The 119696-nt window shown below is 45.1% G+C and overlaps 2 protein-coding genes across 5 annotated transcripts; both read left to right on the top strand.

The window, feature by feature from the left end:
- The first annotated feature begins 9784 nt into the window (after positions 1–9784).
- On the top strand, positions 9785–72884 carry ITCH (itchy E3 ubiquitin protein ligase). 4 transcript variants are annotated; one of them, XM_086760328.1, is made up of 24 exons: positions 9785–9855; positions 36903–36993; positions 39411–39549; positions 42516–42640; positions 43819–43956; positions 46160–46202; positions 48249–48418; positions 49580–49817; positions 50971–51066; positions 52376–52550; positions 53527–53593; positions 55469–55553; positions 56929–57057; positions 57710–57782; positions 58725–58796; positions 60821–60909; positions 61506–61665; positions 61950–62083; positions 65142–65282; positions 67081–67201; positions 67937–68041; positions 68275–68371; positions 68743–68815; positions 69499–72884. In XM_086760328.1, the coding sequence occupies exons 2-24, from the start codon at positions 36924–36926 to the stop codon at positions 69596–69598; spliced, it is 2640 nt and encodes an 879-aa protein (XP_086616454.1). In that variant the 5' UTR covers positions 9785–9855; positions 36903–36923; the 3' UTR covers positions 69599–72884. The 4 variants fall into 4 exon arrangements, 3 of the variants coding, with proteins under 3 accessions (XP_086616454.1, XP_086616455.1, XP_086616456.1); XM_086760329.1 differs by lacking the exon at positions 9785–9855 and adding an exon at positions 22175–22192; XM_086760330.1 differs by lacking the exon at positions 9785–9855 and adding an exon at positions 36590–36608.
- Positions 72885–86821: 13937 nt separating this feature from the next.
- On the top strand, positions 86822–103720 carry MAP1LC3A (microtubule associated protein 1 light chain 3 alpha). The gene is made up of 4 exons (XM_086760725.1): positions 86822–86955; positions 96079–96134; positions 101844–101950; positions 102486–103720. Exons 1-4 carry the CDS (start codon positions 86916–86918, stop codon positions 102646–102648), a joined length of 366 nt encoding a protein of 121 aa, XP_086616851.1. The 5' UTR covers positions 86822–86915; the 3' UTR covers positions 102649–103720.
- The last annotated feature ends 15976 nt before the right edge of the window (positions 103721–119696 follow it).

Below are 119696 nucleotides of genomic sequence, written 5' to 3'. Positions count from 1 at the left end.
CGGCCCAGCCCGGACAGGCCGCGGAGCCACAGGGGACAGAGCGGGCCTCAGGGCAGTGCCAAGACAGGCCCTGGTCCCCATCTGGACACGGAGCCACTGCGGGCACCGATCGGGCAGCGCAGCCCATCTTGCTCTCCTGGGAGGTCCCTGAAGGATCCCGTGAGTTCGTTAGTGCAAGCAGTTACTCTGCGGCATGGGGACCCTTTGCAGTGTACAGCTCGGCAGGGTCAGGCCTGCAAGGCAGGGCAGCGCGCTGGGGAGATGCCAGTCAGACAGAGCTGAGGCGTGGCACTGAGCCGCTCTGTCAGCCTGGACCTTGGACCTGGCTGCGGCCGGTTCCTCTCCCCAGCCTACAGCCAGTTTGCTGGCCCCTGCCCCCGGCCGCAGCCAATGCCCGCCGCACACGCAGGAGGCAGAGCCCTGCTTCAGCCTTGTCTGGGGGTCATGTGCACATTCGCTCCTGTTCTGACATCTGAAGTACGTTTTTCATAAGCCTCCGTCATAAACTGGGGCGAACTTTGCAACCAGGGTGTTCTCACCTCTTCTTTTATCTGTGAAATATTTAAAAATTACAATTTCCTCATACATACCCAGAAATTCTCACTGAATTATTTTGCAAAGTTTGAAATCTCTGTGCAGAGTTCACCCCGAGACCCCAGCTCACAGTGCTCCCTGTAAAGGAGGCTCAGTATTTGTTACCTGGGCAGCAGCTGATCTTCAGTGACCGGTCCTACAGTGAACAGTCCACATAGGAAGACAGAACTCCCAGGAGGAAACCTGTAGCCCTACAGCCAGTTCACGTGCAAGTGGTAACGTTTGTGTTTGATATTCGGAGTGCTGCAGCCACACTGGCCCACCTGATACCATACCAAGCAGTTCTGTAAATCAAAAGATGCCCAAAGGAGTAGCACGTCCATTCCCCTGGGACAGGTTCATCTAACTCAGTCATGCTTTCGTTGGTTTACATCACCAACAACCTTTTTCTCACAGCTCAAACGCCCTGACTCACAGCAGCAGGACAGGAGTTCAGGCTCTGGCGGTTCCTCACTCCCTCGTTGGAGCCACCAAGGTTGTATCGCTGGCAGGCTGCAGTTTCTGCGGGCTCCTGCATACCTGCTTACACCAAAAGGCGAACGGGGGACTTCCCGGACAGCTCTGTATTATACAGTGTGACCTAAGGGCAGCAAAATGCCTCCAATGTGCCTTGCGTTAGGTGTCAGCCCACAGCCTCCCCAGCAAACCTCATCATCAGTTTGTCAATAGCAGTCAATGACTTTATGCACTAACCCACAGCGACCCCTACACATACAGTGTCCTCCCTAAATTAATGAGCAAGGCCAGAACAAAGACATAATTTAATAGAATTCCCACTGATTTCAGCTCAGGGCGCACTTCCCTGTGAAGGCCGAGAGGGACCAGCACCTGCCTGCAGCCAGGCCAAGGAGTGGGTGGCCGGAGCTGACAGTATTTATTAAATGAGGACGGATCAGCTCCACCTACCGCGAAGGTGCTCCAACGCTTGTCAAAATATTCTCAGTTGTTTATAACCACATAAGGAGCGCGCCATGCTAGTGGCATGGTTTGCCTTGACCCTCTGATTTAGGAGATTAATACCTCATAGCTCTCTATTATACATAGTAATGTATACGCCGTCAGTGCCTCGATGGCTTGCATACACCCCGGTCCTTTCATTGTAGCTCTCACTGGTGGATTCGGGACACCAGATGGCACAAGATAGGCACAAAATGGAGGGAGTAGGATGCAGTGACTGAGGAATAGGAAAAAGAAGAGTACAAAAACCCACAACCTAACAGAGTACATAAAACAATAACAGGATGTTATTCATGTTATACATCCTGTGACTCTTTCATTTACTGTAGTAGTTCAAGTAGGCAAGTTCCGGGCTGTAAATGTAAATATCTCACAGCCACTGAAATGCTGTGAAACTCGGGGGGAAAAAAAACACTTTTTAAAAAAAATGATTTGACATTTCTTCAGAACTATATTTTTAAAAAGATTGGGCTTACCGGCATGGCTAGGAAATACTGTAGATTTCAAAACTAGGAGAAAACATCAGCCTGTGTAATACAGGTGATTCTTCACACAGGTACTCCATATAAAGCCAACTAATTGCTTGACTGGGGCAATTTACATATTATACACACTATAAGAAGGATTTTCTGCAATCTGATAGGTTTTTTATAAAAAGAATCCTGTGATTTGTTCCACAGGATTCTCACTTGACAGTGCACTGGGAGGATCTGTGCTGAGTGGGAATTAGAAATGTGCAGAAAATGAGGCGGCTGTTCACAGGACTTGGTTTGTCACAGCAAGAAGAACATGGGTATCAAAGAGTGGCAAGGATGGTCTGACAATTATTGCAGCACTGTGGAAGCATGGAGAAGTTGCTTCTATCCCGAACGTAGCACATCATCCCCTTGTGCTGCTGGCTCAGTCCCTCAGGACACGCTTGGCATCAGTGATCATTAATTGCATACTCATTTTCTCAGTGCCCGTGAGTGACAAGCATTCTCTGCTCTTTCCTGTTCTTTGACCAATGTTCTGCCAGGCTGCATGGACTGAAGTCCAGAGTGTGTCACTGGCCTTAGAAAATGCAGCACAATGCCAAATATTCTGACAAAACAAACCCTGCATGTCTCAAAGTGGTACCCACAAACAAGGAGGACATTTGATGTTCAGTACCTCAGTTCACCCTTACCCATGAACTGCAGACCATGATTTCACTTTCCCACAAACTTACAAACACACTGCAAAAATGAATTCATTTCTGCCTGTGAAGAACTACGGTACTGTGGTAGCAGCATTCAGGAGCACCCTGAATGAGGAAACTGATGCTTTATGCTGCACAGAGTGAGGAAGAATCCCCACAGTCAGTGATGCAGATCAAAGAGGTGTTTTATAACTCCTGTTCTAGCTAGCACAAGCCATTCTGAGCAGCGTGGCAGGTACAGTGTTTGATGATCCAGTTAGATGATATCATGGCAAATGTCACAAGGTGCCTAATGAAGGTTGTAACAGCGATGCCATCACTGGCGTCTTCTAAGCGAAGTGCTTTGCTCTGTAGCCTTTCTGCTTGTGAGGGCCCCAGCCAGCAGGTTGCAGCAGCCTTCTTACGTGCGCACTGGATGACTCAGACTGCTAATTTAGCTTAGCAGGGGTCCCCTGTGGCCTAGAGCCCTTGTTGTTCATGCCTAAAATTGGCTTTTAATGTAGTGCTGCTTTGGGTAGCAGAGATACACACTTCTAGTGCTCACAGGTGTGTTACAGCTCCTGCCGCAAGCCGACTCTCCCTAGCTGCCTCAGGCGTAAACCCTGAGACACGCATTGCCTCGCGTGTTTGCAGAAAGTCCTTCACAACGTGGTTTCCCTCTGTCATCTTGTGCAGCAGTACAGAACAACACCGCTGGGGATCTACTTCCGTTAATATCCCAATCCACAGCAACGTTTACGTTACTGTAGCAAGCATTAGCATTATGATGATAACACCATTTGCCCCAGTGATATTAAATCCAAGACATTCCAGATTCACCACAGCTAACTTTCTCCTCCCCCTTCCTCAGCAGAATTCTGCACCAGGTCCTGATTTGGTGTTTATGGTGCCATCTGCTTTCCATCATTAACTGCCCAACGGAGGGCACAGAGAGCCTTCCCTTTGACCTCCCTGTGCATGAGGGCTGCCAACATTTAAATGAGGGTGGGGTATGATCAAGCTGGTGCCTTTTGGGAGGAGTGTGGTTAGTCAAAGGGTTAAAAGGAGGCTGCTTTTGCTGCAAGAACACTAGAAATTATTTACTTGTGAACATGCTGTCTGTACGCTCAACATAAGCATGAACTGAAGCAAGAGCTAGAAGATAATAAACTAACTGGTGTGAAGGGAAGTTTGGACTGGTTGTACTTCTTGCCTCTTATTCTCCTTATACCCCCAACAAGAGAAAAAGCACCAGGTTTTGTTTCTTAGAGGAACCCTGGGGCCAGCCTGTTACCCAAGAGGCTGATTCAGTCCCCGAGGCTCCGGGTTGGTGGTAACTCAGTCCAGCACCGTCTTCTCCTCCCTCTCGCAGTTGCAGCGAGCATGAGCATAACATGAACTGAGGACCAAGCCCTGAGCCTTGTAGAGCAAGTTTAACCAAGTAAATGCTGCCTTAAGTCTTGGAAATTATGAGCACTGCACCTGGTATGTTAATGGCATGCCATGGGACTGGTACGACAACCTTCCTGCCCCTTGCTGTTACTCACCGTAAGTTTGCAATTCAGCTGCCCAGTTATTTAGCGCACACCGAGCATGAGAAAGGCTGGATGAAGCAAATAGAGTGAATGAGCAAGATTGTTACTCAGCAAGGGATATTCAGAGCCTGGGCCTGGTAGCTTGCTTGCAGTCCAAGACTGGAGGTTGGGTTCAGAGTTCTTGTTCGGAAGCGTAGTGCCGCAGCTCCAAGGAACAGACGGACTTAGTGAAACCACAGCTTCACCTCTTACTCAACAGGATTGATAGCCTGGGTGGTTTTGTTCTTTTTAGAGGAGGGCATTGGGGTATCCTGGTACCAGGGACTACGTAAGGCAAAGAGGGTACAGACCCCTGAAGCTTGTAAAAACTTGTAAAGAACTCCCAACGGAAAGCAGTTCATTAGCTTTATTTGGCTTTGGATCAAGCCCCAGGTATTGAAATGGTACTTTCTCCCTTTGTATTATTTTTGACATTACATAGCTTTTTATCAGCATTTGTTCTGCTCTAAAATGCAAGCTGATTTATACCAGAGCAATTTGCAAGGAGGTAAACAGCTCAGGGGATGAGTCAGCCTTTCTGATGCAGATAATTTCCAGCTGTATAAATGAGGGAGGTTATCAGGGTGGGACAGGAATAAACCCAGGCCTAAACAAGATAAAGGCTCCCTCTCTACTAGCATCTCTGTTTCAAAAACTCTTCTCGAAGAGCCTGGCAGAAGCAGGCATCCACCTCACACTGTTGCTGAGCAGATGTGTGTGTTCCCGTCCTTTAAGAGTGCTAGATGCAGCTCCCAGAGAGCAAAGCCGTAACTGGGACCCAAGGGGTGCCTGTGGGTACCCTGCGGATCTGCCATGCTGCCTCACCGCCGGCCCAGCTGGCCTGAGGGCTGCTTGACGTCTCTGTGTAGAGAGGAGCTGGACAGAGCCATCAGTTAAAAAATGCTTGGTGCGTTTCACGTATCCCAGCACCAGCATGTTGTGGCTTTTCCTGAAACTCCCCAGCAGATTTATGGTGTCGTGCTCTTCAGTCCCAGGGGAAAATAACGTTCACCCTTTTGTGTGGGGAACAGAGGAACCATTTTCCCAGTATCTTGTCCTTACTTTAAAACATCTACATATCTTGTTTGTGTCATTTCCGTTCTCAAGACACCTAATCACTCCTTCCCAATTCTCTGATTATGCACTGTAGAGCAATTGAGTAATAAAATACTTAATTAAATAGCCACATGTCTTTGTTTACCCTTTAATTAGATTAGTCGGAAATAATAATAGTTTCTTACCAACCTGAGGGTTTCGTTCATTCCTTCTCCAGATAACAGGAAGTAATTTATCTTTTCCTTCTGATATTTTTCTAAATCCCAAGTCAAATTAATCCATTCTGATTTTAAAATCAATTAGAAATTGGTACACTGACACTGCACTGTTACCTTCATGAGCGAAACTGTGAATTCAGACTCTGATAAGAAGGCAGCACAACAAAAATTCTCTTTTTAGGGATGACAATTTCAAGATAATAAGTCTGATTTTAAAATATAGAGCACTTGCTGCAATAATTACCTAGTTAACAAAAAGCTCCAGAAGTCTTATTTATAAGAAGACTTACTTTATAGTTTTTTATAAAGTGCTTTGAAATCCTGTAATGAAAAATGATGTGAAAACAAAATATTCCTGCTTTTAAAAATCGCCAACTTTACAGAGCCTTAAGTCAGACAGAAGTGTAAAGCCACGGCTAAAGGTTTAAAATAGCTTAGCAGCTAATGGCTGCTGATGACATCTGATGACTATTCAACAGTCATTGTGTGATATTTGCTTGGGGCTGCATCTAGCCCAAAGTGGATAAGCATTCACATTGCCAGAATTGCTTCCATCCAGAGATGGTCACTGTGGTCTCTTCAGTACCAGCACCAGCTTTATGTTGTCAACTTATATAGCGTTAGTGGACTGAGGTCCTAAATCAAGGCGGACAAAAAGCTCAGGAACTCAAGAAAGAGAGATGTGGATGGCCAAAGACAGTTCTGTGTCTGGGAGCAAATAACCCCAGTTCAGCAGGACATGGGGTCGACTGCCTAGAAAGCAATTTGGTGGAAGAGGTGCCAGGGTCCCGGTAAACCAGCTGAATAGGAGTCCGCTGTGCCCCTGGGACAAAGAAGGGCAACTGCATCTGGGGCTGTGCCATCAAGAGTGCAGCCAGCAGGGTGAGAAGTCCTTTATTCTGCAGTGGTAAGAACCCATCTGCTAGTGCTGGGTCCAGTTTGAGTTCTCTGGTATAAGACAGGCACTGGTGTACCAGAGTCCAGGGAAGGCCATCAAGACAATCAAGGACAGGACATATGAGGAGATGCTGAGAGAGCTCATTCTGTTCAGCATGGAGAAGGCAAAGGGGGATCCTACTCCTGTCTACACCTGCCTGATGGGAGGGCGTAAAGAAAATGGAGCCATTACTCTTTGCAGAGGTGCACACGGACAGGATGAGGGACAAGAAGCAAAAAGTTCCTGCAAGTCAAATAAAGAAAAAAAATCACTATGTGGGTCATCAAACACTCAACCAGGGCATGAAGAGGCTGTAGGATCTCCATCCTTGAAGATATTTATCTCTTGACTGGCCCTGTGCAACCTCATCTAAGTTGGTCCTGGTTCAAGCAGGGAGTGGACCTAGAAGCCTCCAGAGGTTCCTTCCTACCTAATTATTTTGTGTTTATGTGATTCTGTCTGGATTTTTGTATGCTTCACTAAAATAATAATAATAAAAAAAACATTAAACACTTGTCAAGGAGCTAAGAAACCCAGGTCTGTTTCCAACTCTGACAGTGACTTGCTGGGCAACCTTTAGTAAATTACGTAATCTTGGAAATAATAGGTTTGTCATATGAGGTCAATGGAGATCTCTTGGTCGAGAGTGGAAAAAGAGAGTGAATGAAGGCAGGGTCTATTTCAGGAGAGGGGATCCTGTACTCTAGGGACAGAGTAAGGCTGTCCAGTGCTTCTGCCATGCAGTCTAATCCCAGTTCTCTAGTCGAGGGCTCAGAGGTATCTAAGCAACCTCCGTTTACAGACTCCTGCTCAAAAATCTACTAGAATCCCAATATTTTAATGATCCTGCAGGATTTTTTTTATTACTACACAAAAGATCCAAACATGGAAGACACAGTAAAATCTTGGATACATAGCTCTTGTGCCACTCAATTATATTCATCTGTGCTTGCCACTTTGTTCTGGCGTTCATTCATTATTTGTTGTTCCAGTTCACTGACAGGCCATGATTTTCAATAGGGAAAATGAGCTCTGAAAGAGCGTGCATGTGAAGATTGCTCTGCGTTCATCTTGTCCTGGCAAGCATAAACTAATCAGTAGTCTGTGCACTTTTTCTCATGAATTTTACAGAGCAGATAGCGCCAGTGGAACTTGACTTGAGGCATCAGAAGCTGAAAAATAAAGAGATTAGAGTTGCTGGGGTTGAACAACAATCACTTTTCCAGAATGCCAGTTACAAAAGGAGGGAAAAGATTATTAACACAGAGAACAACTTATGTGCTGTCCTTGAAAAGAGACACTGAATGTTATTAATCGATGCCTGCCTTAGCAACCTTTACCTTGGAAACCTAAAAACCAGTAAGGCAAAACCAGAGACTGGAAATGGCCACAGTCCCCTCAGGATATATGCATGTCTGTTGAATTTAGTAGGAGTCACACATACGAGTACTTGGGGTAGCATTCAGCTTATTCCTGCAAACACTAAACTTCTACTAAAGTTAAAATTAATTCAGGCAGCTGGGTAAAAGGCCATAGTACACCTAGCTGCAATCTTCCTGCAGTTTTGGGAACCAAACCACAGGCAATCTGCAAAAACAAGCCCAGTGTTACGTACCAGCTGGGAAACAGAACGGCCACAAAGGAAACCCAGCTATGCAGATGTGGAACTCCAGCTGAAGTCATCCCGAGCTTTACTGTCTTGCCAGGACAGGAATCTGTCCCGCAGCAGTGGATGAGAGATGACTGTTTATGAGGTGATGCATGAGAGAGAAATTTCTGTTAAGTAAGGTTTGCAGAACTAATTTTTATTGTTGTTAATTTGAATGGACCATTTAAATATGGAACTGTAAATGTATGGATATGTGGCCGAATATCTGTAAAGGAACATAAAGACTTAAAGGTGCATAGAAATGCTTTGGAGAAAAAAAAAAAAACAAAGAAAAAAAAAACCTCCTGAACTTATTTCAGCCATTCAGTTTGTTTGGTTCTTACATTGAGCTGTAAGCTGGGCTTCAAACTGGCTTCCCAGGGACGTGCACCTTTCTGACAAAGCCACACGCTTCTGACTTTTCAGCACTCACCGGCTCTGACCGAGCAGCATATTGTTCTGAGCTGGAATTAAAGTGATTCCTCTCCTTGAAGTTATGTGCATGTATACTTTGGTCAATCAGAACTGCAGGTGGCTAGCTGGCATTGAAACACGCGTGTTATTCTATTAGGGGAAAACAATCTGAGTTGTTTTCTTGCTTAGGGCTCACTTCACTGTAGCTGTGGGACTTCTTATAGGAGTTTATGTGTGAAGTAGGGAAAACAAGATGCATTTTCAGATCCCTACCAGTTGTAAGAAAATGCTAAACTTCGCAATGTATGTAATTTTTCTGAAAAAGTAGTGAGGATATTCTCCTACTCTTTGAAAATTAAAGTCTTTGAACTCATTCCTCACTGTCAAAAGAGGCAGTGCATTGTAATTTCTGTGTATTCACTTATGCAATAGTGCATTCTGATTAAGAAAAGATACACTTGACACGAGAAAGGTTTTATGTAAATGTTAAGTACTATCAATATCTTAAGTATCTGCAGTGGATACATTAAAACCACAAAACCTTAATTGTGTGCACAAAGCCCCCACTGCTACCAGTGATGTCCTAGTTGCCTGGCTGGTAGAAACTCAGATTACTGGCACGTCCCTCTGTGCGATGAGAAATTCCCCGTTGCTGGTGTCCCTGTGATAACCCAGCGCTCTGGATGGCCATAGGTTTGTTGAGGTATTCTTGCAAGGTCAGAGGAGCATTAGCCTAACCTGCAGGGTTGTTTGATGATAAATTATTTTTCCTGGAGGGTGTGTATACATAGATACACGCATACATATACGTACTCTGTGTGTGTATACGTACACATAACTCTTTTCAGGGATCTGGCCTGGAAGGTTGTGGGAGGAGAGGGCAAGACCGGGCCCAAACGGCTCGCTGCTGCTCCAGGCAGCCTCGCCAGCGCACGGGCAGGCCCCAGCGGCGGCCCGGGAACCGAGTGCTACTGCGGAGCGTTAACGGGAGCTCAGCACCAAAGCCCGGGCACACAGACCACCGCCACGGGCGAACCTGAGAGCCGCCGCCACCCGCCAGGCCGCCGCGCCCCGCCCCGTCCCTCACTGCCAGGCGGCCCCCTCAGGCCGCCGTGAGCATGCGCAGCGCCTGGCGCGCAGCACGCCGGGACTTGTAGTCACTTTGCTCCAGGGGCCGCGGAGGGACTCGGCGCGTGCGCAGATCCCGCCCGACTTTGTAAAGTCGCTGCCTCAGGTTGGGCTCGCACCGGCTGCCATCTTGGCTGCGGGACAGAGGAGCTGCTACGCCGCCGAGCCCGGTGAGGGGAGCGGGGGTCCGCGCAGCGGGCAGGGCGGGGAGGAGGAGGCGGAGGGAGCGGTAGCGGTGGGGACGGGACTGGACTTGACCCTGCGGGGCGGCGGGGCGCGGCACGGTGGCCCTGCCGCTCTCCTCGGCTCCGGGCGGCCGCGGCGCGGCGGCGGAGGAGGCAGGGGGGCACGGGGGACCCCGGCGGGCGTAGGCCCGGCTGCGTGAGGGGCTTCTCGCCCCCGGGAGGGCCTCGCTGAGGGGGGCCCTCGCCGCCGCGCTGCCTCCCCGGCCCCCGGCGGGGACAGCTCTTGGGCCGGGCGGGGACGGCAGCATCGTTCCTTCCCCGGGGCGCGGGGTTGGCGGTCCCGGGACCCCGGCGTTCCCCTGCGAGGGCTGCCTGGCCTCACCGCCCCTTTTCCGGTGCTGCCGGCCTGCACGGCGGAGTGTCTTCTCCGCCCGGAGGGGTGGGGGCACTTTCCCGGATCCCGGGCTGGGCTGCCGTTTCCCCCAGCCCAGCATCGTTTGCTCCAGTTGTCCTCAGCACTGTTTGTTTGCTTCGCCGCCCCGGCCGGACCCTGCCATATTTTCCAGGTTCCTTGTCTCCGAGATCAGCCTCTAAACCTTCGCCCTCTTAGCGCCTTGGGGCTTTGCTCCCATCAGAGGCTTTCCTTCCCGGCAGTGGTTCCGTAGCACAGCTCTCCGTCCAGCCTTTGCGTTTACCCCCCTCTGTCCTGGGGTCTTCTTCCCGGTCAGGCTGCTGCTGCAGCCACTTTACCGGAGTTCACTGCCTTTGTCTTGTCAGGGTACAGCCATGCCTCGAAGTAACGTTTCCCAGCGATAAAGCCTGACTATAGCTGGAGGTTTATACTCAGCTGTGTTCCTTCTTGTAAACACAGCAGAATGGCAACGCTGGTGCCACCGCTTTATTTTGGAAACACAGACGAGTTCTAGCTGTTAACCCTCCCGCTTCCAAACAGGGTGTCTTTGACCTTGTGTGGCAATAGTGTCCAGATAAGAGCAGAAGAGGGTGTTTGGGGATGCCTTTATCTAACTGACTCTAATATCCAAGAATTCGGCCTGTTTTAATAGCTGTCATTTGTGTTGGGACAAGATGTGACAAGAGAACTTCAGATCTGTGTGATGCAGAGAAAGGCAGGTGTAGGACTTGGGATATCTGTTGTAATTTGTGTGGCATCCTTTACCCTTGAAGCTTTGGAAAATATCTCCAGCAAAGCTTATCTTTATAGCTTAGTTAGAATTGAAGAAATCGAAAACCAGGGTATTTTAGACCATCTTTCTTCAATATATTATTGCTTACTTTAGTTAGTTTCTCATTGTTTTGTTTGGTCTCTGTTACCCTGCCACTCATCCTTTTCAAAGAGAAAAGGAGAGAAATCCGGACTGATATGTGTAAGAAAGCAGTCTTTGCTGAGAATGACTGTAGATGCAGCTATTGCTTGCTTGCAGTTACCTGAAAAAAGGCGTAGGTGTTTAAGAACGAAACATGAACTGCAAGCTGTCTTCAGTTCTGAGGATTTTAATTCTTAAAAAAAAAAAATCTTGTTTGAAAAAAACAAATTTAAATTGTTTTCTCTCTTCTTACAGTGAAAGTCCAGAGCAGCTCTAATTTAATTACGGTTACATTGCTCTTTGCTACAGCCATTTAAATCAGAACCTGGTCTAGGGTGGATTCTTAGTTGTGGTTTGGCTGACCGTTTAATCACTGCATTGAATGCATTCACCTCCAAATGATCATTGGAATAATGTTTAGCATTCTGATCGAAGGTGAATTTTATTGCCTTTAAAACAAAACTGATACAGTACATGTGAAAGGTGATGTTGCAGTGGAAAATAACTGAGACTTGTGAGTGGGAACTTTGAAAGCTTCTTACAGATTAAACAGTTATTTTGGGCCTTAAGAGAGATTGAGAGAAGGTTATTTATATGAATTTATTAGTTAAGCAGCATCACCTCGTTTTCTTTCCTCAGTTTTCTCTCCATTCTTAAAGTTCGGTTCGTTCTGTGGTGAAACAGCTCTGAAATATGAAGTTGTCTTGGTTCTTTGTTTCTAAGTTTCAAAATGGTTTGGGGAAGTTAACTACAGAATAAATAAGACAACAGGAAGACAGTAAAGTAGCATGATATTTCTGTTGTAGAGTTTAAATTAACCATTGTTTCTAAGAAAACTTGCCCTAGGACTGCTTGAAAAATGTCTCATGAGAGATTTGCAAAATGAAAGAATTTTCTTCTATTTTCCAGGATATGCAATAGATAAGTCACTTCTCAACATCATTGTCCATTAGTATCAGGTGATGATAGCATCTAAACAAGCATCTTTTGTAAATTTAAGCTATTTAAACAAAGTGGTAAATGTATTCAGCTGTAGTGAAGTGCTTTTTATGTTGCAGCATAACTAATTTAATTTCTGCTTAAAAGCAAGGAAAACAGACTGTAGGGTTAGGGCAGAAGAAAAACCCCGTGCAGATGGTAGTGGTGAAGCTTCTGGGAGTGCTGTCACGGATGCTGTTTACTTTTAAGCCTTTCTGTTTGGCTATCCAGTTACGTCCATGTAATGCTCTAATTTTTGTCAGTCTGCTGTACTTATATGTAATTGAAGGAGCTACTTTGTGCCCTTACACCTAAGGAAAGCGAGTAGGTGTGCATTACCTACAGGAGAGTACTTGCCTCAGTTGCTGGCTGTAACCGTACTTTGCCCAACTACAGAAGCACTTTGAAGTGTATGCTCACCTCAGAAGAGGAAGTAGACGAGCCATGATTATAGTCTAGTTTGGGAGTGTTCTGTTTTTCTAGATATTTAGTTTTTACTATCTCATAAATTGAGTGTTTTTAAAGGTTTTGGGCAGTCCTTCTTGGGCTTGGTTTGGCTGTTATATGAGCTAATTGTGTGTCCACATTTTGGAGAGGGAAAGGTAGTTTTTCTTTTTCATCCCTCTCATCTGAAGAATAAAGCAATAAGGACTTGAGCATTTTCTGTCAGTGACTGGCATTCAGGTTTTACTTATTGTAGTGCAGAGTTGCTGCAGTTGAAGGGTTGATCTTTTTCTATGTAAAATTACACTTAATAGAAATGAAAGTATTGTAACAAACTGGGAAAGAGCTTTTTAAAGAAACCGAGGCTCTATTTCGTATGACCAGCTCTTAAGCTATGCCAGGAATTTCTACTTTTACTATACTGGGGCATAGAACAAACTTTGTGGTAAAGCATCAAGGGCAGATTTTTTTTTTTTTCCCCTGTGAGGAAACATGATACTAGATCTTGTTACACTGGTTGTTCAAATATTTTTTTAAAACTTGGCAGTATGTTAATATGCTATTCTTCTTTTAAAAAAAGTTTTATTACAGTCCTCCCGTTTAGGAACTGATAATGCCTGCCTTCCACCCACCTGCTCGAGCTATTCTAAACTGTGCTGGTAGGAGAGGCCTATTGTTTCAGTCATGAGCAGAACTACTTACATATTTGCAGTTAGATCGTTGATCCCTAATCAAGAAGTGGAAGTTAAGTATCTTACTTTTTACCTGAAATGTGCAAATACTGAGTTTTGGAATGCATAGGTCATGATATATAAGCTGGAGCTTTCAAGAAGAGGGTGTTAATATAAGCCTCTATGAAACGTTTATACTCTTTTCTGTTATTTGTAAGTCTGGCTTTTTGTCAAGGGTAGCCTTTAGACGTACTTTTTCTCTCTTTGTATTAGCTAGATACCCAGTAATCTTTTTAAAGTTTAATACTGAGGAGAAGAAAGATCAGTTAGGTTAAAAGCTATCTTGAACAGAAGGAGATGTAGGAAAGACAGATCTATAATCTGGTTCTGATTTCTTCATTAATTCGTCAAGTGTATAGCAATTTGCAGTGAAATACGCATCAAGAATATAAAATTTGTGACTGGGAGCATGTTCATTTACTTTAAAACGAAACGGACTTTCTAATTCCTTCAATTTCACATGCTTGTGATGGAACTTCTGCCTGTGCAAGTCATTTGTAAGTGGTTACTGTCCTTTTTGGCTTTACCTTGCCCAATGTTAGTGGAAAAAGCTAAGGAAGACTAGGTGCTGGTGAGTTGAAGAGTATGTACTGAGACACAGAAGAGTGGATTGTTAATTTTTCACATACTTTTGGTCAGTATCCATCCCTGGTGCCTGCTCCTGTCCCCAGTGCTAGCTGTCCTTTAATTATATATTAATAATCATGACTCTTGCTTGACAGAGTGGTCAGATATCCTGATCTTTATTTCTTCACTGGTGGTTTCATAAACATCTGCATGGATTAAGCCCTGTTGCTCCAAATACTATATTTGTACTTTTCTGGCACCTTAATTTTTGTGCTGCCAGTGCCGTAAGCTGTTGTACTTTGATTTATTTGCAAAGCAACGAGATGCAGTGAGTTTGTTCTTTGTAAGGATTCATCAACTTTAAAGTTTTTGTTTTTTTTTTTTTTTTTACCTTCCTTGTTAGAGCCTGAATTAATTAAGCTTTGGATTACTCTGATTAATTTCTCTTCATAGGGCTTGCGCCTATGTGTGCGTGTGTGCCTTGCATGTATATGTATGTGTGCATTTCCTACTGCTGTAAATATATCAGGGACTAGTTAAAAATGTGGCCCAGTGTGTTTGGCCTAGTCTTTAACCAGGCTTGCTAATGTCTGTGAAAGTGATGAGCTGCGTGTTTTCCCTGGATTTTACCTGAGGTTGAACACCCTTTCCTATCTATCCAAGTTCAGACCTCCTGGGGCAATCCTGCATGTGAAAGGCACTTCACTCTATGAAGGAAGTGAGAAAAAAGGAAATACTGGAGCTTAGAAGATAAAACCTAACAGTGTGACTCTCGCTTTTTTTTAACATAAGGCTAGCAAGGCTACTTCTGTTCTTCAGCGTACGCGATTCATCCAGTGCCTGTGTTGTCGTCCTGATACTGCCTTCTGAGCAGCTTCTTATTCCAGCTGTTTGAAGGGGAATAATGTGTGTGTAAGAGGAGGGAAGTGCTGAAGATTTAGGGAAACACTGACCACCTTACTCTACATTTTAGAAGTTTCTGTAGCTGTCCAAACTAAATAGCTGTTGCCTGTGTTTTCAGGTTTTTTATTTTGTATTATTTAGTAAATACTGGCCATGTGTAACGTTTCTAATTACATTGAGAAGTGTTCATCACCTGAAGACAGAGGAAAACGTAGGATCAATGGGCAGTACTTCTGCAGATAATTGGCATGCTCCCTTCTGTGCTTGTTGAGTTTACCAGTAAGGCGCTAGAATATCTTTTTTTTTATCTTTTGCAATTGCAGCTGTGCTGTGTGTTAGAATGACAAATTTCCAGAGTGTCGTAGTTCAGCCCCGATCGGACCAGACTACGCAGTCTCTCTCTCACTCCCCCCACCCTCCGAGAGAACAGGGAGAGAAAATATAAGGAAAAACGGCTCGAGGTTTGAGATAAGGACAGGGAGAAATCCTTAAAGTTACCGTCACGGGCAAAACAGACTTGACTTGGGGAAAACTATTCATTTATTACTACAAACAGCAGGATAATGAGACAGAGAACAAGATAACCTCCCCCCACCCGCCCTCTTCCCAAGCTTAACATTATCTCTACTACCTTCCCCCCCCGAGTGGCACAGGGGGAAAGAGGGAATGGGGGTTGCAGTCAGTTCATCATACGTTGTTTTACGCCGCTGCTTCATGGTTGGGGGAAGAACTCCTCACATTCCTCCCCTGCTCCAGCGTGGGGTCCCTCCCACGGGCCACAGTCCTTCGTGGAACTGCTCCGGCGTGGGTCATCTCTTCCACGGGTGCAGTCCCTTCAGAACAGCTGTCCCAGCTGGCCCTCCATGGGCCACAGCTGCCTTCAGGCATCCACCTCCCCCAGTACGGGATCCTTCACAGGCTCCAAGTGAATCTCTGCTCCTCCGTGGGCCTCCATGGGCTGCAGGGGGGCAACCTGCTCCACCATGGTCGTCACCACAGGCTGCAGGGGAATCTTGGCCAGGAGCCACATTACTCCTCCCCCTCCTTCTGAACTGACCTTGGCGTCTGCAGCCGTTCCTCACAACAGGCTGGTAGATGTCTCTGAGGATCTTTTTTACATCTTATTCACTTCTCATCTCCTCTCCACTTCTTGCAGCCGGGCCGGGCTGAGTTGGGCCCAGTCGGCTGCCTGGTGAGAGGCCAGAGGGTGAGGCCTGCAAGGCCCATGAGGCCTGCGCCTCCCCCTCTGCGCCTCTGCCCCTGCTCAGCTTCTTCACATCTTCTCTTCTCTCTCTTTTTTTTCTGTTTTCCCCTATTTAAATACGTTATCGCAGAGTCGTTATCACGGAACATTCTGCTACCAATTGGCTCGGCCTTGGCCAGCAGTGGGTCCGCCCTAGGCCCGGCTGAGTCCACTGAACAAAGGGGAGCGACTTCTAGCAGTTTCCTACAGAAGCTGCCACCTTAGGCCCCCCCTCACTAACAAAACCACGACACAGAGCAATGTTACATTTGCTAAACATTTGCCTGAACCAAATGCAGTTCAGGTCAATGAATAAGCTATCACAAGGCAACGGTGTTCTCATTGTTCTTCTCTTTGTGCACCCATTGAATCAGTGTACTTACTGAAATCTGATTTGGGCAAGTGGATTTGCTCTGTGCATCATTGCTGATGATTTGTTTTGGTATTCTCAATGGTTTAAAGGTTTCTAACATTGTCCTGTGAGGTGTGACATGTAATTACTTTTGTCCTTTCCCTTTCTTTCCACCCCTCATCGGGCCCTCAGAACTACAAGACTTTCATGGCATTACTGACAATTTGAGTTGTTAAAGGAAAAGATAACATGTAAGAGAAGTCTTGCTTTCATCTGAGATGTGAATGTCTAAACAAAACAATACTGTCCTGATGGTGATATTAGAGGTGAAAATGCTTTCAGACTAATGTGTGCTCACTTCGAAGCTGTGACCTTCCCAATGAACTGTACATTTGAGTGTAGAAGATACCAACAAAATGAAATTCACAGTTAAGGGTGGATGATGTGGGAGTTGAGAAGGGAGGGACTCTCTGGACAGTAATGATAGGGATAGGATCTATTATGAGAGAAAGCCTGTGCCACAGCTGGGATTTCTTTGCTTTTGGAATTTCACTTCCTATTTTTAAAATAGTAAACTCTGTACTTTGTATTTTATGTTTCTGACTTCATGACTTACAGTCAAAGGCAGTAAGGTTCTTACGCATTACAAACTAGATTTAAAAAGACCAATTGTCAGAACTCCTCACGTGACTTAGATTCGGGGTTTGTATTTTGAAGAATGCTTGCTGAATCAGAAGGTCATTACATAGCATTATAACCCTACGGGCCCACTCTTCTGCTCCAGTGTGTGAGTACCTTTGTGGTTTGTCATGTAATGCATGGACAGGTAAGCTGTGAAGGGGTGTTTCTGTGATGCAGTAAGTGTGTTCACACTGAATTACACTCTTTGTGTAGAACACTTTGCCAGGGCATGCCAAGTATGCCTATTTTATTAAAAAAAAAAAAAGATTTTGCGGTTATCAAGGGCCTTAGGCTTTTTTTTTTTTTTTGGGTGAAGATTTAATGAATTTAAACAGGTCAGTGAGTGTCAATTTAGCACTAGAATTGGCACAAAGGCAGGGAAGGACTGTGACTGGGAGGAGCGTAAAGGGGAAGGTGGGACCAGTCCTCCAGCAATGTCAGATTGCCAGAGCAGAGCTCCCCATCTGCACGCCCCTGATAGTTGCAGCAGCTCATTGCCCTCACTCTTACTGTACGGTTACCTCTGGCTCACTGTCAAGTTTTAGTTTGCACATTTCTAAGCTTCTTCACAGACCTGTGGGCTTTAAGCTGTATCCTTGCAGTACCGCAATTCCCTTGAAATTGGAGGATGCAATTAATTTTTGTTGTTAGCAGATAATCTTGTTCTTTTTTTACATGTGCAGTTGTCAGTTCTTCAGACAGAAAATCTAGAACATAAAGACAGAAACTTTCATTCAAGGACTTTATTTATTACTACAGTCAGATGCCTTGCGTAACCCAAGATTTCAGAAGAGAAGTCTACCTTATCTTCTGATAAAGGGGAAAAAAGGTTTTAGAGCAGCCCCCCAAAACCAAGTTAAATGGAAGTACTGAGAATATTGAAGTGGTGGAGTTCTAAGCCATCTTTTTCCTATGGTTTCTGTTTTGTTTTTCAGAGAGGTATGCGCTGGAACGTACCAAGCGGGTTTTTTGCAGGGTTGGGATGGTTGTGTTGTCCCCTCCTGGCTATGCTTTCTTGTTGCCATCTGGTCACTTGCAAAAGATTCCCGGGAAGCAGGTGATGGACTTGTGTTGCAATTAGAAAACATCAAGGTTATTCCTCTGGAGCTCAAGATTTTTCTTGCAGCAGTTTGCAGTTTTAAAAAAGATAGTGACCCATAGTAGGCTTTCAGATACCTCAGTGTTTACTTAAATAAATTCTAATTTCCATTACGACTTCTGGATTTGTTGGGTTGGAAAGATACAACCTGTACTTCGACTGGCATTGAATTTAGCATGCAGCAATGTTACTTCATTTTGTTGCAAATGTTAGATTTCTGGTTCTAGTTTCTTTGATTGTTTGTAATGGTTAAGAGTATTCAGAGAAGCAGCTTATTTTTCTTACAGGGCAATGGATGTGTATTCATACCTTGGTAAGTAGTTAACTCTAAGAATTCCAGCGCATTGGCTACAGTAGTTCTTGGTCTTACAGCTAAATCAAAGTTAATCAAGAGGAACTGTCTTGGATCATCTAATTTGCTAAAGCAAGAACAAGCAGCAAGTGACAAAGAACTTCCTTTCTCAAGGGATTTCAAATAATCAGCAAATTTCAGATTTGTGGTTGTCACTGGTAGTAAGGAGCGATCCATCATTTCTCTAATGAGCCTTGCCAGGTTGAATTGCAATTGTTTTGATTTGGTTTATTGCTCAGGTACCTACAGTGACAATCTATTTAGGAAGATAGTTTTAGTCAGGTGATATAATTTGCCATTATCTTTCTAGCGATGCCTCTGTGTTCTTGGGAGCAAGGAAAGAGAGGTGTATCTAGGGCTTTCTTTGTTGTTAAACCCCCAGAGGGAGGTGTCTTTGTACACGTGTGAACCTTCATCAGTGCTGTTGAACACTCCTGCAACAAGGCACGTTGTGTGCTGTACAGAACATGCTAAAGAATTGTGTTTAGGTTAATGTAGATACATTTTTCAAAAGCATAATAAAGCTGGTATCTGCTAGATTTGAGTCTTCCAGGTGACAGGATCTGGTTTTGGTTCTGGGTTTATGGACTGCTAGTAAACAGCCTTTAAAAAGGCTTCTTTAAAAAACATTTTTTAAAACAACTGTAGTAGTGGGTGAAGTTGTCATTCTTAGTGATGAATACAGGTAATGGTGTAATTGAATGGTCAAGCTTTTTGTTTCAGAGTTAAAAACCTTGTCTAAACTGGTTTGAATAAAGGTGTGTATGAACCATTGATAATGAAATGTAGCACTGCGAATGGAATGGGGAAATACGTTGAAGCAAGCATTGAGCTTTAAACATGAAGAAAAACTAATGGCTGGAGATTATGAAATCCTCTGTAGATGCTATCCTCCAAATATATAACTGCTTCTGAAGTGATTTGTTTAAAAGCTGCAAGGTGGATGGTGAAACAGAAGGTGGTGGCCTTGTATTTTGTTTTACTATGAGAATTTATAATATGGAGATTGTTTCTTGTTGACCCTCGGAAGTAATGCCTTTGAAATACATTTAAAAATAGCTGTAATACAAAAACATTAGTTTTCTTCTGATGCCCAATCACAAAATAACCAGTCAAATTAGTTAAAGCTCAAGTGGTTCTCCAACGTATCTACTAATATGTCTTTTATCTTTCTTCCCGTAAGCATCAAATTAAGCTCTGCAGCTTCTGAAATTTACTCATGAAGGTTAATGATTTCTGCCTTTTTAATTGGAAAATAACATAAAGCTGTAATCTGAACTGTCATGCGATGTGGGTATTTCTGTAATAATGAGATAGGGGAGCTAAATGTATGCACTGGGAACTGCGAAATGAGTTAAAGTTAGTGGATATGTTAAAACCATAAGGCTGAAGTGGTAGAACAGCACATTGATGTGAATTTATCAGCTTGGTATGTGGCTGTATTATGCCTCCACAATCAGGTTACCTGTTTATGCCACTGGGATTTTTTCAGCATCATTTTTGTTTGGTTTTAGCATCATAAGTGAAACTCCATTGCCATTCTTTCCCACTGAGGTGTGAATTAATTAGTATAGATACCTAGGAGAAACTTTTAGAAACTGTTAGAGGATCAACATCTTTAAGTGACAGTCCAGCCCAGATTTATCACACATGGTATGCTTTTAGTGTAAAATAAAGTAATTAGTTTGATTTAGAATATTGCAGAGATTGGGACACGCTTTGTAGATGCGTGGGAGAGATGGAGCAGTGTGCAGGTAACTGCCCAGATTTGCTGTGCGAACTTAGCACCATGTGAGTGAAAATGAAGGAAATTCTTAAAGGTATGAACAGCTGGATACTTGCCAGTAGCAAGTACAATGTCTTTTTGACTAAATGGTATCAGCCATTAAATTCAAGGACTTTCCCATCTGTGGTGTTATATAAATAGTCAAAGGACACCGCAGGTTCCAAGGCAATGATATGTGAATGTTTTACGAGGTTTCTTACCAGGGCAAAACAAAATTAAAATAAGCCAGGAAAGCAGTGTGATATGAAGTGTACAACAGCGTTCTTTCTGCTGGGACAGTTGAACTTGGCCTTGAGTTTTGCATGTTTTTCAACTTCACATTTCTTGATTGTCATTAATTGAAGCTAAGTAACATTTTGCAGAAGATTGACTCAAGCTGTATTGCTTTGTTCTTTGTAAAGAGAGCAGCAATAAGGTAGATGGAAGTAGTTTTTTAAAGTGAGAAAAAAATACCTAGTGTAGGCTTGTGCATTGAATTTTAATATAGGACTTGCAAAAAAGCTGTAGGAATTAAAATAGGTGACACTCCAGATGAAGATTACTGCCCCTGAAGAAGGTGCATACATGTAGTCTGTTCAAACTAGTAGTACTTGAGCTGTAATCAATAACTGCACACTGAAAGCGAACCTCAATTGGGAAAAAAAAAAAGATATCTATATAACCAACTTGATAGATGTCTCTTTAGAGGAGAAATGTGCTGCAGGACAGAGACCTAAAGAAAACAAACAGGAAGAACAGGGCAGGTACCACAGGAATTATTGAATTTCTTTTAGGGAAGTCAACGAGTCGCAGGATGGTTGAGGTTAGAAGGGACTTCTGGACATTGTCTCCTCCAAACCCATCTGCTTAAAGCAAGGCCGGTTAGAGCGATCAGTAATGTGTTCAGTCGGGTTTGGAATATCTCTGAGGATGGCAACTTAACCTCTCATGGCAAGCTTCTCCACTGTTCAACCACCTCACAGTAAAAGAAATAAATCCTCTGGTTTTAAATGGAATTTCCTGTATTTTGGTTTGTGTCAGCTGTGTGTTGTCCCATCACTGAGCACTGCTGAGGAGAGTCTGGCTTCATCTTTTTTAACGCTTTATACCCCCTTCAGGTATCCATACACACTGATAAGATCCTCCCAAGCATTCTCTTTTCTAGGCTTAACAATTCTAGTTCGCTCGGCCTCTCCCCATATGACATGCCCCAATCACTTTATCATCCCTGTGGCCCTTTGCTGGTGCCACTCCAGTACATCTGTGTCACTCCTGATTTGGGGAGCCGAGAACGAGACACACTAGCACACCAGATCTGGTCTCGGTGTTGAGTAGAGGGGAAGGACCACCTTCTGCATTCTCCTAGTTATGCTCTTTCTAATGCAGCCCAAGATGCTGGCGACCCTTTTTTTTTTTCTTCTGCAAGGAAGTGTTGCTAGTTTGTGTTCAGCAGGACCAGTGTTTTCTGCAAAGTTGCTTTCTGTCCAACTGCCCTCCAGCCTTTTCTGGTGCATGAGTTTGTTCTTCCCCAGGTGCAGAACTTTGCACCTCCCTTTGTGGAACTTTCATTTCATCAGCATATTTGCTGAGAGTGGACTTGGTCCTATTGTTGAGGTCATAAATGAAGAAGTCAAACAGTCTTGGCCAGTTATGCACCCCTGGGGTACAGCACTAATGACTGGCCTCTGACTGAACTGTGTACTGCTGATCACAGCCCTTTGAGCCTCCTCGTTCAGCCAGGTTTACAGTCCAGCCCACAGCTGTCTGGCCCACACTGCATCATCTTGGCTGTGAGGATGTCGTAGGAGACAGTGTCAAAGATAATCAGCATCCACTGCTGTCTTCTCAGCTACGAAGTCATCTCGTCATAGAAAGCTGTCAGGTTAGTCAAACATGATTTCCCTTTCATATTTATGAGTATGATTTACGAATATTATGCTGACTAATCCAAATCACCTTCTTGTCCATATGTTTGGAAATGACTCCTATGAGAATTTATTCCTGACCTTCCCTGGGACTGAGATGAGCCTGACCAGTCTGTAGTTCCCTGCATCATTCTTCTTGCTCTTTTGAAGAAAGGAGTGACATTTACTTTTTTCAGTATCCGGGAATGTGGAGAGTCACTCAATGGAGCTGAGTGACCTTTTTGCTTTTACATGGTATAGTATAGGTTTCACTGAGCTAAAAAATTGCTTCAGAGTTTTATCAGAAGCTGTAGTTTTGATTAATGATTTTCTCATAGAATGAATGGGAAAAGAAACTTCAGTCTTTCAGCATCTCTGTAGATGCTTAATACTTCTTGAAATGTATCCTCCTTGTAAAAGAAACAATTGTATTTACACAGATAGTGATATTCAGTTACTGCTCTTCCTTCCGCATGAAACTCTTAGTTCTGTGGTCCGGCTTATTACTTAGGCCTCAGAGAAACACAATCTATTACACTATTTGAAGACACGCATACTTTGTGCTTTATGACAGAGCTTTTTGTTTTTCCACCTTCAACATTAATCATTCAAGTTAAATATATGCTTTAAATGCAATCTTAATCTTTTTTACTAAAAAGATCCTTATTATTTATTTACTTTTAACTGCTGTGGTCATGTCTTTCCAGTAGTTTTGCAGAAACAATTTTCTAGCCTAGATTTTGTGCAGAAGAAGGGAAAAAGCAGACCTGTCCTGGTGATGGAGAGTGGGAAACTTTGGGGTTTCCTTTTTATATTTTTATAAAGGAAAGCATTCTGTGAAAGAATCTCCTCTGAAACTGTCAAAACAGAGTGAAAGCTAGAAGTCTGAGCATATTAATGCATGAAAATACCTGTATCCACATTCACAGAATCAGAGAACAGAAGTGATGCAAAAGAATGAGCTTGAGTCAGTGGACGTAGCTTAGACCTGTGGAAGCTTTCTGTACGGCCAGAATGCATACCAGAGAGGAGGAGGTGAAGAGGGAACAGGGAATGTATCTGCATTAGTGTTTTCATTGTTTTAATTCGGACAAGGAGTGCACTTTGGAAATGAGTCCCCTGATTGTTCTCACAGACTGCACTTTGATTTGACTTGTGAAATCAGCTTGGATCAAGGAAGCAGAATTGCTTTTGGATGAAACTGAACTGGAAGCTGCAGTCCAACTGGTGTGAGTCTATGGGATCAAAGTAGAGCTGTTCCAAACTAAGACTCCAGAAGCATGTACAATGTCTGTACTGCGTCTACGGACCTGTCTTAGTCCTAGCTCCGCTTCTACTACATTGCACTGCTCGCTGATGTGGACATAGCTGCAGCAGATCAGGTTGAGGAAGGTACAGTGAGAGTTCAAAGGCTGTCACCTGGAAAAAGGCTATTGTCATTCTAAAAGGCAGCATAACAAAGAAGAGACAAGTCGACTACAGTATTTTTGAAAGGTGTGTGCAGGGAGTTTTTAGAAAGATTAGAGTACAGGAGGTCAAAAATGGGCCTGTAACAAAATAGGAATCTGTTTCAGCAAGTGCCTCCCTCAGTGAAGCTTAGAAGCCGTAAGACAATGCAATAAGCTAATACAAGCTAAAAGGGAATACATCTACTTTTAAATACAACTTTTAGAAAGGAATTATTTTAATTTTCTTTGAATGTGTACATTATGAACAAGTGTACAAAATGAAGAAGCAGTAAAAATCTTCAAGAAGAAAAAAGAAACAAGCCAAAAAGAAAACCTAGATTGCTAGAAAGAGAAGCATTTATGTGGATTTTTATTAATAAAAGGTGCAGGAAAACACACATCCTTGGTGTTAAAGGAATAGCTATTACATTCACTAAATCCAGAATTATTTTTGGGAAACAGGGAGAAGGAGAATGCTTCAGAGCCTAGGAGCTCTTCTCAGTCTTTCAATTGAAAGCGATATGAAATGAGTGTACAAACATATGCTGGAAAAATTATTACACTTCTAAGAATTGAGTCATGTAACAAAATAAATCTTGTCATATAAAATGTTTTTTGAAGGACTGTTAGCTTTGCCCTCCAGTTTTAGTACAGCACTTTGATTTACTGTTTGCGTGAAGCCCTGAAAGAAGTGAATTGTCTTGACTGAGGAATCTCCTATGAAATGAAAGCTGGCTTGTAATTGACCTTGACTGGAAGGTGGCTGCTTGGGGTAGAGAGGCAGTTGTCTGTGGAGTTCACCTGTTTCATGTTGTTCACTATTTCTCCATGTTACTGCAAATATCAGGAGGAATAAAATTTTGAAGAAATGCATCTTGGGTAACTTCATTTTTTTTTTTACTTCTGTGTTAAATATGTTTTAGTAGCAGTATGGCAGGGATGTGGGAAAGGCATGAAATGCTAAGAACGTAAGGCTTTTGTGCACATTTATGCATTAGGAAAATAGAACATGCATTCGTGTAAAACCACAGAGCCACTCACTTTGTTGTGATTTTATCTGTACACTTTAATATCTTTTGAGATTCCTTTATTACAACTTGTATCTTGCCACTAGTTTAGTGTACTGAACATTTTTGAGACACTGAGCAGCTTGATCTAACTTTGAAGTTGGCCCTGTTTTGGGAGAGCTGAACAGCATGACCTCCAGAGGTCCTTTCCAGCCTAAATTATTGTGTGGTTCCATTAAAAAAAAAAAAAGGGGGAGGAAATTAGAAAGCAATTCATAGAAGAATGTTCTCATTTTCAGATACCCTTGTTTCCTCATATGCTCTTTCAGTAACACGATTTCATTTATCTTATTTTCAGTTCATTTTTAGGTATTTTTTTTTAAATGCACAGCATAGGGGGAAACAAAAATATGTGTAGGAAGGTTCTGAGAGATAAGATGTAAATGCTGCTTGACAGTTGTTTAGACGATGTTCAGAAATGTCTGAGAGAAAAACCAAGCAAACTTTTCTCATCCTGTGTGAAAATTTTCACAATGCTTTTTACTGTGACTTTAAAGTCAGTGACTGTTCTATGTATTTTGTCTCCCTGTCCTTAATTTTCTGGGCACTTCATAACAGGCAAAGTTTTGGTTTTTATGGTGTATTTTTTATTTTTTCAAATTTTGTTCATGTGTTTTGTGTGAAATAACTTTTGATGCTTGTTTTCAATATGGAAATGTTAATTTGTGTTTTTCCTGACTATTTCTACTAACTCCTTAGATTTCAGAAAAACTGTTAAAACTGCAAAAAGATGGGTAAAAGGGATAAGATTTGAAATACTTCTTCCAGGCAATCATCAGTTAATAGATTACAAGTAAAAAAATTGCTTAAAGGGGAAAAGATAACTTAAAATTTTGACGTAATATTTTTTGCTCTGGGTGATCACATTAAGATTATTTCATTGCCCTAATTAAAAATCAATTGAATAACATGAGTAAGTAGCTTACGGCTTGTGGATTTGTGTGACCATCTCTTCTCACTGCTGCGTCACGTTGCTAAAGCGGTGATAAGCAGAGGCCTCCAGATAAGTTCTTTCCTTCTGCTTCCCATAGCAACAGGCAGGAAGAGCGTTTGGGTAAAGTTTTTCAGAAGATTCCTTTTCATGCTTTCACAGTAAGGTCTAAAATAACCTGTTGCTGCCATCCACATTAATATTTGACTGAGATGCTCAAGATGGGGATTTTTGCTTAGTAGGAACCTCTTTACCCTCAGAGCCAGCTGAAGCGTGAACATAGCTGCAGGGCTAAATGAGATTTTGTAGGGCAGACAACAAAAAATATTGCTGCTTTTGATGACTCTGTTTTGTAACTATCTTGGACTTTTCTTCAATACTTCTTTGCGCTCAAAGTTGTTCTTTGTGATGAAATTTGAGTGGTGTTGAGAAACATAATCTCTGAATTACAAAGCAAACACATGTATTTCTGCAGTTAGGCTACAGTCTTACTTAGGCGAACTGTAAGCAAGGCTGCATGCTGTAGAACATTGTGTTTATGAAACAGCTGCAGTTCGAAGAAAGCACTAAATGCTTTTGGATACCTGGTCAGCTTACTGTCGGTGTGCAGTTTAACGGTGACCGCTGTTACTGGCCACATTATCTGCTTTTCCCTTCAGAAAATTTTCTTCCAAAGTTGCCACTGGAAAACGTTGTTTATACTTTCTAGGTAGTTTCTTTGTAGAAACCTGGAAATATAACAATATTGGATTTTAAAAGTGAACTATAAAAGGGGTTTTTGCCGGTTAGGGCTCTGTCAGTACACGCCAGTTGATGACATTGCTTCAGCCTTTGTAACGGTCTTTCCTTCCTCTCTGAGGAAGGATGTCCCTGAAGTTACAACACAGATTGTTTTTTTTTTAACCCGTATTTCTGCAAAGCTCAATATAGGACATGGTTCACAGTGCAAGGAAGTGGGAGAATTAAGAGGGAAAGCTGTAATTAATTTCTACAAGATGTGAGAGTTGTAATTGCTAGAACTTGATGCCTTTTTGTTAGAGATCTATAATAACAGTCTAACAGTGCTTGTAACAGGAATTGGGTAAGGTCAGAGGGACTTTGGTATCTGGAGGTGCTAAAAGGATATTTCCCTATGAAAGAGGAATATTGCTCATTCTGAGAGGTTGGTTCGCTATGTAGTCAATCACCCCCAGGTCTGGAACCTTCACCTCTTCAGGGCGTAAACTGTCTGATTGTAATACCATCAGCTGTAGGTTTCAGACAGTGAGTTTAATTTGTACATGGGAAGCTGAACTTTCTTTAAACAATCCTAAAAGAAATGTGGTGCGACTGAAATGTGGTGGTGACAGACCAGTGTGATGGGTTAACCGTGCCCACCAAGCCTCCTTCTCACCCTCCCTCCTCAGCAGGAGGGGGGAGAAAATAACATTGGAAAAGCTTGTTAATAAGGATAAGGATGCAGAGATCATTCACCAGTCATCATCATGTGCAAAACAGACTTGACTTGGGGAAGATTAATTTATTACCAACTAAAACCAGAGTAGGATAATAAGAAATAAAAACAAAACTAAAACCACTTCCCCCAACTCCTCCTTTTTTTTCCCAGGCTTGACTTCACTTCTTTGTTCCCAGCTCTTCTACTTCCTCCCCACCAGCAGTGCAGGGGAATAGAGAATGGAGGCTGCGGTTAGTTCATCACACTTCATCTGCCAGTCCTTCGTCCTCACGCTTTTCCTGTGCTCCAGTGTGGGGTCCCTCCCGTGGGATGCATCCCTTTGGAGCAGGCTGGAGCTGGCTCTGTCCAGCGTGGGTGCAGCCTCTTAGTCTCTTCTCACAGTGGCCACTCCTTCAGCCTCCCTGCTTCCAAGATCCAATACAGCCACCTGTAGAGAGGTTTGGGGCTACATTGGATTAGCTGTCTTTGATAAGTCAAGTAAAAATGTTCTGTACTCAGACCTTTAGGGATTTGTTACTCCATCAAGAAAAGACACCAACAGTGATTTAAAAACCTTCACCTATAGGGTAAGCTTCCAGAAGAGGGGGCCTACAAAAATAGTTTTGTCCGTCATGAGATGAGTAAAAGAGCACAAACTCTTACAAACAAACTTTTACTTTTACTTTGTCAGCCCATGATAACACCTGGGTACTTCCAACTGTGAAAATAATAGGTCTGAATATCAGGTTTCTTGAATGAAAAGCAATTTGTCTTGCTTTGAGAGTAGCAGGGTAGCTGTTTCCGCCCTGTTCAGATTCTGACATTGTTCTGGTTGTGCACTACCACGGAAACGTTGTCCTGAAACCACGTCACAGAAGTATCAAGATGAAATGTAGTTTGAGTCAGTGCAGTGTTCTGTTTAAACTATATTATTACAAAAGTTCGGGTTTTTTTGGTTTTTTTTTTTAAGTTTAAAAGACCAAAACAAATTTCTAAAAGCAGTGGTTTTAAAAAATGCAGGAGTTAATCCAGTTAATGTCTGGTTAATACCAGTAAATCCAGCAGTTTAAAAATCTGTTTATGGTAATTACAACAATGCCAGTTTCACTGTCTTGGTAATACTGGTGTAGCTCTCTCTGTGGTGGGTTAACATGCGTGCCAGGTTTAATAGATCGTGTTTTCCAGTGGTGGCATTTAAGAACCAGCCATTTTCAGTACTGTTCTATTTCTAAGCTTACAGCAGTGGACCAGTTTTAGCTTAGCGGTTTGCATATATGAATTGTTGTCCTCTTTGAAATGGATTGTACCATGAGAAGGAAATGGCTGAAATAAAAATAGCTCATCTCTTTGTTTTCTCAGACGGTTTTAATTATCTCATGCAGCTCTCTGCAGTGGCTGTTCTTGCCAGGCTTTTTGGAATCGAGCAAAAGGCATATGATGTTCATGTACACTTTTGTCTTTTTTTCCCCTCTTCGAGCATTTCTTAAAAGTTAGTAAAAGCTAACATCCTCTTAATTAGGAGGGAAATTCGTTGGCAAGTTATCTGAGTTAGTGGCAAAGCCTGTTTTGTCCCTTTTGTCCTGGCTGCCACAGTTTTAGTCTAAGAACAGCTTGTGGTTGGGAAATTACTGATGTACTACTGAAAGGCGAAAAAACTGTCCAAGTACATTATTTTTTTCCTTGAATTTTACATGTTGCAATACTGTTTCTTTACATGTGTTTTTTTTTTCCAATTCTTTTATTCAGTATCAAATAATATATGTTTGTGGGAAAACGTCATATGAAATACTTCTGCTGAGGTGCGGGTTATACAAGCAGACTTCTTGATGCATAGAAATTCTAATGAATGAAGTCTCTGTAATTTTGATGTAAGTCTTTGGGTTTGGAGGCCTGAAGACAGTTTAATTTGGATTGCAAACAGTGTCGTTGGAAGCATTTTTCTCTGCAGGTTGAAGTTGATGGTCCAGTTTTTCTAATCTGCGTAGTTTGCATAAGGAACACTGGTGATCCTCGGTATGGAGGTAGAAGCTGCAGTGTGAATATAACTGGGTGTCTGGACACAACATTTCCAGAGTTAATTGTCTTTCGTTGGGCAGTCTCTTTGTTTTGATAGTCATAGAATCCTAGAATGGTTTGGGTGGGAAGGGACCTTTCAACGCCATCCAGTCCAACCCCCCTCCAAGGAGCAGGGACATCTCCAACCAGATCAGGTTGCTCAGAGCCCTGGCCAGCCTGGCCTGGAATGTTTCCAGGGATGGGGCACCCGCCGCCTCTCTGGGCAACCTGGGCCAGTGTAGTGTAGTTGAATGTTTTTCAAATTTTCCAACTTAGAAGCTTTGGATTCAGAAGATTTCCCCATGTTCAGCTCTCTTTCAAAGTGGTAGATATTTAGGAAAAACAAGGAATCAGTGCTAAGGATTAGTGTTACATAAATAATTGTCCGAGTATTTTATGAAGAGGTGTTCAAGGCTGTAGTCTGTAGTTCCTCAGTCTTTGCTACTGTGATTTTAAATCTGTTCGTGACACAGACCAGAGCCGTCTTTTGATCCTGTTGTGGGATATAATATGATGTCAGACTGATTATCATTCATGTTGTGTACAAGGTTGCAGGAAATGAATACAACAGAACATAGTGTGAGACTTTACTTTAAAAGTCTTGAATTTATTTTACCCATTCACACTCATTCTCTCGTACCCATTTACTCTTTCTCGCACACTTGTGTACTCACAAGCACCAGGACCTCTTTGTGTGTTGAGGTGGCATAGCCAGTGTCTCTTACGCGCAGCACGGAGGACGGAAGCAATGGGATCTGTCAGCTGTCTATCATGCTTCAAGTTCCTCTTGGTGACAACAAACTATTTTATAGACAGATATTTTATATCCTTTGGGACTCAAAAGTTGTTTTATGCTAGTTCTTCGCTTTAGAATCTGCCTTACTTCAGCATCCATAGATGTTAAGTGGAGGCTAATGCTAGTTGTTTTTCCCTTATTTGGAATATCCATATCTTCATAGCTACAGTATGTTTTCCTGTTGGGCTCACAGGAAAAGGAATGGCACATGCGGTGTGTTGTTACCCTCTTTAAAGCACAGGCTCTTTCGCTGGCCGATCATCTCTGCTGTAGTCTTACCAGAGAGAGGGCATCCTGGTCCTGACACAAAAACTCCTCAGTTTTATTGCTGCGGGAAGTGTCCTTTGTTATCTATATAAGCCATTCTTTTATCCTTTGTTTTGCTGTTTTTTTTCTGATTTATACATGTACATTTCCCTTCCCTCTTTGTTCATACCAACCTTAACATCTCCATTACAATTCTTTACAAAGTATGTTTACTTGTAGCAGAAAAATATCCAATACAAAGACTCAGAATGGTAGTTTTCTGGAATAGATTCAGATAATCTCACTCATAAAATATAATTAGACCTTTTGATTTAAAGGAGATGTGACTTCTGACTCTAATATGCCACTGTAGTTTGAATGGGTGTAGAAATGATAGTCTGTACGCAGATACAGCAAGAAAGTGGTTCCTGTGTTGAGCCAAAAGTAGGATGGATCCTATATATTGCATATATGAATTAGAGAGGGAAAAATGTAAAATATACATTTTTATGACAGCATAATGGATGAAGCTTCTACTTCAATGTGAACGATTTCTCAGTAGCAAGTCTGTAGTAGGTAAAGGAGAGAAGTTGGGCAGCTCTTCTCCTGTGTTTCATGGTTTGTTTATCTTGCTTTTCCCTCATCGCAGCCTCTGAAGGTCACGTCACTTGAGTTGCTTCCTAAACTGATTATAAATTGTATTTCCCACAAATACATATTTTAGCTAGTATATTGAATTGGCTCAAGAGTTGTCTTTAAGTCTGCATCTCAGTCATTCTTGCCAGAGCAGCTGCCTGTACGTTAGCTGTGTAATAGCTGGTCCGAGTGTGCACGCCGCAGAGGGGAGGCGTGCCTTCAGCGCTCGCTGGCGTCTCAGTGCTGGCTGTGGCCTGGAGAGTACGGTTACCAGTACCAGCGGAGATGTGACAGCAGCAGCTCAGTAATTCAGCCTGGGGTCTGCTTTTGGACTCAGTATGCACTGTATTTCATGTTTGGGCATCTGGATTTTAAGTTTCAACAGATGTGTTACGGCAGACGCTACTCTGATTTTACTGCATTTCGGTAAGCAGGGGTAGTGCTGCTCACGTGCAGTAATGGCCGAGGGAGCTAAGCTGCATGCTGCTGTTAAAACCCTCTTTATTTCCTTTCCTTGTAAAAATATCCCTTGATATAAACCTCCTAATTGCTTCCCTTTCCAACCTGTACTCGGCGCTCTTACAGCCTGTGCCCGTTTTCTTCCTGGTTGATTACTCAGCAGTTTCTTTCTTTCTGTATGACTTCTTACTTGTTTGGGCAAAACGGACCATGTCCTTAAAACTTACTTCAGGGGGAAAAAACCTGATAAAAATGTAAACCAGTAAAAACAGCTTTGTCAAACCACTTTTTACTTTAAAGATGAAACTTCATAAGTTAAAGTAACTGCAGATTTGGTAAACAAGTAAGTTGCCAAACTAGCTGTCTCTGCCGAGGCTTACTAGGTAGTTATAGCTAACATTTAAGAGAAAATAACTTCTCCACAATATGTCTTCAATTACAAAAAGGCTTCGGTGTTTTGGGGGAAGGAGAAGAATCATTTGTGTTTAATTTCTTGCACACCAAAAAATGCAGTATTAACATAAACAGGTGACTTTGAACTTCTCTGAAATACCTGGTCTAATCTCTTCTTAATGGTCTGTAGCTCACATACCTGTTGATAAAAAAAAATAATTATTGTAAAGGGGATGTGTTACATCTTACATGCGGGCTTTTAAACAAAACTTTGTATATTTTACACTTTTTCCAGAAATCTGTATCCCTGTGTTACAAAGTGAGGCTCTAAAAACCATAGTTAAAATTACTAGGTATGTTAAAGAAATTTTTTTCATTATGCTATTTTTTTTAGTGAATTATTGAAACAGCAAATACACTTTGAATTGGTATACCTGTAAAGAGCAGTTTAGCCTGTTCCTAAAATTAATTACTAAACATAAGGCTGACAGCAGCCAACAATGTGCAATTATTTCAGTATTATTTAAATTACAAAGAGCATGTGCCAACATATTTTCAAAGCTATGCATGTATAATATACAGTCACAGAATTTCATTCTGACCTAGTTGTGTCTTCTGTTATTTCAAATAAATATGAAACAAAATTACCTTCTTTGATAAGTCAGTTCTTTAACAGATGAATCCCCTTGCAGAATAAAATAACTGTAAGTTAAATTGGTGTGGCACTGAAGATCTCTCAAGCCTTTGATAGCATTTTTCTTCTGTTTCTACTCCCTGATTTTGTGGGGTCAGAAGCTCCTTTGCAACTCTCCCCTTACAGTACTTTAACCAAGAAGCACTCAAAGCTGGTTCTCTCCCCACTCCTTGTCGTGATTTCTTAAAAGAAAAATAAATGAGGATCCTCCCTTTCTGCCTTCCTTGTTCTGAAAGTGTTTGTGGCATGTTTGAAGCTGTGCTCCTCTAAAATGCATTTGTTCTTCCATACCACTTGCACAAAAAAAATCTGGTGATCAAATTTGCTGTCTTGGATTAAAATGCCACTGAAGATGGTGCAGTTTGGCCCAACAGCATCAGGTCATGCCAGAGGGCAGGCTTCTGAGACAGCACTCGACTTAGAGGTGGAATTCAAAGAACTGAATCCCAAAGGATGTGTGGACCGAATTTCCTACTGTGAGGCCGATTTATTTTAGGCAATGTTTATTCAAACCCGCGTGAGTACAAACAAGGGCATATGCAGTTACGAAGCTGAGCATAATTTATCTAATAATCTGCACATTATGGTAGCACGTTATAAAACCAAACAAAGCTACCTAGGCGTGCAGCCACTGAGGACATTCAGGCAAGCATTTGAATGGTTTATTTTTAATGACAACAAGATATTAATTCTGTATTATATCTTTTTATATGCTAAATAATTTGTTTTATTCATTTCTAAGAAAATTAGACATACATGATCATGCTCTGTCTGTTACTCTGCTCCCTCTGTCACAGCTTTCAAACTTTTCAACTAATGTTCCTAAAGTTCAAATTTTGACAGATTCCTGAAGTGGGTGGAAGCATCTAAGGGGGAAAAAAGGCAACATGAGCTTACTACAGTGTAAAACAAAACAAAACCAGAACAAAACCAACAAAACCGTATTTGAGGAGGTATTTATGGAGATATGTGTAATTTTTATTAATTTATTTATGAAGATATGTAAATATTTATGAAGATTGTGTGTAATTTTCTACTGTGGGAAAAAAACTTGAGTACGCATTCTCAGTTTGGAATGACAGTTTTAGCTTGTGGAAGTACTTGTTTTGCAGTAGAGTGAATTTGTAAAGCGAGTGTCCCTAGTTTATAATGATTTATCAAATTAGATTTTTGTTTATAAAATGATTATTTATAACCTAATTTGAAAGCTATCCTCATACTCCTTTCCACTGGGAAGAGATCCAGAGGTCTCGTACAGTGAAAATGCTTGGTGATGTTCACAGGTGATGGCCTGCTTGTATCCAGTTGGTGACGGAACTGCTTGCCTTAGACTTTTGCTTATCACAGAATCCTAAATATTGTCTATTGTAATAAAAGTAAATGGAAATATTTGAATAGTGATCGAAGAGTGTATGTTGTCTTATTTTGTGATTAAGTTTATAAGTAGCCTTAGGCTGGTTTTGAGCTGAAGTCATAGGCAATGTTACCATGAAGACAGCTGTTAATACAGTAGTTTCTTACCAAACAGATTTAATTTGTGTTTGCATTTCTTACATAGAGAGGAGTTGAATACTAAAAATTAAGTTTAAATACAGAAATCAGCTGGATGCGTGTGACTTGTGGGGTTATTGTCCCTTGCAATCTCTTTGTGCTTCTTCAACGTGTAGTTCTTTAATCATCACAAATTCTTACTTGACTGATGGATTTTAGTCTTGTTTCCTAAGGAAGAGGTGTGTACAATTCCACCTGCCAGTCCTGTTCTGCTCTCTTCTTCCCCTTTTCCTGTGTGTTGCACTACAAACTTTCTTAGTTGCTGATCCATACCAGCTAAAAATTGATGGAGGTGGAGGTATCAAAGTCGATTAAATTTCCATGAGCTATGAGAAGTCTGGATAGGGTATGAACATGCGTGGTAGGGAAAAGACTTAAATTAATGCCCAGCCGAGAGAAAAGCTGCAGTGTGTGTTCAGTGATTGTTCCATGCTGGATGCCTGGCTTGGACCCAGCTCTTCTGCTTGCTGAGTTTTTTTTCAGCTGGTGGTTAAGGGGAGCAGAAGAGGTGTTGAAGTCAAGGTATTTGAGAACATGACAAGAGAAGTAGGGCCTTTGAAGTGCAGGGCACAGGTAAATTGTTGTTTGCTGCTTCTTCCTCTGCAACTCTCCTTTTTCCTGGTTGTCTCATGGAGCTTGCTTTAAGTGAAGAACCTCTGGATTTTGGCAAGCATGCAATAAAATAAGACTTTTCAGTTTTATTGTACAAAGATAATTAGAAATTTTATGGTGGCTGAGAGAATTAAACAATATGTAATTTTTGTTTTTGTAGAAGTATTGGGAGGGGACGTATTCTTGAAACTTTACTTAAGCTAGTTGTTAGTGCAAACTGTGGCTCCCTGCGTACACTTGCACATACACATGTGCTGACTTGGCAGATGTTTGCTGGACAGTCATTTCGATGTGCTTACAATTCTTTCTGCATATTCTCAATGAAAATGGTCAAATATTTATAAAACAGTTTTAATGAGCATATTTTGCAGGCTCAGAAATGAAAGTTAGCTTTACCACGTGCTTCTGAGTGAATGTATGCCATATGTGCTCACTGTATGCCTTCAGTGAAAAATTATCACCTTCAGTAATTGCATTTGTATTACGTGCAGTTTTGCTTCTCCGGGTGGAAAAGAGCAGCTCTTCTGTAAGTGCAGACTCCCTCAGGCTATCCAGTATGTCTGTATCGGTCTAGGTGCTGTTCAGCTGCTTTCTTGAAACGTAAAGGATTCCTAGTGAGTTTGGTAGGACTGATCACAGGATCAGAATTAAGAATTGTCCTCTAAATCTTTTAAATTTATACTGCTTTTTAAGGGCTTATATTTAAACCTTTTTCACTGTAGCAGGGTTTAATTTGTGTGGCTCACATCTGGAATGTAGTAATTAACAGCACTGGATTCCACTAATAACATTATATACTACTTGAGTGAGTCGTTTGTACTTCTTTGGTGTTGTCATAGTCTCCAGCAGTTAACACGAGCACCAGCAAGCTGTAGGATTCAAGAACTTCCCATTTTACCTGTGAAATTACCAATTTTGCAGTAATTGTCACAGTGTGCATACAGACTTTCGCTTCAGATTGCAGCCGTTAAAAAGAAAGTTGTGATATTCAGATCCAGTCTCCTGTCACAAGCTAAGCCACGCGCTTGCTTAGACTGCTTGTGGTGTTACTGGATGGTGAGTTTACACATACAGCCTTTTGTACTCAAGATACCAGTAGCTTAAGCTAACATGTTCCTTTCCTTGTTGGAAATAATGTTGTGTGCAGAAAATCACCTGAGATCAGGCACACGATATTTGGTCTGCTTTGGGATTCAGATTTGGTGGCAGACCAAAGATGTGCAGTAGTGGGCTGGGAGATTCGTGTGTGCTGATAGCCAACCCCTGGGCCACAGCAGCTGAGCCTCCCAACAGATGGGAGCTCAGGGAGAGACAGGGCAGACAAAGAGGTGGATGAGTGGTTTGGAGTAGGTTGTGACCACAGAAGAGAGTGAGGAAAAAGGAGGCAACATGGCATGAGAGGGATGCAGTAAGTCTGGCAGTTGTATCCAGCAGGTAATTCGGAGTCTTCAATAACTCATTCATTTTCCAGTGGGTAATCTGCTGAAGAAGAGTTACTGATAATATCTAGTTTAGTTGGTAAGGGGTGTTGAAAATGTGTTTTGAAAATGAATAGGAGACAAGGATATCTGGATATTTCCAAAGTGGTGGCTATTTTCAATATAACAGCACACCATTTCTGGCTGTTAGTACCGAAGCTGTACTATGCACGCTGTCTGCTTTGTCCCCCTTGCCCCCCAAAACCAAATACTGAATTTTTCAAGGGACGGTAAGCAGATATTCCTACATCTGCTAGCACAGATGTGAGGATTGGGCTGTGGTAAGAGGGAAGGTTGGGCTGTAAATGAAGGTTGTCTTTCAGAAGTGATGCTTTCCCCCTTTTAGTGAAGTGCTTTGTAGAAGTACAGTCCCTGTCTGTAGATTTGCTCTGACCAAATGAAGACAAAAGACGTACAGAAGCAGGTTTTTCTAAATTTCAAATTCACTTTCTAATGTAATAATTAATTTTTAGCCTTTTTGCTATGCTTGTGGATTGTGGCTTTCTTTTTTTTTTTTTACCAAGTAATGCTTGACATGGGAAGATAAACTTCTGACCCAGGACTTACGACATCAAAATAGGCATACATAAGAGGTACAGCAAACTTTGTGATTAGAATATTGTTCACTCTCAGTTAATTGGCAAATTGGAGGGACAGAATCAAAAGAGCTCTGTAGCCTAGGGCACGGATATTTACGCATCGTGTAATAGTAGAGATTAAGCCCTTTGTAAACCATTTACTGTACTTTGGGGAAATGGAAAGGAGCTAGAAAGAAAACAAGTGTGGTGGTTTTGTTTGCAGTATAATGCATCTACATGTCAAAACCCAGATTATTTGATTTTTGAGTTTCTGAGGATTCAAATGTTTACATTTATCTCTTCATCCAGGTTCAAGATCCAGCCCGTATTATGGCTGGCAGTGGGTCCAGATCAGGACCATCCAGTGGGTTGTCCATGAAATCACAGCTTCAGATCACTGGTAAGCCTTTTGAAAGGATCTGTCTTTTCTGGTTAGAAGGGTAAAAGTGTTTTTCCCACAGCTAAGTGGAAGTTACTGGTATGTTGCATTTCAAGAAGTTTTGGGTGGTACAAAACCCAAGAGAAGTTGCACAATAAAACTGATGGTGTTATACCGTCACTACTTGGCAGAAATATAGCTATTTTATTCTGGATTTTATCTAAAATGTATGTTACAATGATATTTTTTGTGTTAAAAAAAGGAAAGAATAATTCTTTTGAATGCTGTTAAATAAATTGTAGAGAACAGTCCTCTTTGAATGTAATAATGTCATATGATACAACTTGCAGTTACTAACCCTTGACATAATACCAAATCTCACCCTTTCTCCTAACAATCTTTTTACGTCTCAAGCTAAGCGAATCTGAACTGCTGTTCCTTGAATTTGACTGATTACTTCTCCTTTGTTACATGTTTTTATGGCCACCATCGTAAAGGAGCTTTAGTAAAAGCGTTGGTGAGAATATTACCGTAATTGAGCACCTGTATGTTGCATAGGACTGGATTTACGTGACATGCTTTGCTTTTTGTAGTGCCTTACCAACAGAGCAGCTGTTGAAACTTAATTGCCAAGTTTTCCTCACTTTTACTCTCCAGCAAACTTTACCAAAGCGTAAAAGCTGAAACCTGGGAATGGGAGATCTGTGGATGTGTGCAAGTCTATGTTTAGGAGCAGCAAGGGTCAATTTTGCACCCTTAGTGTGGAAGATCTGTGGGTATATGCAGAAGTTTCACAAAGTTGATACTGTGGGGATGAGAAGAATTGTCAAGAGCAGATGGGAAAGCTTTAGACTAGAAAGAAGGTGGGAACTGAATAAGTTATTGTGGCTCTAGCTGTCACACTGAGGTCACAAGCTTGTTTGTTCTCAGAAGGCCGTGAGACTTCAAGAGCAATGTTGTCCCTACAGGTTGATATCAGAGAGGAAGATGGAAGAGGTTTGGAAGGAGGTACATGCTCCACATAGCTACAGAGAGCAAAGCTAAGGGTTGAGGTGTGAGTGCTGGCTGAGGTTTGCGCTGTCAAAGGCCTGGGACTCACCTAAAGAGAAGCTGAAGAAATGTGCTTAGAATTGAGACTGTCAGGATATTTGAATTGTTCTTAATTTCCGTAGATGTTCAGTCACAATCTGCAAGCAAACTATTCCCTGAGCAAGCAGGCATTACCTTTTTGTAGTATAGAAGTACTGGAGACATGAGGGGAAGGGAAGGGGAGCTATTTGTGAAAAATTAATGTTAGCCAACCGAAGTTAATTTCTGCAAGATGTCTGTAATACAGAGAGAAAGAATTTCCCTTGGGAGCATTTCAGAGCAGTTTATACTAAGCTACTTCTCTAAATCTCTAAAGGAGCATGGACTATAAAGGGAATCTAGGTAGATTAGCCATATGGGCTTGAATTAGTCGTCTTTTTTTTCAGGATGTAGTGCAGCTGAGGTGGGTGATGAAAACACATGAGACCAAGTTGTTATTAGAACAGAGTGGAGTTCACTGGCCAATGGGAAGTTATGACATCTTTGTCTTAAGTGCTGTTTTGTGAGTTTAGTGTTGCCACGGAATCCAAGAACACTCCTAATCTAGGAGTCAGATGTCAGTGGTAGACTTGTGCACACACATGCTTCTTTGGGGTAAACAGAGACAAGGTAACCATGGTATTTGGAAAGACATGAGTGTTGCAGTCAGTGATGTTGAATGTTTAAAAAACAACAACAACAACAACAAAAACCCTAAAAAACCAAAACACCACCCCACCCCAACCAAAATCAAACAACCAAAAAGCCAAATCATACCACCTGCACCCCAAATTAAAGCTCTAGAGCTGCGAGTCTTGTCCAGTTTTGTTGTTTCTAGAACAGTAGCTAGTTATTGGAACTGAGAGTTTTGCCTTCAGCTTTTCTTTGTTTGCTTTGGTACAGAAAACGTAACACGAAGTTCTTTTTCTTAATGATGTTCTTTTCGCCAGAAGTGGTGGCAGTTTTCCATGATCCCTTAAAGAGAAACAGATAGTGTTCTGAGATTTGTAACAAGCAAGTGTAATAAACTCCAGGAATTCTCTTGGCTGACGATAGGCAGGAGGAGGTTCTAGGAGATATTTTCTACTTTCAACACCTAAGCGTTTTTGTGGGTCTTACACTGATTATTATTAATTATATCGTCTGATGTTATAGAAGTACTGTTGCATGTTTTAGGCATTTGTGTGAGCTATAGCATTGTATAAAATGATCTGGAATGCAAGAGCATTTTTGTCCATCTAATGTATTTTTTTTTCTTGGGTGTTGTCAGACATCAATGACCTGATAGTTGAATACTGAAGCACACAAGTGAAAAATATTATTTGCAATTGAAATCCTGAGTAAATTCTTATTTTTCTCTTTTTAAACAGTTATTTCAGCAAAACTAAAAGAAAAAAACAAATGGTTTGGACCTAGCCCTTACGTGGAAGTCTCAGTAGATGGACAGTCAAAGAAGACAGAAAAATGCAACAACACGAACAGTCCGAAGTGGAAACAGCATCTAACAGTGTAGGTTTGATGGTTTTGTTTTCCAATTTATTTGAGCTAAATTAATGCAATTGACAGCGGACTTAAGGGTTGTGTAGGCAAGGCATCAGTGTTACATGATATGAAGATGTTTGTGTAATTTTTGGAGCAAATATACTACAGTCTGGAATATCTATTTACAAGCTGTTGCATTATGTCCTATGGAGAGAACCCAGTGCTTGTGAAGGGATGTGTTCTGAATTAATGTGTGTGGCATATCAAAGGAGCTTTAATTCTGAAAGTAGTAAGGAAAGGAAGGTAATTTGATATTAAAACTGACAGTCCTATGCACGTTTTTGTTGTCACGTTTAAGGTTACAGTGTTTCAGAAATACTATGGCTGAGAAGTGTCTCTGATCTTTGTGTACCACCATGCTGTGTACATCCATAGCACAGGTGGCTGGCTCTGTCTTGTGCCCTTCTGAATTCAATCATAAGTACAAAATTCCTGATTAATTTCTGCCTTCGGACTGCAAAACATCAGATTTAAGATTAACACAGCTGCTGTTGTTTGCTTGGCCCAGTATTTGTGTTGTGAGATGATAGAAAGTAAAAAGCACAGAAAAAAAATGATCTGCAGTGTTTATAAAATTTAGTTTTCTCTTGATGTGTCACATGGAACAACGGGATAAAGGCCAGTCCCTGCTTGCACATTTGCTTGTGCTTAAATTTAAGATTATTATTCTTGAGGCACCTTGAACATTCCTGCCTGATGAAAACCTTTTTTGTGCCTGTTGTTTTCTTGTAGTTCAGATTATTATGAAGTTTTAGTTACTACTATTTACCTTACTTTCCACTGCAAATAAGTATTTTAAGAAAAAGAAAACCTTACACTTTACATGCATATCAGTGTACAAGAGCAGAATTTTCTTTTTAGCTTTTAAAGCTTGACTTCTTTTTTCTTTAAAAAAAAACTGAAATGTTTGTGGCTTGCGCTGTGCAAGTCCACGCCATAATATGTGGCCGATTTGTGCTCTTGTTCAGTAAGCACCGAACAGAGACACCCAATGCATGTCAGCTTCATTGAAGATTACACTAATGCTACAAGGAGTTTAGTAGAGTAAGTTAATTGTTTTTTAGGAAATGTTTTGACACAACTGCTTAAATAGTGATTCAGAATAAAAAGGAAAAGTTAACGGCTTCTGCAAATGGGTATGGACAATGGGTTCCTCTTCTAGGAGGCATATTCTGAAGTGATTGACTCTGAAAGTCTGGACATATCAATCATATGTAAGTTAAATTATTCACTGAGAAAATAAAGAGTCATTTGTAATACCTGTTTCTCACAATTAAAGTAATTAAAAATATATAAATGTTAGAATGTTCCTTATAGAAAAAGGGTATCGGTATTAAAAATGACTTCGAAGTTGCTGTTAGGGATTTTTTTTTGTTAATTAGAAATATGTTCATACAATGTCAGCAACTGATACTGACGTAAATTTGTTTCTCTGTTGTAAGGCTTCTCAACACTCAGGGGAGTGTGAGGGGAATATTCTACCTCTAAGAGCAACTTTCTAGATAAAAAAGGTTTTGTGAGTCCGTTCTTAACTGTAATATCAACTGTTTTGTCATGATCATCCTTCTGCTCTTGTCAGAATACTTTTAAGAAGGAAAAAGAGAAATCTAGGCTTTTAGGTTTTTCTTATCACTAGGAGAGTTCCTTTATTCTCCAACGTTTGCCTGATTGAATACACTGTCTCAGCTGTCATCATCTTGCTGCAGAAGGTTTGGTGAGATTTAGGAGTTTTGAAATGAGCATGGTTTGATTCAGCTTGTTTTGGAGCTAGAGGAAGGTAACTGCTGTGGCAGAAAGTATTTTTGTTTGCATGTATTTCTTCTCCAGTAAGGGGCTCTCCCAGTACGTAACTGCTGGGAGTGGTGAGTCTTACCGCGGAAGACTTGATCCTTGATCAAGGGCTTTCGGGTTTAGGGAGCAACTCTGCAGATGGCTTTTCTAGGAGCAGAGATACGCCTGCTTTGCCACAGGTTGACAAATTCAAACCGTCTGCGTGTTTGGCGGAGCCTACAGGACTGTGGTTTTGTGACCTTACCAGCCCGCAAGGTTTTTCAGCCAGAACTTTGGCTCTTGTTTGGCCTGTGCAGAGGCTCGCACTGCCGCTGTCTGTACTGTGCCTGCTCGCTGGGAGGCATCTTTCCAGGCTGTGGCACCCTGCTTTGAATGAAGTTCAGATTTTTGTGTCACTAAAACAAGTAAAAATTTAAGAAAAGCCTCAGGGAAGTGAAAGGGGAGTAGAAATAAATGGTTGAATTCTTCTTTGAATTTCTTGATTTGGAATGAAGAGAACCTGTTGTGGTAGGTCCATAAGGGACTTTTCTGGTAGTAAACCTGGAACCTGTTCTCCAAGGACATAATCAAATTAGCACGCTGCAGAGGGAATACATCCTACTGCTGGAAATGTGAGGGAAGTTTTGAGATGCCAAGCCATGGAAGATGTAGTATGTTCTTCTGTTCTCAGTAAGTGCATTGTGAAGCCAGAAGTATACTAGTAAAATGTTAAATAATTTTGTACATATCGCTGCTTCTTTGTCATAGTATAAGTATGTGCTAGCTTATTGGGGAAAAGTCATCTTCTAAAAATACTTGAAATAATTTTCAGTATTTCTGAGTACTTCCCTTTTTATGGGATGTTCTAAAATTTTCTTGTAACCTCTTCAGAAAGCAAATTTACTGTCTCTCTGCGTGAAAATTCTCACATCAAGGTGTGCAAATGCGGAACACTCATTAAATGTGCACCCGTAAGAATCAGTCTTTTTTTCTAATCCTGGTTACACTCAGGTGCTAATTTTGAGCTGATAGTTTTTCTATAGGTATTTCCCTTAAAATAGTAGTAATAAATATGTGCTCCGTCTGTGAACAGTTCATGCTTGGTTCACCCTCTTCCCCTGCCAACAAAGGCCCTTACACAGTGCTTAACTTTTTCTTTTCAGAATTGTCACTCCTGTAAGTAAATTAAACTTTCGAGTCTGGAGCCATCAAACGTTAAAATCTGATGTCCTTCTGGGGAGTGCCGCTCTGGATATTCAGGAGACTTTGAAATCAAACAGTATGAAACGTAAGTGTAAGGCCTGCAGAATGCTGCTGAATTTGTCAGGAGTTGTCTGTTAATGAGTGCTATGTGCAGCTCTATAGGTAGCCCTAAGAATTCCTTTTGTTGTTACAGATTGCATTTATGAGCTTCCTCCTACTTTTTCGGTGTAATTTTTTTTTGTTAGACAAAGTCTGCTATGGTGTAATTGAGAACAGGGTATTTTTCACTTTGCTAGTATGTGCAAGACTGAAAGCCTAATTAAAGAAAAGTGTTTCCTTTTATATAGCTTAAAAATGAAAACTCTGATGTGTTCCTGGTGCTAGACCAGGAAATGTGTAAAGTTATTTTTGTTGTAGTGTTCTAGGGAAATGCTGCATTATTTAATACATAATATGTGCGTCCTATGAAACTTGAGAGAGAAATATAGAATTCTTCACACCCATGACAGAGTTTATGCTGCTATAGCATACAGCTTTGTGCTGTTATTTTCTGTCCTTTAAAGAAGTGTTTGCTTCCAGACTTCCAGATGTGCGCATTGTAAATGCAGCATGTTGATAGCGGTGTAATAAGCTGTTCTCCTGACAGTGTTAGTGAATCTGGGTGAAAATTCCCTTGGATGAATAAATTACACCAGGTGCCCTGATGTCATTCACTGGATTTTTTTTCAATCAAGAACTTTTACTTACAGTTCTGTTTCACTGAAAAAGTTATTTACCTTTGGTCTGGGGATACGATGCAAAGTCTTAATGTTCTACATGTGAATCTTGGGGCTATTTGATAAATGTGAACTATTTTAATCAGAAGATAGAATTTGATATCTCTGTATGAAGAATAAGGTGAATTACATTTTGTAACTGTAGGTTTTTGAGGACAGGTGTGTTAACTGCTTTAGAAGTGTGGGCAGAAACGTGAGATTCAATCTCTGCTATAACGATAATGCTTTTTTAGGCAGCAACAGGCTTATGCTCCAGTTTTTCCCTTTTTGTAGAAATAATAACTTTTTCCTGGCATCTGGAAACAATTAGTTTTACCACACAAAACATAAAAAATTACAGAGAGACAAAGCTGTAGTTCTGGGTTTTGGTTTGGGTTTTTTTTTTTTTTCCTCTTGATCACTGTGATCTATGATTGGCTTCTTGACTAAAATGCCCTTTTTTGTCACATGGTAAGATAAACTCCCGTTCTTTTCTGTGCTTTTTCAGTTGAGCAGGTAGTGGTGACATTGCATCTTATTGGTGACAGAGAACCAGCCGAAGTGGTAGGAGATTTGTCTGTCTGTCTAGATGGGATGCAGGTAGATCCTGAGCTCCTAACCAACGGTGATGCCTCAAGTACAAGAAGTAAGTAACTTTCCATTCAAATGTACCATCTACATATCTGGTATACAGAACTTCTTTTTCTGGAAGCTTTAACACAGTGTTTTAATAATCATAACAACAGCAGTTTCCATAACTTCCTGTTTGTAGAGACCAGAGGTCTTAGTCATTTTTATTTGAGGTGGAGTCATAGTCCACAGGGAAGATTTTCAACCGTACTGTAAGGAAAACAAGATCAACATCTTTATTTTGTGGACTTTGCTAACTTATATCTGGCAATCTCAAACTTTAATGAAAGCCTCTGGCTTCCCTGAATGTTTAACAACATAAAGTTAATTTGATCTCATAATCATAATAATAACAATAAGTATTCTGCTCACTAGGAGACATGAGTTTATATTCGCTTTTCTTAAAATATCTCATGTAAATAAATGTTTTTATAGATTTTGTTCCCTGTGCAGTGCTGCAGAGCAGGATCCACTATTCTATTTAGGTACTGTCTTCAGTTTCAGAGAACTAGTATGATTTTTAGCTGAAAATCTTGAATACATGTAAAATGTGTACTTACACTAAAATAAAAAGTAGGTTTTCATTCCATTGGTGTGAGACAGGCAATGGAGCCATTTTTGAGGATGCTGTACAGTGCAAAGCAGAAATAGATAAGAGGTTATTTCTCTAGAAGGCAGCATTGGAGATTGGAGAGACTGTCTGCTGTAGCAATAGCTGGGTAGTTCATTGGCAATTTCAGGCTTCTGGGTTTGTTTTTTGGTTTGGTTTTTTTTAAAGAACTAGGGAAAGTTGCTTTGAGATTCCATCTAAGTATCGTAATAAGACGGAATTAACACGCTAGCTTTGTAACCATTATTTCTTAAGGCTTTTAGTCCAACTTTATTTGCATCTTGTTAAACGGATCTATTGCATGATCTGATGGTATGGGATTTTTTTGTAAATAAAAGCCAAGTGCTGGGATTGTGTGGGGCTTGTAGTGCAGCCCTGAGGTGTGTTGATAGAAACACCTAATGAAAGTAAGAAATTTTCCTCTTAGGCAATGCTTGGTCTTCATCTGTACTTTCTTCCATTGCCTGAAATTTGCCTACTGAGAAAAAGGTGCTAGCAAGTAGAGAAAGGCATGCAGGTAGTGGGATTGAGTACTATATACAGTTTTCGGCTGCGCAGTGAAGACAACATTGGCATACCAAGCCAGGAGTTCAGCAGAGGGTTCGCAGATAATCAGGAGACTGCAGCACGTGAGGAAAGAGTTAAATCTTAGATTAGCCTAACACATGGTACAGGCTAAAAGTACATGGTACAGGCTAAAAGTACATGGTACAGGCAAATGCATCGTTGAGTAGCTTTTTAAGTTAAGATTTCTGTTTCTAGGATTAAAGTCACTTCCACTAACAGCACGTTATCATAAACCTTTACATGACTGCATCCTTGTCTTTGTCTTAGATCTGATGTAGTTCCCATCAGAATTGCTAACCGATTTCTTTGTTAATGACATTTGTTTAATTCTATGGAAATTAAGTGTTTGTGCTGTCTACGTGAAGGAGCAGTTCTGTGCTGTATGTTCAAGTATAGCAAATGCTGGCCCAAAAGGCAAATATTTCCAAGCTGGCTGAATAAGCAGTTGCAAAACGTTTGCAAATCTAGGCTGAGCTGCTAGAATTCTGTCTGGAGTGCAGCTCTATTTTGTACCTGCTTGAATCCCTTTAGGCAAAACAATGTGGAGAGAAAGGGAAGGGTCCGGGCTAGCGAGCCCCGGAAAACAAAGCCCCCGTGGTTGCTTGCTAGCCAGCCAGAGAGAAGATTCTAGGGAAGCTGCCCTTCCTCCTCTGCTTGTCGTCGTTGAAAAGAGAGAATATGAAAAGCCAGCTCCACTTGAAGAATGAGGAACACTGCTTGGTAGTGCTACAAAGAGAGGAAACAACGTTATTGAACTGTGTGTGTTTGGGAGTATTCCTACAGTCAAATAATATCCTGTTGTATCTTCCGTAAGGTGAAAATAGTACTTACAGTGGCAGTGGTTTAAAAAAAATGTATACACACATTTATATAAAAACATGCAAAATGTATACAGTTTTGAAATAAGAGGGCAGATAAGCAGCTCATAGTATATCACATCCACATCTGAAAGAAATGTGAGCGTTAAAGACTGCTTCTTTTCTTGGAAATGATTCAGAATGTTGCTTATACTTCTGTTGTCTTTTTCTTTCTGGTATTTAAGGTCCTACACAGAATGATAGCTCCAAAGTAAAGAATGACACACGGTAAGACTTTTTTCCTCTTTTTTTTTTTTTTTTGTACTGCCTTTTAGCGTTTGCAGTTTTGAAAGACAAATTTTTTGTTTTATAAAAGACAAAAAATTTTTGATTTCTGTTGCCCTGCGACAGTATCTGTTAAGATCTTAGTATGTCCTAAACAAAAATACTGTGCCATTGTACATTCACATCTTAAATTGTTTTCCATATGAGCCTCACTTTCTACCTTCAGTTTGCCTCCATACATGACTGATCTTTTGGTTTTTTCCCCTTTATGGTCCTCATCCTTCTCCCAGTGATCAACCAAAGTAAAATACTTAAAAAAAAAAAAATCCCATTGGTGAGTAAATGGCACTGGTTATTTTTATACTGTTTTGCTGGATAGCATGGAGGCATCAGAATTGTATTTAGCTTTGTTAAGAAGATACCAAAAGCTGTCTAGCAGTTGCAGTGGTCTGAGGTCGATACCAGATTATGTACCCTGCTGCTTGGTGGGATAAACATGTGATCGTACTTGATGGTGGATTAACCTGCAATGAGCACCATGCCACGTTAATTAGTTCCCAGTACTACGAGTATTTTTAGGGATCTGTACAATGCACAGCATTCTTGGATGACATCTGGAGTAGCTAAGTTAAATTTCACTACTTTTTTAATAGAACGTAACTCTTAGATATGTCGTCTAAAGTCTTCCTGTGAAGGTTTGATTTTGTTCTCTTTCCTTTTCCATGCTCAGAAGAATGTTTCCATGCTTGGGCATTCAGAATGCCTGACTGTGTAATAGTATAATAGTAATAATAGCTGATTTAGTTTTAGTACCAGCCAGTGAGGTTTTTGGTATTTGTTAGGGGTCCATTTTGAGGATCTTGTAATTGAGCTGGAATATGTCTAACAGGGTTTTTTGTTATATGGATAATAATCTTTTGATATGCGTTGTTACACCTTAAGCCAACTGGTCAGATACACTGAAGATAAATGGTTACACTTTTGACTTTAGTGTTCAAACCACAGCAGTATGCTTTCTGGAACTGAGGACAGCTTACAAACCTCAGATCACTTACAGTTTGTACACGCTTTGCTAGTTGTTTACTTTGGGATGGGTGAGATATGGTATGATTTATGTGCACCATACCTGGTATAGAGCGAAAGTGTGTTTGACAATGATATTGAGGTCAAATGTACGTGATTCTACTTCATCATCTGTGACTTGTGATTTACTGAGGCTTACCTACTGGTTTTTATTTTGTGTATATTTAAAGGAATGTAATTTTAGAGGTACTGGGCTGAAACCACAACCTGTGGTTTGATTACTGATGGCCTTATGTACTTGACCGGTCAATCCCCATTTTATTTTGCTCAACATACTCTGAAAATAAAATGCTTTAGAAGTAAAGATGTAGATACTTGTGGCTCTGCTTAAGGAGCTACAAATATATCAAAATAATACAGTGGTGGGCGTAACGGAACAGTACAGAGTTGAATGAGTACTGCCATTTAGTTCCTTCATTCTTGTAAACTTGAGAATCTTATATTCATAGCTGTTGGTCAAAACTTTAATGCTTACTCCTAGATTCTACAGCTCTTTCCAGAATTGAGTTTAAGGGGGAAATCGGTGTAAGCGTGATAAAGTTTATTAAAAATGTGAAGCATTCTCTGTGTTCTGAGCGTATGCTAGCCCTGTGGAGCACATGCACACAGGCTGTTCTCAGGTCTTCGTCAGCTTCCCAACTCGTTAGAGACAAATGGAACTGATGGGCAGAAATAGCTGAGCAGCAAAATCCGGAGCCTGGGCCTAAAGGCAGGTGTATCAAGTTGGGAGGGTATTTCAGTGACAGATGTTACATGCATCTATTTCACAACCTTTTCATCAGCTGAGGTTTCATCTACCTCAGGAGGTGAACTCGTAGTAGGTTTGTACAGCTGTATGGGTTTTTGTAATGATTATGGATGTAAGAATCTCACCTAGTCATAACTATAACATTCTAGTGTCTTCCATAAAGTTTAGTGTCATCCATGCACTATTAGAACACTTCTTCTTTCTGTCTTCTCCTAAAGGACTAACTCAAATGGCCTTGAAAGCTGCGAAGATGCTGCTCCCAGTGAAAACAAGACTATTAACGGCAGTGATTCTCCATTACTCACAAATGGAAACTGCAAACCTTCCAGACCTCCCAGGCCTTCTAGACCACCTCCACCCACTCCCCGCAGACCCACTTCAGTAGCTGGTATGTGTTCTGGAGCCGGGCATTCATTTCAGAGCTGCAGACTCTTTGAATGAACGTAGCTGTTTCTGATGCTGATTTTTAACAGTAAATTTTTTTGGCAGTTAACTTTTGAGGGCTATTTTTAGCTTACATTCAGTGCATGCTGTTTAATCATTGTTCCTGTTATTAGAAATTTCGTGTTTCCGTGCCTAAGTAATGATTTCAGTGATACTGCTACGCGTAGTGGAGCTGGGACCAAAAAACCACAACTGAATGCTACTACTGCACTAAGATATCCACTGAGTTTGAGGCTTGAACTGAAATCTACTGAAAGACTCACAAAACTGTCTCAAGTTGATAATATTTGATAGAATTCTACAATTCTAATTAAGTTCTGTGAAACAGCAGCATTTAAAACATTCATTACTCTTTTGCACTGAAATGGATCGATTTATTTGATCTGATTATTTAAAAACAAAAAAAAACTTCAAGTAGTCCTGAAAAGTTAGTTGATGTCTTCAGGGTAACTCCTTTACCCACATACACTGCAATTTGTTTCAGTAGTCTCGTTATTACAGTTGGTAAATGCTGAGTCTGATTGGGAAACTGCAACACAGTAATTAATTCAGAAGATTAATCCCATGTAGTTCAGTAATCAGGCCTGACCTGTATACAGCTTCTAATCCCACCCACCAAAAGGCATTCAGAAAACAATGGAAAAGTTTAAAGAATGTATGCATTCCCTTCCCATTTTGGTAACTTCTTTCCATGCGATGTCAAATATCTTCTTGAAAATTTTATTGTTATTATCTCTTAAATTATTATTCCAAATAATAAATGGAAAAATAATTAACTCATCAATGCAAGAAAGTAGGGTTTTGTTTATAATCGTTCAGTGCTTACAGAATGCAGGCAACTTGCTTTGGTAAATATGATTTATTCTGTCAGAAATATCAAAATTGTGCCATTGATGGCAGTTCGTGGATTAAAGCATTTTTACAACGTGAGACAAAACTGCTTTTTAGTTTTGGTCTAAGCTGTAAAACGTGGCTGTATGCATGCACTTTGAAATGCCAGTTCTCACATATTTACTTTTGGCATTTACAACTTTTAAAATAAATTGGTGATAAATATCAGTTAAAGGCTTTTTTTCTTCTCTCTTTGACATCTCTGACATCATAGCAAGTGTAAATGGTCCTGCATCCACATCCACAGAAAATGATGGAGCCAGTGCAGGCTCACTGGCGGCTACAGCTGCAAACACATCATCTTCAGAACAGAGCCCTGAGGGGGCAACAGCTGCAACCACAGCTCCTGCAACTGCTGCGTTAACGACACCTCCAGTGTCCAGACAAGTCCAGCCAGTAAATCCTCCACCTCAGGCACTTACGACCGTCAGTCAAGGTCCCCTTCCGCCTGGGTATGAGTTCAATGTTTTGGGATTTTTGTGCTGACATCTGGTTTTACTTTATTTTACTTGCAGTAGGTGTAACAAAACATTCATAACATCTGCCTTTTGCTGCGTAACAAAAATCCAGCCCAAGATTAGTTTGGAGGTTTCCGTAACTATTTTGTCTGGTAGGCCTTCAAACATGGCTTATTCAAGAAAAGAATGAATCTTTCAGATATTTTTGATGCCTGCCATACATTCCCATGTCAGTGAAATACAGAAGTTTTAAATGGGTGACGGCTTGCTGTCTTCAAATTAGAACGAAGTCAGGTAGTAAAATATTGGTATGGATAAGTAGAAGAAAAGCTGCTGTTGCAGTACATCATCTGCAGTATGTCCTGAAATTTTGGACTGCATACTGCAGCTCCTGGGAGTGGCGTGGGCACACTGTTATGTTCCTGCCACATGTGTAGTTTGCCAGATGGATGGTCTGTTGCCTCAAAGCTCTCATTTAGATTCTAAACTTTTTTTAAAACAAAAAAAAGTTTCTGGACTCTTTGAGTGAGGGAAAACAAAAGCTTCCCAGTGTGAATTATGTAATTGGTGAAATATCTGCCTTAATTTGCAGGCAGCTGAATGAAAAGCTAGGAGAGGTCTGAATTACTGTGTTTGCTCCCAGGATAATGGTGAAATATAAAAGCAGTATTGAAAACATTGGTTGTTGCTTTACCATTTTGATTTCCACAGAAATGGCAAATTAGCATACTTTTTCCCCTGCACTGTTACATTTGATGCAAATACAGGGGTAAGTCCTTATCCCAGCTGCTCCATATACAAAAAATGTGACTGGCGCCCTTATAATTAACTCTGCATGTACGTGAGCTGTGCAAAATTTCATAGAACCACAGAACGGTTTGGGTGGGAAGGGACCTTTAAAGCCCAGCCAGTCCAACCCTCCTGCAAGGAGCAGGGCCATCTCCCACCAGATCAGGTTGCTCAGAGCCCTGGCCAACCTGGCCTTGACATTTGCATATTTTGAGGATTTAAATTGAATTAATGTTACTCTAAAAGGGGATTATGCTCTACAGATGATTTTATTCAACAGGTTTATACCTTTATACTGTAGATGAATGGTTGGAGTAGTTTGATTTGGAGGAAGATAAAAATACTAATTTATTTTCAGTTGGGAGCAAAGAGTAGACCAACATGGTCGAGTATACTATGTAGATCATGTTGAAAAAAGAACGACGTGGGATCGACCGGAGCCTCTTCCTCCAAGGTAAGCGAGGATAAGTTATATGATTGTCTAGGATACGTCGGGATTTTGTAGAAATTAATTGAGTTACAGGTTACAAAATGTAGAAAGCATGTTTGTAAATAGAAATGTGACCCCAGTGCAAACAATTGGTCCACGTTTTCTCCAAGGATTTCTGCCAAAATGTACATCGTGTGGGAAAGAGTTGAATGTCAAAAATAACAGAATCTGAATTTCCTGCCAAAGATAAGCAAGTGCATCTTTACTGAGAAACAGATTTAAGTTAAAGATAGTAGACAACCCCAATTGTGAAAGAGAACCAAAATGACAGAAAAGTGTTTTGAGATTGAGGTAACTATCAGCTTGAGCAGGAATGCCCTTGGTGAGCTCTCTTTCCTGAGGTTAGGGTTTGCAGACTTCTGATCTTGTCTCAGGGATCCCAGCTGCTAATTTACAATGCTCTTATAAAGCAGATTGGTTACTAGGCTTTTCCAGCTATTTGCATCAGAACAGCCAGTGATGTCAGTCTCTGCATGGAAGCAGTGTTCACATTTGTTCTCTGTTTCTTATTTTAAAAAAAAATGTAAGAAAAACATAAGAATTACTCAGTTGCAACTTCATTCATGCTCAAGTGCTTCATACGCTGTACAGAATTACAAACTAAAAATGTGGGATAGTAAAAAGAACTTGGTATTAAAGAACAAAAACTGGCAGACAGTCTCATAGAGGGAACCCACATGTCATACTCGACTTATTTTGAACCCTTTGGGAGGATTGATGAGTGCATCACTTAAACTTACTCAGAATGGTAGTGTTTTCACCCAAGTTTTGTAAATAGTGCTGATTTCATATGAACTGAAAATAGTAGAAAAACCCCAAAGCAAAAACAAAATAAAAAGAACCCAATGCCCATATCTTCATTTTCTGCCAGATTAGAGTGCAAGGTATTTCCTCACACTGGGCGTTGTACAGCCCAGACTGTCAGAGGTTTTGCTGTCTGTTCAGGAGAAACCTTGCGGGTTGGGCAGGATAAATGTGGTAATGACAGTATAGTATTGACAGTGATTTGTGTAGCTCTGGAAAACTATTTCAAAAAATCCTGAAAGTACAGTAAATGGAACGAGTCTGGCTTGGTGTAGTATGCAACAGAGTCAAAGTGATTCTCCTCCAACAATTTTAGCTCTTACATAGGTTTAGTGGAGGATAAAAGGAGAAAAAAAAAAATCTGCTGATGAGCCCATGCTTCCAGCATATCACCTGTGTGCCTAAAGGTGCTTATGAGCCCTTAAAATTGCCTGTTACTGAGAACTGTTGCTTGTAATTTTTTTAAAAGCTGGGAGCGACGAGTTGACAACATGGGAAGAATTTATTATGTTGACCACTTCACTAGAACAACAACATGGCAGAGACCAACATTAGAGTCTGTCCGAAATTACGAGCAATGGCAGCTTCAGCGCAGTCAGCTACAAGGAGCTATGCAGCAATTTAACCAGAGATTTATCTATGGGGTAAGGAATCTAATGATGACTGTAAAGGTTAAGAGGTATCTTTGTCAGATTTTCAACTCATTAGTCTCGTGCCTGTTGAAAGTAGATAGATATTTGGGTTTTGGGCATGCGTGTGGGTGACTTTTCCCTCTAAAGATACCAGACTTTGTTGTGGTTTATTCTTTATGATAATATCGTATCTCTGTGTATGCAGCATGGCAGGAAGTGAAAATTGGTAACCTTCATTCATGTCCTAGCAGTGACGGCAGGCAGCACATGTGGTGCGATGTTCTTCATTTGTCAGCTGAATGTAGCTGGTGTACTTTGATAAAATTTATGTACAATATTGATAAAAGCTGTTGGTTCAAAACAAACTACAGCTTAGTAAGAGGCTGGTTTGTTTGTATTCTGCCTTGTATTGGCTTGGCCCAAGACCTGGAAGGTAAGCAAGCTCACAGGACATATATTTCTACTCTGGGTCAAATTAAATATGCACAATGAATGTTATGAAAGCAGGGAAGTTGAAAATAATCCTTCTGGAATTTTAAATTCATTGTTTACCACTGATGAATAGTAGACTTCAGATAACTCCAGCTCGTGCTAGTAGTTTATCAAGAACAGCAGAGGTTCTAAATTTGTTATATGTGTAGAGAATAAAAACAGACCTCATGAATGGTGGTAGGGAGAACTGTACTGAATGCAGGAATGAAGAGGTTTGCTTTCTGGTTGTTTTGGGTGCTGCTGTACTAATTTCCCTTCTGCGTAGGCAGGAGCACTAAACAAAGAATAATTATTTTCTTGGCACTCTAGTTAATTAAGTGTGCCAAGGTCTGTAAAATAGGCCTTCTCTGTGGAGAAAAATAAATTGTTGGCATCTCTGCTTGTATGTAACATTAACAAAAATGCATTCACTTCAGTAATTCATGATGGCTATGGTAGAACATCTGGAAAGCAAATGACGAGTCATTAATGCACCACTTATTTGTGTGACTTCCAGAACCAGGACTTTTCATCCACACAGAAGAAAGAGTTTGATCCTCTTGGCCCTCTGCCACATGGATGGGGTAAGACTGACTTGAAAGTGTTTTGTAATGCAATGTAATTAAACATTAAAGCATATTTCTGCCAAATTATTCTGTCAGCTGTTCTAGGCTAGTTTTTAAAAATAAAAATCTGGACTAAAAATCTTTTAAAATTAAATCTAATCAAATGTGCTGTAAACAGAGTCCTGAGAAGGATATGCAGTTTCAGAGTGGATTAGAAACTATCCACTGACTACCCCTGACTACCTTTCACACTGTCATCCTCTTTTTTTTTACCACTTTCATTAGGCAGGATTCCCCCCCCCCGCCATCCCATTCCCGCTATATCAGACTTGGAACCCCCTCTGAATCAGGCTGACAAGTTCTTCCTCCAAGCCAATTCTTGGCGAGTTCTGTTGGTCTGAAAAAGTTTCCTGCAATGACAGCTAACCACTTCTTGCCTTGCCCCTCTCCCTGGAATAAATTTGTTTCTGTACTTTCCAGAGTTAATTTACAATTAATATAATTGGAGGGGGCAGGGTGTACAAAAATGTAAGTGTAAAACTAATTTCTGGTGTGACTATCAAGCAGACATATGAATTCAAATTTCATGATACATGGGCAAAGTTTTCAGAATGGTGTATTTGCAAAGCAAGTCATTACTTGGCAGAGTTAGACCTGGGATTTTGGTTTGTTTGTTTTTTAAACGTAAGTGTTTGGATTTTTAGTTCTAGTATTGATGCAATTTTATGCAATAAAATTGTTTTTCCCCACACTTGAGCTTTCTTGCATTACATATATAACATTTCAAAGAAAATTCTTTAGGCTGGCATTGCCCAGGAAAGAACAAAACTGAATTTCCACATTGTGTTGAATTCTGCTATAATTGTAACTCTCATGAAGTGTCTGCTTCTACACTTCTCTTGTAAACCGAAGCTTTTTACCTGTGGTAGTCAGATTTTGATCTGTTTTTATAATTTGTATTCTGTATTTCTCTTACAACACTAAAAACTTGCGTAAAGAGCTGCAGAATGGTACAGATGACCAAGCCAGGGCATTTATCATAAACTTTGTTCAGTCATGGGCATCCACTAAACTGTCTGAGAGAAAATATAAATGTATTTTCCTGGAAACTGTATTCATATTTTTTTATTCCCTGCTCATAATTTGAATATGAAGCCCTTGTACTTTCTTGATACTTGAATTTAGATCTGTTACCTATTTTGTGTTTACTGTCTATATTGTTTGTAAGGTATGTCACAACAATCGAAGCAGCTGGAATTTCCTGTGGAGAAAACAGCTTACAGTTTTTCTTCTAATTAATTTTTTTTCCTACAATTGAAAAATAAATTGCATAGTAAAGAATCTTAAGACAGAAATTTCAACTTCGTCAATATTTTGATCCATACAAATGTTTAACTTGCAAAAATACTGAAAAACCTTTTTAGAAAGTGCAAGCAGTAGATCTAGTGAAGGTCCATCTTCTGTGATGAGCTGCTTCCTTCACCCGAATGTTTATGTTGTTGTTATGATGCCCAGAACCTCTCTTGAGGTCAGGATTGTTGGGGTAAGCAGTGCAAGCAGAGACAGGGGAACTTTTGAGGGTAAGAACTGAGATATAAAGAACTTCCCTATGAACACCATTAAGGGCAGCTTTTTACTGAGGATAGGCAATGCTGCGGTTTCGGATGGGGATTAGCAGCAGTATTGAGACAGGTTCTGTTTGTGAGTAGCCTGTGAAGGAATAATGTCAATGGCAGTGAAATGATGTTGGGTGTAGGAGGTACAGAGAAACCAGAAGACAGTAGAGGCTGTGCCAGGGTCGGTTGATTGATTTTACTTATTTATTTCATTTGATGTAGTCTCAGCAATACATTAAATAGATATTGAAATGTTTTTCCTTTTGTATCTTTTCAGAAAAGAGAACTGACAGCAATGGCAGAGTGTATTTCGTCAATCACAACACACGGATCACTCAGTGGGAAGATCCCAGGAGTCAGGGGTAAGAAATCAGTTGCAGCTTCATGTAAATCTGGAATGAAAGTGTAACAAAGCAGTGAGACTGAGAGCTGGGAAACGCTGCCTACAGCTGAAACATGGACAGTCCTACACAAACTTCAGACAGCCCATTAAAGTATTAAAAGATACTAGCCAAAATGGAAGCTGTCAAAATAGTACTTAGCAATAGTGCAATTACCGGTCTTGGACAATGGCAGTAAGTTCATTTCCCAGGACAGCTCCTACTCTTTTTGTAAATAAGACACGCATGTCTAAACATTTGTGTCATTAGGGGAGGGAGGGATTTCTTTCATATGGTGACGGGATAGTGCAGAGAGGATCTTGAACAGGAGTTTGATTATTTCCTAGAGGAAATAATCCGCTTAAGAGGCAGAAAGAAGAGAGACTTGAAAAACTGCAGCACCCTTCCTCACACCTTTAAAAAAAAGGAAAGAGATAGAAAGAGAACTTAAGGCAGTAGAAGTAATGGAGTGCTGTTTATTCCAGGCTCTAGTCACTCTGACTCTGAGATTCGGAAATTGAGGGTGAAGGGTGTTCAATCCCAGTCCTCCTGTTTGAGCTGAAAATTTCCATTTGGTGAAGCAGCTTCATCTGTCCCCTATAGAGGAGGAGTAAGAGGAGGGGAGGGAATAGCCCAGTATGTGTGGAGGGGTAATAGCTGTAATTTACAGAGATTACAATTTTTCTACCCTGGTCACATCTGCAGCAGCAGCTGTGTTAAGACCGCTGTTACTCTTAGTACAACCCAGCAAGCCAGTGTGCTGGCTTCACAGCTAGAAATGCAGTCCTGCGTTGTAGTTGTGTGGAGGGAAGTCACTGAGAGCACTTTGGAGTGAAACTACTCACATTTTCCAAATATATTGAGGTCTGTTTTTGTTTATACCAAAATTGATGTGGAAGTTGTTGAAAAATTACATGAGATCAATGTTTGCATTTTCTTTTATTTTTGTCATTCTGAAATTTAAGTTTTTGGCTACTGTAATTATACGTGAGGTCCTGAAAGCTAGTTATTAAAATACCAGTTTTTGACTAAAATCTGATAGAAGATAAAATTCTGTTGTTTAAGTGCAGGAAGCATCGATAGGCCTTGCTTACATTTTTCTCTTCAGTTTCTATTTGTGGTTATTCCAGGTAGTGCAACCAAATGAGCTAACGTTTATTTAAACAGTCAGTTGGGTCTAATTGAGAGCTGACATAAAAATTTCAGAGCTAAAAAAAGGCAGAATTAATATTGCATCGAAAGTTTCTCAAGCTGTAGTTTTTCTAAATCTGCCAAAATTTGTTTGGACTCAAGTATTGTTCAGTTGACCTTAATGTATTCAGTTGTTCGGTTACCATATATTTTCTTGTACCTGTAGTCAATTAAACGAGAAACCCTTACCAGAGGGCTGGGAAATGCGATTTACTGTGGATGGCATTCCGTATTTTGTGGATCACAATAGAAGAACCACTACATACATAGATCCCCGCACGGGCAAGTCTGCTCTGTAAGTGTTTTTCACATTATACTAACTTCTCAAAAGTGAAGCTTAGCATGCATCATTTTTGAACATTTTTTCTTCTTTGTGCATTTTTTTAATGCAGAAAGTTTTACACGTAGTAATGCTTCTTAATTTTGGTTTTGTTTTTTTTTTTTTCATCCACTGATAACTGTCCCTGAGGAAGGCAATGTTTTGAACACTTCAGAATCCTTCTTACCAAGTGGTGTATAAGATTTAAGGGTAACGGAGGAGCTTCATCAGTACTGTTAATGACCAGATCCCTTCCTTCCAGTTACTAGTTCTTATTTTTAAAAGTACACTCAACCCTTTCTTTCTTTAATGTTTGGGAACCAGAATGAAGTTAAAACCAAAATTTAACTCGCAAATGAACATCATCTTATCCTGATTGTTAGAATCTTTCCTTATAGCTAGCAATCAGATGCTCTTTAAAAAGTACTGTATATGCACTCCACAATTTCCAAAGGATTTTATTTTTGTTTAAAAAAAGAGAATTACACTCCAAAATAAAAAGTGAATAATAATCTTCCAGCTAGCTAGCCAACTAAACCATAAAACTATATAACTAATACATTTGCAGACTTTTACTTAAATTACAAAAACACTTTTGAACTTAATTTTTTTCTCCTTTTGGTTCCAGAGATAATGGACCCCAGATAGCTTATGTGCGTGATTTCAAGGCAAAGGTTCATTATTTCAGATTCTGGTGTCAGGTACGGATTTATCTCTTGGGAATATTTGTTTGCATTTTTGGGTTTTGCTTGCATGCTTTAAATGAACTGAAATGCCTTGCAAGTAAAGGTGATCATATTAAGGTTAAAGGTGAGTTAAATTAGGAGAGAGAAAATACAGGACCTGTATAAACTCATGTAAGTTTTAAAGCTTTGTAAGCTGTGGCTTTAAAACTTTTTAGAATAAAGGAAAACATCAATTTAGCAATTTTTTTTTTTTTTAATAGTGGGTTTCAAAATAGTGTTTTTGTTCTGCTGTTAATAAGGGAATATATGGAGGCACAGTATTTTATAGTTAATACAAGATCTACTTTCTGCACAGATACTTCTGGAGGAAAATGCAGGGCATTTGACAGAACCTGGGTGTCTAAACATTGAAGAATATACTGAGTTGCGTGTTAGTGTGCTTTAGCATAATATCAGATTCCAGTGTGTCAGTCTTTGTCCTTTAAGCTCTGTGTATATCAGAAGATTAAGTAACTTGGTATTTAGGAAAAGGTCTTAAGTTTAAATGTTCCAGTTTTCAAGAGTCAATGAATTATCGGTAGAAAAATAGCGGAGAGACTATTTTCACTTCGAATTTTTTGCATAATAACAACATTTTCTAAATTTATATTAAATTATTATTTATTAAATTGTTATTGATCATAATGTTTTCCGATATCTTTTAAGAGTACAGTATTTGAACCTGTTCTGAGCAGGATCTGGAGGCATGTGTACCTCACTGTAGGTATCAGTATTGGGAGCAATTTGTTCTTGGAGTAAATTACCATTCACATATCTTGATTACTGGGTTTGTTTTGTATGGAATAGTGAAATTCAACTCGACCTCTTAAAACAATATACACAACAGATAACAGTCAGAACTCAGTGTTAGAAACTTTAAGTGATTGTACACCTCACCTCTAAAAAATTTCCTTTCAGCAACTGGCAATGCCACAACACATAAAGATCACAGTGAGCAGAAAAACATTATTCGAGGACTCCTTTCAACAGGTATTGTATAAAACATGTTAGTAGGGGACATGAAAAGTTGAGTTGATTAAATTTATTGTCACACGTCATTCTGGATCCTTTGATGTCTTACTAAGGTTATTTTAATAGAGACTAAAAAAAAAATAATAGGATATACACTCATATTTTAAAAGATAATGCTAAAATGTGAAGTTCTCACTCTAAAGACTGATTCATCTGACAGAGAAGGTGTTTTTTTATTTTTTGTTTTTCCTCAGAATTCTTTAAAATCTGGGTTAATTTTGAGGGGTGTGCTGTGTTACAGCAGCTGTTTTCCTAACAGCATGAGCTTATATTTTATACCAAAATAAATTAAGTTGATCTTAGTCTGGATGTTATGGGTCTTGAAATGAATAATGAAATGATTACAAGAAAACAAAAAATATTAATTCTGTTTAGAATATTAGTAGCAAAAGTCTTGTTAATGTCTATAGACCTAAACTGTGGTTAACGTTTGTTCCTATACAATATTTGCCAGTGCTTTTGAATTTTACTTTTACTTCTTGAATGTTTATTGTGGCAATAAATCACTCCCATTGCTTGTTAAATTGAAGCCAAAAGCAGCTCTTTGTCAGTGAGATACATAGAAACAGGCTTGGAAGTGCATGAACACTTGGCAGATACTCCTCTTGGCCACTTCTGTATTTTTCTGACTTAGAAGTACCTTAGAAAATACAGACCTTATCTAAGAAGACAGGAACTTTTAGTTTCCTCTGTCCCTAGCTGAATTTTTAAAATCTTCCTGTATGTCTTCAGGCTTCATTTCTTATAGGAAATATCACAGATATGTCAAGCTAGGAAATTTGAACAAATAGAATTGTATGTTTTGAGACAAAAATATTCTTAAATAAGGATTAATGCTTTCTCGTTCAAATTACTGTAAATTGGCTTAGCAGAAGCAACAGATAGTGCAGTTGACTGGTCTTTTCTTTTAGAACAGTAATGTCTTCGAAGAAAAGGGGTTAGAAGGAGATAAAATAAATCCTGTAAGTGAAAGCTAGCTCTAGCCTTATTTCTAAAATTGCAGTTGGTCCTTTTACAGTAACTGTAGGGGTAATAAAATTACACTGTACTGGAAAGAATCAAGAGATTATGTAATTATGTAAACACCAGCAAACCTAGGTTTCCTTAGCAAAACAGGATGCTTTATCAATAATTTAGATGGCATAATTGCAAAGACACAAGTTAATTTTTTATACTTGTTAGTCATTCATCATTTGCAGATACCTCTGTTTGGGTTATAATTTTTTTTTGTTATAATTACTACGGACATCTAGGAGAGATTATAAAATGGAAATCTTGACCCAAATTCAGTTGTTTGCCTTTCGTTGCAAACAAAAACTTGAAGTTTTTGGACACACGCAAGTGTTATGTGAAATTTCTTTATGTAAATCTCTGACAATTTAACAGATCAGCATAATGACAAGTTTGGTCATTATATTCAAACCAGCATTAGTAAAGCTCCTTAGCATCTATGATGCTTCCTAACTTTTAAAAACCAAACAAACCAGCTAGATTTTTATTATGCTCTTTAGGAGATGAAACTGTAAAATGAAAAAATATATAGTGTATGTTTATTATTGTTTTGTTTCTAATTTGTTTCTTTGTGTCCTTGATCATGCCTGTTCACTACTTGTAACTGGGATATGATTCAGTGTGGTATTTAACAAATACCCACTTTATTCACTTTGGGCCCGTTATTTGTTGTCTGGATTTCTGTCATACACTTACAGACAGGCTGCTGGCCGAAGTATCCTGAGTCTTTAATTTCAGAATTATTATTTCTTTTTCTTTTACATCTTTTTACATTTTAATCTGTGGCAATAGGTTTGCAGTAATGCCTCGTATTTCGTGAACGTTCCATATGCAGGTACTTCATGTACTTGCAGTTGATTTTATGGTCTGAAGTAATAAATGCCATGTTGTGTGATAGCAAATAGCAACAAGTCTAGCCAGTGCTTATAGCTGTTTTCTTAAAAAGAATTGATTGTTTTTCTTTCACTAAGATAATGAGCTTCAGCCCTCAGGATCTACGGAGACGGTTGTGGGTTATTTTCCCTGGTGAAGAAGGCTTAGATTATGGAGGTGTTGCAAGGTAAACTAATCTGAAATGGCAAATAATATGTTTTTCTGCAAGTTGTTGCTGTGAAAACTTCCCCAAAGTAGATACTTAAACTGCAGTGCTCTCAAAATATTTGTGACATTTATTCCTTGTCTTTCTGTGTAATATCTTGAGGAACACAGTTCCTTAAGCTGTATGCATGTCTTAAAACTGTACAAAATTACTTTCAATTCACATTAGAAATTACTTTAATCACCTCAGTGATTAGAGATGCACAGTTAACTGCAGTAAGCCTTTGATATCAAAGCAGAGGTTTATTGAAAAGTAGAATAGAAATCTACTTTCAAGTCAGAAGTCTTTACTGGAATGTAACCGAGAAGTGCATGTATTAATTAGCATTGCCTAAAACCTCGAATTTTATTTTTTATCCCAACAGTTATATATTCTTGTAACTTTGCGTATTATTTTGTAATTTCTATTAGTTTCAGTTTGGCCTAGCATACTTTCTGGTAAAGAAGTCAGATTGACTGCCTATGTGCCAACAAGTTCCTAAATCAACATGAGCTAGCTAAAGTAATTTCTAATTTAATTTATTTTGAAATGTGTTTTTATTGTTTATGTGATTTCAGGGAATGGTTCTTTCTATTGTCACATGAAGTTTTGAACCCAATGTATTGCCTGTTTGAATATGCAGGGAAAGATAACTACTGCTTACAGATAAACCCAGCCTCTTACATTAATCCAGACCACCTGAAATACTTCCGATTTATTGGAAGATTCATTGCAATGGTGAGTTCAGAGGTAGAAAGAGGTTCTCTCATGTATTTTTCCTGTAAATAAATATTGTGGCATCGGGTGGATAATTAAACCATTCATTTTTTAGTTGAAACTATTGTCAGGTGTTTGGATAGAACTACTGTTGGTATAAGTTAATTCAGCATATTAGCAGTCGTTATATTATAGGTTGCTTTAATTCTTTAAGTGTCAAATTTCATTGGTACACAGTACAGAATGCTGTTGTATTAAGTATTCATAATCCTTTGCATTATTTTGTCTGTTTTTATGTTCTTCAGGCTTTGTTCCATGGGAAATTCATCGACACTGGTTTCTCTCTGCCGTTCTATAAACGCATCCTAAACAAGCCAGTAGGACTCAAGGATTTAGAATCTGTTGACCCAGAGTTTTACAATTCTCTCATCTGGGTAAAGTGAGTTTGACTTGATTTTGTTCTTGAAATAGCAATACAGTGTTTTTGAGTTTCACTTATGCCAGGAAGGAGGTGTAAGTGTATTACTAAGAAAGTGACTGGGAAGTATAATACATCATTTGCAGAGCAGCACTGGAATTCTTACTGTGATATTTAGATAGACAAATAGTAATTTCATAATCCAGAAGCCTTTCTGGTGCATTGAATATTCTGGTTTTGCTGTTTTTTAATAAATCTAGCTAGACATTATACAGATGTGGCAGTCTTGAACACTGTTACAAATAAAATGGTTTGAGTAAATCCCACTGGAATTTTTCAGATAACTGATTAAAAGAAATCAGCAAAAATCCACTCAGTGTTTCTCTCTCTAGTACCTGGTTCAGTTAGAAAACATAAAAAGTTTAGTGCTACAATAATGAGACGTTAACAAATATAGTTTATTACTTACTGCTACATAAATCCTGTTAGTCGTACCTGAAATTTGGACTTAAAGGTTAATATTGAAGATTCAATGCTGTAAGGATGTTAATGCTCATGTGTTTTTCTAGCTATCCTTGTTTTTTTACTCCAAGCTAAATGATTCAAGACCATTCCTATGTATGGCCTCCCATGTATGTGTGGTCAGTCATCTGTCTGTTTGACTTTTATACTCTTGGAGTCGGCCTCCTCCACTCCTTTGCAGATTCCTCTCCAGAGAGCAGCAAGTAAAAAGGATCTGGAGTTTGTAGACCATAAGTATTTTTGAGTTATGTGTTAAAAATATTTTAAGAAACATTTTGAAAAACCCTTAGATCTGAAGCATTGTAATTCTGTACTTATTTTATAATAGTAAAACTCCAGGATATTATAGTCCATGGTTGATGTGCACCATTTGTTCCAGTAACACAGGTGATTTTCCTTTCCCGACAGTTTAAAAATAAAAAATTAGAAGGGAAAGACAAAAATACAAATTCAATTAATTTTTTTAAAAATTCAACCATAGTAAAAACAATTTAGCAGAAAAAATTAGTCTTTTTTATATGACTAGAGACATAAAATATTTTACTTACAAGTCATACAAAACCAGAATAGTTTAAAAAATGCTTTGAGAAATTCACAGAATCACAGAATCTTTAAGGTTGGAAAAGACCTCCAAGATCATCAAGTCCAACCATCAACCTAACACCACCACGTCCACTAAACCACGTCCTGGAGTGCCACATCTACAGGTTCTTTGAACACCTCCAGGGATGGTGACTCCACCACTTCCTTGGGCAGCCTGTTCCAGTGCCTGATGGCTCTTTCAGTAAAGAAGTGTTTCCTAATATCCAACCTAAACCTCCCCTGCTGCAATTTGAGACCATTTCCTCTCATCCTATCACTAGTTACCTGGGAGAAGAGATCAACACCTGCCTCCCTACAACCTCCTTTCAGGTAGTTGTAGAGAGCAATGAGGTCTCCCTTCAGCCTCCTCTTCTCCACACTAAACAATCCCAGTTCCCTCAGCCACTCCTGAGAAGACTTGTGCTCCAGACCCTTCACCAGCGTCATTGCCCTTCTCTGGACATGAGAATATGCAAAAATTATTACATGTGAAAATGTTACATGCAGAACAAAATGAGGAGAGAGGACTGGAGCAAGTACAAGAAAGGACTGCACTGAAGAGTTCAAACCTTCCCTAACAGTGTTTGTAACACAGGAAGGGACAGAGGCACTGGGAGGGCTCCTGCTCTATCTCATCTATCCAGAGCAGCAGAAGAATATGCTACAGTGTCATACCGACTGTGCATCCTCTCATCTGCAAAACAGATTCATAAAAGATGTGGGGATAGATTGGTTTTAAAAATGCAAAAATAAATATAGAAGACAAAATTGTAATCTCCTGCAGTGGTGAATCTTGGAAGCATTATCTTGAATAATGGGGAGAGAGGAGAGCAGCTTTACGAGATGTTTACAAATGGAGATAGGAATTTTGATTTGGTTTTCGAAGAGTAGTACGTTCTGTGCTCAATAATATATGTGCTGCTAAATGGTGTAGTGAGTTAAAATTTCAGTAGGAAAACTTAAAATAGTTGCTATTTGAGTAAAGATGACATGAAAGGGAAGAAAAGTCTCAAAGCTCTAAGTCATGATTTTTGTAATGATGGAAGCCTGTTATCTGTTTTGTAGTCAGAAAATGTAAGTATATTTTCTTAAAAGAAGGGTACTTTTTTGTCGTCTTGGGACTTACTGAATTTTTGAGACTAAGCGATATGATCCTGAAAAATGCACATTACAGGGAAGAAATTTGCATTAAATTGTGGGGGAAGCTATTACTGGTGAATGATCTTCTGACTAAATTGCAACGAGCTGCACGTATGACAACCCTTACCTTATGAACAGTATCATCTGTTAATGTTTTGTGGCAAGTCTAGAGCAAAAGGAAGTTATTTTTAGGCATTCGCTGTAGACATAGCTGTATCTTTGCATTTGTGCGGGTGGTGCACACAAGCTGGCCGCTTTTTACATTTCAAAGCGGCGCATTTTCTTTCAGCACCCAGTAATTACACGGTCTTTCAGTGCTGCTCCAGTGTGTCACATTTAGTCTATGTATGGTTCTTACGGTGCATATGGAATTTATCGTGGTCTCAAAGAGAGCACACCAGCTTCTGCAGTGCAATATCAGGCTACTTGTCTGTGGCAATAACTGGGGACATCGCAGACTACTCCCCCTCCACCCCCACCTTGATTTTGCCCTTTATTTTGGGGGAAAATGGTCATCAAAACCTCTGCATATGCAGGTGATTCTTCACTTTACAGAAGCACACATCAACGTATACATTACAGTGCTGCACCTGTTATTCTCCTGGCTATTAGAATAGAGTTTATTTGTGGAATGTTTGTTGGCTACTGACTCTTCCTAGGCTACTACTGATCAAAAATTTATCATCAGGAGTACAATTCATGTATGTGCATTGGTAAAATAAAATATTGATTCTTTAGCTCCAAACCTTTTTTCTTAAGGTTCTTTATACCCATCTCATCTACTGAATACAAGGTCTTGACACAGTTATTTAAAATTGTATTTTTTGCCTTACAGAGAAAATGATATTGAAGAATGTGGCTTGGAAATGTTTTTCTCCGTTGATAAAGAAATTTTAGGTGAAATCAAAAGCCATGATTTGAAGCCAAATGGTAGCAACATTCTGGTCACAGAAGAAAACAAAGAAGAATACATTAGGTAAGAATAAATGAAGATTTTAAAATACTCTTTATTGCCGTCATTTTCTTTCTTTAGTTCTAGCAAGAAAAGATTGTCAAACTATGTGATCTGACACATTGCTGAAATTCTGTCTCTGAGCAATTGCTGGTGTTGGCAACAGGTGGCAATTGTTTGAATATCATATTTGAAAGAAGAATATTGATGGAAATAAGTTTTTGAAACCCACTTTTCCCAAATACTACAGTTAGTAGAGGGTCCACTTTTTTCCTAGAGATATTTGTTTAGCAGAACATCATGACAACAAATGTGGATGTCAGGTATTTCATGAAATCATTGCATGTGTTTGTCATTGGAATTGTATTGCTTTAGAGACTGCTGACAGTTTACCCAGGCATTTATGTTTGGATTTTTTTAAACTTAACATTTTTGATGCTTTTGTGATGATTTGTATTTTTAAAGATACTTGAGATTGCTACTAGTTTTGTCTGAACTGGTCTTATAGCATAGTTAGGTCTTGGCATTTGTAACAGGACAGTGTTATGAATGATGTCGTTAAGTTATATTTTCATAAAAGAAGGAATATGTTCAAACATGAAGGATTGTTTGCAGTACCAGAATGTTTTAAAGCAATAGGTTAAGAGGGAAGGAACCTAAGAGTGATTAAAGAAAAAAAAATGTGATTAGTTACATGCTTTGTCCTGAAATTCCCTGTTCTTCCTCAATGTGCAGCAGTACATAAGCTCAGCTTTAAGGTATGAACATAAACATAGAAGCTTGGAGAGTGTGCTAGCAAAAACATCACACATTGCAGGCGCAAACTAAACTGAATCACAGTAGAGTTTTCCTCTTTCTTACGATGTGTTCCGTGAAGGCGTCTTTCACAGGAAGGGGTGAGGGAGAAGGGAGTGGATTTTGCTTTCATCGCATGAGTAATCTGAGGACATTTCAGTGTTTCACAGAAAAGGTAGTATCTGCAGAAGAAACATACTGGAATTTTGCAGTTTTGAAAAGTATGAATATTGGGATTGAAAACAGGGAGGATCTGCAGAAAACCATTCTCTTCCAGTTTCCAGGAACCCAGGGAGAGCTTGGATTCCAGTTTCAGTTATATTCTTTTGTCTTACTGCGAGTCCTGCTTTAAGTTCCCAAAGTTTCTAGGCTTGAACTCAGAAAATAGCCATCTCTCCTTTAGACTCCAGTTCTCCTGACAGGTTAGGCTTGAATTCAGCATAATATCTGCTTCTCCCTGGGTTCAGGTTCTTCGGGTCTCCTGCCTGCTTTTCACCCTTTTATTAATGGAGAGTGGAGTTTCTGCCACAGAGCAAAGTTTCATGATTAACAGAAACAAATATGGAACTTTCCAAATGGACATAGTCGTGTCTTGGTAAGCTAGCAGTCCTACTTATCTTCACCAGTACAACTTGACCTAGTTTTTACCTTCTCATGGATAATGACTGAGATTTCTGGGGAGAATATTAGACAAATATAGCTCTGCATATTTTTTCTTTCTTCAAATACCTAGGGACTGCTGTGCTCTCATTAATATAATCAGTGAATAGATGCTGCCTCCTCTTTGAGTCTAAAATACTTTCCGTAGCAGAATGGTTGGAAACATAGGGTTTTAACTTAAAGAAAATACAAAATCATTTGTACACAGTAAAGGTTACTAATAAAATTATACAATGCTCTATCCCCAGAACTTTCCAGACTTTCCATATTTTTTTTAACCTAGCTTACAGTTCATCTCAAAATAGGCTAACAAAGACTTGGGTTAGCACGGACTATTTAAATTCTCTTTCTGTAATTTCTTTTACAGGTTAGTAGCAGAATGGAGGCTTTCCCGAGGTGTTGAGGAGCAGACACAGGCTTTCTTTGAAGGCTTCAATGAAATTCTGCCACAGCAGTATTTGCAGTATTTCGATGCTAAGGAACTGGAGGTAAAGGATTGTTTGACTGTTGCTAGATCTAGGTTGCTACACATGAAATACTTAAACTCCAGTCGTTATATCTGAAGAGCAGAACTCACTAAGGCTGGCAACTCTGTTTTATAGGGCATGTGATGGAAACTTTATAGAGTAGTATTTGATTAGAGTGTTTCCCTTCACTTTCCTCTCTGCAGCCTGCTTACGCATTTCTAAAGGCTGAGATTCTGCCAGTAGAAATTTCTTATCGAATTACTTTGTAATCCTCAGCTGTTTGATTTATCTGTGTTCAAAGAATAAGTAACTTGATAGAAAGGGAGATAAAACCAGATATGCAATGAATGAGCACATAGAGACTGGAACAGGTTCTGGATGGTTCTGATCTCTCAAAACTACACTTTCTGAAGCATCTGTTCAATTTTAAAAGGTAACAGAAACAAAACATCCTGTTCCTAGCAGAGAATTGTATGACTGAGTAATCATAAACTGTTCCTGGCTTGAATGTCTAAATGCAAGCAATTATTCCTTTTTTCATTATAGAGACGCTTCTATTTTATGGCCTCTCCCAATACACTGCATGAGCAGTCATTGTTCTTTGTTGTAGAAGTTCTGGATAAAGTTTCAGAGTAAAGCTGAGTATACTGTCATTGCAGATGCTTCTAAGTACGGGTGCAGTTAATGTTCTGTTTTGCTATGTGGGAAGTCATAGAAGGAAAATCATAACTTTATTTCCCTTTTTCTCCCCTAAAGGTGCTTCTGTGTGGAATGCAAGAAATTGATTTGAATGACTGGCAGAGGCACACCATCTACCGGCACTATACCAGGACCAGCAGACAGATCGTATGGTTCTGGCAGGTTCGTAGACTTGGTTTCATTCACAGACCAACAGAAGTTACAGAGCACAGCTACAGCTGAGTAAATAATAGTCAGAATTACTGAACAGATGTGTACTGTCTAAATATAAATTGTTACTGCTGATCCAGTGATTTGTAACAGTCATGTAATTTGCTAATCTATAGTTGATGATGATGTGAAAATCTGAATATCAAATCTATACCTAAATGTTTATTTAAATTATTATTTTTCAGTTTGTGAAAGAAATAGATAATGAAAAGAGAATGAGGCTCTTGCAGTTTGTTACTGGAACATGCAGATTACCAGTGGGAGGGTTTGCTGACCTCATGGGTAGGTATTAATAATCCCTCTAATGCATTAGACTTTTTTTTTAAAAAAAGAACCAAGTTATATGTTTATTAATATTTTAAATGAATTTTATATTGAATGCTCTTTTGTAAGTCCTGCATACACTTGAGCTGTGATGGAAAAAGATGGAGGGAATGTTTACACCTGTTGTATCGAGTTTCAAAATCACTTCAGATCTATGCATTTCACCACGTGCATGCTTTGACCAAGATGGGGTTGTACAGTGACAGACAGTTGTCTTTTTTCTATGTGGGCAATGGTAAACTTGTCTTGCGTGCAGGCCTTTCACGCTTCAGTGGTCATGTAGCACCCGTTGACACAAACTATACTTTGATAATTTGAATTTGTTACAGGGAGCAATGGACCCCAGAAATTTTGTATTGAGAAAGTTGGAAAGGAAAACTGGTTACCTAGAAGTCATACCTGGTGAGTATGTAACAAATCTGAATATTACTGAGGTTCTGGTTTTGCTAACAACAATCTACTTGGAGATTTTAGTGAATGAGTGATGTACTTACGTGTTTGAGACTGCGTGAAAGCAAACACCAAGTTACATCAGTAAACCTTGTTGTTTAATAATAGCTGAACTTCTGAAAAACCCTTGTGGCATGGAATAGATTCCATTGTAAATTCCATGGATTTGTGTACTACTGAAAATTTAAAGTAATTAACAATACTGCCTAAAGAGGTTGGGATTTATCTTGTTATCACTACACTCCATCTTGATAGTGAAGTAGTCGCACTCCCTCTTCCCTACAGAAAGGTAGCTCCTACTCAGTCACTCAGATCTATTGGTGGTTAGTAAATCCACACAAATCTAAAGTTTCAGATGTGAATGGTGACTCCAGTAAACCAACTAGGAAACATGAGTGAAATTTCTTACCAAGTACACTGCATTTCTAGAAAACTATCACTATTTGAGCACTTGAACTCAACCTTTTGCTCTCAGAAATGTATAAATTTATGTCGATAGTCAGCTTTTCCCGGGATATAAATCCAGGTATCCATCTACACAGCAAGAAGGTTAATTACCTGTATTCATAATGGATTTTTTTTTTTGTGACGGTTTAATTTTTTTCCATTACTTTAAGTCTTTTCTTTATTTTCAGTTTCAATCGCTTGGACCTACCACCCTATAAGAATTATGAGCAATTGAAGGAAAAGCTGTTGTTCGCAATTGAAGAAACAGAAGGATTTGGGCAAGAATAGTTAAAATTTGCACCTTGAAGAATGTGAACTCAACACGATGTATGTTCTTCACTTCTTCTGCTTGTTGCACACTTCCTTGTAAAGTAGACTTGACTTGGATTTATTTAACAATACTAATGTCTAAGTAAATGGATGTTATCCTGAGGTTTTATCCACATTAACTCTGGATTTCTACTGAGCACTTTCAGAAATCAAATGAGCAATCAGATATGGCTACAAATGAATTATGACTTAATAGAGGTTTAATGCAGCTTTGGGCTCAGCTTGTTTTACCATTCATTAATTAGAATGTGTCTTTAATGACTGACAGGTTTTTAACAATAGTTTTGTCTTTCCTTTTTAGTAGCATTTTTTGCTACTGATGCACTGGGAAGTTCATTGGTAGCTGCAATGCTGCAGCATCATCAGAAGCCTCCTTACAGCAGCGTTATTAGAGCCAGCTTGTAACCATCCTCTGCATACTGTGAGCAAATTCTTTCTTTTTTCCTAACTCAAGTGTGGCCAGACTGTTTTTTCCCTGCATGGAGTCTGCTCACGTGCCAGCTGGACTCAGGCTGCTGTTAAGGGGATGTCAAACTGTGGCACAAATCCAGGGCATAGCTTTGCTTTGTTTTTTCCCAATCCTGCTAATTTCAGCAAAATAAGACACCCGCCCAAAGTTGTTGGAACATTTCTGCGTGCCCTCAGAAGAATTCTGATCTCTTTCTGCGTAACACATTTAACTTTTAAATCAACATGAACACTGTGGTACTTCACTTGTTTTGCAAAAGACAAGACCACCTGGGATTGCACTGATTCCGTTTAGATTCCTGTTTGCAAACTCTTGTCAAAAGTGTTAGTGGACATTACTGTCAGTGTTATTCTTACACCTTGCAGTCCGTTTGCTCTGAAGATTTTATTGGTATCTCAGAAAGAGGTACAAAACAACTGGATCCAGAAAATGATAATACTTCTCATTTTCGCTGATGAACTGATAGGCAAAAGTTCCAACACGGATTACGGCTTTTTGAAAAGCTGGAGCATCAGTAAATAGTTCTGTAAAGATTGAAACTGAAGTTTTTGGAAGAGGTTTCTAAGCTAATTCACCCTAAGCTGCTTATAGCTACTAACTTTTGTAGTGAGTCCCTGTTGGATTAAGAACATCTTTTACTTCCTTTTAGAATCTGTTAATCTTCAGTTCTCTTCTGGTTTACAATAATGTTTTGCATTTTACTGCTCCTTTAGACTGAATGCACTTTTTGGATATGGTCAGCTCTTTCCCTGTCCAAAGGGAGGAGAGCAAACTTCAATGAGATGAGCTGTTAGCCGTAGCAGGAGGCGTGACACTTGAACTAGCATGTAGCACATACTAAAGCATAACCGCAACTCAGAGCATTGGGACAGGAGGGTTCTAGATACCGGAGCTGGAACAGGGCAGTGGGAAACTGTAAAATTGAACTTCCAGTCTTGTAAAGAATATTTCTTTCCTGCTGTCCCTTCTGCCTAAGCTGTAAGAGGGAAAAACTGATTCAGGCCTAAGAAGAACCAAGACACTACCGTTTTTAACCGGCTTCAAGAGTTTTTCAGGTCGTACAAAGTGATACATCCTTACTGGAAGGCAGAATCGTTAGACTTGAGAGTGAATTTAGCCATGCGTATTCTAAGAAAGGCATGGAGAAGAGTTTCTGAAGATACAGAAATGACTCTCTTTTACAGTGTCATTGATGGTGAGAACTAACCTGATGCCAGGGTTTTACTAGGAGGAAAATCTGCCAACTTCGAAACATTTGATGGATATATTACAGTATACAGCTCATGAGGAGAAAAAAAAAGCCTTATAAATATTTTCTGTTTATATGAATTCTTACAATGAAATGTAGTTATCTAGCATATTTACAAAAGAGATTAAATTAAGCGAGATAATGCAAGATTAAGCTATGAAAAATAGTCTGTGTTCTGCATAATGCTTTATGATTCATGTAGGGAACCTAGGAATATTGTTAATGTATAAATATCACCCAAAAGGCTTTCAGCCCTATATTTTTAAAATAAAGAATAGTTATAATTGAAATAGCCTTAGCCCTAGTTCTATAGGGTGTGGCTGTTGAATATTTTTATGGTTGAAATGTTTAGTTCAGGAAAAAGGTAAATGCTTGTATATATTTTTGCAGTCCGGGATTCCACGTATTCAGTTTTTCTTTCTTTAATTTAAATGGCATGTTTGTATGTCTTTTCTGCTGTATTAGGATGGGGGAAAGGGGGCTGGATATCCCAAGCACCAGAAGTGATTTTTAAAATATTGCAAATAAAGAATTTGGGGGGTGGGGGAATAATCTCTGAAACATTGGAGTTAGCCAGAATACAAAAAATTTAATCGTCTTTACTGTGTTAAATTGGCAATATTTCTGAAGTCACAGATTAAGTTTACGTAGGCATTTTACTTTGCCAGCATCGTGAATGCTAACAAATCTGTTAATTTTTTACAACATGTTGTGTAGAAATAAAAAGGAATTGATGTAAGCCACTGGTGCACTTTTCTGTTCTTTACGGGAGTCTGGTGAAAACATGTGGATGCGCCTGCAGCATCTGGTGTCCCAGATAACAGGTTGCTGTGAATTGGACTCACAAGTCAGGTTTTCAGCAGAGATTAATGACTTTACCTCCCACTTCTTAAACTGATTTAGCAGCCCGACCTGCACAAATTCATAGTATGTCACAAATGTATGTTAATAGGCAACTGCCAATGGATCCTAATTTTCAAGTATTAAAATACTTTTTATTTAGAATTTTGCCTTATGAGAATTCAATGCTGAGCCACTGATCGAAGAATTAACAAAGCCTTATTGTTCTTGGTAGCTCAGGAAATGTTAATATACTCATGAAATGCACAGTAAATGTATCATGTCTTCATCTGATCTAGTATGGAAGTTGGTTTTTTTCTTTAAATCCAGTTGCTTGTATTTAAAAAAAAAATTATTATTCTGATAAAAGTAAAACAAAAAAAATGCTTGTTTAATTTTTTTTTGTTTGCATTTTTATTACATGCTGCACTGGATTTGTAATCTCAGCTCTGTTATATTGGTATCTCCAGCCCCCTTTTTGTGGTGTCTTTTAGTTTTCTTCAAGAATCACTGTCTGTGTATATGTGCTCTAGTGAACTAGTCTATAAACTGGGATCAGCAGCACTGGATTGTAAATTCTGTACTGAAATTCATTGTTGAAATTTCCTTGCATTGTAATTTCAAATACTCAGGTAACTGTAACAGTATCTCAGTAAGTCAAATACTTTTATAAAACTACTTAAAGAGCTGGTAGTCTTGTCGTTATTCCTTCTGTGTGATGAAGCGTCTGTGTGCAAATAAACTGTGTCTGCTCTTTTGGGAGTGAGGGGTTAGCCTGTCTGAACTTGTCCTTCTAGCAAAGTTCTTTAGGATTTTTTTTTTCCCTGAGATGACTTCTGTCACTGTTGATTGCACTGGAAGTTCATTAGGAGATTTCAGACACAGCTGCCGTTGTGACTGGCTAGAAACTGCAGATAAAACAAGTCCTGAATTTTCAGTGCCCGTGGTCCTGGCGATGCTGCCGCAAGGAGGCAGAGAGGCTGCTGGGCCGTTAGCGGTGGCACTCTGAGGGAGATGGTCTGGAGAAGGGTTCTGCAGGAGCCACAGCTTTAACGTTTTCCTGTACCGCTATTGCAGTGATAACAAAAATGAGGAGACTGGGCAAGTTTGTGTTTTCTTTTCTGTGTAGGACTGAGAAGGTGACAAAGGAGGGAAAAAGCCCCTCAGATGAGGTTGAGCAGCCTTGTAGTGACCCTGATCCTCCTGCTTGAAGGGAGAAGTGGTGTTTACATCTTCTGTCATCAGGCACCTCTCCTGGTCCCCGTGACCTTTCAAAGATAATTGATCCTGGCCTTACAGTGCCATTGGCCAGCTCCCTCAGCGCTCGTGGGGACATCCCATCAGGACTCATCAACTTGTTGATGTCCAGTTTGTTCAAATGTTCCCCAAACTGACCCTCCTCCACTGAGGGTACTCTTCCTTGCTGCAGACCTTCCCACTGGGTTTTCACTCTACTTACTTTCCCAGGTCTTCACACAGACTTGGCCAATACAATGTTGTTAGTAGCAGCAAATCCCAAGTATGCTTCTCTATGCCAAGTAAATATACGCAATAATAATTGCCTTTTTTCCGCAGCAGGTTAGTTTTGAGTTGCTTCCTCCATGCTTTGGATGAAATCACTTAAAAGCATCGTAGTAGGCTAGCATGTGTAAACCTAGAACTTGACACTGCTTTGAGTAGTTTTAAGTTAGTGCAGCTATGAGGATAGTTCATAAATATCTAAAAATGGGGTTTTTTAAATTAAAAAAAAAAAAAGGCAAAAACCCCAAAACGGAATCACAACGCAAATGCAATGGATGATAAATGTATGGTACGGTAAGTGTACAACTTGCACTATTGCTTTAGTTCCTTGCTGTTTTCTTCTGTGATCACAGCTTCAGAGAATCATAGTTTAGGTGGGAAGGGACCTCTCAAGCCCACCCAGTCCAACCCCCTGCAAGGAGCAGGGACATCTCCAACCAGATCAGGTTGCTCAGAGCCCCAGCCAACCTGGCTGTGATGATGTTGCTAATGCCAGTACCAGTCATGGGTGGGGCTGGTGGTTGTGTAGGTGGCAAGATGGGAGTGCTTGTTTAACAAATGCTTGTTTGGTTTAGGTCTCTGATGGCAGCTGTGCGCTGCTTTCCTGTTGACTGACTCTTACCATCATTGGTGGGAGCAGAAGTTGAATCCATCTATGCTAAAATGACTTTCTGTAGCCAAGCTGTACTTCCTGCTGAACTAAGAAGAGAGAATTTAAATTAATTAGGTTGCAGAGCTGTAACTACCCACTAGAAGATAAAATAGCTGCATCTCTTGGATCCTAAAGGAGGATTTGTTCCTGATCTCTGAAGATGCCTGATCCCATGTCCACTCTCAACCTGTCAGCTCTACAGCAGTGCACAAATGACGGGGTTTGCTGGAGAAATCCGTTTTCTCTGAGCAGAGTAGGCCCTGCCCGATCTGAAGGACCAGTGAGCTTCTCTAGTGTGCCAAATTCTGTTTTTTGGAGTATCTTGAAAAAAAAAAAAAATCCTTCATGAAGTCATATTTCTACATTTTGCCCAACAGCCGTGTGCTTCCTGCAGCTGCCGGGAGGAGCTGGGTGCCAGTTCAACGGCCGGTTTCTCCGTGCGGGGTCGCAACGGCGACAGAGGCACCGCTCAGTTCCCGCGGAGCACGGGTCCCGCGTGGAAGAGGGACCGGCACGTGCTGTTCCTGTGCGAGCCAGACCAGCCCGTTACGTTGGATGCCGCCCTCGCGCCTGTTACGGTGTTTTGCCTTCGAGCGCAGGCCCCGCCGCTCCTGTCCAAAGGCGGGCTGAGCGCTCGTCCCTCCGCACTCGCGGGGGCGGAAGACGCCGCTTCCCGTGTGACCCGCGGAGCAGGCAGGCTCCCTCTCTGCCCCAGCCTCCGTTATTTGCGGGATAAAGCTGCGAGGGTTTACACGAGATCAGCGGCTCAACGGGAGCAGCGGCCGTGCCTCACCGCCGCCGGTACCGGGCCCGCCCCGCCGCGGGACAAGTGCTACCGGGTCAGGGCGGCCCCCCCACCCGCCGCTGCTCCCCGCGGATTGGCTGAGCGGGTGGCGCATGCGTGCGGCGCCGCGGCGGGGCGGAGAGGCGGCGGCTCGAGATGGTGGGTGAGGCAGCGGCGGGCGCGGCCCGGGCCGGGGCCGGGGCCGGGGCCGGGGCCGTGCGTCCCCTTCGAGGGGGCCCCTGCGCCGCCTCTCTCGCCCGGCCCTCGGGGGCTGCGGTGGGGGTTCGGTTTCTGTGCTCGGGACGCGCGGGTGTGGCCGTGGGTTAGGTTTTCCCCGTCAGTGGGTGCTTTGCCGGGCGGTTGCTGGTGCCTCGGGCCTTGCCGGTATTCCACACGCCAGCAGCCGAGGCAGGCCGCTCGGGAGGCCCCTGCTTTGTCACCGGGGGCTTTCACCGCGGCACCTGAGCCGTGGGCGCCTGTCGCGAAGCCGTTGTGCTGCAGCTTTCCGAAAACCCGCAGTTTGCGTGCCCGCAGACCTTCAGTGAGTGCTGCCAGGCACCGAGCCGCGCCGTGAGGGCAGGCTCAGGGTGGCTCCGAGGAGAATCTTTGCGTTTCCTACGGCTGCCAGGTTACAATCCTAAAGCTGAAGGCCACCAGGGAAAAAAAAAAAGGCTGTTTAAAGGCAACTGGCTGTTTAATGTTCTGTGGGACCTGGAAGGTGTTTATTTTATTGTAATTGTGTTGGAGTTGCTTCCTCTTCAAATGTGTTGCTGGCTAGCATGTGTTTATGAAATTGGAGATGAAGATATGTGGAAAAATTTCTAAAGAAAAATACTGATTGAAGTTGTAGGTGGAAAATTGAAATGGTCTAATAAGATGTATTTTTTTAGGCAATCCCAGGAGTTAAAGCTTTCTAGATGAACTCAGGAAGATAAAGACAACTGTTGTACGTACAGCAAAGGTTATATAGGAGCAAACTGGTGATGGAGGAGTATTCATTCTCCTTTTCCGGAGTCATCTCTTCTTCCCTGCCTACTATCTCTTGTAGTTACTCAGCCCTTTATTAGGACAGTTTTTGTTTGTTTCATGAATTAAATACACAGTTTTTTTTCTCGGTGGTATTTTTGCTGGTCTGGTGAGTTGACCCGGCTCGCAGAGGTGTCGGACGTGCACCAGAGCTAGCGTGTGTGGAGTGGTAGGTGTGTGTCAGGGGGTGAGAACAGGAGGGGCAGGGCCTTCCTGCATCAGCAGCAGTGAACTGTCCCAGCTCGCTTGGGAGTTGCGTTATCTGCTGGTTGTTAGAGGAAATTAAAAATCTGTATCGTTCTGTAGGGATGCTGCTTTGCATCCAAATAGGTTTGTTAAGATCCAACAAAGGAAAGCATTTAACGAATCAGGACTTAAATGCTGCTAGGAAGAAGTCAGGAAACTATTTCAGACTTACCAGGGTGCTACCGTATTTCTCTCAGCATTTGTACACCCTGTAGTTTGTTCTTTCTTTCACTCCCCTGTCTTCCATTTGAAAATAATTCAGCATTCAGAAATAAGCAAGAGCTTTGTTGAAGCTTGAGCTTTGAATTCAGTCCTTTGTTGAAAGGACTCAATTTTTCTGTGCTGAATAAGATAGAAAAACTCTGCTTCATGAAGACAAACTCAGGTGGTACCACCTCTTACCAGCAAGAGCTCACGTTATTCCAGGCTACTTGCACTCACAGCGCTCTGCGGAGAGCGTGCTGGTAGGGCTGAGGCTGAGGCAGTGGTGTTCTGTTAGGACAAGTCCTCTTCCCAGGGAACAGGGCTTACAACGTGGCTGGGCTCATTCGCTGCGGGTGGAGGTGGAGAGAGGGTTATTCGCCACGCCTGAGAAACACAGCCGCCTGGGTCTCGCCGTTCCCCGGTTCAGGTGATTCCTGTCTTCTCTCCCAGACTGTTTCTGAGGGACTCTCTTGAAGGAGCTGAAAGGTGCTGCGTGTCTCTGTTTCCTTTAATGAGAATTAAAAATGCCAAATATTCACCCAGCTGTGGAAAACAGCTCAGTTGCTGAGGTTCAATGACCCTGTTAGAGAACCCAGAGATGAACTTTGATTGTCTTGTGGCAATGGAAGTTGTGCAGAAGGGTTTGGAAGCTCTTCTGAAGTTGCTGGTGGTTTTTACAGAGAAGGCAAAGGGACTACTGCCTTGGCCTTCAGTTTTAATTTTTCCTTTTTTTTTTTTTAAAGTTGATTTTGAAAAATTGTAAATTATTGTTAGTGATTATAAACTTGTAGCCATCCCAACATGAACCATAATTATAAATAAATAGCAGTTATTCTTTTTTTTATCCTCACTTTTTAATTTGTAATTGCTCTTAGCATTCCTTTGATAAAAGGGAAGGTAGTCTTGCACCCAGAATGTTTCTTTTTCTACTTTTTTTCATAAATTCCACGTACATAATTTTTGCTTGATGCTTAAATTGTAGCAGTCTGACTAAGCAGTCTTCCAGTTGCAAGCCTGCAGTAAGGAACTGACGCGTGAGGTTGCAGGAGAGCTGGGGAGGAGGAGAGAGGGAAAGATTAGAAGGGATTTCCAAGTTTGCACAAGATTATAATCACAAGTGAGTGAAGAGCAAAGACAGGTGAAAAGCAACTGAAAAGGTCCGGCAGGAAAGGTAGCACTAAAGTACAGACGCTTTGCCGTTCGGAACGGTGTAGGTGGTATCTGTTTGAATCGTCTTTGCGCAGCTTTGTTTTCTAGACATGTTATTACAAAGCTTTGGTGAAGGCAAATAGCAGCTCTAACCTTCTGTTGATTTGTGCTTCCTCTGTTTGCAGGCTGAGGTGGAAGAAACACTGAAGCGAATTCAGAGCCAAAAAGGAGTGCAAGGAATCATTGTTGTTAATTCTGAAGGTACTACGTCAGTCTCTGTGTTCCGAGATACAGCTTATTCTAAACGTGCGCTTGAAGGACCGCTGACTGTACTGCTAGCATTTAGATTTCAGTCTGTCTTTAGCAAAGGTTTTCCTGTACCGAAGCAGATAGACAATAGTTAGGCTACAAGAGGAAGCTGGATTCCCGGTTCTGCTGTTCTGCAAGCTCGCTTTATTATTTTAGGAAATGCATTAAAATAAATCACAAAAGCTTAGAAATATGAGTTGTGTCAGCGTTTGAGACTGTGTCCTGTCAAAGCCTTTATCACTAAAAGCTCTCATGACATCTGAAATCTTGCTGCTGCGTGTGACCGAAGTGCTGCTGTCTTGGCAGACTCGAGTAGCTTAGCAGCTGTCTCGTGCTGATGGCCTCATGGACTCATAAGTTAGTTTTTTCTTTTTGGAGTAATTCAGGGATCCAACAGAGCAGAGTTGTTCAGAGCACTCTAAATACACTGTGAGCACCCCAACTTCTGAAAATTGTCTGATTATCAATTTAAATTGAATATTTCCTCAAAATAATCCTTAGAAAAGATGACAGGTAGTAGCTCTGTGTGGGTATATTGAAGATCAGATCATTGTGTACTCATGTGCGGCTTGTGTTCCTGCTCGCTGCTTTTTCATTATGGTGGATAAAGGGTTGTGCTCTCCAGGCTGAAGCTGCGCTTATCTGAACGTACACCTGCAGCGGTTTTTCTACTGGTATTTGGCTGCAGTTCTGACACGTGAGCTGAATTTTACTGGCTTTTTGTGGGAAAACATATCTAAAGGGTGGCAGAAGTGTAAGGGAGGGAAAACTCTGGCAGCGTCAGTGTTTCTGCCCTCTTGGCTGGTGCAGAGGAGCTGAACCAGGGACTTTGCAGGACTGCATCAGCTGTCACGGCTAAACACCAGAGCCTCGGCTTTGTCACTGTGAGATGCGGCAGCTGATGTCCTCTGTAATCAACCCCCATCTCAGCCTGAGTATCGTTTAACTGTGATGTTCAGGAGCCTCTCTGAAAGGAAAAGCTGTTCCCAGCAAGGAGATCAAAATTGAAACATTGGTCTTACCTCTCTCCCACTTAGATATTTATTTTTGTTATTTGTATTTATAATTCTCATAAATAAACAAATAAATGAAAACGCAGAAGTAAGCACTTATGCTACTAGAGGTAAACTGTTCTTTCCACCTCCACTTGCGGTTCTAAATCTTAGCCTTTCCATGTCTTCTTTCTGTTCATGTTCTTCTTCTAAGCCTTTAAAAAGAACACTGCTAATCTCAGGTGTAGTGACAACATCTGCTTAGGTTAAGTAGCCACCCCAGCTGGACCTCATGATGCCCAGGGCAGAGTTAGTGCTGGAGTTTTATCTCTGGCCCTTGCTTTCCCTTGTTTTCTGCAGGTATTCCTATCAAAAGCACTATGGACAACTCCACAACAATTCAGTACGCGGGCCTCATGCACAGCTTCATCATGAAGGCAAGGAGCACCGTGCGAGACATTGATCCTCAGAACGACCTCACGTTCCTGCGGATCCGCTCCAAGAAAAACGAAATCATGGTTGCACCAGGTAAAAGTGAGCAGAGTGAAAGCAGATACCAGGGAGTCTAGCAGGATTCTTTTCTCCTGAGACTGACACTGTCAGCCTGAGAGAAAAGTTCTGCCTGCTGCTTTTATTCACGTTGTATAATCTCTTCTTCTCCGGTAAGCTGTTTTGCTTGCTTCAGGGTTGAAAGCTTTTATCATTGCCCTAAGTTTGCTTTTTCATGTTTGAATGTGGGAAATCACTTTCGTCATTTCATGTTGATCAAAGCAGAAAGTGTTAAGTAGCGTTTGAGAGTGCGTTGCAGCCTCTCACACTTTGTGTTTTTCAGTGTAAAACTACAAGAGTTGGAAAGGAACACGTTTGGAGAGCCATTTCAGTCCGGCACTGTAGGCTAAGTGGTAAAGCAGCACAGTCTAATAGATTTTCCAGCTCAGAGAAAAGTAACAGAGCATATTGTAGCCATAACCATGAGTCACAGAATATAGCAGCAGCAACCTTCTGCTGAGGAAACATCAGTATTTCATCAAATTATGAAATGGGAAGCAATGAGATGAGTACAGGTCACCAATGTGGCAGGAACTCAGCTGCGTTCCTTCACGTTGCATCGGCCCCGCGGTGGGATTGCGCGGATGGAGAGGCGAGGTGGGGGATCGCAGCTGCAGCAGGCTGCTCCTCAGGGACTGGTCAAGGTAGATCATAAGATGGGCTCTGGGGTTTATGCTGAGGCAGCCGCTGATTCCATATGAAGGTGAAAAGGAGGAATAAGCTTTGCTCCAGAAAAAACTACAGCCGCTGCAGCCTAGCAGTCTGCCTGTGAGAAAAGGGAAGTCGCTGTCTTGCCCCACCTATTTCAATTCCATCATTGCATGGGCCAGTTACTATTATTTCTGAGGCACAAACTGAGTTAAATTCAGTTGTCTTGGGAGCATGCAGTTTCTAAAGCTGAGGCTTTTTCTCATAAGACTCAAAAATGCGTGATCTGACACGCCAAGCCCGTTCACTCATTGAGAATGAGTGTCGGGACTTTATCATTCCCACAGTGTATCAGCGAGATACGAAAAAATGTTAAAATTTACTGTTGCTGGGAACAAATATCAGCAATGAAAGAATAATTCTTCTTTTTTTTTTTTTTTCTCTCCAGATAAAGATTACTTCCTGATTGTCATCCAGAATCCAACTGAATGATTACACTGACTTGGTCTGTTTTTTTTCCCTTTGCCCAACTGTTTTTTTAATTTAATGGTAAAGAATAGAGCATTAGTGTTAACTCTGCTGTGCCACTTCAATAATGTCTGGAAAAACAAAAACAGGTGTTTTTGTTTACAAACAGAAAAAAGTGGTTTTTTTTTTTTTTTTTTTTTATTGTATCACAAGTCATTTTGAGGAGGAGTTGGTGACTTAGAATCAGGCAGTAAAAATGCGTGAGATTCTTTTAATAGTTAAGAAGGTAACATAATAGAATTCCAATAATGTTCTAAAAAAGATGATTCTTTGTATGTTTCCGTGCTTCTATCACTGCTATTTGAGACACGCTTTTACACTGTTACTTTTGAATGGCTGTAAATATGAAGCTTGCCTGTCCTCTAGTTCTGTCTTACTCTGTCAGTTTTACAAGTTACTACAAAAAAAGTCTGGCCATATCAATTAAAAAGTGTCATCAGTGACTGGTTTTGTCTGATGTATTTTCCTTCTGAAGATTTAAATTATTCTCATGATTTTTCGTCAAAAAATAGAACCTTGCTAGGACTATTACTCACCTGTTATTTCTCTAAACAAGGGTTTAGTCTGAGTGCATGTGCGATGTTCTCGTAATTGCCTCGTATGCTGGAGCGCTTTCCTACCACGTCTCTTCTGTTTCAGACGGAGGAGTGCTGTGGCTAAGGATGGCCATCGGAGCTCTCACACTGTCACAGTTCAGTAGCTTGTTTGATCTGGTATCTTCCTTTAGTAATTTTTTATTGATAGCCATTAAGGACAGAAAAAGGTGATCTAGTTTCTCCAAAATAATGAAGGGGTTGTTTCTGTAGCCTTGAAAGCCTTGCAATTGCACGCAGAGCTGAAGAATCTGCGCAAAATGTCTGCATTGAAGATGTTTGTCACGTGTGTGACAGACGCGACACTGGCTTGTGCTGAAGAGTCTTGGCGATGTGCAGAACATCGTAGCCCCAATTCAGAAACTATGCGTGTTGTCTTACACCGCGTTTTCTTTGCGTGCTCGGGTAGCTCAGTACAGCTGAGCGCTACAGCAGGGAGCGGTGCTCGGGGAGCCTGGCTCCTTCCCCCATCTGGTTTGTCCCACAGAGAAGTGGGGGCTTGCAGGTAGCGTAGCTGCCTGCTTCTGCTTCAGCCTCACGCGCCTGGCCGCAGGCTGCTGGTAATGGAAGTGTTTTGCCAGCCTGAAAAGGAATTTCTGCAGTGTGCCTGAGCAAAGAGGCATGGCCCACAGGCTTGAAATGTGCTGTCCACTTAGGGAAGGAACCTGGCATGAGTCACTGCAGTTTTGTCAGGGGGTGCTTTTTCTTGCGCTGGTGAGGGATGGCTCCCGACTCGTGTCTCTGTTAGCAGAAGTGTGTAAGCTGTGCTTAGCCCTGCTCTTTCCAAGTCACAGCAGCAGTAGGAACATGTGACACTGTCCAGTTCTACACCGAAGAGCAGACTAAGAATTGATGGGTGATCTCAGCAGGTCGGGGGATATTCCAGGCAGCTGGCTGCAGTGCAGTTTGAGTCTTAAGTAAAAATGTTGACTCGGACACTTCTGGATTTTGGAGCACAAAGTGATGGGGTGGATGTGTGGTCACCCAAACAGCTAAGATGACCTGATGCTCAGTATTTGTCTTCTGCGCATTTTCAGACTTGGGCATTAATTTACAGATTGTGTCTAATTTTTCAGTGGTGTGACGGTGAAGGTCAGAAATGCTTTTTGAGATCCGTAAAGCGGTCAGTCTGCAGCACCTGGGTGAGGGTGCTTTACAGTATTTTGGGTGTCTCAGCTGTCAGCGTGACTCGGTGTGTGAACCGTTTCTCCCATCAGCCTGTGTCTGACCACTAAATTGGTGTAGCCCTTGATCGCGTTTTGTGCCAAGTCCTAGTTGTAGCAGACGGACAGGCACTTCGCAGAGCACGTATTCCCTGGCCCTCTTAAGTCTTGGTTTAAGCCGTGCCATCGAACCAGTGAAATTGTGCTCTGCGTTTGGAGTAGTTCCTGATATGCAGCAGCTCATATAATGCATGTGATCTGTCGTAATTTGATTGAATGCTGGCTCAAAAAAAAATGTTCTCCGGCAAGCTGAAGTCTCTGGATAATAACTGAATAGTGAGGCAAGGCAGGAGAAGAATGTGACTTCAGTTATGTCCTCTGTCTTTTCTTGTTCATGGCCTGGGAAATGTTCCCTTGGAGGTGGTGGCCTGCTTATGTACTTTGGCTTTCCCTAGCAGGTGGCAGTGTTACTCTTCTGGACAGCGAAGCATTTCCTTCATATCCTGCATTCTTCTGGACACTTGCTTAAGGAGAGCTGGCCCACCAGTGGTTTGTGTCATATCAGAGTTTAAGACAGACAGCGTCGAGGTGTTTTGTTTTGTTTGGGTTTTTTTTAAACAAGCTGTTATAAATTACTGTACTGCAAAACAAAGATCATGTTCATTTTCTGCGTTGTGCTGAGACCATAAAGTTGCAGTGAAGTTACCGAGTTCCTGCTGTCTGCTGATTGATGGGGGTTTGGCAGTTCGTTGAGGGGGTGGGTTTTTTGTTTATTTGTTTTTCAAGGACTGTTAGCAGTCCTGACTTGAAATATACTGAGGAATTTGAACAAAGGGATCTTGAAGATGCTGGGTTTAGACTCTGGAGGAGATTGTCAAATCCATCTGGACAGGGCAGGGCCTTGCTCATGCTGTGCTAGTGCTACTTTTACACTAGCATTCAAAGTTAATTCAATTTTTTTTTTTTTTAAAGAGGTGGATGAAACTGAAGAACAACTTCAATTTAGGTACTTATTATGGAGGAAAAAGTGTCTTATTTGGATCAGGAGCATCAGAGAGTTACAGAGATCTGACCAGAAGCAATTTCTCTGCAAGTTAGGGGAGGATTTAACTTTTGCTGAATTATCTTAGAGTCAAGAAAGAGACGGGATGAAGTTCAGCTTCTTGACCTGTGTTTGACAAATCAGGGCCTCATCATTCGTGTGGTAAAACTATGTCAAATCAAGGAAGAACAGAAAAACAAGCGTTTTGGTTCTAGTCTTTTTTCCTAGCCAGAAAGTACGACAAGGTGGTTCAAAGGATGGGCTTGAACAATGTCTGTGACCTGTGCCTTGGAGCTGCTCGGTGGTGTGGTTTGAGACTGGCCTAATCTGCTGCCTTGGAGAGGTCAGTTTTGATGGACCCTCTCTGAAGGCAAGGGAAGCATCTGCTGCTGAGGTGTGGAAAACAACCCCTAAAGCATTAACAAGCTAAGGAAAGGCAGTCTGAGGTATGGCTCTGGGCTGTGAACAGCAGCGCTTGAGGCCCAAGGATGTGCCCTCGTGTGCTGGCCCTGCTCCGCGATAAGGCTCTGGCAGAGGAGTGGAGGTGATAACGTATTAGTACTGCAAAGACAGGCTTCTAGAAACTCAGCTTCTACAGATGTCGGAGCAGCTCTTTTAAGCTGTTCCAGCTTTTGTTTGCTCCAGCACCCTCCTGAGCAAGCCTGAGACAGCTGAGCTCTGACTGTGCAGCGCTCCTCTTCACGTACGGGACATTTCTGTTTGATCTTGTCTTACCACTCTGTTTGTGTAGCTACATCTATAGGGGAGGAAAGTCTGGCGTGGATAGCTACACCAGTGTAGGCTTGCTGTGTGTTAGCAGAGCAGCTTCTTGGACCAGCACAACCTTTAGGAAAAGCTGTGGCAGGTGGGTGTGCAGGGGCGGTGAGCCCCCCAAACACTGCCGTGTCAGCAGAATGCATCGATGCCATTTCTCATGACAAAAGTACGCTTCCGTTCCCAGCACGACAGGATTCCTTGGGGGAGGTTTCCCTCCGCTAGCAGGATTTCACAAGCGTGCAGGGGTGCTTATGGTCAGTGGTGTTTACCCTGAGGAATGCTGGCACGCGTAAGGTTTGTTGTTGATCCTGGGTAGTGCTAGGGCAGCTTGCTGCTGCTGGGTTGATACAGCTGGTGCCTTCCATCTTTAAACCTTTGACCGGTCCGGGGCTTTTTGGATCTGAAGTGCAGCTACTTAAATAAGGACTTTCGCCAATGATGTCACTAAGACCAGGCGAGAGAGGTATTGGTGCGTGCAAGATTTTTCAGGAAAGCTGAGGGCTGAAGGGAGAAGTGTATAAATCATACTCTGCTGTATTAGAAGTAAAACTTCCTTGATCCATGTCCCGTTTTTGTAAGTACAGAGCTCCCCTGAGCCAGTGTCTTGTCTCCCTCTCCGGGTGTATGAATAATGTTCTATGGAATTATGGCCCCAGTCCTGCACCGAGGTCTGCGTGGATAAAATCAGGATCCAGACACTAAATTAGAGATTAGAGTTCCTCATGCCTCTCATCAAAAGGGGGTTAACGCTTTCTAACAATAGTAATGAAAAATCCTCTGCCTGAGGATTTCAGCTCTTCAACTCTGAAGTTGATCAGCTGGCCACGTCTTAATTCAACGTTTCCCTTATGTATTTTCTGATTACAGGATTTATACTGGAAATGAATGTCTGTACCTGTATCTGAATCGTAAGGGTGAATCTGAAGAGTTTACACTTCCTTACCAGTATGTGTTTCATTAGCTACTGCTGCTGTGTGGTCAAGGAAAATCCACAATATTAGCCATCAAAGTAATTGTTTTCTTTCTTGGGTAAACTCTACAAGGAGAAAAGAATTTGTTCGATTGTAGTTCAATATATTTTTCTTTTAATTGGTAACACTTCTAATAATTGGAGCAGTTTTTTAATAGATGGATCTTTCATGTCTTTTTTTTTTTTACCAAGGTTGTACTTAATCCTTTAACATTTTTGTGTTCACTGGTGTTTCATGCCCATTTGCTGTAAACAATGACTCACTGCTTCGGCAGAACGCAACTTTTGTTGCGGCGTGCGTTGAGGAGGAATATTAAATATGGCTCTTCGTGAAATGTCGTTCTGTTTGCAGTTGTTTTTGGATTCCTTTACAGTAGCTCCAGAAATAGCCTGCCCTATTTGTAGTCGTGCTGCGGTCTTTAAAATATTCAGCACAGATGTGGCTCCGAATGCAGCAGGGAAAACAACAGTTAGTTGGGAAATGGTGGAGGGAGCTGTGGGAAGTGCAAGTATCTGATTATCTCGGTGCGATTAGTTTGTGTGCAGGTCTGTGGACTGTAGGAGCTCACGGATACGCCCATGGTCTGAACTGTCTCGGCAGGCATCCCCCCTGCTGCGCCCACCAGCCTCCCAGCAGCAGCGTTCACTGCCAGGAGCATGCAGAAGCACTCGGAGGACGGTGGAGCCGAGATCTCCAGAAGGAGCCACTGTGTGCTGGAGTCGTGGACGCCCCTGAAACCCCCGGCCCCCTGTGCTTCTGCCGCTGTTAAATGCGGCCCTCTGCTCGCTCTGCTCCCGCTGGAGCGAGGGACCTGCTGACGGGGTCAGCCTCCGGATAAGTCAGTGTGTTTCATCCGGGGAGAACCTGAGAGCGGCCTTCCAGTGCCTGAAGGGGGCTGAGGGGAAGGACGAGGAGAGACATTCCAGCAGGGCCTGTTGTGACAGGACGAGGGGTGATGGTTTCAAGGAGGCAGATTCAGACCGGACATCAGGAAAAAAATTTTTTACGCTGAGGGTGGTGGGACACTGGCCCAGGTTGCCCAGAGAGGTGGTGGATGCCCCATCCCTGGAAACGTTCCAGGCCAGGTTGGCCGGGGCTCTGAGCAACCTGATCTGGTTGGGGATGTCCCTGCTCCTGGCAGGGGGGTTGGGCTCGGTGGGCTTGAGAAGTCGCTTCCCACCCAAACCATGTGTGATTCAGTGGCCGCGTTCATTAGTGGCTGGGAACGCCCTTCCCGGGACGCCGACGTCTCCCCTGCGTTTACAGCAGCGCCGGCCGTTGCAGTGGCCGCGTGCGGGTGAAGAGGGAACGCGCCGGGCCGCGGGGGAGCCGCGCTGACACCCGCGCTGACACCGGACGCCGCTCCTCGCTGCGGGCCGGGGGGCGCCGGGGGGCGGGGCTTCCGGCCGGACCACACCCTCTCAGACCCAAGCCCCGCCCCCTCCGGGCGTGCCGCGGTGACGTCACCGGCCCCCTCCGTCGCAGCCCCGCGCAGGCCGCGCCGCCACACGGAGCCGCCCGCCGGCACCCGCGCCCCGGCCCGGCCCGCCGCCCCCGGCCGCCATGCCCTCGGACCGGCCCTTCAAGCAGCGCCGCACCTTCGGTGAGCGGAGCGGGGGGGCCCTTCGGGGTGACCGGAGGATCGGCCGCTGTCGCGCTCCGCCGCGCGAAGCCAGGCCGCGGGGAGGGGCCGGGGGCGGCGGTGCCGCAGCCGCCGCGCGGTGATGTCATCCCGGCCGGCAGCGCGGAGGGGCCCCGGCCCCGACCCCGCACCGCGGCCCGCGGGAGCAGCCGCCCCGGGAGGGTGGGGGGGGCGGGCCGGGAGGCGGCCGGGCGGGGGTCCCGCTGCGCCATCGCCCCCCGTCCAGCCCGGGATCCGGGGTGCCTGGGGGGTGGGGTGGCCGCTGCAGGGCCCGGGTGGCGGTCGGGGCGGGGGGGAACGTTCCTGTCCCGCTGCTGCCCCGGGTGCAGCCTTTGCGCTTGGGCTGTCAGAGCCCAGCGACCGCCCCGCAGATGCCCCCGTGCTCCCCGCCGGGCAGCAGCGCGTGGCGTTCGGTGCAGCCTGTCCCAGGGGTTCGTGGCGCCGCGGGGAGCCGGTGCTCGCATCGTCCCGGCCCGGTGCGGAAACGCAGAGGGCAGGGCTGTTACCGCAGGAGGGACCGGACTTGATTGCCAGGCCCGACAGCGAAATCAGCTTAAACATCAGCGCGGTTTCTCCTGGCCTTTGCCAGCTGGCCCTGGGGAGGGTGCGTGTTTCTGGCAGGTTACGTCCCGAGGGAGGGGGATTGGGGATCGGTTGGGCTTTATTGCCTGAATAATGCTGACATCAGCGTATTCGTGCCAAACAAGGCCTCGTTTTGTGTCAGGCACCGTCCAAACGCAGGTGAGGGTGTGTTTCCTACGTGAGTTTTTAAATTGGAGCTTTTTCCTACTGAACTGCTGATCCGACCCCTCACTGCTCTCTTGGAAACTGTAGATATTTGGTAATTTATTGGCGCAGCCCTTCTGGCCCTGAATGCTTACCCAGCCTTCTGCCACAGCGACCGGGCCAAGTGAATGTGCACAAACAAGAACAAAATGAAGTCTGGGTGCCCTGGGATACTTGTCTGGGACCCTGCTGCGTTCTCCTGAGCTGCACGTTAAAAGCAGCAGAGCCCAAAATCAAACCCTTGGTAACCGTCTGCTGTTAAACTGGTGAGAATGGGCTCGCTGTGGTCAGGAGGAGTCTGGTTTGCTTTTGCAGGTTGCTCTGACTTTGAGCCAGAAGGAAAACAAAATCCAAGGCTCAAAGCAGTTGAAAGAAAGCAGGATTAAAATAGCCCAGGAGGGAAAGAGGGGGGTGAGGGAGTTTGGTGCCGGCAAATGCAAGCACTCGCTGTTTCTGTGTACTTTCCTCTGCCCTTTTGCTCTCTCAGCTGACTGGTCTGCAGAGCTCAGCCAGGAGGAGGGGAAGGAGGAGGAGGCCTGGCAGCCTGCGCAATTGCTCTGGGTCAGGGCTGGAATTGCTCGGTTGGAGAAAGTAAATACAGCTTGTTTTCGTCTTCGAGTCATTACACAACAGGAGCAGGAAGCGATTGTTTACAATGCAGTTGGAGAGGGTCGATGGAAAACATCGCCAGCGACACTGTACCCTCAGAATGGCTTCGTTTTTAAGGCTTCAAAACTTTATAGAAGTGGAATGGTCCCAAAAAAATGGAGAAAAGGCAGAGTCAGGAACATGACTGTTTACAAAAGGCACCCAGGCTCTAGTTTCGTGGCAGGCCGCTTGCTTGGGTCTTGGTCTGCCACCCCTTGCTGAAGATTCTGCTTTCCTCAATGCATACTTTCCCCCTTCTTGTATTTTTGAGATTTGTTTTTTCAATAATTTCTTCTTCTTGTTCATCTGCTTTGTCTTGGGCCTATCCTGAATAGAATTTCTGGATTTCTGTTCATCATCGATGTGGACTGGAACAAGGGGCTGGCTGGGAGACGCCAGGGGTTTGAGCCCAGGTGTGTTGAGGGTACCGAGCGCTGACTTCTCCCGTGATCTGATGTGGTGAGAGGGTGACGCTCTTTGACCTGGCCTGATCCTTGGCATGTCTGCAGCAGCGTGCCTGGGTGCATAGGGGTAAAATCTGACAGTAACCCTCTGCTTTCATCTGCTGAGCTGGACTGCAGATCCCGAGGCGGCTGTCTTCTGTGTAGTCAGATCCAGGAGTCCAAAACAATTCCCAGAACGAAGCTGTGGTCTGTGTCAAGGGAACAGAGCGTCCTGGCTGCAGCGAGAGCGTGCAGCAGCCTGACAACACCGTAGCACTTCCCGTAAAGAGCGCGAGTCTGGGAGCACTGGGTAGCGCTCGCACCTCCCGCCGTTCCTGAAGTGGTTGTTTTGAACTGGCTGCACTGCTGCTGCAAGGCTGCCAGCAGGCTTCAAGCTTTGTTTTCCGTGCAGTGCAGAACCAGTGTGGTAATGGACGTGGACCTTAAACCCAGAGCGGTCGGCTAACTGAAAGTTGGCCTTGTGCCCCAGCATCCTGCCAGAATGGAGGCGCTTCACAGTAAGACACGTACGTGCGTGTCCTCTTGGTCAGCCAGAGCCCCTGCCTGGGTGAGAAACAGAGGTTTGACCTCAGCCTCTCTGGGCTGAGTATTCCCAGCCCAGGTTCAGCCCTCGGGGAGATCTCTCCCTTTCCTGGGACACCGCTCCTCTTTAGAGGAAAGGCAGCGGTAGAAAAGGAGGAGCGTGGAGCTGAATTCCCCCTCCTCCTGGCTCTGGGGACAAGTGGGGCGTTGCCTTCTCTGGGGACTGGTCTGGTGTAAGCCAGCCACGCTGCTACCAGCTGAAAGGCCAACAGTGGATGAACTGTCTCGCGTGCCATCCTGTGCTCGTCGTAACGATTTTGCTTGCTGGTGGCTTGGAAAAGCGTCTTGATGTGAGGTTGGCCAGCAAGTCAGCCTGCCCTCATGCACTGTGCGCAGGGTGTTCGTGCTTTAAGAGCTGGGGTTCCTTGAGATGAGGCTGCTGTTGCGAGTTGGTGCTTAGCCACCTGTGTCTGCTTGTGTTAATTACTGAGGACGTTCTGTGACGTGGCGTGATGTGGGGTTAATGATCAGTGTTGGAGAAAATACTGGTGCAAGTAGAGCTGAACAAACATCCAGAACAAATGCCAGCTAGACCCATAGACCCTAAATATTGATTTTTTTAATTATTATTATTATTATTATTCTTTTATATAACAAAAGGTCCTGACTGGCAGCCAGGAGTAATAAAACCTGTATGTCCTTTGTTCGTGACTTCATACTTTCTTCACTACGAAAACTCGGTGTCCCCTTGGGCGGGAGGGGTGGAGGCTGATGAATCTAGGAGCTGTGAGGCTGGCTGCCCGTCATCAAGTAGCCATGAGCCACAAATCACCTCCCTTGGCTTCTGTGTCCTGCCATGGTCGGTCCCAGTAGGGATCATGGTCAGGAGAGTGGCTCAGGAGGTCTTCTGCTGTGACGTTCTGCAGCCAACCTGCAGTTTGTAAGCACCTCCAGCTCTGTGGTCCTGCAGTTTGCTGTCTTTTGTCTTCAGAAGGCATTTCGGAAATAGACTGCGGGAGAAAATGAAGGAGTACATTCGAGACTCTCGTGTCTGGCACGTCTCCCCAAATAGGCCCCGCAAATCCCTGCGTGCCCGGGCCCGTTTGTGCAGAAATAGCAGTGACCCGGGCTGTGCAAAGTCTCTTTGTGCGTGCACGTGTGTGGTGGGCTGCAGGAAAATACAGTTCTGTCGGGAGTGCCAGTTCTTTGAGCAGTTTGAGGTGTCCTGAGCAATTCTGAGAAATGTGAGTGCATTCCTGCTGTCCTGGAGGCTTGTTTGTGAAGGGTGCCGAGGTAGAAGAAGAGTCAGACAGAAGCTAGAGGGAAGCCCTTGCAGAGGACGGTCTCCTGACGGCTTGTACGCGGGGAACTTGCTGTTCTTTTTCCAAGGCTAGCGAAACTGTGATTAAAGGTTCAGCCAAAAACCCAGTTCCTTATCTGGCACTCTGATGTAAATACTCCGCATGCCATCCCAACGCGGCACAGGAGGTACTGCCCCTCTGCCCCCGTGCTCAGGAGGTGTAGTGAGCTGGAAGCCCTGTCTGACTGATGGAGGTCCAGTGCTGGTCCTGCGTGGACAGGGGTGGCATGGTGCTGTGCAACCAGAGAGCAAGGGTCCTGACATGAATTCAGACTTCAGTTGTGTGGCTCCGCTTGGTCACCAGCCGAGTCCTTAGCCTGGATTTGCCAGATACAAGTACTCATTCCTGGAGCCAGGCTCAAAATCGTACTCTGTTAAATTTTGAAACTGCTAGAAAAAACAAAGGAGATTCCTGTTTGTCTTTTAAAATCCATTTTCAAGCTGTGCTCTGGAGCGAGGAAGATTGGGAACTTATGCAAACGAACAAGACTGCTGAGATCCTGCAGTCACAGAGCTCCAGGAGCTAGGCATTCAGAAATCCTTCCGGACATTACACATCTTGTGGCAGCAAAGCGGATAGTTGTGCAGGTGGATCATCAGTTGCTCTACCTTTGTGTTGATAATACCCACCTGTGATAGTGGAGCATCAGGCTCTACCTACGCCGTGTTGCAGAGACACTTTCCATCAGACATAAGATCAAAACAGTGTAGTTTTGGTCCCGAGTCATTCGTCCTGTCCAGCGCCTCCCAGCTTTGAGGACAGAAGAAGTAAAATACAACCAACGGTCAGAATCACTGTCAGGTTCCTGCAGCACTGTCCTACGTAGGCTGGGACAACAGCCCTTTCTTAGTAGTGAGGACAGCTTTCCCGGGCATGGCTGGCCTCACAAGCTCTGCCCCCCTCTCCTGGGTGTGGGAGTCTCCTCGTGCTCCTCCTGCAGTGGCCTGAGGACAGGCTCTCCAGTACTGGCCAAGGACAGGTCAGCTGTTGTGTGAGCCACAGCACATACACGGGGGTGTACTTCCTGGTGCTGAGGGGTGTCTGGCCTTAGGGTGGTGTGATGTTACAAAAATATTTATTGGTGTTCCTCTGGAATGACCTGCGTAACTTGCCCATGCCTTCAGCGGTTGCCAGCTCATCCCAGACGTTTCCTGATTTCAAACCATCCGGTTCCTCCTCTCCTTGCAGAAAATGTCTTGGAGAGGGGACCACCTTCTCGCAGCCCACTGCCCTGGGACTGCCCTTGAAGGGACATGTTCATTTTGGCATCGGCTTCAGATCTGGAGGCAGATCCACCCCGAGCCAGCTGGCGGAGTTATTGTGGATGGCGGTGAGAAAGCCGTAGGGATGTCTGCACACGTCCTTTGTGCCGTGGGCAGATGCACCCGGAGCCCTGGGGCGTGGGACCGCAGGGAGAGGCAGCAGCTCATGGCTGAATTTCTGCTCTGCTTTGCTTTCCACACGCAGCTCCTGCTCAGCCCAGGAGCTGTTGGCCTGGTAGCACGCGGGTGACGTTTCCAAGTGGTGGTTTTTCTTAGTGGTGTTTTCTTAACAGCGTTGCTGTTGGTCACAGGCAGCAGGGCTGGTCGTGGAGCCCATCCGCTGCCCCGGGGCAGCACCGGTGCCTGACCAGCATTTGGTGTCTCCCAAAAAATGCCACCCCTTACACAACTGCACTGCTGGAGAACTCACCGTGTGTTTTCCTTCTGCTCCACCATCTGTAGCTTCTGTCTAATGGCGCTCTTTGCCATCCAGGGCTGTCCTTTCGTCTTGCGTCTGCACGGCGCCTGGCGCAGCAGAGACCTGTCTCCTGCAGCCGGGGTTCCTGGGCTCCGCTGATAAAAGGGGCTGATGCTTGCAAAGTCTGGCTCAAAATTTCCTGCTGTTCTCTTTAATTGGCATAACGATGTCGTCCTGCATTGCCGCGGGATTCGTTGTGTGCCCACATCTTTGGGAGAACAGCTTGGGAAGGACCTCAGTCAGGAAAACAGCTGAGATTCTGGTGTTTGGGGCTATTTGCAAGCTTTGCCTTGGGTGCTTAGCGGTTGGAGCAGAAATAGGCACTTTTCCTGGCATATGCAACGCTGCAGAAATACTCCTCTCTTTCAGTAGGCCCTAGCACTGAAATTTTGCTAGGAATAACTGATAAAAAGTGGGTTGGTTTTTTGTTTTTTGTTTTTTGTTTTTTTTTATCTTGCTGCCATCGTGGGCTCTCTCATCCTGGGACTGAGGAGAAGCCCAGCTTACCTCGCGGCAGACGTGCGGTCCCCACGCCTGGGAGCGGAGGCGATGCTTTTCCCTCTGTGTGCGGTTTATTAATCTTTGCTCAGCTCCTTCAACACAGCAGCTGGCTGTAGCCCCTTCGTCCCCTCTTGCCTGGAGTCCCTGAGCTGCTGACACCAGGTGTGGTGGTCTCCTTGCAGCGAGGAGGGGCCAAAGAAAAAAATGTGGGTATGGACTGGGTCGTGTAAACTGTTGTGGTTCGTGTTACGGATAGGGTAAGAATGGGCTGTAGCCAGGTGCTGCGGAAAAGGTGAAAGCCTTACCCTCAGCTGGAATTTGGGAGAGCTGCAGGAGGAGAACAAGGCTTGTACAATCAGACCTGCCACATATGAAGTGTGAGTGAAAGGCTGGGGGGCGCGTACCTGTCTGCTGAGCTTGGCTGCTGGGCTGGCACCTCCGGCGGTGGCTCTCTGAAGTGCCCTTTAACGGTTTTCTCCTTATTCCTGTGACTCAGATTGGACTAGGTGTACGTTAAATTAACGGTGGTATTTGTAGCCGTTCCTTGCTGTATGATGTTGAAGGTGCTTTCCTGAGATGCAGGATCAACCTCGAGCTCCCACTCCAGGCTGAGGAAGCTGTGGGTGACCACCACCTATTTCTTGCGGCAGATCTCTAGCACCTGAACTGTTATGCAGGGTTTGATGTGGAATAGCTTCTCCTGATTCCCGAGCTTGCCAGAGGACCGTGGTGTCAGAGCTGGGGTCCTGAGACGCTGCCGCGTAGCTGGATAGGGGAGGCCCCGTTTCATCGTTGCTGTGACATCTCTTACAGTGTGGTGGGCAGGAGGCACCTCCGGCTCCTCTGTGGAAGCGAAGGTGGCGATGGCGGACAGCCTTGCGCTGGAGCTGGTGAATGCTTCCGGGGAGCAAGAGCGGGTTTGGGGCGTGTGGCTGCCCCTCGGTGCATGTCGCCTAGACCAGTTGGATGCTCAGAGATTGTCTGCATTGCTAGCCACGATAACACACAAAGGCTGCAGGTTTGCCTTCTCATAATTACCCGCCTTGTTGGGCCTTCCTGTGCAAACACTCCTGTGACCCCACAGGGAAATGCGCGGTGTCTAGGAAGTTCATCCACATGGCCGTGGAGCGAGATGTGGGATGGGGTGGATACTGAAGCTGGAGAAATTAGCCAGCCATGAGGGGACACTGCTTTCTGCAGGCTCTGCTAACACCCTGCAAGCCTGAGTTGACTTCAGTCAAGCTGCCTAAAGCGCTCGTGCTGATGAGTCTTTGTCCACGCAAGCTCTGGATCTCCAGCCTGTCAGATGCTCTGTCCTGCCGAGGCTGGCACACCGTGAACACGTGGGAGCGGAGCTCTGCAGAAGGTGGGGCACGCGCTGCTGGCTTGGGTGCTGGGTGCTTGTTGTCGCTGTGTCCTTCAGCGTTCCTGAAGAGGCGTCACTGTACCAGCGCCACGTGCAGTGCCGATTTCTGCAGAACTCCTTGCTGATGGGGACCTCGGGGGAAAATTGTCTGTCACAAGGGTAACTCTGAATGCCCTGGAGCATTGCATAGGGTGAAAAGGAAACATGAGGAGCTACATCTTCTGTCATAAAGCCTAAAACAAATATGCCCAAATTTTCCAGTAAATCCAAATAATCTTACTCTGTCTTGCTAGCCCCTGGAGTCCTACAGAAGAAAGGTCTAGCAGTTCCTAGCAGAGGGATATTTTCCTCAGAGGAGGCAGAAATGGTGCTCAAAAGCCTCTGTGATCTGGTGATTTTGTAGTCTTGTGGTCTCTAGAGAAGCTCCAGTCTCTTTCCAAATTCCATTTACAAGCAATAAGGTTTTATTGAGTGGTTAGAGGAGAGATGCTCAGCATTGGTGAGGGGAAACACGCTCAAACCCGTGCACTTACCCTGCCCTGCGTGGTCCCGGTGGGTCGTGAGGAGCTGCGGCTGCGTGAAGCAGGCAGGGAGAGCTGGGCTCGCAGCAGGTGCTGCGCCGGTGACTGTGGCAGATCCTGCAATACCCACATCTTGCGTTTCTAGGCAGTCCTTGGTCGTTGGCCTTCACCCTCTGGATTTACCTACTGTGATGCAGGAAACTGCTTCCCCCGGGCGCTTCAGGTGGGCCCTTGTAGGCAAAGGTAATGGTAATTCCCAGAGCAGTGGTGATGCAGGGAGGGGCACAGGTCTGTGTTGTCCCAGGAAGAGCACACACGGCGCCAAACCTGGCCCTGGCACGGCTCCTTCCCCTCCTTTCTGCTGCTGTGGACTGTGGAAAGTGGAGGTAAAGCAGTGGGGGGGCACTGAAATTCTCCTGTAAGCTCAAACAGCATGCAGACGTAAAAATGTGCTGCCTGTTGTGTGTGTCAGTGAACAGGAAAACGGGTTAGAAAGTGTGAGAACAGCTGCAGGAAAAATCTTTTAGAGCATGATCATCATCTTTGGTAAGTTTTTCTTCCTGTTTCCACAACAGGGCTAGAAATACCTTCTGTCAGGCCAGTAGCTTTGGAGCTGCTGTGTAGGTCTGTGGTGGTGGAGGAGTCCTCCTTGGCAAGGCGTATCTCTCGTGGCCGGAGGCACTGTGCCAGGTAGTGCTTGGAAGTGCGCAACAGGCAGAGGAAAATGGCTGAAACCCAGCTCCAGCTGGAGATCCTCTCTGAGGAGGCAGCCAGGAGAAGGAAGAGCTGAGACCCTAAAGCTGTGCTGCTGCCCAGCACTGATGCTCACGAGCTGCATTTGCTGAAGGTGGAGTTAGGAATACAGTTTTGGAATCCTTTTGGTCTCATTTAAGTCGTTGGTGTCTGTGTGTGTTCCCAGTTTTACCGGGCAGGTAGCATGTCTTTGCCTTGAGGAACGATTGGGGTGGTAGGAAGCCACGGAGGGCTGGTCATTGAAGCTGACCTCTGTCTATCTCACTGCTGCAAAATGTTCAGAAAAGGCCTGAGGAACAGAATTTGCCTTTCTTTTGCAGTGTCTCTGTCAGTTTGTGGCTCGCAGGGCGGGTGCCTCGTTTTTGCCTGAACTAGCACAGCCAGATAATTCTAACTTTGTTTCTTTCCTTCTTTCTTTCCAGCGGATCGTTGTAAAGAAGTACAGCAGATCCGAGAGCAGCATCCAAACAAAATCCCGGTAAGTTACTGTTCTCGCCGTTCTGCGTTAGACTTTGTTCTCTCCTGGGTTGCCTCCACCAGCCAGCCACAGAGGTCAGAAAACTGCTCCCCAGAGTCAACCCAGGACACTGTCCATCAGCCTCCAGTGCCTCGTGCGTGCCAGCTGCTCGTTAGGAGACCACATTCTCAGCAGTGGAAAATACAGCCTTTCTCCTAACCTTCACGCCTGCCCTCGAGACAAGGAGCTGATACGATTTCAAATCTGCTTCCAAGCCAGTGCGGCAGGAGAAAACGCTGAAGTGGCCTCTTTGTTGTTGTAGTAGCTACCGGACTTTTCCTGGATAACCTGGTAAGGATTTGTCTGCATCTGCCCAGAGGAGGATGTGTGAGAGGATCTTTGCTGTATTGAAAGCAAAGAAACTCTGTTAGGATAATTCATAGCACAGCCAGTCACGCTTGTTCTGTGCGTCCCCGGCACCTGGAGCTGACGCGCGTGGGTGGGAGTCGCTGAGTTGCCTCCAGCTCTCCCTGCCCGTCTCAGACCTAACGCCGTCTTGCTGTCTGGCTGTGGGTGTGCTTTTGATGTCCTAGCTGAGTGTTTGCTCCTCTTCCTGAGGAGATGGAGAACTTGGAGAAATAACATGCTTGGGGATTGCTCAGGTTAGAGTTTGCAATACCATAGCATGTATCACCAAAAATGGGAATATTCCTAGTTTAGCTTGCTCTCAGTGTTGGATGAACGTGAGCCTTGTCTTAAAATTGCGTACAATCTCTCAGTATTTCACCTTCAAGACTTACTGGGCTGAACTACGACACTGTCTCAAACTGCTCTTGGCTAGTCCATTTCTGCCTCATGCCTCTTTTGGTTTTAGGACAGCATCTTCTAGCAAAAAGAATTCTTTCTCTTACGCCACCACTGTGGTGTCCATGCGTTGTTAGCTCAGCAGAGCAGAGCTTGGCTCTTGCAGCTCTGCATCCACATCAGAGTTTTATTGGCATTACCGAAACGTGGTGGGAGAGCTTCCATGGCTGGAGTGCTCTCTGTGTTTGGTCAAACACCATGTGCTGCAGGAGGAGGCTTCTGAGCCATTAGGACCAGGCCACTAGTGTGATGAGTTATGTCTGTGCGGGAGGGTTTAGCCGTGGCAGAGGCCTGAGCCCTCCCGGCCCTGCTCCAGTGACCCCTTTGTTCAGTGCCATATCGTCCTTGATCGTGTCCTGAGTGCCAGCGTTGCGAGGGGGTGAGGGACTCGCTAAATGCGCAGCTGCTTGGCTTTCCGGAACTGACGGGAAAGTGGAGAATAGGTTTGGCTGCAAGTTTTGCTCGAGCAGTGTCCTGGTTTCAGCTGGGATGGAGCTGATTTTCTTCCCAGTAGCTGCTGTGATTGGATTTCGTATGGGATTTGGTATCTGAAGAACGTTGCTAATACACTGATGCTACGAGTTGTTGCTAAGAGATGAAGGACTCTCTCAGCTTCCCAGGTTTTGCTCACATGCAGTGCAGGAAGCTGGGAGGGGGATGTCCAGTGCAGCTGACCCAGGCTGGCCAGAGGCGGTATTCCGTACCCTGGACGTCACGCTCAGTGTGTAAGGGGGGGTTGGCTGGAGGGCAGCCCTGTCTCTCAGGACATTGTCATTCCAACAGGTAATGGTAATTCCCGGAGCAGTGGTGATGCAGGGAGGGACGCAGGTCTGTGGTGTCCCAGGAAGAGCACACACAGAGCCAAACCTGGCCCTGGCACAGCTCCTTCCCCTCCTTTCTGCTGCTGTGGACTGTGGAAAGTGTGGATTCTCGGTTCTGTTCCCTGATTGCTGCTTGGGACAGGCTGTATTGGTCATTGGGTGGTGACAAATTGGGCATTGTTCATTTTGTGTATTCTATTATAATTAATTTTTATTGCTATTACAGTTATTTTAATATATATAATTATTTTTTTCCTTTGCTGTCCTAGTAAACTGTCTTTCTCTCAGCCCATGAGTTCTCCTTCCTTTCTGATTCGCTCCCCCGTCTTACCTGGGGCTGGGGGGAGGGTGAGCGAGTGGCTGTGTGGTACTTAGTTGCTGGCTGGAGTTAAACCATGATGAGCGGTAAAAAGAATCAGGAGGAGAGAAGGGTTTGGAAGGCCTTGGGGGGTCCAGCAGTGTTTGTGTCACTGGTATCTCTAAAGGCCTGGTCCCAGTTAGACCCTGACACCAACTTTGATGCCGTCTCCTCTCTCACAGAGCAAAGTTCCTGCAGGTCACCGTTCCAGGCAGCGTTCAGTGCTAGGGCTGCGAGAAAAGCCTCGCGCTGCGAAACGGAGCGTGGCGTGGGGGACAGCTGTGGGTCTGAGCAGTGCGGTGCCGGCAGATCGCCTGAGGGAAGGTCTTCGTCTGCCATGAAAGGCAGGAGCTGTGTTTGCCAAGCGACTGGCTTCCCTGGAGAGGCAGCTGGAATCGGGAAAGGGGTTTGAGCCCGCTGCCCAGGGGGAGTTAGGGAGAAGGTGGCCTGGGTCACATCCTGATCGCTGGCAGAAATCACAGTGAGGGCCAGGAGGATTTGCAGTGGCTTTGTGCCCAGGGGAAGGCATTTCTCTCCTGTTTCCAGGAAGGTGCTTCCAGAGGGGGCTGAGGAGGGGGCTGTGCCACGCTCGCTTTGGGCGACTGCGTGGGGAGAGAGCTGGTGCTGTGTCTGAGCCCACCCCAGAGGAAGTAGTGGGTACCCTGGACTCTGTCTGAGGCGCGCGGTGCTCTGCTTGCATTTGAAGGGAAATCGCATCCCAGGCGCCTCACTGGCACGTGTAATAAAGAGACAGGCAGGAGCTAGAGGCTCCTTGCTGTTTCTATATCCACCTCATGCTCCTTTGCTGTCTTCTTGCCGGGACCTCCATACACAGCCTCAGCAGACGCTTTAGAAGTCATCTTCTGCCCTGTTAGAGGATGGACTGAGCTCATGCCTGCCCATCACCCTCGCCTGCTGTCGGCCCCTGTGCCCTCTTTCTGGAGCCCATTGAAGTGGGGCCTGTTGAGGAGCAGCTGCAAACTTTAAGCCAGCTCTGGTGAGCCCTGGAGAGCCTAAAATCACTGGGGAACAGCTTGTTCTGGCCCCATTCTCTACCAAAATCCCTTTCCACCCTTCGGACTGGTCCCAGAACAGGGTTGAGTTTATAAACACTGTCCAGGTCCTCTCTGTGATGGGGCTGGGACCCCAGGCTTTGCCCTGAGCCTTTCCCCCTGTGCCCAGCTCGGGGTATTTCTGCAGTCACATCTCTGGTGGGTTCCCGCTGCAGCAGTGTCCCACGCTGAGGAACACCCTGCCTGAGGCAGCAGCTTGGAAGAGGATACGGCAGGGGAGGTGGCCGTGTGTACAAGCCCTGTGGCCACAGGGACGTGATACTAGATTTGATCGTGCCTTTCCCCCCAAAGCCAGGCAAGGCCGCTCTGTCCACTGGCCACCTGTTGCCGTAGCTGGGTTACCCAAGCAGCAGCTCGTGTTCTGGGAACAGAAACTCTGGGAGCCGTTCGACGTGATGGGCCCTCTGTCTGCTCAGGGCATGAGGCGGCTGCTGCTTTCACAGCCAGGACCCTTCTCAACCCGTTCTTGGACTGAGGGAGAGGTTTCTCTTTGTGGGATGGAACTGGCTGGTAACTGGAGACGGCTGCCTCTGTTCCTGCTGGGCGTAAGTGAGAAATGCGGGTAGCCCGGGTGTGTGGGGCCCTCTCTACGTGTAAAGGTGGGCACTCAAAGAGTTGCTGCGCAGCTGCCCCTGTGTGCAAACCGCTGTTAAAAACACGAGGTCCCGCTGTCGTCCCTGTGTTTGCCGGTGGCCAGAGCAGCGTGTGGCTGCTGTGGGTGCCCAGCCCCTGGAGACTGTTCATCTCCCTGCAGCCAAAATCCTCATCTGCCCAAGACTCAAATTAAATACAGCGGGATGGTTCTGCTTGTCTTTGTCCGGCCTCTGCCCCCCGCCAGAGGGAGGAAGGGCCGTTAGCAGGTTGGTAAGAGGCATCCTGATGCATGATTTAGTCTGTTGCAGAAAATTGTTCTTTCGTCGAGTCCCCATCTTGCAAAAGGGGCTGAAGGAGCAATGCCTGGCTTTCCCTGGTTTTTTCCTCTGGCACTCTTGCTCAGTGTCAAGAGGAGACGTGGCCAATGTGAGGATACACCGGTGGACTCCTGGAGGCCTTCGTGTGCTGCTTGTCTGGCCCGCGGGCTCCTGGGTTCCCCGTGTGTGAGCTTTGTCCAGGCCGGGCTCTCCAGAGGTGCAGAGCTCTCAGTAAGGCGCTTCGCACCCCTCCCTCTGCCGGGAGCTGCCTGTGCCGTAGCTTGGCCCGTCCTGCTGGCCCTTGAGGTGAGCCCCGCTGCCCGAGGGACTGGGACGACCCCAGCTCCCGGGGGTACCGCAGCATCCCAGCCGGAGCGGCTGGTCTGGTGTTGGTGTCGGCAGGCAGCAGGAGCTACATTGCCGCTGTTGATAGAGGCTGGCGTGTCCACAAATATGATGGGAAAGGCAAAATCTCAGAGGTTCGCCGGATCCCGTTGGCTCCACAGAGCCATCTTCTGGGGATCCTGATCTCTGCGTGCTGCTCCGTCCCTCTGCTGTCCAAAGGCATTTGCAGTCTCCCGTAGATTTTTGGAAAAGACCTGGGAAAACGATTTAGGGGAGCTCCTTGCCTTCTAGTGAAAGATAACGTTCAGCCTCAACTCAGAGGGGTCGATGAACTGATTGGTGTACAAGTGTCGAAAACAACGAAGTGCTGGAATGATGTGAGAGTCAGAGTATCGCTGTAACAGGAGCGTATTCAGCTTTCTAAGTAACAGCATTGCTTATTTTAACTGCCTACTGCTGTGTTTCTTACAGTGCAGTAGTACGTTTCCAGCTGGTTTGGAATAGCAATGGTAGCTGTCAGCAGACGCTCGCTAACAGAGATTCATCGCTTGTAACAGCAGGAAGGCGGAACAGAAGGCACTGCTCAGCGGTTTCGGAAGGCAGCTGTGGTCAGAGCTGTCCCCAGCAGCACCTTTTGCAGGGGAGGAGGGCTTGGGCTGTCCTCGCGGCGGCACTGTGCGGAAGGGCCCTGGCAGCTCACCGCACCCTCGTGATCCCGGCACACGTCGGCGTGTCTGAGCGTTAATGTGAGCAGCGGGACCGGCGAAAGCCAGACTCCCCTTTTCTGGAGGAATGCTTTGGGTGGCTTCGCAGCAATTTCTAAAAACTGCTCGTTGGGGAAGGTCCGCAGCTCTTCCTGAGCAGGCAGGATGATGCTGAGCGGCAGCAGCCCAGAGCGGTGGCACAAAAGGGAAGGAAAGTGTCTCTTGCTGTGCACCATGAGTTCAGCCTTTAGCTCAACCCAGCAGAGCCTGTGGCTTTGGTCAGGCTGAAAGTGATGTTAAAACGCACTTCCCTCCTCCTCCGGATCTCCCGTATGTTGGGGGAGGCAGCTAAATCCATCCACTAATGTCTGCTGGTCCTCAGCTAGCCAGGGCACGTGATGCTTTAGTTCGCTTACCTTGGGTGCTCTCCACCATCTGGCTCAGGCTGATGACCCTTGGCTGAAGAGCTGTCTGTAGCCAACCTGATGGTCACTGCTCACGTCGTTTTGTTTTGTTTTCCTGTGAGGGTGAAGCAGAGTGGGGCCTTACCTCAACTTTTCCACTTGTGTGTTAGTTTGATTTGTGTCTGACCTCGAGGCCAGTGCCTGGGGCACTGTAAACTGTGGCTAACCCTACCGTTGACTTTCTCTCCAGGTCATCATCGAACGCTATAAAGGGGAGAAGCAGCTACCAGTGCTGGACAAGACCAAGTTCCTTGTCCCAGACCACGTCAACATGAGTGAATTGGTCAAAATAATCCGGTGAGTGGGGTGGCCCCAGCTGGCATGCTGGGAACTGGTCCTCACCCACATGCCCTGAACACAGAGCGGTGGGGTGAGGATGGGGCAGAGGCAGCTGCTGAGGGTGGGGATGGGGACATGACCACAGCATCCTTGTGTTGTGCTACAGACTGTTTTGGGAGGTCGAGGAGGGGCAAGTTCTTCGCAGCTGGTGAAGGACTGTGACCCCTCCCTCACAGGGACTCTCCATGGGCTGATGGGGGGGCTCTAATCCCCTTCCTTTGTCCTTCAGCTCAGATGGAAGAGGCCCCTCTGCTCTGCCCTTGCCAGCAGCGCTTGGAGAAAGGGGCTTTGCAGGGTCCCGGCTCAGGAGGCCTCGGAGCCTGGAGCAGCTCAGCTGGGCTCACAGACTGCACGTCCTGAGCGTGTGGGAGGAGGTCCTTGCTGTGCAGGCCTGGCCCCGCGTGAACGGCATTGCTGGCGGGAGGGAGAATTTGCCGTCACAGTGCCTACTCCAGGTGGAGTGACCTAGGCCCCCCTGCTCTTGCCCCCACAGGCGTCGCTTGCAGCTGAATCCCACCCAGGCTTTCTTCCTGCTGGTGAACCAGCACAGCATGGTGAGCGTGTCTACCCCCATCTCGGAGATCTATGAGCAGGAGAAGGACGAGGATGGCTTCCTCTACATGGTCTACGCTTCCCAGGAGACCTTTGGCTACTGAGGCCTGCTGAGAGGAGGCATGTGGAGACAGACGAACTGTGGCACGCAGGCCCCTGGCTTTGGAAGATGACACAACTTGAGGCTCACAGGAGGGGGGACTGTGCTGGCTCCCTTTCTCTGCCTCCCTCCCCTTCCCATCACCCTGTCACCAAAGAGGCTCACAGCGTGTGTTGGACTCGCACAACCCTTCCCCTCTGCATAGATTGATCCCGCTCCCTCCACACACACGCACCCGTGCACGCGTCGTACAGACCCCCACGTGCACGCACGGGGCCTCGGCTTCCCGTACCGTCCCCTTCGTGTTCCCTGCAGCTGCTCTCACTGTGCTGTGTGCGTGCGCGTGTTTCTAGCCTCCTGCCAAAACAGTTGGGCTGGTGATGGAGAGGACAGGACGCTGTCGCCTTCACTTTGAGCGCAGGGAGAGCCGCCTCTCCGCCGAGACACTAATAAAGGGCAGGAGGTCTGCGAAAGCAGCAAACAAATGTTACCGTTGCTCCTGAGTTTTAATTGATTTTAATTACACCCATATCAGATTCTTGGTGCTACTGAGTAGATGTAGGCGTCTCTGTAGGACTGTGGATAATGTATATCCTTTGGATTTATTTTACTGGTTTTTTGTTAGGGTTTTTTTTTTTAGGGATAGATTGGAATGGGGAGAGAGGGTAATCTTTCCTGGATTCTGTAAGTAAATAAATCAGGCTTCATTGCACTTTAAGGCATAGTAGATGTCAGAGTGGAATTTACCTTTAATTTATACAGGTTTGCCGTATATAGTGCTGCTCCTCTGTTAACAGTTGTACTTAGATTGTGTTTGGTTTTTTATTTCTTTTTAAATAAAATTGATTTCCCTTCTCTCTGACTCCCCATTGCATGCAATTTTTCAGTCTCAGTGTGGCAAAGAGTTCGCTCAAGGAATGTACTGATTTATATTTGCTCTGTTCCCGTTCCTGTTTCTCATGTATTATACCAAAAAAAAATGTGTATGATAAAATCCCACCCAGTTTAATCTATACAAAAGTATATATATATAAATATATATATAAAATAAACATAAATTCAAGTTGTGTCTTGTAGGAATGTTCTGTTCCCGCCTCGTTTGTCTGTATTAATGTCCCTGGTACCAAGTGAGAGTGATGTGTGTTCCCCACCTTCGCTGGGGCTCTGGATGCCAGCCCGGGCTGTGGAGCGCGTCAGTCCGAGCTCTGGCAAAAGCGGCTGGCTGGCGTTGAGAGGCTGAAGCAAAGGTGGAAGCTGGGGTTGCAGGACAGAGCACTGGACAGTGATGTGGGAAACATGGTTATCTTCGCCCTACCTCTGCCCAAGAGGTAGGTAAGTCTCTTGTCCTGTGACTGTTTTCTCATCTGGGAAAAAAAAAATGAGGTGGAGAGCATTTGTAAAGTCTCTGCTCTTAAAGGAAACTGTGAGCAGTGCAGGAAATCTCCCTGAACGCTCAGTCCAAGCTCTTTTCCAGCCAAAGGCAGGGGCTGACGGCCATGGAGCATTGCAGTGTGTTCCCGTAGCCCTCAGCTCGCTCTGCTTCCTGGGGTTTAGATAGCGTTTGCCTGGACTGCAGCCGACTCTTGGGTATGCCCCGTGCCTGCGGGGAAGCGTTTGTTCAGGGAAGGAGCTGCTGTAAGGGATGAGCGCGCACGGGTGGGTAAGCGCTGAAGAAAAGTGATAGGAAGGCGGCTGGAAGCGCAGCACCCGGGTAGCAGAGCAGAGGTGCGAGCAGCTCCCTCACTGGTTCCAGCAGCGGGGGTTGCCCCTTGTTAAGCACCACCCAACCCCTCGGGATTTAAACTCCACTCCTTGAGCTAAGGTCCCCTCTCATCCTTCCCTGTGGGATGGGTTCCTGCAGGTGATGGGGCTGTGCCTTGTTTCAGCTGCCTCACAGCAGTGTCAGCCCAGCTGAAGCTTCTCCCGGGGGGAGTTGCCAAAGGAGTAGCAGTCTTCACCGACAAGAGTCAGTCTTCATGAGGTTGGCACGGGCAACCTTCACAGCTTCACTGCTGTACCCCACCCAAGGCTCCAGCCCACGGTGTTCAAGCACATAGAATCATAGAATCATAGAATGGTTAGGGTTGGAAGGGACCTTCAAAGGTCATCCAGTCCAACCCCCCTGCAAGGAGCAGGGACATCCCTGACTAGGTCAGGTTGCTCAGAGCCTCATCCAGCCTGGCCTTGAATGTTTCCAGGGATGGGGCATCCATCGCCTCTCTAGGCAACCTCTTCCACTGTTCTACAATCCGCATTGTAAAATTTTTTTTCCTAATATCCAATCTAAATCTGCCTCCCTCTATTTTAAAACCATTACCCCTCGTCCTGTCACACCTGCTGAACAGTCTCTCCCCATCTTCCCCTTTAGGCACTGGAAGGCCGGTTTCAGGTCTCCCTGGAGCCTCCTGTTCTCCAGGCCGAACAGCCCCAACTCTCTCAGCCTGTCCTCATAAGAGAGGTGCTCCAGCCCTTTTATCATCTTCGTGGCCCTCCTCTGGAACTTCTCCAACTGGTGGATGTCCTTCTTGTGTTGGGGGCTCCAGAACTGGACACAGTACTCCAGGTGGGGTCTCACCAGGGCAGAGTAGAGGGGGAGAATCACCTCCCTCGACCTGCTGGCCATGCTCCTCTTGATGCAGCCCAGGATGCGGTTGGCCTTCTGGGCCGCAAGGGCGCATTGCCTGCTCATGTTAAGCTTCTCATCCACCAGCACTCCCAAGTCCTTCTCCTCAGGGCTGCTCTCAATCCATTCTCCACCCAGCCTGTATTTGTGCCTGGGATTGCCATGACCCATGTGCAGGACCTTGCACTTGGCCTGGTTGAACTTCATGAGGTTGGCACGGGCCCACCTCTCCAGCCTGTCAAGGTCCCTCTGAATGGCATCCCTCCCTTCCAGCGTGTCGACGGCACCACACAACTTGGTGTCGTTGGTGAACTTGCTGAGGGTGCACTCTATCTCACTGTCCATGTCGCCGACAAAGATGTTGAACAGGGCCGGGCCCAGCACGGACCCCTGAGGGACGCCACTCGTGACCGGTCTCCACATGGACATCGAGCCGTTGACCACCACTCTCTGAGTGCGGCCATCCAGCCAACTCCTTATCCACCGAGTGGTCCGTCCATCAAACCCATGTCTCTCTAGTTTAGAGAGAAGGATGTCGTGCGGGACAGTGTCAAAAGCTTTGCACAAGTCCAGGTAGATGATGTCAGTTGCTCGTCCCTTGTCCACCGATGCCGTCACCCCGTCATAGAAGGCCACCAAATTGGTCAGACACGATCTGCCCTTGGTGAAGCCATGTTGGCTGTCACCAACCACCTCCTTGCTCTCCATGTGCCTTAGCATGGTTTCCAGGAGAATCTGCTGCATGACCTTGCCAGGCACAGAGGTGAGGCTGACCAGCCTGGAGTTGCCTGGGTCCTCCTTGTTCCCCTTTTCAAAAATTGGGGTTATGTTCCCCCTCTTCCAGTCATCGGGGACCTCACCAGACCACCACAATTTCTCAAATATGATGGCCAGTGGCTTGGCAACTTCATCCGCCATTTCCCTGAGGACCATGGACTTGTGCAACTTCAAGTTCCTAAGGTGATCCCGAACCTGCTCTTCGAGTACAGTGGGTGGTTCTTCATCCTCCCAGTCCCCGCTTGCACCTTCTACAGCTTGGGTAGCGGGACAAGAGCCTTTATCAGTGAAGACTGAGGCAAAAAAGTCATTGAGTACCTCAGCCTTCTCCACATCCCGGGTAACCAGGACACCGGTTTCCTTCCAGAGGGGGCCTACATTCTCCTCGGACTTTCTTTTGTCCCCCTACATACCTATAAAAGCTCTTCTTGTTGCTTTTCGTGTCCCTGGCCAGATTCAATTCCATCAGGGCTTTAGCCTTCCTCACCCAATCCCTGGCCACTCTCACAGCCTCTTTGTAGACCTCCCAGGCTACCTGTCCCCACTTCCACCCTCTGTAGGCTTCCTTCTTTACTTTCAGTTGGTCCAGGAGCTCCTTGCTCATCCACGCCGGCCTCCTGGCCTTTTTGCCCGACTTGTTCTTCATCGGGATGCACCTCTGCTGAGCTTGGAGGAGGTGTTCCTTGAATGTGGACCAACTTTCCTGGGCCCCTCTTCCCTCCAGGGCCGCCTCCCATGGCACTTGGCCCATCAGGTCCCTGAAGAGGCCGAAGTCTGCCCTCTTGAAGTCTAGGGCAGAGAGCTTGCCATGTAGTTTCCTTGCTGCCCCGTGGATCTTGAACTCCACGATGTCACAGTCGCTGCAGCCAAGGCTGTCCTTCAGTTTCACGTCCCCCACCAGCCCCTCCCTGTTGGTGAGCACAAGGTCCAGCATGGCACCCCTCCTTGTCGGCTCCTCTATCGCCTGCAGGAGGAAGTTGTCATCCACGCATTCCAGGAACCTCCTGGACTGCCTGTGCCCTGCCGTGTTGTCTCTCCAACAGATGTCAGGGTGGTTGATGTCCCCCATGAGGACCAGGGCCTGTGACCATGCGGCTGCTCCTATCTGGCTGTAGAGCACTTAATCTGCTCTGTCCTCCTGGCCAGGCAGCCTGTAACACACCCCCACCGTAACGTCCCCTGTCCGTCCCCGTCCTCTAATCTTGACCCATAAGCTCTCTGTCAGCTCCTCCTCCATCCTCAGGCGGAGCTCCACACACTTAGCGCGAACAAACAAGCAACAGCGGACAGGCACTTGTCTGTGCTCCACGCCAAATAAACCCGGCACTACTCCGCTCTACACTTCCTCTCATGTACCAGTGGCATTCTTACTGGTTCCTTACACCTTTTAAGTTCCCACCAAGCTCGTCTGAACACGTGATCCTACCCCAGTCAGACCACTTCCCTTGACATTCAGCACACAAAAATCATCCCCAAAGAGTACCTCAATGTTCTGTTTACAACCAAAGCATTCAAAAACATAGATTGGATTGCATGAAAAATCCTGATGCACGTGTACAGGACAATAAAGGGTCAACAATTGGTTCGACTAACACGGTCTCAAAGTCTCTCATATGCTTTGTCCCTCTCCAGCTGCTCTCCTCGCAGAGAACATGGAACCGCGGATCAGGACTCCACACTTCTCCACAGTCAGACTGCGTCTCACTCACCCAAGCACTCACCCAGCTTCCTTCAGACAGCAACATAAAACATCAACAATACACTAAAACACTCATCCCACAACCCGCGGTACCGGACACAAAACCTTCTTAAGCATACAGCCTGTAACGACCATCATAAATCAATTACAGCCACAATGATATCAATTCCAGTTCCCACGGGTCACAACAGATGGACGATCGCTATCCCACAGGGCTCCCACTATTCCAGTGAGAAGCACTCCCATCACTACAGGGACCCACGTACTGCCCTCAGGGATTCCGGCAAAGTCGCCCCGATGCGGACCACACAGGGGCAAGCAACAGTTCCTTTCCCTCGCGTAGGACGTCTTCTGATGACTTACTGATATCGCCTCTCCAACATCCCTGGTCCACTGATGGTCCTTGTCTACTCCTGCAGTGACTGAGCAAGGGAGGGAGTTCTTCCAAGGAAGGCTCAGGGCGTGCCAAAGACGTCCCTCTCTCAGCCGGTCCTGCAGTGCAGCAGAGAGGGTCCCACCTGGGTCGCCAAATTGACGCGCGAATCAAACTCTACAACACGGAGAGAGTTATAAAGCAGGCATGTTTACTCGGCGCTGGAGTCTTATCTTCCCCTAGATGAACTTCAGTCATTCACCGGTGCTCTTTTCACTTGGAGATTTCAGGAGTTTCCCGACTTCTGACCGAATATGTGGTGGAACTAACATTCTGTCCTTTGCTAGACATATTAGTTCCTGACAAATGCCAGTTTCTTGACAGATACCAGTCCTGATAAGCTTAAGTGAGTTTCAAGGCAGACAGGATTGTTAGGCATTGTCTAGCAGACAGTTGATCTCCTAAATCAAGCAAAATGCTACAAGACAACGCCCAGGCTCTTCGTTATCTCATCACGCAGGGAAACTGCGCTCCCTTGTGCAGGGAGTCCTTCTGTCTCTGGCATCCCTGCCTCCAGCCACCTGAACCCCTTCTTGCAGCGGGGCCTGCTTGCCCTCCCTGCCACATCCTTCCTCGCTCACCAGTCACCGCTGCTGGGCGGGTACAGTTTGAATTTCCCCTTCACGGTCAGCTGTCTTGACTTGTCTCCTTCGGAGCCTGAGGGCCTCCCTTGCCCAGAGGATGCTGCACGGGAGACCATCAAAGGCCCGGCCCGTGGCCCGGCCGGGGAGTGAGTTCCCGTTAGAGAGAGGGGCTTGCTCCCACCCTTTGGCCGAGCCCTGGCACGGGCCGCTTGACCCTGCTCCAGTGCACGATGCTGGGCCTCCACAATGCACCTGCCTCCCCGCTCCGGACACACAAGACCCAAACGACGCGTGACAGAGCGGTCCCCAGGTGGAGATGCCACTGTCCACGCCAGGCGCAGGGACAGCAAGTATTGGTGCAGAGCTGCTGGGGCAGCTCGGTCTGAGGAGAAAGGGCCCTGGAAAAAGGATCTCAAGGCAAAGACCAACGCTGTCCTTCACAGAAAGGGAAAAAGAGGCTTCCTGGAACCGCACGCATGCCTCCACCAGACCGGCAGCAACGCTTGCCTAACCAGAGGAAAACACTGGCTCCCTGTCGCCTCCCCAGATTGGATTCCCTGTCAGATGGGGTCTTAGCGTGACAGAGGCCGTAGGAGGGAAGAGGAGGAGACAGATGAGTGCAGGAAAGATGCCCACACACACTATGGCCCGGCTTGAAGGAAGGCAGGCCCGAGCAAGCACTTGCGAGTAAACTCTTTATTGCGGGAACAAGGGTCTCAAGTCTGTGTTTGCTGCCCGGAGGAGCTGCCCGGGGGCTCTACACATCTCTTGCCGCACAGCTCCCCAGGACACGGTCCACAAGCCTGCCAACTAAGGCCCTCCGGCCGCGGCTGCTGGGGCTTTCCTCGGACAAGCTCTGTGCGCCATACTCCTGTCTGGATGGGGGCCTTTGTATCTGCCGGAGGGAGGGGCTGCCTGGAAATCTGTGGGCATCCTCAGCAGGAGTCCCTGCTGCGTGGCGCTGCTGAACACCGGAGACGGCCTTTGGGATGCTCTCCCTCCGAACCGTGCGCCTCCCTCGCGAGACAGCAGCAGCGGTCGTATGTCGCAGTGGTTCTAGCACAGGCAGCTTGGCTCCCTTCCTTACTTCCAGGCCCCGCTGTTCAGATGCTCTGGGCAATCCTTGTCCATCTTTCACACCCCGCCTTGGCAAAGATGTCTGGGATGGCTGCGGCTGTCTCCTGGAGACATGTCCCCTGGGAAGCTCCAGGATTTCAGAATACTGGCAGCCAGAGTCTTCTTCAAACGCAGCTTTGAACACGCTGCCTGCACCGATGCCTGCCTTCCTCTTGGAATCAGCATCACTCCTGGGCAGCTGGGTGCCTTCCTGTCCCAGCTGCTGTGGGCGAGGTGATTTTTCAGGGTGCAGCAGCCGCTCTGCCAGGCGAGAACTGTACATCGGTCCCAGCAGTTTGGGGGCATCCTCTACTGTGGCCAGCCGTTGCCGAAGCCTTTCCTGAAAGGTGATACCAGGTTGTGGTCTGCAGAAGCGTTCACAGCCCTGCGTCCTGAGGCTTCCCACGGGCCCGGCTCCGCACTCTGCCTCAGCCACGCGACGAGGGCAGAAGACAAGGGCTTCCCTCAGGACTCCGCGTGCTCGCACACGGCCTTCCTGCCCGTGCCCACCCCAGCACCCTGCGCCAGCTCAGCTGCGAGCCTGCCAGTCCTTTCCCCGCCACAACGCCCGGCCACCAGCACAGCCCTCCCCTCTTCTGCACCGACCGCCTCCCCGAGATGCACCAAGTAAAGCCCCAGCCCTCGGCACCCTGCCGCTCTACACGTATCTGCGAACGCTCTGCTTTGCCTACCTCTTCTCGCCTGATCGTTTTCTCTGTCTCCTGCTTGAGCCTGGTCAGATACTGCCTGTAGTCATTGAACTCCTTCACAGTGCAAACCACCTACGGAGAGGCGAGGGCAGAAATCACCCAAGCACTGTCAAAGCCAGCTACGCAGGCTGCCTTCCCCAAAACAGCCCGACCCCAGCGGGAGGGGAGCTGCTACTCTGCACACGCTCCCTCTGCGCTCAGGGAACCCCGCTCGCAGGGAATCGTTTTTATCAGCCCAACGACGTCCAAACCTACTTTGCCATCGCTGGTGACGTAATACTCTCTCTTCAGCCGCCGGATGTTGTCTTTGCGATTGTGGTACGCCCGCAGATGTGGGTCATGCAGGGAGTTGTACTCTGTGGGCATTTGGCGACAGTAGGGATCTCCCAGGTCAAAATAGCACGAGGGCCGGTAAAGCTGCAAGAAAGATGCTCCAGAGGATGAACGGGCCAGGACAGAGTGCCACAGACCAATGCACCTCCGAGCTCCGAGCTTCACACGTGCACAGGGTGGCATTTCCAAACCTTTGAGGTATAGACTAATTCCTGCCTTACTTCCCAGCCAGAGGAAAGAGCTCTCCACGTCAGAGACTCTCCAGCCAGGCACAAGAAATCTTCTGCCTACTTCCTTTGTCTGCTGGCTGTCTGCTGTTGCTGCAGGCATACAGGGAGCTGTTCACTGCGGGGCTGAGAGGGTTGCACCCAGCGCTGCACGTGTGAGGAGCTAAGCTGAAATGTTGCCTGCGGCCACGTCTTTTCCTCTGGCAGTTCACTCTGATTGCAAATTGGGATTGTGCTCCCCTCAGGTGCCAAGCTGTGCTTGTGGAAAGGTAGAGGCACTTTCAAGACCTGACACCAGCACTCTCCTCCATGCAGCTCTGGCCAGCCTGCGGCACTGCTATGGGCAAGGCCTCCTTTCTCTCGGTACCACGGAGCCAGGAGCTTGCCTCGACGGCCCAGCCCTCTCCGACTGAAGGGCTGCGGCTCCCGCTGTAGAGCAGGTGACCGCAATAACAGGGACCCCGTAAAAGAAGAGAGCTTTTCTACCCCTTTTCCTTTACCTTTTCCCCCAGCTTTCCCCTGCTGAAGACTGGCTTTGGGCTGCCAGGTGGCACAGGGACCTTGGCCCAGAGTGGGAGGTCCAGCAGCCGAGGATCCATCAGCCCAGTAGCTCCTTCTCCCACGTGCTGTCTTCTCTGCCCGAGCTAGGAAGACAGAGACACTCAGGCGCTAGCTCCAGAAGCCTCCTGCACGGCACTTGCAAGAACGGGCACGGCCCGAGGCACCAGCGCAACCCCCTGTCCCAGGCTCCTCGGCTGAGCCCTCTCCACGGGCCCGCTGCTCACCTCTCTCCTCTTGCCCAGTGCACTCAGCACTGCCTCTGCTTCTCGGGCGCCAGCAGCGAGACGGTGCTCCACGGCTCCTTCCAAGAGCTCTCCCAGAGCTGCCACCCCTGTGCTCACTCCTCTTGCTCCAGAGGCGCACAACTGTGGCCACTGCAGCTGCGCTCCCAGGAAGCGGCTCTGTAGAGGAATTGCGCATTGTCACATCATCGCATTGTGACATCGCTGCATTGTCACCTCACTGCGTTGCCGTAACGCCACCCAACTGCTGTCCAGCGGCTGGTGTCGGGGGGCCCGCCTGGAGGCCAGTTTGGATACGCCTGTGGGAGACCCACTCTTGCTGAGCCACCTTGGAGAGGTCATCGGCACAGGCCGGCCCCTTCCCACCTCAACTCTTCTGTGCCCCACCTTCCCTCTCCTGCACGGACTCCTCAGCCACAACAGCCGTGGCCCTTGCACCCCAGGCTACCTGCAGCTGGGGTTACTCTCTCTGCTGATGGGCAGAGCGTCAAACCAAAGACCAGAGAGGGTTTCTGGGCAGGCCAGCCTCTCTTTCCCGCTCTTGGGGAATTTTTGTGGTACCCTGTGAGGCAAATTAAACACACCTTTGTGCTGTCACCGATATAAAAACAAACTAACTAACAACGCACTGGGCGGAGTGCTACCGCAACCAGCGGTTCTACGTGGAGCGTGCAACGGCGCCGCACAAGCAGATTCCTTCTGTCCGCTTGCGCCAGCACCCATCCCGTGAGCGGCTGGCATGGGGCACCTCAGCCGGGCAGTGGGGCCGTCTCCCAGAGCAGCTCTGCTGCCCAGAGCTGACCCCCGCTGTCTCCCATTCCAGGATGGCTACAAGACAACGCCCAGGCTCTTCCTTATCTCATCACGCAGGGAAACTGCGCTCCCTTGTGCAGGGAGTCCTTCCGTCTCTGGTGTGAGAGAAGGGCAGAGAGTTTTGCTTAAGCCAATGTTTTGTGACTTTGTAGAGATAGTACATAAAGCTTTGTTTAAGTTATGAAAATGTATTTGGCAAGATTCACTCTTGTCTTAGTGATTTGACAGGACTGAGGTTTTACCCGCACGACAGGGCTGCAAGGTTAGAAGAAGGACATCTGGCAGTTGAGCCAGCAAAAGGCAGGAAACTGGGTTGGGGCAAGAATGTCAACAACCCCAAACCTGGGAGCGACCCCTTATATGCTTTTAGCCAATTAACGCCTGTACAACGACGCGTGATATGCTCCTAGCCAATCAGCACCTGTCACGAACGGCGTAGGTAACCAATAGAATGTAGATTGTGAGCTCCCAAAAAGGGAGCCAGGCAAAGTGGGGGGGGGCAGGAGAGGTTATAAATATTGTAACTGTGAACTGAGGGGCTGTGCCTCTGCCATGAGATGCACCCGGCTCAGCTGGCCCGTCAATAAAGCTTTGCTCCGGCGACTTTGTCCTCTGCAAATTTTTCATGGTGACTGGCTATTTCTCACAATCTGGGGGTCATCCGCAAGCTATATTCACTTCTGACTCCGCGGGGCGGGGCGACGGGAACGGAGAAGGTGCGCCCTGCCGATTTCGGCGCTCTCTGGTCTCTTTGCCTCGTTCCGTGGAAGTGGCAGGCGATACCCGGACGGAGGACTCCCGGAGCAAAAAAGGGCGATACAGAAACTGAACAGATTAACGCACGGCAGGCGACAATTTCTGTGCGCGGAACCCGGGTAAGAAAATTGAGGTTAAGTAACACTGGGGCGGCTGGGATAGCGGGACTGAGAGTGTGAGTGAGACGCGGTATTGGCTGCGAAGCGAGTCCTTCTAACCACAGTTCCGTTTCTCCGCGAGGAGACCGGCCGGTGAAGGGATGAAGCGAGAGGGTTCTGGTTGAAAGGTGTCCCGCGGGAATATGGGGAATAAGTCTGGATGGGAAAGGGGGAGAGTGACCAAGGAGTCGAGTAAGGAGTCCTCCTCGAGCATACCTCCCAACAGTCCTTTGGGGAGAATGCTCAGTGAATGGGGCAGGAGGGTCTGTCCTGCACGCGGGGAAAAGAGAAAGAGAGGATGATCTAATACTGTATGTTTGAATGGACTAAAGAACCCATCAAATGTGACCCCTTCTATTGGCCTAAATATGGATCATCCGAAGACTGGATCTGCCAGGCTTAAATATTTACGTAAAATAATACATAAAACCCTGCAGCCAGGAGGAGAGTGGTTATGCCTCCTGCTGGATGGGAACTCGGTCCCTTCTTATGTCTAAAAAGACACGTAAAACTGAAAAGGAAAAGGAAAAATGGGACCCTGCGAATCATTTACGCCCTCCATATATTCTAGAACCCCAACCTAATGCCCCACCTTTAGAAGAAGAAAACAATGAGGAAGATATTAGCCAAAAAGGAGGGGGGCATACTACTAATCCTCATACCCCGTTAATTCAAGAAACACGAAGGATCCGGACCACTGAATTAGAACAGTTAAAGAAAGATGTCCAAAATTATCCTTTACCCACAGTAAAAAGGGCACAAAAACTTAACGCGGAAGAAATGGCTTCCGTTACGGGAAGTACCCATGCAAGGGGTCCCGGGAGGGGTAGGATATGTAAAGGTGCCCCTAACCAGTACGGAGGTCCGAGAGGTTAAAAAGGAGATGAAGAAAATGCTGGAGGACGCTCTGGGTTTATCAGAACAATTCGACCAGGTTTTGGATCCTAGTATTTACACTTGGGATGAAATGCAGTCCATTATGGGAACCTTATTTACACCAGAAGAAAGACAAATGATACGGACTGCGGGAATAAGAATCTGGGAAAGGGACAATCCTGCAGATGCTCAGGGAGGGGTCCAGGTGATCAAAAGTTTCCTGTGGCAAGACCAAAAATTGGGACCAGAATAATATTGAAGGTAGAAACCATATGTCAGACTATAGAAAATTAGTAATTAAAGGAATAAAGGATATAGAGGATGCTGCACGGGAGACCATCAAAGGCCCGGCCCGTGGCCCGGCCGGGGAGTGAGTTCCCGTTAGAGAGAGGGGCTTGCTCCCACCCTTTGGCTGAGCCCTGGCACGGGCCGCTTGACCCTGCTCCAGTGCACGATGCTGGGCCTCCACAATGCACCTGCCTCCCCGCTCCGGACACACAAGACCCAAACGACGCGTGACAGAGCGGTCCCCAGGTGGAGATGCCACTGTCCACGCCAGGCGCAGGGACAGCAAGTATTGGTGCAGAGCTGCTGGGGCAGCTCGGTCTGAGGAGAAAGGGCCCTGGAAAAAGGATCTCAAGGCAAAGACCAACGCTGTCCTTCACAGAAAGGGAAAAAGAGGCTTCCTGGAACCGCACGCATGCCTCCACCAGACCGGCAGCAACGCTTGCCTAACCAGAGGAAAACACTGGCTCCCTGTCGCCTCCCCAGATTGGATTCCCTGTCAGATGGGGTCTTAGCGTGACAGAGGCCGTAGGAGGGAAGAGGAGGAGACAGATGAGTGCAGGAAAGATGCCCACACACACTATGGCCCGGCTTGAAGGAAGGCAGGCCCGAGCAAGCACTTGCGAGTAAACTCTTTATTGCGGGAACAAGGGTCTCAAGTCTGTGTTTGCTGCCCGGAGGAGCTGCCCGGGGGCTCTACACATCTCTTGCCGCACAGCTCCCCAGGACACGGTCCACAAGCCTGCCAACTAAGGCCCTCCGGCCGCGGCTGCTGGGGCTTTCCTCGGACAAGCTCTGTGCGCCATACTCCTGTCTGGATGGGGGCCTTTGTATCTGCTGGAGGGAGGGGCTGCCTGGAAATCTGTGGGCGTCCTCAGCAGGAGTCCCTGCTGCGTGGCGCTGCTGAACACCGGAGACGGCCTTTGGGATGCTCTCCCTCCGAACCGTGCGCCTCCCTCGCGAGACAGCAGCAGCGGTCGTATGTCGCAGTGGTTCTAGCACAGGCAGCTTGGCTCCCTTCCTTGCTTCCAGGCCCCGCTGTTCAGATGCTCTGGGCAATCCTTGTCCGTCTTCCACTCCCTGACTCGACAAAGACGTCTGGGATGGCTGCGGCTGTCTCCTGGAGACATGTCCCCTGGGAAGCTCCAGGATTTCAGAATATTGGCAGCCAGAGTCTTCTTCAAACGCAGCTTTGAACACGCTGCCTGCACCAATGTCTTCCTTCCTCTTGGAGTCAGCATCACTCCTGGGCAGCTGGGCGCCTTCCTGTCCCAGCTGCTCAGGCTGGGAGTAGCTTTGGCCATTGCCCAAAGCTGCTTTCACTCTTCTGCACCGCCCCGATTTCAGGGCGGTATTTCTGCTTGCAGGTGCAGGTGGGCGAGGGGGATTTTCAGGATGCAGCAGCCACTCTGCCAGGCGAGAAGTGTCGATTGGTCCCAGAAGTTTGGGGGCATCCTCTACTTTGGCCAGCCGTTGCCGAAGCCTTTCCTGAAAGGTGACACCAGGTTGTGGTCTGCAGAAGCGTTCACAGCCCTGCGTTCTGAGGCTTCCCACGGGCCCGGCTCCGCACTCTGCCTCAGCCACGCGACGAGGGCAGAAGACAAGGGCAGAAGACTCCGCGTGCTCGCACACGGCCTTCCTGCCTGTGCCCACCCCAGCACCCTGCGCCAGCTCAGCTGCGAGCTTGCCAGTCCTTTCCCCGCCACAACGCCTGGCCACCAGCACAGCCCTCCCCTCTTCTGCACCGACCGCCTCCCCGAGATGCACCAAGTAAAGCCCCAGCCCTCGGCACCCTGCCGCTCTACACGTATCTGCGAACGCTCTGCTTTGCCTACCTCTTCTCGCCTGATCGTTTTCTCTGTCTCCTGCTTGAGCCTGGTCAGATACTGCCTGTAGTCATTGAACTCCTTCACAGTGCAAACCACCTACGGAGAGGCGAGGGCAGAAATCACCCAAGCACTGTCAAAGCCAGCTACGCAGGCTGCCTTCCCCAAAACAGCCCGACCCCAGCGGGAGGGGAGCTGCTACTCTGCACACGCTCCCTCTGCGCCCAGGGAACCCCGCTCGCAGGGAATCGTTTTTATCAGCCCAACGACGTCCAAACCTACTTTGCCATCGCTGGTGACGAAACCCTCTCTCTTCAGCTGCCGGATGTTGTGTTTGCGATTGTGGTACGCCCGCAGATGCGGGTCATGCAGGGAGTTGTACTCTGTGGGCATTAGGCGACAGTAGGGATCTCCCAGGTCAAAATAGCACGAGGACCGCTGAAGCTGTAAGAGAAATGCTCCAGAGGATGAACGGGCCAGGAGAGCAGCAGAGATGAACGCACCTCCAAGCTTCTCACGTGCACAGGGTGGCATTTCCAAACCTTTGAGGTATAGACTAATTCCTGCCTTACTTCCCAGCCAGAGGAAAGAGCTCTCCACGTCAGAGACTCTCCAGCCAGGCACAAGAAACCCTCTGCCTACTTCCTTTGTCTGCTGGCTGTCTGCTGTTGCTGCAGGCATACAGGGAGCTGTTCACTGCGGGGCTGAGAGGGTTGCACCCAGCGCTGCACGTGTGAGGAGCTAAGCTGAAATGTTGCCTGCGGCCACGTCTTTTCCTCTGGCAGTTCACTCTGATTGCAAATTGGGATTGTGCTCCCCTCAGGTGCCAAGCTGTGCTTGTGGAAAGGTAGAGGCACTTTCAAGACCTGACACCAGCACTCTCCTCCATGCAGCTCTGGCCAGCCTGCGGCACTGCTATGGGCAAGGCCTCCTTTCTCTCGGTACCACGGAGCCAGGAGCTTGCCTCGACGGCCCAGCCCTCTCCGACTGAAGGGCTGCGGCTCCCGCTGTAGAGCAGGTGGCCATAGCGACTTCTCTGCCTGATGGGGACCCTGTGAAAGGAGAGAGCTTTTCTACTCCTTTCTACTTCCTTTACCTTTTCCCCCAGCTTTGCCCTGCTGAACACAGGCTTGGAGCCGGGAATCACAGGGATCTTCACCCCGAGAGGGAGGTCCAGCAGCCGAGGATCCATCAGCCCAGTAGCTCCTTCTCCCACGTGCTGTCTTCTCTGCCCGAGCTAGGAAGACAGAGACACTCAGGCGCTAGCTCCAGAAGCCTCCTGCACGGCACTTGCAAGAACGGGCACGGCCCGAGGCACCAGCGCAACCCCCTGTCCCAGGCTCCTCGGCTGAGCCCTCTCCACGGGCCCGCTGCTCACCTCTCTCCTCTTGCCCAGTGCACTCAGCACTGCCTCTGCTTCTCGGGCGCCAGCAGCGAGACGGTGCTCCACGGCTCCTTCCAAGAGCTCTCCCAGAGCTGCCACCCCTGTGCTCACTCCTCTTGCTCCAGAGGCGCACAACTGTGGCCACTGCAGCTGCGCTCCCAGGAAGCGGCTCTGTAGAGGAATTGCGCATTGTCACATCATCGCATTGTGACATCGCTGCATTGTCACCTCACTGCGTTGCCGTAACGCCACCCAACTGCTGTCCAGCGGCTGGTGTCGGGGGGCCCGCCTGGAGGCCAGTTTGGATACGCCTGTGGGAGACCCACTCTTGCTGAGCCACCTTGGAGAGGTCATCGGCACAGGCCGGCCCCTTCCCGCCTCAACTCTTCTGTGCCCCACCTTCCCTCTCCTGCACGGACTCCTCAGCCACAACAGCCGTGGCCCTTGCACCCCAGGCTACCTGCAGCTGGGGTTACTCTCTCTGCTGATGGGCAGAGCGTCAAACCAAAGACCAGAGAGGGTTTCTGGGCAGGCCAGCCTCTCTTTCCCGCTCTTGGGGAATTTTTGTGGTACCCTGTGAGGCAAATTAAACACACCTTTGTGCTGTCACCGATATAAAAACAAACTAACTAACAACGCACTGGGCGGAGTGCTACCGCAACCAGCGGTTCTACGTGGAGCGTGCAATGGCGCCGCACAAGCAGATTCCTTCTGTCCGCTTGCGCCAGCACCCATCCCGTGAGCGGCTGGCATGGGGCACCTCAGCCGGGCAGTGGGGCCGTCTCCCAGAGCAGCTCTGCTGCCCAGAGCTGACCCCCGCTGTCTCCCATTCCAGGATGGCTACAAGACAACGCCCAGGCTCTTCCTTATCTCATCACGCAGGGAAACTGCACTCCCTGCACGGAAGGGAGTCCTTCCGTCTCTGGCATCCCTGCCTCCAGCCACCTGAACCCCTTCTTGCAGCGGGGCCTGCTTGCCCTCCCTGCCACATCCTTCCTCGCTCACCAGTCACCGCTGCTGGGCGGGTACAGTTTGAATTTCCCCTTCACGGTCAACTGTCTTGACTTGTCTCCTTCGGAGCCTGAGGGCCTCCCTTGCCCAGAGGATGCTGCACGGGAGACCATCAAAGGCCCGGCCCGTGGCCCGGCCGGGGAGTGAGTTCCCGTTAGAGAGAGGGGCTTGCTCCCACCCTTTGGCCGAGCCCTGGCACGGGCCGCTTGACCCTGCTCCAGTGCACGATGCTGGGCCTCCACAATGCACCTGCCTCCCCGCTCCGGACACACAAGACCCAAACGACGCGTGACAGAGCGGTCCCCAGGTGGAGATGCCACTGTCCACGCCAGGCGCAGGGACAGCAAGTATTGGTGCAGAGCTGCTGGGGCAGCTCGGTCTGAGGAGAAAGGGCACTGGAAAAAGGACCTCAAGGCAAAGACCAACGCTGTCCTTCACAGAAAGGGAAAAAGAGGCTTCCTGGAACCGCACGCGTCCCTCCACCAGACCGGCAGCAACGCTTGCCTAACCAGAGGAAAACACTGGCTCCCTGTCGCCTCCCCAGATTGGATTCCCTGTCAGATGGGGTCTTAGCGTGACAGAGGCCGTAGGAGGGAAGAGGAGGAGACAGATGAGTGCAGGAAAGATGCCCACACACA

Source organism: Chlamydotis macqueenii, chromosome 16 (genome assembly GCF_036417535.1).
Source record: "Chlamydotis macqueenii isolate bChlMac1 chromosome 16, bChlMac1.mat, whole genome shotgun sequence".
Classification (NCBI taxonomy): Eukaryota; Metazoa; Chordata; class Aves; order Otidiformes; family Otididae; genus Chlamydotis; species Chlamydotis macqueenii.
The sequence above is the reverse complement of the archived record's forward strand: the minus strand, read 5'-3'. Positions and strand labels throughout refer to the sequence as shown.

Excerpts from the sequence above, each read along its gene's own strand:
- ITCH (XM_086760328.1), top strand. The coding sequence starts at position 36,924 with ATGGCTGGCAGTGGGTCCAGATCAGGACCATCCAGTGGGTTGTCCATG. Across the intron at positions 49,818-50,970 it reads CAAGGTCCCCTTCCGCCTGG|TTGGGAGCAAAGAGTAGACC; the intron begins GTATGAGTTCAA and ends ATTTATTTTCAG. Across the intron at positions 68,372-68,742 it reads AGGGTTTGCTGACCTCATGG|GGAGCAATGGACCCCAGAAA; the intron begins GTAGGTATTAAT and ends AATTTGTTACAG.
- MAP1LC3A (XM_086760725.1), top strand. The coding sequence starts at position 86,916 with ATGCCCTCGGACCGGCCCTTCAAGCAGCGCCGCACCTTCG. Across the intron at positions 86,956-96,078 it reads CAAGCAGCGCCGCACCTTCG|CGGATCGTTGTAAAGAAGTA; the intron begins GTGAGCGGAGCG and ends CTTTCTTTCCAG. Across the intron at positions 96,135-101,843 it reads AGCATCCAAACAAAATCCCG|GTCATCATCGAACGCTATAA; the intron begins GTAAGTTACTGT and ends CTTTCTCTCCAG.